Below are 123,156 nucleotides of genomic sequence, written 5' to 3'. Positions count from 1 at the left end.
CCCCCCTCTCTTCCACCCCCCCCTCTCTCCCCCCCTCTCTCCCCCCCCCCCCCTCTTCCCCCCCCCTCTCTTCCCCCCCTCTCCCCCCCCCCTCTCTTCCCCCCCCCTCTCTTCCCCCCCACCCCTCGTTTCCCTTTCCCCCCCCTCTCTTCCCCCCCCCCTCTCTCCCCCCCCCCTCCTCTCCCCCCCCCTCGCCTCTCCCCCCCTCTCTCCCCCCCCTCTCTTCTCCTCCCCCCCCCCCTCTTCCCCCCCCTCCTCCCCCCCCCTCCCTTCCCCCCCCCTCTTTCCCCCCCTCTCTTCCCCCCCCCTCTCTTCCCCCCTCTTCCCCCCCCCTCTCTTCCCCCCCCTCTCTTCTCCCCCCTCTCTTCTTCCCCCCCCCCCCTCTCTCCCCCCCCTCTCTTCCCCCCTCTCTTCCCCCCCCTCTCTTTCCCCCCCCCTCTCTTCCCCCCCCCTCTCTTCCCCCCCCCTCTCTTCCCCCCCCTCTCTTCCCCCCCCCCCTTCCCCCCCCTCTTCCCCCCCCCTCTCTTCCCCCCCCTCTTCCCCCCCCCTCTCTTCCCCCCCCCTCTCTTCCCCCCTCTCCCCCCCTCTCTTCCCCCCCCCCCTCTTCCCCCCCCCCCTCTCCCCCCCCTCTCTTCCCCCCCTCTCTTTCTCCCCCCCCCCCCCCTCCTCTTCCCCCCCCTCTCTTCCCCCCCCCTCTCGTCCCCCCCCCTCTCTTCCCCCCCCCTCTCTTCCCCCCCCTCTCTTCCCCCCCTCTCTTCCCCCCCCCTCTCCCCTCTCTCCCCCCCCTCTCTCCCCCCCCCTCTCTTCCCCCCCTCTCTTCCCCCCCCCTCTCCCCCCCCTCTCTTCCCCCCCCTCTCTTCCCCCCCCCTCTCCCCCCCCCTCTCTCCCCCCCCTCTTCCCCCCCCTCTCTTCCCCCCCCCTCTCTTCCCCCCCCCTCTTCCCCCCCCTCTCCCCCCCCCTCTCTTCCCCCCCCCTCTCTTCCCCCCCCGCTTCCCCCCCCTCTCTTCCCCCCCCTCTCTCCCCCCCTCTTCCCCCCCTCTTCCCCCCCCTCTTCCCCCCCCTCTTCTCTTCCTCCCCCCTCTCTCCCCCCCTCTCTTCCCCCCCCCTCTTCCCCCCCCCTATCTTCCCCCCCCCTCTTTCCCCCCCCTATTCCCCCCCTCTCCCCTCTCCCCCCCCCTCCCTTCCCCCCCCCTCTTCCCCCCCCTCTCTTCCCCCCCTCTCTTCCCCCCCTCTCGTCCCCTCCCCCCTCTCTCTTCCCCCTCTCCCTTCCCTTCGGGGTAATGCGATAGGCGTGACGTCACGCGCGTACGATGCGCTCTCATTAGCTGAGCCGCCGCCGTCACGTGTTGTCAGGGTCCCCCACAGAGAGGGGGATTACCCCCTCCTCTTCTACCCCTCCCCTCACACCTCCCAGAGCCCCGCCCCCCGGACCCCCTCCATAACCACCCCCACCCTCTCTCCCCTCACCCCCTCCAATTACCGCCCCCTGCCCCCCTCCACGTGGTAGCCCCCCCCCCCCCCATTCTTATCCCTCCACTGCCAGCCACTTTAAAATTTCGTCAATGAATCAGAACAATTATCTTACTCTAGGAATCCGATGAGCTATAAAGCTCTTTTGCACAAACGTCCAATTCCCCCCCCCCCCAACCCACCAACCAATACGGTGCCTCCTACACGCCTCCCCTCTTCAATTGCCCCCCCCCCCTCTCCCCCACTAATCCCCCACTGATGCGCCCAAATCCACCATCCCCACTGCCCCCCCCCACCCCATCGCCCCAGTCAGTGGAGAATCCAATAGGGGGGCTACGGGACGGGGGGGGGGGGGGCTGGGGGGTAATCCCCCAACTCCCAAAGACCTCGATACTTGGCAACACGATGCTGGGACAGTCGTGATTTAGAGAAAAGGGGGCGGTGGCGCAGCGGTTAGCGCACTTTGTGCCCCCCGATGATGACGAGTGGATGTCAAAACAAAAAACGGCAGCTGCTGCTGCTGCCACCCTGCATGTTTCACCAAGCATTTGTGTGTGTGCTGGAGGAATCCGATGAGCTATGAAGCACTTCATTTCACAGACGTCCGGTGAACGAAGTTATGGTCAGTGGTTGACAGCGCGGGGTGGATACTGTCAGCAGTCGGCCGCCGGTGTACAGGGTGGTCCAGATGTCTTGTGATCCCCCCCCCCCCCCCCAATTAATTGACCGACATTTTTGTTCGTCCTTTGCGTATTCATTTTATGTTTTAAATAAACCTTTCACTAAAAATATTGTACTGGTAGGAACCTCCTGGTTACACCAGTCCACAGGGGATTATTGTGTCCGTCCGTCCGTCGTGCAGGGAGGGGCTGGGTGGGGAGGGGAGGGTGGGGCTGGCTGGGGAGGGTGGGGCTGGGTGAGGAGGGGAGGGTGGGGAGGGTGGGGAGGGTGGGGAGGGTGGGGCTGGGTGGGGAGGGGCTGGTCACCCCGTGGTGCCCTTATAAAACTCAACGTTTAACCTACTCACGCCGGCTTGTGCCCGCCCTCACAGTCGGGCATATTTGCGGAATACACCACGCCGCCGTTGACCCTGGCCATTGACCGAGCAACCCAACAACGTTCCTACCAGCTCCCTCCGTAGGAGGAATGTGTTTTTAGTTTATTAAATGTGGGTCACAAGACATCTGGACCACCCTGTGGCTTGACCACCTGCATGTTGTAGTTGTTTCTCTGCATCCTCATCGGCCGTACTAAAGAAGACTAAGACTGGAGAAAGACCCACGCGTGCGAGGAGGCAACACTCTATCCCATACAATTGGAGCAGATGGAACGTAGTCTGTACTGTCCTGTACCGCGTTCTCGTGGCGAGCGCAGGGTGACGGGGCTTCCTTGACGCCCAGGGGAGTACGGTGCGAAAGAAGTTCAACATACATGAAGAAGAGAGTTTCACAACGCGCGTGCGTGTGTGTGATCCACTAACCCTCGCTCGCTGCCTCCACGGTGCTGGATGACAGCAGCCACCACCACCAGGTCACGTGCATAGCCACCACCACCACCAGGTCACATGCATAGCCAGCACCACCACCAGGTCACGTGCATAGCCACCACCACCAGGTCACGTGCATAGCCACCACCACCACCACCAGGTCATGCGCATAGCCACCACCACCCTCCGTGTAATGCCTCTCACTGAGTCTCGGGGCTTGTTTACAGCAGCATCCTGCCACACGGTTGGATGTGTTTGGCCAAATTCCATCGTGAGTGAAAGTTTGACTTCGTGTGCCAGGAAACCGGTGAACCCGGATAAATCCCACTCAGCACGAGGGGATATCGTTCCAAAAACAAATAATTGCCTATTTCCCGGATTATAAGACCCCACCCCCCCAGGTGCGTAAAAGCAAAGGAAAATTATGGGTGCGTCTTGTAATCCGGTAGCCGTGTGTGCGCCTGACCAGATTTGTAGAATTTGTTTGACATCGGGTCACAAAGTTTGGGGTGCGTCTTACTTTCCACCACCATCCGGCCCAGAAAAACTCCCTCATCAAAACACTATACCATAGGGCCCGCTGCATCTTCGACCAGTGCCACCTAGCCAGTGAACTGGAGCACGTACACCAAGCCCTCAAGATGAATGGATACTCAGACCACAAAATCCGCAAAGCTGTAGCCCAAACCATGAGGAGACAACCATCTGAGGACCCAATCAAAACCATCACCTTGCCATGCATAGCGGGTATTACCAAAAATATTTCCAAAATCTTAAACAACCACAAGATCCAGGTCCAATTCAATACAGTACACAAAATCCGTGATTTGATCCCATCTGTGAAGGATGTCATTCCTGACATGAAATAGCCTGGTGTCTACAAACTAAGTTGTGTCTGCGGCAGCAGTTACATTGGGGAAACGAAACGACATGTATCGGACCGTGTTCGCGAACACAAGGCAGATTTGAAACACGGCAGAACCAATACCTCTGCAGTGGCTGATCATTGTTATAACGCAGTGGGCTCACACGATATTGTTTTTTCCAAGATCAAGGTACTCTGCAAACCTTCGGGCTACCATCAAAGATTTGTCCATGAAGCCATCCAGATATATAAACACAGAGACAATTTCAACCGAGAAGATGGGTATAAGCTGAGCAATCATTGGAAGCATGTTATTAACCAAGCAAAGTCGTAACTTGCTGTGGTGCTTCCATTCTTCCCTGCCGTTTGGCTGTTATCTCCGACTCTCTGAGTTCCATTGCCCTGTTAGGTGCCTCTGCATTAACGGGCTGGGGTCTCACTAACATGGCCACCTCTGCTCCCTTAGTCTCAATGTATCGATGGTTCTGGCTGTGTGATGGGCTTTGTGTCTCACTGGTGCGACCACCGTTGTGGTGGTTCTCTTGCGTGGACCCGCTTGCCTCTCACAGCGCAGTTGGCAGCGCCGCAGCTTGTGTTACACACAGACATGACATTAACTTGCTAATCCCCCGAATCTCCCTGCCTAATCTCTCCCATCAACATAGTGCTAATCTCCCATCAACGCTGCTGTTGTGCTCATATGCGGGGATGATACTCTTATGCGGCGACGTACGCTCATTTCATGCTAATCTGTCTCCCTAATCTCTCTCTCCCTAATCTCCCCCATTAACACAACTGACGTGCTTGCGTCCGGGGATGGAATTCCTTTCCAGCTCAGACCCCGCTTGCTTGCCCATCGCCACATATATAACATCTTGTTGTAACAGCTCTCTCGCTGGTTCAGCAGTTCCACTGAGGACGACCGCTTGTGTTGCGATCAAAACGTCGTGATATATATTTTTTGTTTTATGTTATTATTTTTCCACCTACGTGACTTTACCGAAAGAACCAAAGAGTTACAGTTGTTATGATGTTCATGATGGTGATGACATTGATGATGATGTTGAAGCAGCTTATGATAGTGGTCATGCTTGATGGGTGTCTTGCGACCCCCAATTACTTGACCGTTAACTTTGCTTATTCTATTTTCACACCCATTGGTATACAACAAATAATTAGATAATTAAATGTGGGTCACAAGACATATGGACATGTTGATATTGGCGGCGATGATGATGCTTTTAGTGACTATGCTGTTGAGGGACGCTCCTGGTCAGTTGGAGGCAGTCGCCCACCACCAACGACAACGGAGGGCAGAGGAGCGACGCTCACAACAACGAGCGGAACATCGGGCGGCTAAAACACAGCATGTTGGCACAGTAGGGGGCCAGAGGTGGTGCCATCCTACTTTCAGTCAACCCATGGCAGCTGGTAGCATCTGCAAGTAATCTCAGTCAGTCAACGCCAGCAGCGAGCCTTCGACACTTCACGTGGCCTCAAAGTGCACCTAGCCTGGCACAGGCTCCGAGGTGACGTCACCGCCACGTTGTTGATGACGTATATCTTATTATGTTATTGTTTTAAAAGTAATGACGTTGATGGAATGTACGTCGATGGTAATGTGATAGTGGTAATTACCGTAATAGTGATGATGATGATGGTGGTTCTGCTGTTGATTTTGGTTGGTGGTGGGGCGAATGGGTGGAGAGTTCGCGACACGTGCTCGTATACATACAACACGTGGACATGACAAAGCTCCCCCGTATAGCCTAACAGACTGTTGGGGCAAGTGCTGCCGACACCGTGACACACGAGGGAGTGGGTGGGTGGCCAGCACCACGCCCGGCCGCCTTTGTCTCCCGAGTGGCGGTGTTTATACACCACACCAGATAACTCATTTGAGGCTGAGTCGACCTAGGGGAGGTCCAGGACCGGTTCAGATAATTGACACCGGTGTTGTTGGCCGTGAGCGGGAATCGAACTCGGATCACAGTGCGCTAACCACTGCACCACCGCTCCCCACTACATTGACAACATTCACACACAAATAGCACGCAGACACACACACACATCACCGAACGCCATTGTATTTTTCCAGTGCATTCACGAAACAATATTCTGCGTACACATCGTAGCAAATTACTGTAACACTTAAGACTAACGTCATGTGTTCGTACATTTGTCAAAATATATCATTATTTAGCCGGGCGCATTGAGTTTCACGTCTCTAGAGGTTGACACCCTTTACTTCGGCAGGTGACGACGGCCCATTGAGATTCACCGTCTCTTGCCATTGGAGTCCTTTATTTAACCACGTGCGTGCCATATTTGCCGCCTAACAATGACACTCTCTCGTACAGGTTACGTCAGAGTCTTTAACGTCTGGTTTAAAGCAGACGGAGTGGGGGGTGGGGGGATTTGTTTATGTTTTATCCAGTAAAATATATTGACTCTTCTTCTATTTATCCGGCCGAGTTTCGCCCAGTCTCAAGACTCGTCGTGTTCAACAGGCTCCCGCTACATTGCTGAAGCTTTGGGCCAATTCGTAGTTTCGTCGTTTGTTGTCGAGAAAGTGCGCCGTGGGTGGAGTGTGCCAGAAGGAGAAATAAACTCCTTTTCAAAAATATTTAAAAACAACAACAACGGTTTTGTTAACAACTTTGTTTAACACCATTGGAACCTCATTTGCCAGTAAAAAATATAATTGTTTTTTTTACCCTTCCATCTGGCAACAAAACTGACACATTTTCTTCGTTTGCATTATGACTGCAGGTATTGTGGTCTATGCAAACATGACTCCTTGTAAAAAAGGTATCAGTTTTGTTGCCAGATGGAAGGGTAAAAAAACCAATTATCAACTTTGTTTAATTCGCGGTCGACAAGTTCGTCAATGGCACCCGAGACACGTCGCGTCTGTATCTTGTGCGAGCCGACTCCACAGTTTAGGGATTTTTGACCTCCACAAAAGTATATCATTAATATGCCGTCCATACAATAATTGTAATTGTTTGAAAGGAGGCAATTAAGTGATGATTTGGTGCCGATTTTGATACAGGCACGCATTGTCACCGGATTTGAGTACGTTCCGCAAAATTTGGAATTGATTGTCCAACAGGAAGTAGAATAACTTTTGATGACAAGATTTGACCGCGACAAACACGAGTGAAGTCAAATAAAACCGTTGAAGAAAAGAAAAATAAACCTCCCCTCGCATGCGAGGAGATAACATTCATTACATCATTGCAGATTGTCAGTCATATTACCCAGGAAATCCTCGCCGAGTCCCAAGAACATGAATCCCCATCGACTTTCGTGTCGGGAAGAAAACCCGAGGGGCGGGGGATCAAAGATCCGCACATGGACGGGTTCACGAAACGCACGTTGCTGTACACGCCGCGTTTCGACGATTTCCTTAAAGCGTTTGCTTTCTTGTCGTTTCGTTTATCCCCTTCAATCACAAAAGAACAACACATGACGATAGCCGTAGTTTTTTTGTGTGCCACGTGTCCGATGAGTTCAGCAACACGGCACTCGCCCGTCAGCAGCTAAGTCGATATACTCTGCGTATATTATTATCTCTATTATTACAACATTTAGTGCAACACACTCTTATTCGCGATGGCGTAGCCAGTGGTGCGGGATATATGCACGTGTATGTTCAACTTCTTTCGCACCACCGTACGTAGACCTGGCGTGATAATCGGAGGTGCAGAAGGGGGGCGAAGGGGAAGCACAACAAACTAAAACACAACAACAAGCAGTTCGAAAGAAAATTAGTTTTCAAACAAGAATAAGCTTGACGTTCAAATTGATACGTCGGTTTTCGCGACCAATATTTATAATAGTTTTTTTTGGGTTCGATCACAATCGTTTTTTTGGGGGGGTCAGATCACGATCTGAACCCGCCAAAAAAACAGTATTATGGTCCAAATTTATGTTCAGCGTTTTTTGGACGCGAGTTCGCTTTGTGGCGAAGGGAATCGCGGATATTAAGATGCTTTGTTTTGGACGCAAGATCGCGGATATTCGAGAGGAAGTGGGAAAATCAAAAGCCAACACCGCGTTCTCTGGATTATAAGACGCACCTTACTACCGCTATTAAAGCAAACGTGTGCGTGGGGCTGCGTCTTATAATCCGGTGGCTCTGCGTCTGCGCGTGTGTGTGACCAAATGTGAATAATATTCTTTGGGTCTTTCGGTAAAGTCACGTAGATAAGTTCGTCCTGATGACGAACGCTTCTGTTGCGATCGAAACGTCGTAGTTTTTTGCTATTTTCTTTGAACTTATCTACGTGACTTTACCGAAAGACCCAACGAATATGAATTCCTGCGGCCACGAACGCTTTAAGTCAAGATTCAAATTTTAACGACTTTATAATGCGGAGAATTACGCTAAATACAATCGCGGATGAAAGGAGTCTGCAGATAGACGATGCAGATAAATATTTTTTGTGGATAAACGAATTTGCAGTGCGCGTGCGGTTAATAGGGGTTTGTTGATAACGTACAGGGGAGTCCGTTATATTCGACAAAGTGCACATTATTATATTTTTTGCGGATAAACAGATCGCGGATATAATGGGTGTTTGCCAATGCATCTATGCATGTTGAACTTCTTTCACACCGTACGTAGCCAACCGTGCTCTAATCGGAGAGTTCTTTACTCGTCCGTTAACATTTGAACGGAAAGAAAAAATCGCATCGACGTACCGGGGGGGGGCCTGACTTCACTCCGCCAGGTGAGCCAATCATCTTCGCGGAAACGCCACGTCATAACCAATACCCGCCGCTCGTCACGAAGTGACGGTGACGTCAACACGGCGCTTGTGCCAGGCCAGGTGCACTTTTGAGGCCGCCGACGGGAGGTCACGGGACAAAGCCAGCAGGCGCCGTGGGTTGGCTGACCGAGATGACCGGTAGATGCACCACACCAGCTGTTACCCCCCCCCCCCTCCAACTGTGCCAACTTGCTGCATTTTAGCCGCCCACGTGTAAAGCGTGTAACGATTAATCGATTCTTTCACCACCCCCCACCCCACCCCAGCACTCTCCCCGGTTCGATTATTTTAGAAACACATCCACGTTATTGCAAATTATTGATCGTGGAATATTCAACGCCCCCCACTCCTCCACAGCGATCGATTGATCGAGATCAACAAGAATCGATTGGAGAATCGAATAATCGTGTGACGGTTCTGCAGACGATTAATCTAATCATTGCAAGCCCTGAACACGTCACAAGGGGTTTTTGGAGCCAATATCACGATTCACAATCGATGTTTTCGCTGTTGCTGGTAAGCCTACGTTAATAATCTGGCCCAATTTTTTGTCGTGATACCCTCCCACCACCTGACACGGCCAAACAGATTAAGCCTTTTCACGGGTAAGCTGGAGCACAATTCTCACCAGCGAATGTAGTAATGAAGATGCTGTTGTCGAGTTGAGATTGTATTATCTCACGTAAGATACTATTATCTAATTAAGATATTATCGAATTTCTAAATGTTACAGTGAGCTAGCTGACTGAAACAACAGCAAGAATACAACACACACACACGTCCAACGCTTGCTATTGGTGACACATCAAATGTGTTTTTGGCTGTTGTTGGGCGGTGGAGGGTTTCACGACAAGAACATCAATAAAGACACCTGGGCCAGATCAGTGCGCGGCCTAGCAACCCGCAACATCGATCACGAGCCATTGCCACGCTGACTCGGTACGAACACGGCCGATGCGTGCGCAGTCTGCTCTCCGGTCACGCCGCGCGTTGTTTTCAGAACTCAAAATGAATGTAACGCGATAATGAATGTTTGGGGGAATGCTTTTTTTTTTAAATATATAGATAACGCGGACGCGAATTTGGATTATAGCGCAATTGAGTGAACGGATCTACGTCAGTTTAACACGTGTGAGGCTTTCGCGACCAATATTATTCATAATCAACGTTTTTGGGTTTAGATCGCGTTATTTATAAATGTGTCGTAACCCTCCACCACCCGACACGGCCAATCAGTAAGATCTACGTCGCGCGAGTCGGAACACGCGGTTGTGACGGCTGCCTCGGGATCGCCTCGTCGCGCTCGGCACCGGGATGCTGCTGGATGCTTCGAGATGCTACCCACGCGCCTCACTCTTTGTTCAACCCTGCGTATGTATCTCACTCGTTATCGCGGGCTGTGCTTTACCCCCCCCCCCCCACCGTATTATTGATTATAACGCGATGTTTCCAGCAACGCAACTCCAGCGTTACAGGCGAACGACAAGAAGAACAACGCTCCAGCGATGTCACTGCCCGGAATTCTCACTTGACGATGGACTTTAACGAACGACGACTGCCCAAGTCTGGGTCCGTCTCGTGACCGAAGGTTCACCGATGACGACCGGTGAGCCTTCCACGTGACAATGCCCCCCCCCCCCCCCCCCCGATTTGTATCCTACTGGGCGCCGAGCTTAAATGCCCCAGCAGCATCTTCAAGCGCCCGTGACACCCATCGCTTCTCGTCCAGGTCATTCTAACGCCCAGCTGTAGTTGACGTTTTTCGCATGGGGGGCACCCCTCCCACCGCGATGGCAGCTGTCTCTGCGCGGCACCAAGTCGACTGCAGAACCGAGCTGCAAGTGGCGCGCGAGTCGATGGCGGTGGCCTTCATCGCAAGACCCGCGGGGGGCCACTGCGAGGAGCCCTGGTGGCCTTTAGCGTGGCTCGTGGCGTGCGCGCCCCCCCCCCCACCCCGAACAATAAACACAAATTGTGAAAACACCCCCCCCCCCCATCGTCATCGTCGTCATCGTCGTGCTGATGTCGAACCCCCAACAATGTTTATTTAATGTGGCGGCCATCCTCACACCAATTGATGTCTTATCGGCGAAAGTGCCCCCCCATCCCCCCACCCCCCCCCTCTGGACTGGTCTATCGGTTACGGGGGCGACGTTGATATTGGTTAATGAAGCAATTTCCTCTCAGCGTTTAAACAATTTGCACACAGAGTTTACGAATCGATTTGCCTACGCGTGATCACATTACTCACGGTCCATTCCGAGATTTGCAAGCGAGAGAGTTACCCACGGTGATTCTTTTTAGGCGGACCCGGTGGGGGGGAGGGAGGGAGGCAAATGGCACGAACAGAGACGAGAGAGTCAGAGAATCGATTATCGAATCGAACCGCGACCACCCCCCTCCTCCCCCCCCCCCCCAAAAAAAAATAAACCTCGAATCGCCCTCCAGTGGCGTGAATCGTTTACGCGTCCCGACCACCCCGTCTCGCGTCGTGTCGAATGGCGCAAGGACGCAAAGAGAATACAATGCAGTCGAATATCATGTCTACTGTGCGTAGGCAAAGGCAGGCAGAGATGCACGACACGAAGCGGCTCAGGAAGACACTAGTCAGTACTGCTCGGCCTCACGGTGGGCATTCCACGTTACCATGGCCGGAGGCCGGTCTGTTCTAAAACACAGCTATTGCTGACTACCTGCAACGAATTTGTAAAAAAAGAAAGTTCAACATTCCTACGGCCATGATAGGTTCATACCTACTCAAACACGAACGCCACCACTGTGAACTGCCCTGCAGCAAGTGGTGACGATTCCACGTTACTATGATGGGGACCAGCACATTCATCAACGCGACCATAGCCTCGGTGGGCCCAGCCTCACCAGGCGATGCTCATTTGACTCACCCCGAGGTGTGATGATAAAGGTGATCAAGATGACGATGGTGATGATGATGACGATAATAATAATAACGATGGTGATGATGATGACGATGGTGGTGATGACGATGGTGATGATGATGACGATGGTGGTGATGACGATGGTGATCAAGATGACGATAGTGGTGATGATGACGATGGTGATCAAGATGACGATGGTGGTGATGATGACGATGGTGATGATGATGACGATGGTGGTGATGACGATGGTGATGATGATGATGGTGGTGATGATGACGATGATGATGATGACGATGGTGATGATGACGATGGTGGTGATGATGACGATGGTGGTGATGATGGTGATGATGTCGGTGGTTATGGTGGTCGTAACGGCGACGACGCTGTTGGTGACCCATGATGGTGATAATGACGATCAGGAAGGTGATGATGATGATGGAGATGACGGTGATGTTGAAGACAGTGATAATTGGTGACCGTGACGATGAACACGACGGTTATCGCTGACGACGGTGGCAGTGGTGAGGATGATGGGCCTGAATCCACCCCGTCCGAGAATTCAACTGCCAACATTCTACCTCCGAGAGCTGTCCAAGTGATAACCACCACTGCTCCCCCGTGCAAAAACCTCTACATTCTCCCATGTACAGCACACACACACCCCCGTCAATTATGAAACCTCTGCACCGATTACCGTATTCTCTGCAGTATAAACACACTCGCGTTTCCCCCGTGTTTTCAAAGCAATAAAGCGAGATGTTAACTCCCTCGCCTCGTATGCATGAGGTCGTGGGTTCGATGCCGACCCTGACGCCTGCTGCTGCTGTATATTTGGAGTGTGCGTGTCTCTCTCTCTCTCTCTCCCCGTGGTCTGGTGGATTTTTCTCCAGTTTTCCCCTCCACATCACGCGTTTCAGAGTATATGGCTGCTATACATTTCCACACGATGATAAGCCACTTCGTTGAGCTATCATTTGTGGCCAGGTCACTCTGAAAAAGAGCTACATTATATAGTTCAGTGGGCCTTACCTGGCAAAATAAAATGTTTAGTTTAATCCGGTAGCTGCGTGTGTCAACATTTGTAGCAACTTCATTGCCATCGGGCACATGATTTGGGGTGCGTCTTACTTTCCGAAGCAAGTTATAATCCAGAGAATACGGTAAATATAGTGACTATCATCGAATAGTCCCCCTACCAGTGCTCCAAGTCGTTTATAGTTACGGCCTGGTCCAAGATTAAAAAGGCTACAACCATGCTGACGAGGAAGAGCATGCGTGGAACTGGTGTACATCCAGTTGTCGTGTAGGCTGGGCAGTGCTACACTCGCGCTACTGATGATCTCTATAGCTACATGAAGCCACTACTGATGCATTCGTCAACATGTGCTAGTAATGACTACACTGCACTCGTGTGGACGAGACTAATATCAACACAGTCGTGTATAGAGCGGCGGTGCTATCCGACCGATGAGCTACAATGCGGCATTCGTGGAGTTTCTGGATAGCTGAGCATGGTCACACTGCACCGACGATTCCTAATGTGAACGAAACCAGTGTCAACACACACACATATATATGGCGTAGGAAAGCCTCACGGATGATCTCTGTGGGGGGAATCATTCCACTACCGACACAGGTGTACACACAGATGAGTACGGATACACTTGCACTGATGACTCCTAAAGCGTAAGAGGACCAGTGTCAAAGCAGCTATGTACAGAGTCACGCGACCTCGCCGGTGATCTACAATAACTCACCTGGACGGCCACACGTGCGAGTATGGACACGCTCTGCTGATGATTCCTAAAGAGCGTGGCAACCAGTGCCAACATCGCAATGTATCGATGATTTATCGAGGAGTTCGGATTCCTCACTGATGAGCCATATGAACACTGAAGCCAGTACTGACAAAGTTGTCACACAGATGAGTAGGACCATGCTGAACTGATGACTCCTAATGCGGATGAGACCAGTATCAACACAGTGGTTACAAATACGGTCGTAGGACTGACCTCACTGATGAGAAACCTATATTGATGCAGTGGTTACATTTGTTAGCAGAGGTGCACTAGACTGATGAACTCTAATAAGTGTGAAACCTGCAATTATTCTTAAGTTACATAGCTTAGTACAGCTACACTACACCGATGATCTCCAGTAAGTGTGAAACCTACAATGACCCTGTGGTCACATTGCTTAGTACAGCTACACTACACCGATGATCTCCAGTAAGCGTGAAACCTACAATGACCCTGTGGTCACATTGCTGAGTACAGCTGCACTACACCGATGATCTCTAGCAAGTGTGAAACCTACACTGATCCTGTGGTCACATTGCTTAGTCCAGCTACACTACACCGATGATCTCCAGTAAGTGTGAAACCTACAATGACCCTGTGATCACATTGCTTAGTACAGCTGCACTACACTGATAATCTCTAGCAAGTGTGAAACCTGCATTGACGTTGCAGTCACATTGCTGAGTACAGCTGCACTACACCGATGATCTCTAGCAAGTGTGAAACCTACACTGATCCTGTAGCCACATTGCTTAGTCCAGCTGCACTACACCGATGATCTCTAGCAAGTGTGAAACCTGCATTGACGTTGCAGTCACACACTGCTCAGCGCAGCGGGCACGACCCTGTTCCGAACGTGAGCGAGATCCAGTCAACCGCAGCCGTCATGCCGCTGACGAGCAGCTCATGAGCAGCCAGCTGTGCCACGCATTGCGCCGATGACGACACGGCACGGTGCAGCGAAGTGGAACTCGCGGGCACCAGGAGCCGAGCCGCTCCTGGAAGGCCATACCTCGTGCCGCCGGCTCGAAGCCCCCGTGGAATAAAATCAAGAGGCTACTCATTTGTGCACGCACACGAATAGAAACCTTCCCCCTAACCCCCCCTCCCCCCCACTATGAACCATACTTCACCCACTGTTTGTGCTGCAATTGGGACGTTAAATATATTAATAACCAAAATGTATCTCGATTTTCCCCCACAAACCCCAACCCCATCCCCCCCTTCAAAAATCCCTAACACCCACGCCACGTGACCCGTGAGCAGTGCAAAGCATTGCGACTAATGACGTCATTAATTAGGGTAATTGGTTACCCGGGGCGACCCAGCCCTCCCCGTGCACCTGGGTGCAACCCTTGTGCACGGTATTAGTGTGCTCTTGTGTACCTGTGTGTGTGCGTGCATCTGTGTGTGTGCATCTGTGTGTGTGTGCATCTGTGTGTGTGCATCTGTGTGTGTGTGTGTGCATCTGTGTGTGTGTGTGCCTGTGTGTGTGCATCTGTGTGTGTGTATCTGTGTGTGTGTGTGTGCCTGTGTGTACCTGTGTGTGCATCTGTGTGTGTGTGCATCTGTGTGTGTGCATCTGTGTGTGTGCATCTGTGTGTGTGTGCATCTGTGTGTGTGTGTACCTGTGTGTGTGCATCTGTGTGCATCTGTGTACCTGTGTTGGTGTACACCCCCTCGTGTGCCATGCCGGCCTTCATAGGTGCTCGCTAACACCACTTGCCCCAAGTCTGTATAGACTATACGGGGGATATCTTCGTGTTTGTCTTTGTGTGTGTATTCACCTATGTGTAAGTACCTATGTGTAATTGTGTATACTTGTGTGTGTACCTGTACGTACTTGTGTATATCTGCGTGCGAATACCTAAGTGTAAGTGCGTACAGGTGTGCATACTTGTGCCCGCATGTCCCAGTAAATGCCCATCAACGCGAACAACATCCCGACGAGTACACGTGGCCGTGTACTCTGTTATCAGTCGACACGGTGAGTATGCGCCACGTGTATATATACCCTACCGCGAGTTACACGCGGTGTGTACACGTGCGTCACGTGTGCGTTGCCAGCAGTACACGTGCGTCACGTGTGCGTTGCCAGCAGTATGCGTGTCACGTGTGCGTTGCCAGCAGTACGCGTGTCACATACTCTGCACGGCACGCAACCAGCCCTAACAAAACACGGGAACAACAGCGATAATTCAACAACTATCGTGATAATAATTATAATTATTATAATAATACTGAAACCCTAGTAAAACAATGCCATCTATTGTTGAACATTGCCAAAACAATATTCCGCGACTGTGACAATTGCGGAACAAATAAATGATCCATAACGACTACAGGCGTTGCGGAAGCTGTCGAATTGTGGATTATATCTGCACGATCCTCATTTGGCCTCCTCCTCCTCCTCGGCACGGCTCTCTCCGTCTGCCGGAATCATTATGCGCTGCGTCCGTCGTCCTTCGAGCGTCGTCCTTGGAGCGTCGTCCATCGAACTTTGTCCACCGAACGGTCGTCCTTCAAGCGTTGGCCGTCGACGCGTCCTGCGCTGTGCGACGCCGAATAACGCCACGGAACGCAGGGAACCCGCCAGATAAACCCGAATTCGCTTGGTTCGTTTTCGTCGCGTGGCCACGCTGTTATAGCCCCTGCAAGGAGGAGGAGGGGGAGCCGTCGCCCCACCCTCCCCGATTCTGGAAGTGCTACTCCTAGCAGTCAGTTGTTCGTGATTGTGGAAGTGCACCCAAGTGGACAGATTATGGATTAATTGTGCTGCGTGCAGTCTTTTGACCGTCTCTCGCTCGATCTTCTCGGGGGTTCCCTCATCTCTCCGCGCGCCTCGCCACCTCTTCCTCCAATCCGCACCTCGTCTCTTCCAAACTCCTGAACCCATTCATCGCTTCCCCCTCCTGATGAATCCCCACCCACCGTCTCGGTCTCTCCTCCACGGTTCTTCGTCTTAAGTCTCACGGCTCTTGAGTCTTTTTCTCCCAGACGCCCTTGCCTCGGAGTTCCTCCATGCTCACCCTCCGACTTCGCCACTCGGCACCGTGCGAGGAAACCGTCGGCCGAGCGTCTGCTCAACGGTCGCACGGCCTCTCTCTCGGTGGTTGGGGGTCTTTCGCTCCCCTCGTCCCCTCTCTGGGTTCTCTCTCTCTCTTGCCTCCCTCCTGTCCTGCTCTTTCTCTGAGGTTGATCCAGTTGCTACGCAATTCCCCGTTTGCCTCTTTCCCGCTGGTCTCTGCCACTGATTTCTATCTCCTCTCCAGGCCGTCGCCTCTCCACTCTCAGCTCCCATCGCTGCCTCTCTTCTAATCCTTCCTCTTCCTTAAACTCTCTCTCCACTCTATCTCTCCGAGCAGTCTCCCCCCCTCTCACACCGACCTCTCTTCCTCTTCCTCCTCCCCTCCACACCGCACCTCGTGTGTCACACGATGATGGTGGCGGCGGTGGCGTTGGCGGCGTTGGCGGCGCTGTTGGCGCCCGCCCGCACCTTGAAGAAGCCATCCTGGCTGCCGGCCTCCCTGAAGGTGACGGTGATGAGGTGCGCCGTCACGTCCGTCACCACCACGTGCGCGTGCAGCGTGTGACGCGGGGGGCTCCACAACAACCGCTCCCGGCGCACCGCCTCGTCCACCTCGTCCATCTCCATCTCCTCCTCCTCGTCCTCCTCGTCCTCCTCGTCGTCGTCTTCTTCGGTGTCGTCGCGGCCGCGGCCCCTCCTCGGCGACGACTCGGCCGGCCCGGCGCCGCCTCCTCCCCGCGCCGCCCTCGGCAGCAGCCGCCGCAGCAGCCGCTGGCGCTGCAGGTGCAGGTGGCGCCGGTGGTGGCGGCGGCGCGAGTCGGCCGTGGCGGCCGTGGCGGCGGGCGCGGGCGGGCGCCGGCACCGCGGGCGGAGGGGCCGCAGGGAGGAGCCCGGCGCCGGGCCCGAGCCCCCCCGCCCGCACGGCGCCACGGGCCGTCCGTCGGGCGGCGCCGGGCGGCGCAGCGTCGCCGGGCGCCGGCGGCGACGGCGGCGTCTCTGCCGCAGGGCGACCGCCACGACCCCGTCGCCCCCCGCCTGCGGGGCGGCGCCGGCGCCGGGTGCTGCCACCGCCGACGGGGCTCGGAGACGCCGAACGGAATACGGGCGGGCGGGCGACGGGGAGCGCGACGGGCCGCTCCTGGGCGGCGGGGGGGGCGGCGGCGGCGGCGGCGGCGGCGGCGGAGGCTCGGGTCTGCATGGCGCGAGCGCCGTCGTCGTCGTCGTCGTCGTCAAAATTGACGTCGTAGTCGGCGTCCCCCACGTCGTCGTCGTCGTCCTCCTCGTCGTCGTCGTCGCCGTCGTCGCCGTCGTCGCCGTCTATCACCGAGCCGCCTCTGGACTCCCCGCTCGGCGGCTCCGCGTGGAGCTGCGCCGTCGCGGTGGCGGCGACGCCGCGCGGCCGCAGGGAGGAGCGGGACGACCGCGACCCCAGGCTCGAGATCTGCGCGGGGCGTGCGCACGCGCGCGAATGCACGTACACGCGCGTACACACAACAACAACCGTCATTCGACACTAGTGGCGATAACGTCACCATGGCATCGCCACACCGGGCTAGGTACACTCCGAGGCCACGTGAAGTGGCGAAGGCTCGCCGCTGGCAGGAGGTCACGGGACAGACCCAGGCGCCGTGATTTGACTGACCGAGACGACTGGCAGACGCACCAGCCGTGGCCTCTACAATGCCAACTTGTTGGATTTTAGCCACCCGGCGCTCCGCTCGTTGTTGTGAGCGTCGCTCCTCTGCCCTCCGTTCTTGTTGGAGGGCGAGTGCCTCCAATTGCCCATTAGCATCCTTAACGAGCCTCCTCCACAGAAGCCGATGTTGACACCGCTGGTACCAGCCATTGGCCCTAAATTTGAAGCTTTCGTGACTGCAAGGATTCATACTCTTAGGTTTTTTCGGTAAATACATGTAAGTAATAAATAAGTAAATAAAAAATAACTAATATAAATAATAATATAAATAAACAGCCACTTGAAACTCCGATCAAAACTATCACGTTGCCATACATAGCAGGCGTGACCAAAAAGATCTCCAAAATTTTAAACAAACATAAGATCCAAGTCCGATTCAGTACAGTACATAATCCGTGATATAATTCCATCTGTGAAGGATGTCATCCCTGACTTGCAATACCCTGGAGTCTATAAACTGAGTTGCAGCTGTGGTGATTGTTACATTGGGGAAACGAAACGTCATATCTCTGATCGTAAATTTCGATTTAAAGCTTTCGTGACTGCAGGGATTCATCTTCTTGGTTCTTTCGGTAAAGTCACGTAGAAGGGAAGTAATAAAATAATAAAAATAAAACATAATAAAACAATTCTCACGACGTTTCGGTCACAACGCAAGCAGCCGTCCTCAGGTGAAAACCAGGTCCGTCGAGGCGACAGAGTCTGAATGAAACAGCACACGAGCTTGGAGCATATATATAAGCTGGGCGCATTGACAAAGGAATTTGCATATCAAAAGGAATTTAGCATATTTATGGGAAATGCAGGAATGTGATTAGTACTGCATATGCATGTGCATTATGCAGGATTAACAGCATCAAAGGGAGCTGCAGTTACTGCTGCTGCTGCAGTTGCTGCTGCTGCAGTTTCTGCTGCTGCTGCAGTTGCTGCTGCTGCTGCAGTTGCTGCTGCTGCTGTTACTGCTGCTGCTGCACTTGCTGCTGCTGCTGCAGTTGCTGCCTTATCCATTTTAATATAACACTATGTATTATTCTACCCACCCTAATGTGTATCACACTGCTATATGTTTACTATACAATTACGACACCATACATTACTCTGCACACTGCACCATGCCAGTGAGTGGAACGCGGTCAGTGAGTGGAACGCGGTCTGAAAGAAGATGAATCTCTGATCGTGTCCGCGAGCACAAGTCAGATCTGAAACACGGCAAAATTGAGTCTTCCGCCGTTGCCGATCATTGCTACAACGCCGTGGGCTCTCATGATATTGTCTTTTCTGAGACCAAGGTGCTCTGCAAACCTTCTGGCTACCATCAAAGGTTTGTACACGAAGCCATCCGGATATACAAACACAGACATAACGTCAACCGTGATGATGAGTACAAACTGAGTAATCATTGGAAAGATGTTATTAACCATGCAAAAAAGTTTTAACTACACTTATTTGGACCATCTTATTTGACAGATACTATTCTACTTTACCGAGTGTTGACATCCCCAGCGTTTAACAGCACTCTCCTTTTTGTGTTTGTCAACAACACCGGGTAGTACGACAACTTGTACACCTATTGTTCTCTTTCAACCCTGCCCACCCCCCAACACGTTCCATTCATTGGCTACCACATTCAGATAAGCCCCCCTCCCCCTTAACTTGTATTTAAGAACCTGTCTCTTGGATTTTTGCCTCACTTGATACAGTAAATTTTGCTGTGACGGTCCCACCTGATTACGGAGACTTGTGTTGCCTCCGAAACGTCGTGATTTATTATTTTATTTCTAGAATTATTTCAAATGTAACTAGTTATTTTATTATTTATTTATTTTCCCCCTACGTGACTTTACCGAAAAAACCTACGAGTACGTGGCTTGCCCGTTTAGCAACCTCTATCCGGCTGAACAAAAGCTGTTTGAGCTTGCGGTGGTGGGGCATGCGGGCTGCATGACCCAGCCAACGCAGCCTTGTCTGCCAGAGGAGCTTACCGATGGAACTTTGTCCAAATCTTTCAAGGATTATGAGCTCCGCACACAATCCATCCTGGTTAAACTCAGGATGGATCGTAGGCAGGCAAGCCTGAATGTTTCTAATGGGTGAACATGTTCCATTAGAGGGATCCACGTTTTGCAAGCATAGAGAAGGGAGGGCATGACTGTGGCTGAGAAGACCCAAAGCTTCGTTTGGAGCAAGATACCAGGTAGCTTCCACACAGTGTTACTCAGCCAATGAAAGATAATGCCATTCGACTGATTCGGAATAAGATGTCTGCTGTTAAACCGGTGATAAGGACACTGCCCAGGTATGGATGCCTCTCCACTCTTTCAACTGCCCCATCACCAATGGGGAGTTGAGAAGGTGGAGTTTTTGATGACACAAAATACCCAGACAGGTGCTTAGTTTTGGAGGAGCTGATGGTAAGGCCCCACCTCTTAGTAGTACGCTCCAGGTCAAGCAGCAGCGCCTCCAACTTCTTCTCTGAGTGAGCAGCAATCACCAGATCACCAGCATACATAACATGGTTGACCAATAGAGAGCCATCCCATGACCGCACCCAGGCAGCATTGATCAGCCTTCCATTGTATCTATACCATATGGAGATTCCTCCGGTATAGCCATGGAAGGCTTCTCGAACTATGTGGTCGAAAAATGTTAAATAATGTAGGCGCCAGAGGACATCCTTGTCGTACCCCAAGGTCAATAGGGAATGGCTCACGGCCACACAGCTTTACCCGGGCTTACTAATCATGAAATACCATGAAGGTATTTCATGATTGTGAGCAGAGAGTCAGAGACTCTGAATGTAGAAAGAACAACCCAGAGCCCAGGCCTATTGATGATTTCATAGGCCTTGATTACACACACACACACACGTGGGTGTACACGTGGGCAATGACGGAGCTAGGATTTTCAGGTAGGGGGGGCAACCCCTCCAGCAATGAAAAATGATAGAGGAGTTGTTAGTAAATAAGTAGTTGTTAGTAAGTAAGGACTTGTCCCTTGCTTTTAATTCGATGCGATTCCGGCGATCGAGGGTCGAATTCGAACCGCGTTGTGTGATCGGCATCGCGCTCGCTGAAGGTGAATGCCTTCAGGGAAGTCGTGTACTGTATACGAAACTGCGCACAATTCTGAGTCACTTATAACTGCTTTGCCGTTACGTATTGCCAATTATGGACTATTGTCCTATCATCTCATATCAGTCCCTGGCACATAATAATATGCTACACAGTGGCAGTATGGGTCACAAAATGCCGATTTATTACTAATAAACCCCAATGATCCCATCGATTTCGATCGGATCATTGGGGGGCACGTGCCACCCCCCCCCCCCACACACGTGGGTGTGCGTGTACACATGCAACAATGCAATACGGACTTGTACTGCGTCAACTCTAACCCTGACCCTAACCCTGACTCTAACATTAACCCTGACTCTAAACCCAACATTGACTCAAATCCTGACCCTGACTCTAATCCTAACCTTGACTCTTTAACCCTTGCCTTGACTCGTTCTCTGACCCTGAATCTAACCAGTTTTTTTTTTATTAAGTACAGCAATGAAGCAAACATAAATCAGAGCAAAAACAACCACCAGAGGGCAATTCTAATGTTAAACTAATATTGATTTGAAGCTTTCGTGACTGCAGGAATCCATACTCTTTGGTTCTTTCGGTAAAGTCAGACGGAAAAAAATATAATCCAGCAGTGGAACTGCTGAACTAATTACCTATGCAATGCTGCCAATGAAGATGCTGCTGCTGCGTTGGCAGTGGTGATGCACAAGCACAACCAACAACACTCGAGCACATTCGTCAACAGGATTGCCTCGAGGTGTTGGGCAATAACCCTTCTGCAGGGCGCATACATGTGAAAGGAAGCGAGCCAATGCCTGATACGTCACTATATATGTATGTGATGTTGTTGTCCTTCCCCTGCACCTCCGATTAGCACGGTTGCCTACGTACAGTGGTGTTAAACAAGTGCGACATGCATACAGTATATAAATGTTATTCTTATGAGGCCAAAGTGTTATCGACGGATGCGTTATTCTTCTTGGTTCTTTCGGTAAAGTCACGTAGAAGGGAAATAACAACACAATAAAAATAAAACATAAAATAATTCTCACGACGTTTCGGCCACAACGCAAGCAGCCGTCCTCAGGTGAAGAATGAAACACCCCCAAGTTTGGAGCGTATATTTAAGCTGGGTTGGAGGGGGAAGAAGAGCGCCTTGACAAAATAATTTGCATATCAAGGGGAATTTAGCATATTTATGGGAAATGCGTTGGTAGGTGGGCGGGGGGGTTTCAAAGTCATATTATGCCCGTGCATTATGCAGGATTAGCAGCATCAAAGGGAGGGGGTAGGGAGTAGCATTATCGACGTTCTCTGGTAAACTCTAATGGGTTGGAAAGGCGTCAGGGCGCCGTCTCTGGCAACGGCGGCTTGCCCCGGAGCTCTACCGGCGACACGTGATGTCCGACCTGCAGCACGAGTCTCCTGGAGCGAGGGCCTCTCCTCCGCAGGCCAATCGCTCGGTCCCTCTGCTCCCTGCACACAGAGACGACGACGACGACAATCCCCCCCGGAGAGCCTTGAACAGACCGTCGGGTCGAGTGCTGCTAGCGAGTTGCGCCTGTGAAGGCCGGCGCGGCACACAACGGGGTGGGTGGGTGGGTGGCCTGCTACCACGCCAGGCTGCCTTTGACTCCCCCGTGCTGATGTTTTGTACACACACAGACACACACAGACACCGCACGAGGTGCGCAAGTTGCGGCTGTGTTGAACTAAGCGAGGCCCAGGGAACCCGTTCAGATATTAATCACCGATGTTGGGCCATGAGCGGGAATTGACCTGCGACCGCCGGGTTCACAGCGCAGTGCGTCAACTACTGCGCCACCGCTCTCCACACACACACAGACACACAAAGACAACAAAGATGCCCTGTGTAGCTTTAACAGACTGTAGCACAGAGGTCGCAAACGGGTTTTGATTCCTTACCCGTACCCGGCCGCACCAGGGTCGCAAACGGGTACCCGTACCCGTACCCCGTACCCGGCCGGGTACGGGTAGGGTACAGGTATCGGGTACCTGATTGCGACCTCTGGGATAAAGCCATGTTGCAGGCGCGGGTGGGTTGATTCTAGGAACTTGAATTGTGAGAAGAGACAAGACGTTGGGAAATGAGTGACAAACGGTGACTCACCAGTGACTCACGGCCTACCCGTACCCGTACCCGGCCGCACCAGGGTCGCAAACGGGTATCCGGCTACCCGTACCCGGCCGGGTTTCGGGTGTCGGGTAGGGTACGGGTATCGGGTACCCGGTTGCGACCTTTACTGTAGCAGCAAGTGCTGTTCGCGAGCGCCTATGAAGGCTGGCATGGCACACGAGGGAGTGGGTGGCCAACACCGCGCCCAACCGCCTTTGTCTCCCCAAGTGACGATGTTCACACATTGCACAAGATACTCACTTGAAGATTTGGACTGAGGGGAGGCCCAGGACCGGTTATGATCATCGTCACTGGTGTCGACTGTGAGCGCGGTGCGCTAACAGCTACACCACCGCAGACACACACACAAAGTGTCATGCCAGTACACACACTCGCCTCCTCACCAAAAGCCAACTCTCTCACCTCTCTTCGTAGGCCATCACGAGGCGAGGGTCGAGGATATTTTCTTCTGGTTCCCACGTGCTATACCTGATGGCGTCATCATCAACATCATCATGAGCGAGAGCAGCAGCAGCATCATCAGCAGTGTAACTAAATCCAAGACGTGAATAATCCACCACCACCACCGTCGTCGTCGTTACCCACAGATCACCATCACTGTCATTACCTCCTTCTTCATCATCACCACCGACCCCAATATCATTACCATCACAACCATCATCATCGCCGTCATGGTCATCATTAGATGAGTCTCTGACGAGCACGTTCATCTAACATCATGACCATAACCAGCATCACCACGACAACAATAATTACCATGACCACAATTATCACCACTATCACAGTCACCACCATCACAATCTGTCATCACCACCATCAACATTCACAACACCCACAACATCACCACCACCATCACCAACATTTACACCATCCACATCATCCGTAAAAAATACACCAATCAACAGCATTATCGATCACCTCCATTCGCAACATTCTAGATTTGAAGCTTTCGTGACTGCAAGGATTCATATTCTTAGGTTTTTTCGGTAAAGTCACGTAGGTAAAAAATTAAAATTAATAAAAGTAAAATAAAATAAAAATCACGACGTTTCGGAGGCAACACAAGCTTCCGTCTTCAGGTGGAACCGTCACAGCACGATAGCTGTATCAAGTAAGAGAAATTCCAAGAAAACAGTATTTGTATATATACTGGTTGAGGGTGGGAGGAGCCAAGGTAGGCCCTGGATATTATTTTTATGAGGTTCGGTGCGGCTGAAGCACGCTGTTAGGAATGAGCCTTTGTTGTGTAAACTAATTAATTAAAAAATTTTACCCACGTGACTTTACCGAAAAAACCCTAAGAATAGCATTCGCAACATCACCAATCACCGTCATCACCATCATCATTGCTGCCACCAACGCCATCACCAAAGTCACGATGAGGTGCTACTCACTTCGGGGACCATCCCTTCCACTTGACCAGGTATTGAACCCTTCCCTGTGGAGGCGACAAGGTGGGCAATGAGGTGAATCACGTGACACGACGTCACCTCTGCACAGAGCACACGGCGCGTGTGAATGTGTGTTGAGGTGTGCGCGCGTGTAGAGGTGTTACGTGCCGGGGTGTAGCAAGCCATTACGTTGCGGTGTCTACATCACGGTCCGTGCGTGGGGTGGCTACATCGACGTCCGCATATAGCCCCGCCCCTCGGGAGGGGGCAGTTGGGTATATAGGGCGGTGCGCGTGAGCACTCGGGGAGTCGTTGGAGCAGAAGAGCCGGTGAAGAGTGAAGACGGAGCAAGCTAGACTGGGACCCTGGGACCGCTAGCCCCGCCGCCCTTGTCAGGGCCGGGACTCTGTGTGGCTCAGTGGCGAGACCCTGGGAACCCCCGGTTCCCGACGTCCTTATCAGGGCCGGGTCCGATGGGCCAGTGGTTGGGACCCGTACCCTAGCGAGGTCGGGTCAGATAGCCTCCCCTAGGAAGTGCACAGCTGGAGGACCTGAGAGCGTAGCCGGTGTCAGGCACGCGTAGCCGTAGGCTGTGTTCCTGGGCTGTAGAGCTGACTGTTACTGTAGGGTGTTATAAATAAATACGTGTTGCCTCCGTCAACTGTCTCCTGCATAGTTTACGCCATTACACGTGTAAAGAGTGTAATGTGTGTGTGTAGGGAGAGAAAAACGGCGGCCGGGCGCTGGCTTACAGCAATTTCCCCAACAGTCTGTTCAAGGCTATACGCGGGATCTTTGTTTTTGTGTGTAGATGTGTGTGTGTAGGTGTGTGTGCAGGTGTCTGTGTGTGTAGGTGTGTGTGCAGGTGTCTGTGTGTGTAGGTGTGTGGGTGTAGGTGTGCCGGTGGCCCCCGGGGCAATCCACCCCCACAACTCCCAAGCGGTGATGGGGCAGTTGTGGAGAGAGTGGAGAGTTTCCCATACCTGGGCAGTGTGCTCATGACAGGCTCCGGTTTCACAGCAGAGGTCTCACTCCGAATCAGTCGAGCGGCAATATCTTTTCGTTGGTTGCGTAACGCTGTGTGAAAGCTACCTGGTCTGTCGCTCCGCACGAAGCTTCGGGTCTTCTCGGCCACAGTCATTCCCTCCTTTCTCTACGCTTGTGAAACGTGGACCCCCCTAATGGAACATCTTTACCGGTTAGAAACATTTAGGCTGGCCTGCCTACGATCAATCCTGGGTTTAACCGGGCTGGATTGTGTAAGCTCACAATTCCTCGAATGATCTGGACAAAGTCCCATCGGTGAGCACCTCCAGCAGGCAAGGCTGCGTTGGCTGGGCCATGTAGCCCGCATGCCCAGCCACCGCATGCCCAAACAGCTTTTGTTCGGCCGGATCAAGGGGGCTAAACGGGCGCGGCACGGGCTAGAGAAGAGATGGAGTGACGTGGTACAGGAGGACGTGGAGCTGAGTGGACTTGCCGATTACTGGTACCAGCAGTGTCAAGATCGGCCTCTGTGGAAGAGGCTCGTGAAGGACACTACTGGGCAGTTGGAAGCAGTCGCCCTCCAACAACGGAGGGCGGAGGAGCGACACTCACAACAACGAGCGGAGCGCCGGGTGGCTAAAGCACAGCAAGTTGGCACAGTAGGGTGCACAAGTGGTGCATCGGCCAGTCATCTCAGTCAGTTGACCTGTGGCACCTGGGTCTGCCCCGTGACCTCCTGCCAGCGGGCGTTCGACACTTCACGTGGCCTCAAGGTGCACATGGCCCGGCACAAGCGTCGTGGTGACGTCATCGCCACTTAGTGGCGAATGGTGGTTGTATATGTGAGTGGGGAGCGGTAGTGTAGCGGTTAGCGTGCTCCGCTATGAACCTGGCGACGCGGGTTCGATTCCCGCTCACGGCCAACACCAGTGACGATTATCTGAACCGGTCCTGGGCCTCCCTTAGGTCGACTCAGCCTGATATGAGTACCTGGTGCGGTGTGTAAACATCGCCACTGGGGAGACAAAGGCGGTCGGGCGTGGTGCTGGCCACCCACCCCCTCGTGTACCGTTCCGGCCTTCATAGGTGCTCTCTAACAGCACTTGCCCCAACACTCTGTTAGGGCTATACGGGGGATCTTTGTCTCTGTAGGTGTATGTGTGTGTGTGTCTTGTGTGGTCACCTTGCGAATTCTCTTTTTCTTGATGCTCTCCACCGCGAACACGCGTTCCCCCACTGCAGACAGCTCCATAGCCGCTTGTCCATGCGACGGGCTCGCCCTCACCTCGTCGCCCTTACCTCGTCGCCCTCACCTCGTCGCCCTCACCTCGTCGCCCTCACCTCGTCGTCCTCCCCCCACAGCCCTTCCTCCTTGACAAATTCTCCCTTTTACCGAAACTCACCACCACCTCCTCCCCACATATTCCTCAACAGCTCGCCTCTTCAACCTCATCTTTTGGATTCCTCTTCATACAACTCTTCCTCACCATCACCTCTTCATACAACTCTTCCTCACCATCACCTCTTCATACAACTCTCCCTCACCATCACCTCTTCATACAACTCTTCCTCACCATCACCTCTTCATACAACTCTTCCTCACCATCACCTCTTCATACAACTCTTCCTCACCATCACCTCTTCATACAACTCTTCCTCACCATCACCTCTTCATACAACTCTTCCTCACCATCACCTCTTCATACAACTCTTCCTATCACCTCCTCGTCATCACGTGGTGCCCCAGCTCCTCTTGAATTCCTCCACTCCTCCTCTTCACTTATTTCCAACTCCTAATTCTTCTCCACCTCTTTAACCTCGTCTACTTCCTCCTTATATTCGTATTTTGCCCCCCCCCCCTAATTCTCCTCCTCCTCCTGCTGGGCTTGCTATCTTCTCGCTTCCTCCACCTCTTCACTCGTTCTTTGTTATGCGTCTCTCTTGTTCTCTCTCTCTTCCCTTACTTTAAATGAGGTGATGATGTTGTCAGCAGAGATGCACTAACGACGGTTCCGGGTGAGGAAGAGGAGCGAGGAGGAGGAGGAGGATGACGCAGTTTGAGGAGCGCTATCGGCAGACGAGGTGTGCCAATGACGAGGTGGTGAGACGCCTTGCGGGTCCCGTGTGACGGGCGAGGGACACGTGGAGATGACCCGTCTGAAGAGGTGAGACCTGGACCAGGAGAAATCGTGACGAGGTTAGGCGACGAAGTTGGCGAACGATGTTTTGATGAGGTGGGCTGACGAGGCGACAACGAGGATGGGAGGGAGGCGTTTTAAAGCGGTGGCGTCCTTTTGAAGCGACGAGGTGAAGATGACGCGGAGGCCCGAGTGATGAGGTGACATTGACGTCGGAGGTGGCCGTGGTGTGACGAGGTTCGCGACGACGTTGCGAGAACGACACAGGGGAGGTTACGATGTCGGGTTGATTCCGTGACGAGGTGATGATCGTGGTGATGGTGGAAACGAGGTGATGGAATCAGGAGATGCTCATGCCGTGACAATGTTACCGACGACGATGATGATGACGACGATGGCGGTGGTGGTGATTTCACGAGCTGACGATGGCACAAGATGTTGGTAATATTTGTTTTGCGTGTTAAGTGAAGATTGCGATGTTTAATCGCGCGATGAAGTTTTACGGCCGGAGTGACGAGGTGAGCGATGCTTCAGTAATGAGGTGAGTTATTTCATTATTCTTATTCCAGGTGCTAGCGATCGCGTTTATCACGCGATGAGGTGTTGAGTTGGTGATGAGGTTGTGATGAGGTTGTGATGAGGTAGTGATGAGTTGGTGATGAGTTGGTGATGAGGTTGTGATGAGTTGGTGATGAGTTGGTGATGAGGTTGTGATGAGGTGGTGATGAGTTGGTGATGAGGTTGTGATGAGGTGGTGATAAGGTGATGAGGTGGTGATGAGTTGGTGATGAGGTTGTGATGAGTTGGTGATGAGGTTGTGATGAGGTGGTGATGAGGTGATGAGTTGGTGATGAGTTGGTGATGAGGTGGTGATGAGTTGGTGATGAGTTGGTGATGAGGTGGTGATGAGGTTGTGATGAGGTTGTGATGAGTTGGTGATGAAGTGATGAGTTGGTGATGAGGTGGTGATGAGGTGGTGATGAGGTTGTGATGAGTTGGTGATGAGGTGGTGATGAGTTGATGATGAGTTGGTGATGAGTTGGTGATGAGGTGGTGATGAGGTTGTGATGAGTTGGTGATGAGTTGGTGATGAGGTTGTGATGAGTTGGTGATGAGTTGGTGATGAGTTGGTGATGAGGTTGTGATGAGTTGGTGATGAGTTGGTGATGAGGTGGTGATGAGGTTGTGATGAGTTGGTGATGAGTTGGTGATGAGTTGGTGATGAGGTGATGAGTTGGTGATGAGGTTGTGATGAGTTGGTGATGAGGTTGTGATGAGTTGGTGATGAGTTGGTGATGAGGTTGTGATGAGTTGGTGATTAGTTGGTGATGAGTTGGTGATGAGGTGATGAGTTGGTGATGAGGTTGTGATGAGTTGGTGATGAGGTTGTGATGAGTTGGTGATGAGTTGGTGATGAGGTTGTGATGAGTTGGTGATGAGTGGTGATGAGTTGGTGATGAGGTGGTGATGAGTTGGTGATGAGGTTGTGATGAGTTGGTGATGAGGTTGTGATGAGGTTGTGATGAGGTTGTGATGAGTTGGTGATGAGGTTGTGATGAGTTGGTGATGAGTTGGTGATGAGGTGGTGATGAGTTGGTGATGAGTTGGTGATGAGTTGGTGATGAGGTTGTGATGAGGTGATGATTTGGTGATGAGGTTGTGATGAGGTGGTGATGAGGTTGTGATGAGGTGGTGATGAGGTGGTGATGAGGTTGTGATGAGTTGGTGATGAGTTGGTGATGAGGTTGTGATGAGTTGGTGATGAGTTGGTGATGAGGTGGTGATGAGGTGGCGATGAGGTTGTGATGAGGTTGTGATGAGTTGGTGATGAGGTTGTGATGAGGTTGTGATGAGTTGGTGATGAGGTGGTGATGAGGTTGTGATGAGGTGGTGATGAGGTTGTGATGAGGTTGTGATGAGTTGGTGATGAGTTGGTGATGAGTTGGTGATGAGGTTGTGATGAGGTGGTGATGAGGTTGTGATGAGTTGGTGATGAGGTGGTGATGAGGTTGTGATGAGGTTGTGATGAGTTGGTGATGAGTTGGTGATGAGGTTGTGATGAGGTGGTGATGAGGTTGTGATGAGGTTGTGATGAGTTGGTGATGAGTTGGTGATGAGGTGGTGATGAGGTTGTGATGAGTTGGTGATGAGTTGGTGATGAGGTGGCGATGAGGTTGTGATGAGTTGGTGATGAGGTTGTGATGAGGTGGCGATGAGGTTGTGATGAGGTTGTGATGAGTTGGTGATGAGGTGATGAGGTTGTGATGAGTTGGTGATGAGGTGGTGATGAGTTGGTGATGAGGTGATGAGGTTGTGATGAGGTTGTGATGAGGTGGTGATGAGTTGGTGATGAGGTTGTGATGAGTTGGTGATGAGTTGGTGATGAGGTTGTGATGAGTTGGTGATGAGTTGGTGATGAGGTTGTGATGATGTTGTGATGAGGTGGTGATGAGGTGGTGATGAGGTTGTGATGAGTTGGTGATGAGTTGGTGATGAGGTTGTGATGATGTTGTGATGAGGTGGTGATGAGGTGGTGATGAGTTGGTGATGAGGTGGTGATGAGTTGGTGATGAGTTGGTGATGAGGTTGTGATGAGGTTGTGATGAGGTTGTGATGAGGTTGTGATGAGTTGGTGATGAGGTTGTGATGAGTTGGTGATGAGGTTGTGATGAGTTGGTGATGAGGTTGTGATGAGGTTGTGATGAGTTGGTGATGAGGTTGTGATGAGTTGGTGATGAGGTTGTGATGAGTTGGTGATGAGTTGGTGATGAGGTGGTGATGAGTTGGTGATGAGGTTGTGATGATGTTGTGATGAGGTGGTGATGAGTTGGTGATGAGGTTGTGATGAGGTTGTGATGAGGTTGTAATGAGTTGGTGATGAGGTTGTGATGAGGTTGTGATGAGTTGGTGATGAGGTTGTGATGAGTTGGTGATGAGGTTGTGATGAGGTGGTGATGAGTTGGTGATGAGGTGGTGATGAGTTGGTGATGAGGTTGTGATGAGTTGGAGATGAGGTGGTGATGAGGTTGTGATGAGTTGGTGATGAGGTTGTGATGAGGTGGTGATGAGGTTGTGATGAGGTTGTGATGAGGTGGTGATGAGGTGGTGATGAGGTTGTGATGAGGTGGTGATGAGGTGGTGATGAGTTGGTGATGAGGTGGTGATGAGGTGGTGATGAGGTTGTGATGAGGTGGTGATGAGGTGGTGATGAGGTGGTGATGAGGTGGTGATGAGTTGGTGATGAGGTTGTGATGAGTTGGTGATGAGTTGGTGATGAGTTGGTGATGAGTTGGTGATGAGGTTGTGATGAGTTGGTGATGAGGTTGTGATGAGGTGGTGATGAGGTTGTGATGAGGTTGTGATGAGTTGGTGATGAGTTGGTGATGAGGTGGTGATGAGGTTGTGATGACTTGGTGATGAGGTTGTGATGAGTTGGTGATGAGTTGGTGATGAGTTGGTGATGAGGTTGTGATGAGTTGGTGATGAGTTGGTGATGAGGTTGTGATGAGTTGGTGATGAGTTGGTGATGAGGTGGTGATGAGGTTGTGATGAGTTGGTGATGAGGTTGTGATGAGGTTGTGATGAGGTTGTGATGAGTTGGTGATGAGGTTGTGATGAGGTGGTGATGAGTTGGTGATGAGGTGGTGATGAGTTGGTGATGAGTTGGTGATGAGGTTGTGATGAGGTGGTGATGAGGTGGTGATGAGGTGGTGATGAGTTGGTGATGAGGTTGTGATGAGTTGGTGATGAGGTTGTGATGAGGTGGTGATGAGTTGGTGATGAGGTTGTGATGAGGTGGTGATGAGTTGGTGATGAGGTGGTGATGAGTTGGTGATGAGTTGGTGATGAGGTGGTGATGAGTTGGTGATGAGGTTGTGATGAGTTGGTGATGAGGTGGTGATGAGGTTGTGATGAGGTTGTGATGAGTTGGTGATGAGGTTGTGATGAGGTGGTGATGAGTTGGTGATGAGGTTGTGACGAGTTGGTGAGGTGGTGATGAGGTGGTGATGAGGTTGTGATGAGTTGGTGATGAGTTGGTGATAAGTTGGTGATGAGGTTGTGATGAGTTGGTGATGAGGTTGTGATGAGTTGGTGATGAGGTGGTGATGAGGATGTGATGAGTTGGTGATGAGTTGGTGATGAGGTGGTGATGAGGTTGTGATGAGGTGGTGATGAGTTGGTGATGAGTTGGTGATGAGGTTGTGATGAGTTGGTGATGAGGTGGTGATGAGGTGGTGATGAGGTGGAGATGAGGTTGTGATGAGGTGGTGATGAGATGGTGATGAGGTTGTGATGAGGTGGTGATGAAGTGATGAGGTTGTGATGAGGTTGTGATGAGGTTGTGATGAGTTGGTGATGAGTTGGTGATGAGGTTGTGATGAGGTTGTGATGAGTTGGTGATGAGGTTGTGATGAGGTGATGAGTTGGTGATGAGGTGGTGATGAGGTTGTGATGAGATGGTGATGAGTTGGTGATGAGTTGGTGATGAGGTTGTGATGAGTTGGTGATGAGTTGGTGATGAGGTGGTGATGAGGTTGTGATGAGGTGGTGATGAGATGGTGATGAGGTTGTGATGAGGTGGTGATGAGTTGGTGATGAAGTGATGAGGTTGTGATGAGGTTGTGATGAGGTTGTGATGAGTTGGTGATGAGTTGGTGATGAGGTTGTGATGAGGTTGTGATGAGTTGGTGATGAGGTTGTGATGAGGTGATGAGTTGGTGATGAGGTGGTGATGAGGTTGTGATGAGATGGTGATGAGGTGGTGATGAGTTGGTGATGAGGTTGTGATGAGGTGGTGATGAGGTGGAGATGAGGTTGTGATGAGGTGGTGATGAGATGGTGATGAGGTTGTGATGAGGTGGTGATGAGTTGGTGATGAAGTGATGAGGTTGTGATGAGGTTGTGATGAGGTTGTGATGAGTTGGTGATGAGTTGGTGATGAGGTTGTGATGAGGTTGTGATGAGTTGGTGATGAGGTTGTGATGAGGTGATGAGTTGGTGATGAGGTGGTGATGAGGTTGTGATGAGATGGTGATGAGTTGGTGATGAGGTGGTGATGAGGTTGTGATGAGGTGGTGATGAGATGGTGATGAGGTTGTGATGAGGTGGTGATGAGTTGGTGATGAAGTGATGAGGTTGTGATGAGGTTGTGATGAGGTTGTGATGAGATGGTGATGAGTTGGTGATGAGGTTGTGATGAGGTTGTGATGAGTTGGTGATGAGGTTGTGATGAGGTGATGAGTTGGTGATGAGGTGGTGATGAGGTTGTGATGAGATGGTGATGAGGTGGTGATGAGTTGGTGATGAGGTTGTGATGAGTTGGTGATGAGGTTGTGATGAGGTTGTGATGAGGTGGTGATGAGTTGGTGATGAGGTGGTGATGAGGTTGTGATGAGGTTGTGATAAGTTGGTGATAAGGTGGTGATGAGTTGGTGATGAGGTGGTGATGAGGTTGTGATGAGGTTGTGATGAGGTTGTGATGAGTTGGTGATGAGTTGGTGATGAGTTGGTGATGAGGTTGTGATGAGGTGGTGATGAGTTGGTGATGAGGTTGTGATGAGTTGGTGATGAGGTGGTGATGAGGTTGTGATGAGGTTGTGATGAGTTGGTGATGAGGTGGTGATGAGTTGGTGATGAGGTTGTGATGAGGTTGTGATGAGTTGGTGATGAGGTGGTAATGAGGTTGTGATGAGTTGGTGATGAGGTTGTGATGAGGTTGTGATGAGGTGGTGATGAGTTGGTGATGAGGTGGTGATGAGGTGGTGATGAGTTGGTGATGAGGTTGTGATGAGGTTGTGATGAGTTGGTGATGAGTTGGTGATGAGGTTGTGATGAGTTGGTGATGAGTTGGTGATGAGGTTGTGATGAGTTGGTGATGAGTTGGTGATGAGGTTGTGATGAGTTGGTGATGAGGTGGTGATGAGTTGGTGATGAGGTGGTGATGAGTTGGTGATGAGTTGGTGATGAGGTGGTGATGAGTTGGTGATGAGGTTGTGATGAGTTGGTGATGAGGTTGTGATGAGTTGGTGATGAGGTGGTGATGAGTTGGTGATGAGGTTGTGATGAGGTGGTGATGAGGTTGTGATGAAGTGATGAGGTTGTGATGAGGTGGTGATGAGTTGGTGATGAGGTGGTGATGAGGTGGTGATGAGATCAGGTGACGATGTCAGGGGATGGATAAGGTATTTTTTGTTTACGTTTGTGTTGACGTCAATGTGGTAATGATGATGGTAGTCAGGTGCGTGACGAGCTGACGATGAGGTGAAAGTGACGAGGTGATGATATAATTGCGGTTACTAATTGTGATGTCGAGGTTATGGTCGTGATGGGCAGGTGACAGGTGATGTTGAGTTGGCGGTTGGTGATGTGAAGTGACGAGGTGATGATGATGGTAGATGTTATAATGCTTGCGATGAAGAGGTGGTAACAATAATCAGATCATGACGACATTCGCAATAAATAACGGTGATGTCAACGTACTGCGATGTCAAATGTTAATTAGTTTACGTGACGAGGTAGTTGAGATTTTGGGTGGTGGGGGGCGGTGTGGAAATAAAAAAAACATTTAAAGTGACAGTGCAGAGGTGACGAATCGTGCGACGAGATGATGCAGGTGATGAAGATGATGTGAGATGATGTTATAGCGAGCTGCGTCACTAAACGAGGTGGATGCACATGGCACGCTGCCTGGCAGTCGCAGGAGGTTGCCGATGGTTCGTGACGAGGTCGCAATTCGTGGTCGTGACGATGTGACGATGAAGCTGTGACGAGGTGAACAGCGAATTAAGTGTGTGGGGGGGGGGGGGGTAGTGTAACGGTGTCTGTGTAATAGCAATGACGCTGCTGCTGCTGATGATGATGTCAGGATATATACAGTGGCAGTGGTGTCAGTCACGTGACAAGGTGATGATGATGATGCCGCTGCTGCTGCTGCTGCTGATGATGCTGCTGCTGCTGATGATGCTGATGATGTTGATGCTGATGATGTTGATGATGATGTTGATGATGATGATGCTGATGTTGATGATGTTGATGATGATGTTGATGATGATGATGTTGATGATGATGATGTTGATGATGATGTTGATGATGATGATGTGGCGTCAGTCTCCGCTCTGCGTCCAGCCGCACGACTCTCCTCCTCCTGTCTCTCTCCACGCATTTGTCGAGAAATGAACGCGACCTCTGCCGTTCGCACAAACGAACGCAAACGTGGGTACACACACGCACACACGTGTACACACACACGCACATACGTGTACACACACACACGTGGGTGTACACACACGTGTGGCCCACACACGCGCGCACTACGCGCCTATGTCGCACACACGCACCGTTCACACACAACACACGCACTTGACACACACACGTGACACATACACACGTGACACACACACACGCACCGTTCACACACAACACACGCACTTGACACACACACGCACTTGACACACACACGTGACACACACACGCACGCACGTGTCACACACACGCACTTGTCACATACACACACGTGTACACACACGCACACGTGGGTACACAGACACGTGTGGGTCACTACGCACCTATGTCGCACACACACACGTGTCATACACACACGTGTCTCACACACACACACACACGTGATACACACACACACTTGACACACACACACGTGTCACACACACACACGCACGCACTTGACACACACGTGTCACACACACACACGTGTCACACACACACACACGTGTCACACACACACACACGTGTCACACACACACGCACGCACTTGACACACACACACACGTGTCACACACACACACGTGTCACACACACACACGCACGTGTCACACACACACACGCACTTGACACACACACACACGTGTCACACACACACACACGCACGTGTCACACACACACACGCACTTGACACACACACACACGTGTCACACACACACACGCACTTGACACACACACACGCACTTGACACACACACACACACGCACTTGACACACACACACGCACTTGACACACACCCTGCTTGCTGCCTGTCCGTGTGCTGCCGCCGCCGGTTCTCGCGACGCAATCGCAGAGAACGCGGTGGGGGGGGGGATAGGGGGGCGGGGGCAGCAGCGGCGGGGGGCGGAGCCACGCGCGGTGTAAACACGGGACGACATCAAGGGGGCGGGGTCTACTGCATCGGTGGGCGGGGCCTACTGCATCGGTGGACGGGGCCTACTGCATCGGTGGGCGGGGCCTACTGCATCAGTGGGCGGGGCCTACTGCATCGGTGGGCGGGGCCTACTGCATCAGTGGGCGGGGCCTACTGCATCAGGGGGCGGGGCCTACTGCGTCGGTGGGCGGGGCCTACTGCATCAGTGGGCGGGGCTACCAAGGGGGCGGGGCTATTAAGGGGGCAGGGCTGATAAGGGGACGGGGCTTACTGATGCAATGGGCGGGGCTACTGAGGCAGTGGGCGGGGCTACTAAGGGGGCGGGGCTGATAAGAGGGCGGGGCCTACTGATGCAATGGGCGGGGCTACTAAGGGGGCGGGGCTACTAAGGGGGGCGGGGCTGATAAGAGGGCGGGGCCTACTGATGCAATGGGCGTGGCTACTGAGGCAGTGGGCGGGGCTACTAAGGGGGCGGGGCTACGGGGTGGGGTCCACTAAACGCCGTGGCGACGAAAGGAGAGGGGGCGTGTCTTCCGCGGTGAGGGGCGGGGCGCACTAAACGCCGTGTGGGCGGGGCTACGAGGAGGCGGGGCCTCTCATGGGCGGGGCTACGAGAGATGGGGGGCGGGGCTACTACGTAAAAGGGGTCTGTGCTACGTTTGTAAGGGCGTGATTATGGGTTTAACGTGAGTGGCTGTCGAGGGCGGGGCTATACTTGAGGGGCGGTGCCGTGGGTGATGGGCGTGGCCAGAGGGGAGGTGATGGGCGTGGCCAGAGGGGGGGTGATGGGCGTGGCCAGAGGGGGGGTGATGGGCGTGGCCAGAGGGGGGGATGGGTGGGGGTGGGCGTGGCCAGAGGGGGGGTGATGGGCGTGGCCAGAGGGGGGGTGATGGGCGTGGCCAGAGGGGGGGTGATGGGCGTGGCCAGAGGGGGGTAATGGGCGTGGCCAGAGGGGGTGATTGGCGTGGCCAGAGGGGGGGGTGATGGGCGTGGCCAGAGGGGGGGGGGAGGTGCGTGGCCAGAGGGGGGGGGCCCGGGAAGTGGGCAGGACTACGGCGTGAGGGGCGGGGCTAGGGATTTGAAGGAGGGGAGGGGGACATAGGTGAGGGGTGACGGCGTAAGGCACTACCACTAGAGTGCAAGGTAGAGAGGGCGCATATCCATAATACGATATTACACCATTGGAACCTCATTTGCCAGTAAAAAAAATATGATAATTGTTTTTTTACCCTTCTATCTGGCAAATGAGGTTCCAATGGTGTAAATGCTTACCCCGAGCTCTCATACTCTGATGGTGCATTGTCTTTGAGTTGTGCGCCTTTTGGCGTCATCTGGTCCAATACCACGTGAGACTAGGCTCTAAGGAAAGCTGTCTCGGGTGTGGACCAATCAACTTCAAGGACAGTGCATACATTATCAGAGTTGTGTTTTTTTGTTTACATTATGACTGCAGGTATTGTGGTCAATGTAAACATGACTCCTTATAAAAAAAGGTGTCAGTTTTGTTGCCAGATAGAAGGATAAAAAACCAATTATCATACGATATTAATTGACCCTACATGCATTTAGCCTGTGAACATGTCCATGGAAATGAGGACAAGGTAAGGCGAGATGGATGCGGCGTGTATGTTGAACTTCCTTCGCACCGTACCTAGCCAACCGTGCTAAATTGGAGGCGCGAAAATCATTGCCAATCGCGGCTCACAGGCGCACACCTACCGATTTGACTTTAAGAATACTGGAGACAATAAATGCGTCTCATAATCCTGAGAATACGTTGGTCGTGGTGAGTGGATCGGTGGTGAGTGGAGGTGTCCGTGGGAATTGTGGGACTTATAGGGTAGGGTGAGTGGGAATGTTGAGGGGGGGTGAGTGGGTGGGGTTCGGTGGGTGAGTTGAAGGCGATGGGGTGGCAGGGATTGTGGTTGGCAGATACTTTGGGGTGAGTGGAGACAATGAGTGGAGGTACTCGTGACGGTGACGGGAGATGTGTGTGTGGGTGGGGGTATTGGTTTTTGGCCGTGGTAACGAGAGGTGCTGGCATTAATGAGATTGGCAATGTCTCGGGGCGTGGGAGGGGTACAGGGCTCTAGGGCTCCTGGGACGTCAATGGTGACTGCTCAGAGCAAACACACTTAATGGGTCGCGTCTATAATTAACCAGGCCTCACTGTATTTCCCATAGCACACGGATGGGCATTGGACGCACGAAAGCTCTCAAGCCTTGCGCATTATGCTAAACCACCAGTTCGGAAGAACTGCAATGCGGTCAAAGTTCAGCGTACAGATAAACCGACAAGGCAACAGCAGCAGCAGCAGCAGTGAGACGAAGACACAAGTTCTCTGTGTGTATGGTGAACTTCTTTAGCACCGTACGTAGCCAACTGTGCTAATCGGAGGTGCGTGGAAAGGACAACAAACCAAACACAAAAAGTGTTTTTTTTTTCATCGAGATTATGATTTAAAAGTGCATAGCTCCTGTGGCTTCCTAATTTCGGAAGAGCATTCCAGACGGCCGCAGAAGCGCATCTGGAAGCGCATCGATGCGGTGACCGTCTTTGTTCGATGGAGCATCCAAATTTGTGCTCCTCGTTCAACGTGCACGTGCAGCGCGTAACGACCTCAAAAGTGAAACCCTGATTGAATGTCGACAAGTGGCGTGACCTGCGGCGTGTGTGTGGTGAGCGAGTGAGATGGTGGTTCACCAAAAGCCGCTGCCGTGATCAGCACCGGCACGCCTCCAATTGGCCACCTCCACCGATATGCTCAGAACTGGAGCAGTTCACGGGTCACGATTCCAGAACGGATCATGTTTTTAAATCCTTTATATTAAGTTCACTCGCTTGCTTGCTTGCTTAGGACCGTGCAAATCTTTCGGTCGTTTTTTAACCCACTTCCCGTGATCCAATTGAGCTGACATTTTGCACACAGACTCGTTGTGCGTGACAATGCATTTTCGTGAAAAAAATGTTCCAAAATTTTACACTGTTTAGGGAATTTTTAAAAAATATTTATTTACCAATTGGTTAATGCTGCCACACAATCATCTGACCCATAGGTGGCAGCCATCTCAAGCCAGAGGACGAGAGGACTCTAGCCGCCCCGATGCCACGCATATAAAAGTTTTTTATAGTGAAAAACTTTGTTTTTACGGGTTAAATTTCCCCCGTTCTACCTCGTCTCTGTTATAATCCACCGGCCAAAAGAAATATGCCAATCGCGTAACATTCGAACGCACGTGCAGTCCGATTCTGACTGCACACGATTCGATGGATGTGCTGCGGTGCGCGCGAGTTATACGGATCGATTTTCATCGGTGAACCTTCAGAGCACACTTGGTATCCGCGCGGTCGTTCTCACAGCCGAGGCTATTCAGTCGACAAGGATGTGTCCTCGCACCGGCAACACTTACCTGTCGGGCGAGCGACTGGGTCTTTGATGAAAACGTGACCCACGACCTCGGAGTCAGGATTTGCCGGCACAACTTAAACACTTGATACAGCTGTCGGGCTGTGACTGTTCCACCTGAAGACGGAAGCTTGTGTTGCCTCCGAAACGTCGTGATCTTTATTTTTATTTTATTTTACTTTTATTAATTAAATTTTTTTTACCTACGTGACTTTACCGAAAAAACCTAAGAATACAACTTAAACAATCAGCATCACGGTAAAAATGTTGTTCTTCCTTTTAAAACGTCCTTGTTTTCTCTCGCTTGCTCCAAAATCCCCTCGCCACTCCCTTCCCCATCACTAACTCCATCCGTCTTCCCGACTTTACCTACCCATTCATCATCACACTCACTCGTTATGAATAACCACTCAATGTCACTTTCATCATTGTTTATATCACGCGCCGTCATATTCACGTGCTACCACCATCCTCATCAAACTATTCTGCTGTACGATTGGCTCATTGGTCAAGGCGCTATATAAATTCATACCTGTGAACGCATACCGGTTTACCCCGTAGTCTTGTAAAGGGAAATTTAGTTTTCAGGTCCACACGGAGTACAGCCGTTTCAATACGGGCAACATTTGTGTTGTCTATTTGTTTGTGCTTCTCCCTTGCGATGGGACTTTGTAGGATGAACGTTGAGATTTATAAGGGCACGGCGTGACTAATAAGGTCTGAACTGGTCTGTAATAAGGCAGGGCACTGGTAAGGAGTTGACAGGTATATAAATTAAAATAAGAACACTACGATGACGATGCAGCTTTGTTTGTTGAGAAGCCTGAAACACTGACACCAGTTCTCCTGAACTTGTTCCACAACAATGCAAGACATTATTTTTCATGGTTCATGGCACAAAAAAAAAGTCCGGAACTTGGACTTCAACCCTCCAGAAGCACCCTGCGTCATCAAGTGGCAGGAATGTCTCCCTGGGATCTGCACAGACCACTGATTGGACGACGTAGACCTGAGGTTATTCGCCGAATCGGCCTGGCCTCGGTAATAATGAATTGTCTTAACCGCATTCGGACCCAGAAACCGTTAAGTCTGGGCACCCAATTGAGTCTACCAGTGCTGTGTTTTCTCAGTTTTGTTGTTGCATGATGCGGAGGCCTGGACATCGCTTCAAGCCGATTAGGATTGGCTGCAGTCCGTCCACACGCGATGCCGAAGGCGCCTTCTTCTTGGCGTCCGATGTTTTCGACTTTGTCAGAAATGTCACCGTTGGATCTGCGATCGAGAGGTGACTTCGAGGGCGACGGCTGTGTCGCTCCGTGGACACGTCGCGCCGTCTTCGTGCTGCGCAGAACTCCAGCAAATTGCGCACTTCAATTGGCGGTCGACGTTCCAAGTGGACTCTAAAAATGACACCGCACCCGTGGTCGCCCCTCCTGTGATACGTGGATCACTTGATGCAGTAATTTTAGCTGTGACGGTCTCACCTGATGACGGAGACTTGTGTTGCCTCCGAAACGTGTGATTTTTTATTTTATTTTGCTTTTATTAATTTAAATTGAATTTTTTTACCTACGTGACTTTACCGAAAAAACATAAGAATGTGGATCACACAAATCACTCGCTACACCGGTACTGCATGGCAATAGAAGCAGTTTATGCGAACGCTGTCGCAAGAGGTCACACGTCCCAGTGTGCAATGGTCCTTCGCTGAATGTATGCGCGATGAATGTGTAATAACAGCCATAGAGGGTTCACGTGGGGATTGGCTTGCCGGTCCTGCTCGTAGCCAATAAGGGTTGAGATTGGGACCATGGCCCATGCGTCATCACGACAGGTCATCGGAAGTGATTGGCCTAGCCATTCGGGGCCCCAGCGAATGGGGAGCCGGATGAGGGGCGTGGTCCCGGGATTGACAGGGAACCATCGAGAATGGTGAGAGCTGTCCATACATGATTGGCTGGGGGAACCACGTGACGAAGGTCTTAAGAGCGAGCGAGAGGGAACGATCGCGAGCAGACTGAAACTAACAGGAGCAGGGTCACGCGCGGACGCGGGCTGGGGGGTTGCCACGTGCGCGGAGAGGACTGAGTGTGTAGTCTGTCCTCTCTCCGTTGTCTGCCAGCAACGGAGAGTGAGTGAGCAAGTGTATTGGAAGTGGAAATAAAGGACTGATTCCGAAGCCGTCTCCGGGAGGGTTATTACAAATGTATGAAATCATCAACGGAGGAAGACAGGAGTTTGGTAGTGGGGCGCGATGTGGCTACGTGTAGATAATCGACAGCCGTGCAAATTTTGGCCATGCAACCCAAACTATGAACCCTGTAAGTGGAGGGGGAACAGCAAAACTACACGAACTCGCTGTCTCCTCTCTCTCCTGAAACCCTCTCGTTGTGGCCATCAGATCGACGTTGACATTTAGCCCCCCGTGCCACACTGCTGCTGCCATCGTGCGCAAGAACAGAATTCCAACTTGGTGAATTGCAGGTACTTTAAAAAATAATTGGACCATGCCACCGGCATACATGGTAAGTAAAGCTCGAGATCTGAGCTTATGACTCGTGCTATCGTTGGTTTGGGACACAGGGCATCAATTAACGCTGAAAAGATCGAGGCGAAGGACTATGGTTAGGGGGGGTTAAGGCTACAGTTAGGGCTACGCGGTGAAGACGACGATCAAGCCTAGGTTTAGGAGTTAGAATTCTTGTTCGGGTTAAGGCTGGCGTGAGGGTTTACCGAGGAAAGATCTCGGGTAAAGGCTAAAATGGCAGATAGAGTTCTGGGTAGTTACATAGGATATGGGCAGATGTCGAGTTTGGGTTAATAGTTAATATTACAGCTATAGTTAGGTTGAGCGTCTAAGGATTATGGCTATGGTTAGGGATTTGTATTTAATGGTTAGGATTAGGGATAGAGTTTGAATTAAGTGTTAGGAGTAGGACTTTAGTGAGGGCTCGAGTTTGTGGTTATGTATGTTGAAGTTCTTTCGCACCGTACACAGCCAACCTTGCTACTCAGAGGTGCAGGGGGGTGGGGGTCATGGTTATTAGGGCTATGATTGGGGCTATGATTGGGGCTATGATTGAGGCTATGTGGCTATGATTAGGGTTGGCCCTCTCTGCTCTGAAGGGCCATTAACGAAAACGTCAGTCTTACCAGTGCTGTATGTTTCAGTTTTAAGGAACAGTTATTTTATTTGTGGTGGTGCGTTTGCTCAGTACACCGCTACCACGAATCAACGCAGTCCTTTCGATTTTTACTTGAATGACAACATTAAATGCTTATTTTGTCCCAAACGAGACGTGACCACAAAATGAACAAAGCATAATTATGAGTCATTATTAGATTAATGAATACAGGAAATCGGAATTAAAACAGCAGTTTCTTTTCACCCGCATGACTTTGTTGAGACAGCAGTAATTGTTTAATCTCAATTCAGATGCACACTCAAAAGTAGCCGTGACAACAGACGATGACAATTGTAACTATGATCACGTTAATTATGTTAATGCCGCAGGCACGAACATAAACACACCTGTAACGTAGAAAGGCCAGCGCCTCATTCCATCTCATTCCAAGTGCCACTGCAGGCAGCTGCTTCCATCAACATCCTTATCATCAGCTTCATCATCATCAGCTTCATCATCATCGTCGTCATCATCAACCGTTATAATCGGAGGTGTGGGGAAGGACAACAAACTCAACACAAAAATAAGTTCTAAAGAAAGGCACTAACCAGAATACACTCAAGTTACTTGCCAAACCAGTGGTTACGGCTTTCTGATGAGCATTAATAAACGAGCCTCAAGTTGTTTACACTATTGGAACCTCATTTGCCAGTAAAAAATATGATAATTGTTTTTTTACCCTTCTATCTGGCAACAAAACTGACACCTTTTTTTACAAGGAGTCATGTTTGCATAGACCACAATACCTGCAGTCATAATGCAAACAAAAAACACTAGGCTCTAAGGAAAGCTGTCTCGGGTGTGGACCAATCAACTTCAAGGACAGTGCATACATTATCAGAGTTATGTTTTTTGTTTGCATTATGACTGCAGGTATTGTGGTCTATGCAAACATGACTCCTTGTAAAAAAAGGTGTCAGTTTTGTTGCCAGATAGAAGGGTAAAAAACAATTATCACTGACCCTCAAGTTGCTACACCAATGTGTATCGGCCAATAGCTCGCCTTCGCCGATCATCACCAATGAGTAAGCTCGCCGTTTTTACACGCTTTTATTTAACTCACTCTGCCTGTTGTTGTTGTTGTATCCTCAAATCTTGTCACTCAATTTTAACCCACTTCCCAATGTGGTATCGACTGCAAATTTGGTATACTTATGTCATACTGATGACAATAGCATATTCTATCATAAAAAATAACAATTTTAAACGATCTTTTTACACGCTTTCTATGAACTCACTCTGTTGTTGTTGCCGTATCCTCAAATCTTGTAACTCAATTTTAACCCACTTCCCAATGTGGCATCGACTGCAAACTTGGTATAGTTATGTCATACTGATGACAATACTATATTCCATCAAAAAAAATTAAAACAGTTTTTTAAAAACATTAATTTTTCTTTGTTATGTTTCGGCTTGGGTCTAATTGTCCACGCTCAACTGACGTTGGCTGTAAATCACCACGGCCCCTTTACGCTGTGGCAAGCTTTGCGAACATTTCCTGGAGTCGTGGAGTTCTGCCATTACTCGTACGGTACATTTCATTAAAGCGTGTCTTCAAAAAAGTTTTTTTTATATTACTTATTACAGCTCAACTTAGCCAGTGGCCCACTGATGAGAACCAACAACGAGTTTTACGCCTTCGCTCAACGTTCAAGATCGTTGTACGAGTCGCGCTTTGCTCCTGACGAAAATTTCCCAAAATTTGGTTCAGACCTCACCGATGAGCACAGCAAGGATGACCGGCGATTACGCCAACAACGATCTTCGCGCCGCTGTTCAGCCAGGCAGGGTGGCCACCCGGAATTCTACTCCCAATATCCATAATCGAGTATATTTTGGGTTAGAGCGTGTACATCTAAATGCGTCGTAAAACCCGCAAACTAATTGGCACGTTTTATTTTCGTGGCAAAACCTCACGAATTGGATGTGTCGGGTGGTGGCGGGTTTAACGACACATTTACGTGATCTAATGCAAAAAAATACTCTCTTATGGATATTGGTCTTGAAAGCCTACTACGCCATTGGAACCTCATTTGTCAGTAAAAAATGATGTTTTTTTACCCTTCTATCTGGCAACAAAACTGACACTTTTTTTTTACAAGGAGTCATGTTTGCAAAGACAACAATACCTGCAGTCATAATGCAAACAAAAAACATAACTCTGATGTATGCACTGTCCTTGAAGTTGATTGGTCCATACCCGAGACAGCTTTCCTTAGAGCCTAGTCTCACATGGTGTTGGACCAGATGACGCCAAAAGGCGCACTACTACGTGTTATACATTCCACCCCACCCTTCACATACACCACATGCACAGCAGCAGCAGCAACAGCATCCGAGTCATCTTGCACTTTCAATGAACACCGAGGCGACGCACAGCCGTTCCGGCCAGCGAGCCTCCGAGTCGCGCTCAAACTTTTGCGAAACTGTGCACATTCCGATTTAAAGCTTTCGTGACTGCAGGGATTTATCTTCTTGGTTCTTTCGGTAAAGTCACGTAGAAGGGAAGTAATAAAATAATAAAAATAAAACATAATAAAATAATATAATAAAATAATATAATAGCTTTAAAATGTTATTATTTCCCTTCTACGTGACTTTACCGAAAGAACCAAAAAGATGTGCACATTCCGTTGCGTCTTACTCTCATGACAATCACAACTGGCCAGTGACTGCCAAACATCACGACGCTGATGCGAGTTTGCCGAAGATCACTCAATAACTTGGGTGGTGTTCGGCGCCAATCGGTTGTTAACCGAACGTTTCCTCCCAGCTTTAAAATGTAACATCTTTCGTTTCATCATATGTATGTATACACACAGTATACGGGATTTAGTTCTATAAAACAGCCACTCTGTGCTAAATACACACACATGCATATTTGTGATGGACAGGACTGTTAAGAGTGCAAAAACAAATGCTCACACTTACGAATTACACAGTGCCTCTACCATGTACAGCCAGTGTCGTAATCATTTGACCAATTTTACAAGTAATCCTATTACTCTGTTGTTCCTGTGTTAATCTGGTTACCCTTCCTAACTACCAGATGCATGTCCTAGTAGTTGCTCGAAAAATAATTACTTAACATTTTAGATGAGACACGGCATAGGGTGGGTGGCCTTCATCCAGTGGCTTGCTGGCTGCATTCCTGGGCCACCTGGCTGCCTTGCGGGGGGGGGCCATGTGTGCGATGGTGATGCCACCTGCATCCCCCCACAGCGTTGAGCCGCGTTCGTGCATCGCGCCCCCCACCCCGCTCGGCCACCCTCCACCCCGGCCGTGTATCATCGACTACATCAGACAAAAGTTTGGCTGGCTGGCTGGCTGGCTGGTTGGTAGAAGAGAGGGACAGAGGGGATGGGTGGATGGACGGACGCGTCAAAAGGACGAGCAAGCGGCTAATTTAAAATGACGGCGCAACTCCGAAATAAATTACCGGAGGAATTGATGCCAGCAGGTTTGCTTGATGCTCGGCGTGGCAGCAGCTCATGCAGTCAGATCACAAAACACAGCCACGGCTACAGGCGAGCGATGTCGTTTGCGAGCCTCAATCGAACCTCATTATTATTTTTTTAAAGAGTAATCGCGAAAGCAATAAAGTGACGCGGCCCACTCAGCGGGGTGTCTTTTAACCATCGACCATAACACACTACGCGCAAGTCTGCTTCACGGTAGACGCTTAAATACCCGCTCACCTGATGCCGCTAAAAACGAGCAGGACGTACCGCGCACGTGCGTGACCACTTCAGCAGCAATTGGTTCAAGCGAGCCTGGCTCTGCTGGCGAGACAGGGAACGTCGAAACCGGTCCGGAGTTTGCTTGCATCGATACCAACGCCGCTGAAATGACGCACTCCAAGGAGGCCGTGCAGCCGATTAGGTGTGTTAAAAAGACTGGCATGGCAAGATATGGGAGGAGGCATGTCGTTTGCTTACACTGGTCAACACACTTTTTCTGGCATAAGGTATTCCAACGGTTTTAATGTGCTGATTCCAAATCTGGCATCAGTTTTTGTCTATCACATCAGGTTTTTGAGATATCAAATATTGCATTTTCAATAAAAACTGCGGAAGAAAAATATTAAATAAATGTGGATATCTACATAAAATGATATTATAAACACACTATCCTAAAAATACGGCACCATATTTTAACATTAAAGCAGTCACTGACTCGCAACAACTTGCAATCAAAAGTGAGTTAATTCCGGGTAAAATAAATGAAAATGGGGTATGCCGATAGCATAAAATGAGATGTGATAGAGCAAATCTGAGATCAGATTTGGAATCAGCACCCTGTGAAATTAGTTTAAAACAGCTGCAAAAGTCCAGGCCAGAAAAAAATGTTTTTATTTTGTTGACCAGTGTAATTAATCTTCTTACTCGACATTTTAATGCTTCCTTCTCTCTTGCAACACCTCCCTCTCCTACTTTTGCTCTCACGCCCTCTTTGCTCTGAGACTGAGAGTCAAAGTAGCCATGCAGTGATGGTGGAGTGATTCACAGTGTGCCGTTATCTAAAATGCCTTCCAAGACCTGTGTATGGATGGAGGGTGGTGGGGGCTGGGTATGAAGTGTTGAAGGTCGCGTACTGAGGTATGCATAACAAAGATCCCCTGTATCGCCTTAACAGACTGTTGGAGCAAGTGCTGTTAGCGAGCACCTATGAAGGCCGGCATGGCACATGAGGGGCTGGGTGTCCAGCGCCACGCCCGGCCGCCTTTGTCTCTCCAGTGGCGATGCTTAAATACCGCAACGGGTACTCATTTGAGGCCTAGTCGAGCTAGGCGAGGCCCATGACTGATTCAGATCATTGTTGGTGTTGGCCGTGAGCGGGAATCGAACACAGGTCGCTGGATTCGTAGCGGAGCGCGCTAACCGCTGCGCCACCGCTCTGTTTGAACACACACAGGTGCGTGTATATCGGGGTACGGTCCCTGCAACTGCTTTGCTCACGTCACTGCTGCCAGAAGGGCCCTCCGCCAGAGTGAACTCTACGTGCTGTGTGCCCCGCCCGACTCGTCCTTGGAAGAGGTGGGCATGCGTGCCGCTGAAACGCTGCCGTAGTTCGGCTATTCGTACCGTACGAACGTACGACAGAGTCGTGTGTGTTTGTATGAACCTTATGGCGGGACCCCGGGGTCCCATAAGCCCCCGGCTCTCGCATAAACATTATATTGTAATGTGAACAAAAACTTTGCTCTTTTAAAGGATGTTGGCAAGTGTTGTCTTGTTACGCTATGCCTTTAAAACTGAATACACTCTGTCAATCATCGCGTTTCTCAGTGTGGATTTGTGAACACGCTTTGTAAACAGTACATAAAATAGTACGCGTTTACAATGCGCTGTTCATATTGTAACAAGCGTTTATACCGATGTTACTCTACAGAGTAGTGAGTCTCCGCTCCTCTAATCCGCGTTGATACGAGCGGTATGTGGGGACTATGGCTTAACCGCAAAAAAAACCTATTTGCACAGATGCATACGGACAAGAGAAGTATTATCAAACAGGAGGAATTAACGGTGCAACGCATTTCATCTGTTAAATATCTGCAGGTAATAGGATTGTCATCGATTGATCCTGGCTGCAGAGATTGGTAGGTCACAAATAATAATGAAGAGAGCAGTTTCACTGTATTATGCATCCCGTGATGACAAATAAAGGACTTAAGTCGTGTAGGCAGTTTGAGCAGCTTTGGATAAGACTTATGATCCTGCCCATACCCGAGCATGGAGTGCAGCATTCGCTAGTTCAGCTCTTGTGCGCATTCGTCCTCGCTGCCGCTGCGCTTGGACGACGACACGACAACAGAAAGATCCGCGCCAGGTGGGTCGCGGCGTTTATGTGCGTGGTGGGACGGAGGCGCCCAAAATAAATACATTATTTACTGTTGTGACTTCCGTTCATTCGGGACCCCGGGGTCCTGCCATAAGGTTCATATATCCAAGCTTAACGTGCTCGTGGCACCTTGCCATACACGACGATAGAGAATTTCAGTTCCGTGCGAGTGAAGGTGCGTGTGTCTGTGCGCGTGTAGGTGCGTGTGTGTCCGTGCGCGTGTATGCGGGTATCAATGTGTGTGTAGGGGTGTGTGTAGGTGTGTGTGTAGGTGTGCGTGTAGGTGTTTGTTTGGGGTTGCGTGTAGGGGTGTGGAGAGGTGTGTGTGTAGGTGTGTGTGTAGGGGTGTGTGTAGTTGTGTGTGTAGGTGTGTGTGTAGGAGTGTGTGTAGGGGTGTGTGTAGTTGTGTGTGTAAGTGTGTGTGTAGGGGTGTGTGTAGGTGCGTGTGTAGGTGCGTGTGTAGGTGCGTGTGTAGGAGTGTGTGTAGGGGTGTGTGTGTGTAGGCGTGTGTGTAGGGGTGTGTGTGTAGGGGTGTGTGTACGGGTGTGTGTGTAGGCGTGTGTGTAGGGGTGTGTGTGTAGGTGTGTGTGTAGGGGTGTTTGTAGGTGCGTGTGTAGGGGTGTGTGTAGGGGTGTGTGTGTAGGGGTGTGTGTAGGTGCGTGTGTAGGGGTGTGTGTAGGGGTGTGTGTAGGTGCGTGTGTAGGAGTGTGTGTAGGGGTGTGTGTGTAGGCGTGTGTGCGCGTATTTGTGCGTTACGCGCATCTGCTTGCGCGCGTGTCTTCACTGCCACTCCAACGTGACGGCCTCGGACAGTGGCACGGTGAGGTTCGACACGGACAACACCTGGGGGACACGGGGACAACGTGAGCACCCTCGCCACAGCCCTTGTACCCTCCCCCCTGGCCTCGCATTAATATTCACCACAACTTTGTGTTAAAATGCGGCCCCCCCCTCCTTCCCCCCATCACCTTCCCCTCTCTGTGCCCCCCTCCCCCCCCCGTGCCCCCTGTGCCCCCCGTCACCTGCGTGGTGTTGGTGTAGGAGAAGGAGACGTCGCCTCCGTTGAGGCGTACGCGGTTGGGGCGCCGGGGGACGCCCATCACGGAGACGGAGCCGAGCGGGGGCAGTGGAGTGCCGGGTGCGGCATGCAGCACGGTGGAGTGCAGCGTGCCCTACAAAGAGAAAGATCCCCCGTATAGCCTGAGCTGACTGTTGGGGCAAGTGCCGAGTCGATCGACTCGGGTGTCCGGATTTGTACCGCGGCGCGCTGACCGCTACACACGCATGTAGAAAGACAAAGATCCCCAGTGTAGCCTTAACAGACTGTAGGGGCAAGTGCTGTTAGCGAGCACCCATGAAGGCCGGCACGGCACACGAGGGGGTGGGTGGCCAACACCACGCCCAGACGCCTTTGTCTCCCCAGTGGCAATGTTTACACACCGCACCAGGTACTCATTTCTGGCCGAGTCGACCTAGGGGAGGCCCAGGACCGGATCAGATAATCGTCACTGGTGTTGGCCGTGAGCGGGAATCGAACCCGGGTTGCCAGGTTCATAGCGCAGCGCGCTAACCGCTACCCCACCGCTCCCCACAGGTACACACACGCACGCGTACACACAGCTACGCAAGCCCCCAATCCACCAACGGCTGCTCCCCTGCCTGACCTGCGTGACCTTGAACTTGAGGGCCCAGTATCGGCCGCTCTGCAGGGGCCCTGGGGTGTCCCCGTCATCCCAGAAGAGGTCCCCTTGGGCCTCCTCTTCCTCTCCGCCATTGTCACCCTCGTCGGAGTCCGGTGGCCGTAGCGCAGCCACGATGCCCAGGGGATTCCCGCGACTCGCACTGCTCGTCGTGTCAGGGACCTGAGGGCAGACGGGAGGGGAAAAAGGGAGCGTGGCGTGGGGGGGGTGGCGGGGACCCAGGGGGGGCGGGGATGCGGGGAAATGATGGAACGCGTGAGAGCACAGGCAGATGAGCGAAGATGCGAGGAAACGCAGGGAGACAGCACGGAGCCATGAGGGGACATGAGAGGGAGACGAGTGGATCAGAGACGCGGTTCGGTTCATCGCGGCCACCTCTGCCCACGTGGCGAACCTCCCTGGGATCCTATGGGGGGGCGGGGGGGTGGGGGGGTGGGGGAAGTGCCACCGCGCTCACCTGTTGGGGCACGATGAAGCCGGCGCGCAGGTGCAGGTTGATTTTGTCGAGCGGAGCGTCGAGGGTGAAGTTCTCCCCTTTGCTCCGGATCGCCGATCCCTGGGGGAAGGAGGAGAGAGAGGGAGGGGGGTGCCCAGACTGAACTCGCTGACCTCGAGAATAAGCCACGCACTCGCGTCAATTATTCTGTGTCACTTGCCAGCATTGATGAGAACTCGATTGTTTGGGACTAGGCCACGTAATTATCTGATTAAATTGAATTATTCTAATGTATTCTATGAGATCTCTTTTACCAGTGGCAAAATATAGTAGTAGGTTTTTACCCTTTTAAACTGGTACAAAACTGACACCTTTATTCAAGGCATCATGTTTGCAATAACCACAACACAAGTAGTCAAAAAAGCAAACAAAAAGAAGCCATCTCGGGTGTGGACCAATCAACTTCAAGGACAGTGCATATTATTATCATTATCAGAGTTGCTTCTTTTTGTTTGCTTTTTTGACTACTTGTGTTGTGGTTATTGCAAACATGATGCCTTGAATAAAGGTGTCAGTTTTGTACCAGTTTAAAAGGGTAAAAACCTACTACTATTCTAATGTATATTTATAGAACGCCTTCACTCAAGTCGCTCTATGACGTAGCTTACAAAACGATGACACAGAATGGAATTATACTGGTAGGAACCTCCTGGTTACACCAGCCCACAGGGGATTATTGTGTCCGTCCGTCGTGCAGGGAGGGGCTGGGTGGGGAGGGTGGGGAGGGGCTGGGTGGGGAGGGTGGGGCTGGGTGGGGGGTGGGAGGGGTGGGGCTGGGTGGGGAGGGGCTGGTCACCCCGTGGTGCCCTTACAAAACTCAACGTTTAACCTACTCACACCGGCTTGTGCCCACCCTCACAGTCGGGCATATTTGCGGAATACACCACGCCGCCGTTGAACCTGGCCATTGACCGAGCAACCCAACGTTCCTACCAGCTCCCTCCGCAGGAGGAATGTGTTGTCGATGGCAGGGGCGGTGCTACAGAGATTGAGAAATGAGCGACAGCGATAGAGGGGTACTTCGGGATCACTCCTTCCCGTCCCGAGTGGAAGGAGTGGAGGAACGAAGGGAGGAAAGAGGAAGGGAATTGGGCAACAGAGAAGAGGTGAGGATTGAAGACGCTCTGCCACCAGACTGGGCCAAATTAAATTGTCACGTGGTGCACAAGGGATTTACTGTGCCAATTCATACTGTTTCAGTTGAAGAATAATTCTCACAACAAAATTTAGCTCATAGATACATTTAGTGTTTCACTTGTGATACACTTGTGATACACTTGATACAGCAAATCTGGCTGTGACGGTCCAACCTGATGACGGAGACTTGTGTTTTGCCTCCGAAACGTCGTGATTTATTTTATTTTATTTGTATTAATTTTTATTAAAATTTTTTACCTACATGACTTTACCGAAAAAACTAAGAGTATGAATCCTTGCAGTCACGAAAGCTTCAAATCTAGAATGGAGATGACAATAGGCAACAAAAGTTTTGTGGTGGTTCCAAAACCTGGGAGCAGCCACGTTAAATGCTCTTCAGCCAAATTACGTGTGAAATCTGGGACCTATTAACAGGATTAATAGGATCTGCGGCGCAGATTATTAGGACTGTCCAATGGCAAGAACAGACTTAACGTGGAGCACCTCCCAGGGGTGTGGGGGTGATGTGGCCGGAGCGTACCGCTGGGTGTCCGTGGTGCGGTGCGCGATGGTGCGGCGTACCGTGTAGAAGTCGTACCACGTGCCGGCCGGAAGGTAGGCCTGCACGGACCGTGCGCCTTCCTCCAGCGCCGGCGAGACGAGGAGCGCCGGCCCCCACAGCAGCTGCCGGTCGATGGCGTACGCCTGCTCGTCATGCGGAAACCTTGCGCCGTTGAGCACACACGCACACACAAAGACAAAGATCCCCCGTATAGCCTTAACAGACTGTAGGGGCAAGTGCGGTTAGCAAGCACCTATGAAGGCCAGAACGGTACACGAGGGGGTGGGTGGCCAGCACCACGCCCGACCGCCTTTGTCTCCCTAGTGGCGATACTCACACATCGCACCAGGTACTCATTTGAGGCTGAGTCGACCTAGGGGAGGCCCAGGACCGGTTCAGATAACCGTCACTGGTGTTGGCCGTGAGCAGAATCGAACCCGTGTTGCCGGGTTCATAGCGCAGCGCGCTAACCGCTACACTACCGCTCCCCACACACGCACACAAGCACACACGCGCACACACGCACACACGCTACGTGAGCAACGCTGATCGTGATGAGCCGTTGACTGACGTTGGCTTTGCATGAAGGAACCAGATCAGCAGCACGACGTCTCCTTCGCATACAAGTGTAGAGGAGTAAAATGGGGACGTGACGTCATGTGTGCCATCATGTGTGCCGTCCAGTGCGATGACGTCATGTCTCGTGGAGTACTTAAGGGAAACTCCGTGATGAGAGCAGGGGCACTGTGGGAACGGGTTGAGTGAGAAGGGTAGAGAGAGGGAACCAGGGGTAGAGGGGCGAAGTCGTGAGTCTGGAAGGACGCCGGTGGTAGCCGTAGAGGTGCTTCTCTCTCCGGTCGGTGGAGTCGGCAGAGTCACCGATCCGACACGAGAGAGAGAGACCGGAGCTAGCCGGGTAGGGACCAGGACTCAGCATAGGAGCTCTAGCCCCTGGCAGTTGTGTACCCTTGTGTGTTAGATTGTAACATCTCTAATCAACCTTTGGCGAAGTCCATAACTTTACCTCCGTCTCTGAGTGCGTCCTGGGAACTCCTCAATACAAGCGTCCCTCCACATTATTTCGCGCATCGACCCGTGTCGATCGGCGAGAGTTTTGTGTAAACGAGTCGGTGAATCAGTTTGGTTCTGCTGTTGGAGCGCGGTTTGTGGAGTCTGTAAATGATGACCCATCCGACACGGGAGACGCTTGTATCGTCCGATGCAGAGCGCCGGTCAACCCACCTCAACAGCACGGTCATCTCAGCCGACAGAGAGAGTCGTCGGACACGGCCAATTAGTAAGGTTTGTCGTGTAAACAAAACGTGCCAATTAATTACAACTTCAGGCCACCAGTGTTTTGGAGAGTAATTTCCCAACATTTACAATGTGAATACGACATTTCGCTGATAACTTACATCAAGCATCATTGGGCGATCTTTCCAGAATTGTGTCAAACTGAGGACAAGGGTGAGAGTGAGGGCAGCAGGGAGCGAAGTTATGAGAGGGGGGTGAGGGATGGAGAGTTGGAGGAAAGAAAAAGGGAGCTCACTCAAAATTGAGAGGAAGAAAGGATGCCGAGTGGGAGTGAGGTAGGGAGCGAGTGAGCGAGTAAGGAGAGAGTAAAATAATGAAGTAGAGTAAACAGTCAGGGTTAAGGGTGCAAGGCTGGTGGATGGTGAGACGGAGCGAGGGAGGAAAATGTGGAATAAGGGAGTAAGGAGGGAGTGAGTAAGTAGTGAGTTCAGATTATGAGAGAGTGATGGGAGTGAACTTCTATCGCAACGTACGTAGCCAACCATGCTAATCGGAGGAGTGAAGCTGTGAGGGAAGCAGTAGTAAGGAGAGAAGAAGGGGGTGATGGGAGTGAAGCGGTGAGGTGGGAGGGAGGGAGGGAGGGAGGGGGAGGGGAGGGAGGCCGGGGGACCCCGTCTCACTCGAAGAAGAGAGGCCGTGCCACGGTGCTTCCGCTCTGGTGAGCGCCCATGAAGAGCGAGTACAGGAGGGGCAGCAGCGAGTAGCGCGTGAGGAGCGCTCGCCGCATCGCAGCCTGAGCAGCGGCCGAGAACACCGTGGGGTCCTGGGGCTACACACGCAACGCACACACACACACACAATGTATACACACGTAACGCAACACACACACACACAATGTATACACACATAACGCAACACACACACACACAATGTATACACACGTAACGCGCACACGCACGCGCGCGCAAACAACAAAGACATAAATGCACACACACATGCATTAGTACACAGGTCCGCACACACAAATACAAAACATCCATACGTACAAAGGTGCGCACACACATGCAGCAGGTACATAGGTGCACACACACACACACAACGCCCGCACACACACGCATGCGTACACAGGTGTGCGTACACGCGCGCACTGAAGCACACAGGCGTACGAAGAAACAAAACGGCACTTTCCCCAAGAGTAAGTCGAAGGCTATACGGGGCATCTTTGTCTTTGGTGTGCGAGTCTCACGGCGGCGCCGATGGTGTTGTGGTTGCGGGAGAAGGGGTAGAAGGCTCCGAGCTGCATCCACCGCACGCACAGCTCCTCGTTGGTGTCGCCATTAAAGCCACAGATGTCGGCTCCCACCAGCGGCACGCCGAAGAGGTTGAAGTTCAGGACGCCTGGGAAGAGGGGACGGGTGCAGCGACAACAGCAGCAGCAGCAGCCATTCGCCACTAAGCGGCGGTGACGTCACCACGGGGCTCGTGCACCAGGCTAGGTGCACTTTGAGGCCACGTGATGAAGTGTCGGAGGGTCGCCCGCTGGGCAGGAGGTCACGGGACGGGGCCAAGTGGCACGGCGTTGACTGTAACGTTCTTACCCGCCCCGACTGGACATCTGTGAAAAAAAGGCTTTGTAGCTCATTGGATTTTTCCAGTATAAATAAATATTCTGATTCTGACTAGCAGATGTACGCACACGCACACAAAGGCAAACGTCCCCCGTATAACCTTAACAGACTGTTGGGGCAAGTGCTATCAGCGAGCACCTATGAAGGCCGGCACGGTACCCGATAGGGTGGGTTGGCCAGCACCACGCCCGACCGCCTTTGTCTCCCCTTAGTGGCGATGTTTACACACCGCACCAGTTACTCGTTTGAGGCGAGTCGACCTAGGGGAGGCCCAGGACCGTTTCAGATAATCGTCACTGGTGTTGGCCACGGGCAGGAATCGAACTCGCGTCGCCGGGTTTGTAGTGCATCGCGTGCCGTGCTGGCCTTCATAGGTGCTGCTCGCCAACAGTACTTGCGCCAACATTATGTTAAGGCTACACGGGGGATCTTCGTCTTTGTGTGCGTGTATGCGTGCGCGTGGGCCCTACCGGCTATGGAGCAGGCCAGGTCCTTCCACGTGCTTCGGTTGTCTCCAAGCCAGTGGCCCGCGTAGTGGCCGTGGCTCGGGAAGGTGGAGCGGGAGATGATCAGCGGCCTCCTGCCCCTGAGCTCCTCCATTGCACTCCCCGTCGCCACCGCCACCATCGCCGCCGCCACCGCCGCCACCGCCACCGCACACAAAATCAACGACCGCACGTTAACCGCAAGCCACACGCACCGGTAACCATGAGCGTCGCATTGTGGGGGGAGGGGGGGGGGTAAGTCAATGGTGGTTGGCCCCCGTGAATAGACGCGCTGCCCACCACAGCAATGTGGAATGTCCACCACTGGGCTCTGCAGTGCTGTGAGCAGGAGATGAGCTCGTCTGGCTTCAAGCCTTCGGCTGCAGGCAGTGTGGGCCGAGCGGAGGGTGGACGAGCGAGTCCGTACGTACGTTGAACTTCTCTCGCGCACCGCACGTAGCCAACCGTGCCAAGCGGAGGTACGGGGGAAGGACAACAAACTAAACACAGAAAGCAGTTCTAAAGAAATGAGTTTTCACATTTAGATTGAAAAGTGCATAGCCCCAGTGCATCTGAAAGTGCACGACGCCGTGATCGTCTTTGTTCGATGGTTAGCCAAAAGCCGCTGCGAGGATGACCAGAGTTCGCGCGACGGTTTACGCTCCTTGACAAGAAAGGGATTGTGGTTCATTTGTGGCGAGCACTTTTGTGTGTAATGAGCGGGAGCTTGTAATGTAGTCGGACACCGAGAGGCCAGGTGAGAGTACAGGTGAGCTACCTGTAGGAGACCATGGCCTCGGTGAGCCCGTACAGGTTGTGCAGGTTGTAGTGGGAGGAGATGGACTGCCGCGCAGACGCGCAGATCGTCTTTGCCTTCAGAGAGTCTCCCTGCACGGCTGAAACACGGAGAGATATACCGACACAATGTTTTGTATATATTGAGATGGAGGAAGATCCCATCTACATAGGCTACCGGGGCAATGAGCGAGCGCGTCTGGAATACAGCATGGCGTACAACAGCCGACGTCTATAAGCATGTGTGCGTGTGCACTATTGTGTGTGGGGAGTGGTAGTGTAGCGCGCTGCACTATGAACCCGGCGACCCGTGTTCGATTCCCGCTCACGAAAACCAACACCAGTGAACCGTTCCTGGGCCTGTGCCCTGAGGTCGACTCAGCCTCAAATGAGTACCTGGTGCGGTGTGTAAACATCGCCACTGGGGAGACAAAGGCGGTCGGGCGTGGTGCTGGCCACCCACCCCCTCGTGTGCCGTGCAGGCCTACATAGGTGCTACTCGCTAACAGCACTTGCCCCAAAATACTTTAAAGGCTATACAGGGGATGTTTGTGTGTGTACGTGTGTGGGTGTCTGTGTACGTGTGTAGGTGTGTGTGTGTGTACGTGTGCAGGTGTGTGGTTGTGTACGTGTGTAGGTGTGTGGGTGTGTACATGTGTAGGTGTGTGTACGTGTATGTGTGTAGGTGTGTGAGTGTGTACGTGTGTGTGTACGTGTGTAGGTGTGTGGGTGTGTACGTGTGTAGGTGAGTGTGTGTGTACATGTGTAGGTGAGTGTGTGTGTACGTGTGTAGGTGTGTGTGTGTATATGTACGTAGTATAGCGGTTAGCGCGCTGCGCTATGAACCTGGCGACCCGGGTTCGATTCTCGCTCACGGCTAACACCAGTGACGATTATCTGAACCGGTCCTGGGCCTCCGCTAGGTCGACTCAGCCTTAAATGAGTACCTGGTGCGGTGTGTAAACATCGCCACTAGGGAGACAAAGGCGGTCGGGCGTGGTACTGGCCACCCACCCCCTCGTGTACCGTTCTGGCCTTCATAGGTGCTCGCTAACAGCATTTGCCCCTACAGTCTGTTAAGGCTATACGGGGGATCTTTATGTACATGTGTAGGTGTGTATGTGTACATGTGTAGGTGTGTGTGTACGTGTGTAGGTGTGTGTGTGTGTGTGCGTACCAGGAGTGTAGGGTGGGTTCTCCAGCTCGTTATTGGGACATCCGTCCACCGAGCCATCCACGAAGTTAGATGGCTCATTCATGTCCTGCGCGAGGAGAGGGGCGATGGGGAGAGGGGCGATGGGGAGAGGGGCGATGGGGAGAGGGGCGATAAGGAGAGGGGCGATGGGGAGAGGGGTGATGGGGAGAGGGGTGATGGGGAGAGGGGCGATGGGGAGAGGGGCGATGGGGAGAGGGGCGATGAGGAGAGCGGTGATGGGGAGAGGGGTGATGGGGAGAGGGGCGATGGGGAGAGGGGTGATGGGGAGAGGGGCGATGAGGAGAGCGGCGATGGGGAGAGGGGTGATGGGGAGAGGGGCGATGGGGAGAGGGGCGATGGGGAGAGGGGCGATGGGGAGAGGGGTGATGGGGAGAGGGGTGATGGGGAGAGGGGCGATGAGGAGAGCGGTGATGGGGAGAGGGGTGATGGGGAGAGGGGCGATGGGGAGAGGGGCGATGGGGAGAGGGGCGATGAGGAGAGCGGCGATGGGGAGAGGGGCGATGGGGAGAGGGGCGATGGGGAGAGGGGCGATGGGGAGAGCGGCGATGGGGAGAGGGGCGATGGGGAGAGGGGCGATGGGGAGAGGGGCGATGGGGAGAGGGGCGATGGGGAGAGGGGCGATGGGGAGAGGGGCGATGGGGAGAGCGGCGATGGGGAGAGCGGCGATGGGGAGAGGGGCGATGGGGAGAGGGGCGGAGGGGAGAGGGGCGATGGGGAGAGGGGCGGAGGGGAGAGGGGCGATGGGGAGAGGGGCGATGGGGAGAGCGGCGATGGGGAGAGGGGCGATGGGGAGAGGGGCGATGGGGAGAGGGGCGGAGGGGAGAGGGGCGATGGGGAGAGGGGCGATGGGGAGAGGGGCGATGGGGAGAGGGGCGATGGGGAGAGGGGCGATGGGGAGAGGGGCGATGGGGAGAGGGGCGATGGGGAGAGGGGCGATGGGGAGAGGGGCGATGGGGAGAGGGGCGATGGGGAGAGGGGCGATGGGGAGAAGGGCGATAGGGAGAGCGGCGATGGGGAGATAATGATACAGTAACGAGGTGGCATACGCTCAGTTATTTGTTCCACCGTGTGTGTGTGCACGTCGTAGCGCATCGTACATCGCCAAACTTTATCGTTAAATTATCCATGGGGAAATCGCTTTCGCTTAAACGCACTTTTCGCTGAATGCGGCACTTTTCAGGAATGTATCTACCGCGTTAAAAGAGGCCTTGCTGTACTTCTAATGGGACATCGATTTGAATTTGTATCGACAGATAATTACTGTTTAATTGAATGGTTAATCAACGGCTAAAGAGTCGTGTATCCCTTCGTGGGAAGTCATCAGTCGATAAGATTGGCCCCCAGCATAGAAATTTGGAATTTCCACTACTGGCTTTCGAACGCCGTTGGAAACGCGTGCTTCCGCATTGCTCATACGAGTAGGCCAGGCACCGCGATTGAGTGTTACGGCCGAGTGGACCAGGGGGAGGGACAAGCGCGCACGTACAATCCATAGCCCGTCGAAGGGCACGAGGTCGTGCAGGGACTTGAGGTTCTCCAACCACCAGCGGCGCGTCGCACGGTTCGTGAAGTCGGGGAACGCAGTCTCGCCCGGCCACACCTGAAACACGACGGAACACGCACTCAGACACACACTCAGACACACACTCAGGCACACACTCAGGCACACACTCAGGCACCGACTCAAGCACACACTCAGATACACTCAGACACGCACTCAGACACACACTCAACCACGCACTCAGACACGCACTCAGACACGCACTCAGACACACACTCAGACACACACTCAGACACACACTCAGACACACACTCAGACACACACTCAGGCACACACTCAGATACACTCAGACACGCACTCAGACACGCACTCAGACACGCACTCAGACACGCACTCAGACACGCACTCAGACACACACGCACACAAACACGCACTCAGACACGCACTCAGACACACACTCAGACACACACTCAGGCACACACTCAGGCACACACTCAGACACACACTCAGACACACACTCAGACACACACACAGACACACACACAGACACACACTCAGACACACACTCAGGCACACTCAGACACGCACTCAGACACACACTCAGACACACACTCAGGCACACTCAGACACGCACTCAGACACACACTCAGACACACACCTCCCCCACACACAAGCACGCACACCTCCGCACATGCACGCGCACCTCCACGCACGCACTCTTCCCCACACGCACGCACGCACGCACACCTCCACGCACACCTCCACGCACGCACACCTCCCCACACACACGCACGTAAGCACCTTTCCGATGAGAGGAGCGGTGCCGTCGGTGTTGTTGATGAAGAGGCCGCTCGCGAGCGCGACGTCGAACGCTGGGTACGTGCCACGCGGCTGGGAGCTGCTCACCCCCGGGTCCTGCGTGCACGCGGGCGTACACTTTCAGGTGCGCTTCTGCGGCCGTCTGGAACGCTCTTCTTTCTGATGTTTGGGAGCCGCTGGAGCTACGCACTTTTAAATAATTTAGATTGAAAACTCATTTCTTTACAACTGATTTTTATGTTTAGTTTGTTGTCCTTCCCCCACACCTCCGATTAGCACGGTTGGCTACGTACAGTGGTGACAAAGAAGTTCAACATACGTACGTACGTACACACGCGACGTGCGTACGCATCGAGACGTCGCCGTGGCCAGAGCCCCTGATGGCACCGCCGCACCGCACATCCAACGCCGTCTATCCCTCCTGCAGACCCTGAAGCTGCTGCACTGGAGACGCTGCTCAGCGTCTCTGACCCGGGTATCAATCCCCTAGGCCTCCTCCCTGAGGTCGACTCAGCCTCAAATGAGTACCCGCTGCGGTGTGTAAACATCGCCATTGGGGAGACAAAGGCGGTCAGGCACGGTGTTGGCCACCCACCCGCTAGCACTTGCCCCAAACAGTCTGCTAAGGCTATGGGGGGGGGGATCTTTGTTTGTGTATATCCACCTCTAATCCAGCCCAGGGGTTTCCTGAACCCGGACCCCGTGTCTCCGGAATTCTCATGGTGCGAGCTCGAACACACACGTGTGCGCCACGTGTGCGTTCGTGCATGTCACACGCACAAGTGCGTGCACACACACGTACCAAGATGACGACGTATTTCTGGCCGTGCGCGTGCAGGTCTTGCACCATGGCCGGGAGGCTCGCGAAGGCCTTCGTGTCGTACGTGAACACGAGACGCTTGTGCATGTACTCAATATCGTTCCACTGCGCATCCTGCAACAACACCACGTGACCCGTACAATAACGATAACAACAACCAAAAACAATGTCGCCCTCTGGATCTATACAAGGCCTGCTGAGCCAATGACCAAATCACCTGGAATAATACAAAATAATGATGATGATCGTGCAGGGATCAGCAACTTGTGGCTCCACAGCCGCATGCGGCCCAGTTTATTTAGGACCCCTTTATAACCTATTCTACAGGCCCCACACTACCTTAATGCGGCACTGTGGCAGTGCTGTGACAATTCGCGCTCCCATCGAGAACCCCACACACGAACCCGCTCGCGACGATTCAGGCTCACGGTTCATTTTAACGATCGGTTGGTTCAGTTCAAGAATCACGTGGCAATGACACCTTGCTGGAGGAGGCGGGGGCAGGGAAGGTGCGTGGTGCGAGAGGGACGATAGAGGGAGGGAGAGGGAGGCAGAGGGAAGGGTGGCGGCCCGACCTGCGGGATCCCTGCCGCCCTCATGGCGCGCACGGTGCTCATGGTGCCGTCGCTGCTGTTGTAGCCCCAGCGGCACAGGTGGAAGCCCAGGGCCCAGTACGGGGGCAAGGCCGGTCGCCCTGTAGGCACGCACACGCACGCAAGCAAGCACAGACAAAGATCCCCTCCGTACGGTGAGCACTCGCTTAGTGTGCGGTGCTTATGCTATAACAGGTTTTCGCTACAAGGCGGTTCTTCCGTTCGGAATGTGCGTCCTGTTATAACGCCAAACGGGCCCCGTTATAACGTGGTTTCTCAGCGGTTGATGGCAAGCCACTTTCTTGAGCTGTGAGGACTAGTGGTACAGTGATGCACTACGCGGAAAGATACATTAAATACGGCGGCGTCGTCTCAGTTATTTGTCCAGCCATATTACAGTGTGTGTGCATACATCGTATCTCGCCAAACTGTATCATTACATTATTAGTGGGAATATTGTTTTCGCTTCAAGTATTTTTCCCTTCACGTGGCACCTTTTAGGAATGTATATACCGTGTTAAATGAGGACTTGCTGGAGAAACTTTAACAGGATTTTGGGTCAAGTGCTGTTAGCGAGTAGCACTTATGAAGGCCGGCACGGCACACGAGGAGGTGGCCGGCCAGCACCACCCCCGGCCGCCTTTGTCTCCCTCATGAGGATGCTTACACACAACACCAGATACTCACACACGCACGGACGCTCACGCACCCATGTACAAAATGTACGCACAGAGACACACGCACGCTCATGCGTGTTCGCACGCACACGTATGCACGAAACTGAAGACAAATATCCCCCTATAGCCGAAACAGGCCATCACCAGCGCACGAGGGGCTTGTTGTGGCCTGAACTATTTGACCGCCACAGCCTTGCGCGGGCTACACGGGGGTAGGGGAGGGGGGATCGTTGTCTCTGAATGTGACGTGCGAGCGAGTGCGCGAGCTGCTGACCTACGACCTCGGTGTACTGCTGCACGACGGCGTCGGGGGTGGGCCCGAGCAACACGTAGAGGTCGAGGATGCCTCCGATCGTCCGCCACGTCACGGCCGGCGCCGGCTGCAGCACCACATCTGCACGGCGGCGACATCAACAATAACAACAGCCGCCATTCGTCACTAAGTGGTGGTGACGTCACCTTGGCGCCTTTGCCAAGACAGGTGCACCTTGAGGCCACGTGTGAAGTGTCGAAGGGTCACTGGCAGGAGGTCACGAGACAGACCCAGGTGCCATGGGTTGACTGACTGAGATGATTGGCAGCTGTGCTCCCCACTGTGCTAACTTGCTGCATTTTAGCCACCCGGTGCTCCGGTCGTTGTTGTGAGCGTCGCTCCTCTGCCCTCCGTTGGTGCCGGAGGGCGACTGCCTACAACTGACCAGTAGCGTCCTTCAAGAGCCTTCTTCACAGAGGCCGATGTTGACACCACTGGTACCAGTTTTTGGCAAGTCCACTCAGATCCGTATCCTCTTGTACGACATTATTCCATCTCTCCTCTAGCCCGTGGCGTGCCCGTTTTTCAAACTCTATCCGGCCGAACAAAAGCTGAGCATGCGGTGGCTGAGCATGTGGGTTACATGACCCAGCCAACGCAGCCTTGTCTGGCCATGCGGTGGCTGGGCATGTGGGTTACATGACCCAGCCAACGCAGCCTTGTCTGGCCATGCGGTGGCTGGGCATGTGGGTTACATGACCCAGCCAACGCAGCCTTGTCTGGCCATGCGGTGGCTGGGCATGTGGGTTACATGACCCAGCCAACGCAGCCTTGTCTGGCCATGCGGTGGCTGGGCATGCGGGCTACGTGACCCAGCCAACGCAGCCTTGTCTGGCCATGCGGTGGCTGGGCATGTGGGTTACGTGACCCAGCCAACGCAGCCTTGTCTGGCCATGCGGTGGCTGGGCTTGTGGGTTACGTGACCCAGCCAACGCAGCCTTGTCTGGCCATGCGGTGGCTGGGCTTGCGGGCTACGTGACCCAGCCAACGCAGCCTTGTCTGGCCATGCGGTGGCTGGGCATGCGGGCTACATGACCCAGCCAACGCAGCCTTGTCTGGCCATGCGGTGGCTGGGCATGCGGGCTACATGACCCAGCCAACGCAGCCTTGTCTGGCCATGCGGTGGCTGGGCATGCGGGCTACATGACCCAGCCAACGCAGCCTTGTCTGGCCATGCGGTGGCTGGGCATGTGGGTTACATGACCCAGCCAACGCAGCCTTGTCTGGCCATGCGGTGGCTGGGCATGCGGGCTACATGACCCAGCCAACGCAGCCTTGTCTGGCCATGCGGTGGCTGGGCATGTGGGCTACATGACCCAGCCAACGCAGCCTTGTCTGGCCATGCGGTGGCTGGGCTTGCGGGCTACATGACCCGGCGGCGACATCACCCGTGTCATCAGAACCATCGAAACAGCCGCCACTGCCGCCACCACCACCATGGCCGCCATTAGTACCGAGACCATCAAGGGGTTGTGAGAAATCCATGGGATCGTCACGGGACTAATGGCTATCGTCAGCAGCACTATCACCAATCGCTGCCACCTCACCATCCTTACCAACAGCATCCTCACCGCTATTAGCACCACAAACTCAACCACCGCCACCACTATTACCATCACAAACACCACAACGATCATCATCATCATCACTATCACAGCCACAATAACCATCTTCAGCACCATCATCACCACCATTACTATAATTGTCAACACAACGACCACCACCATGACCCACCCAACCACTTTCACTACGAACAAAGACATATAGCCTTAATAGTGCTGTTGCATGTTGACATTTTTTGCACCATACGTAGCCAACCGTGCTAATCGGAGAAGCGGGGATAGGAAAACAAACTAAATACAAAAAACAGTTCTAATGAAATAAGCTTTCAATAAAAGTGATTTCAAAGTGCATAGCTCCAGTGGCTTTCTAACATCAGAAGAGCGTTCCAGATGGCCACAGAAGCACGTGACCACGCCCGCTGTGCGTGCAGTTTTAAAGAAGTTAGTTTTCAATCCTCACCATCAATAACGGCAACAACAAAACCGCCATTCGCCACTAAGTGGCTGTGATGTCGTCATGGCGCTTGTGCCAGGCAATGTGCACTTTAAGGCCACATGAAGTGTTTAACACCCACTGTCAGGAGGTCATGGGAAAGACCCACGTGCCATGAGTTGGCCGAGATGACTGGTCGATGCACCGCCTGTGCCCCCTACTGTGCCATCTTGCTGTGTTTTAGCCGTCCGGCGTTCCGCTTCAACACTACCACCATTTTCAAGATCACCGCCACCATCGCCACCACCGCCACCACCACTGCCACCACGCATTCTCCCCAGGATGGCCTCTCACCCATGGCGTTGCTGTTGAGCAGGAAGACTCCGTGTGCCGCTCCGCCGGCCTCCAGGGCCAGGTAGAATGGATGGGCACCGTACAGGTTCGTCGACTCCTACAAGCGGCGGCAGCAGCAGCAGCAGCAGCAGCAGCGCACAGACGGGCAACCGGCAACGGTGACAAAGCGTTCAGCCCTGCGCTGCAAGGTCAGAGTTCGAATCCCCGTTGGGGGTTCACGCGAGCCATCGTCATCATTCTTCACAGGCGTTTTGGGTTAGATCGCGTAGGACGATTTCTCCACGATTCTGGCTGTCGCTTGATGACATTGGTTGTAATAACCGACGAAACGTCATGGTGCTCAAAGTGTCAATGTTGTGGGCTTATTCTCCAACACACCGGTGTGCTGAACTAGTAACTAATTGGCATGTTTTGTTTACATGACAAACCTTACTAATTGGCTGTGTCGGGTGGTCGCACGTTTAAAGACGCATTTATATTTACGCCATCTCATCCTAAAAAACCTCTATTATGGAAAATATTGGTCGCGAAAGTCTACTACGTGTTAAACATCATCACCATCATCATTGTAATCCGCATAGTGGTGGCTCACGTAGAGCTGGAAAGTGTAACTGATTAAACATTTTGCGTGGTCGATTACTCAGGCCGAAGGATACATGATGGCCACCCCCAACATCTTTGAGTATTTGGCTGCTATAAACCCCCAACATTTAGAGTATTAGGATGCTATAAATTTCCACATGATGAGCCACTTTGCTGATCTATTCCCTGTGGCCAGGTGGTTTCTGAAAACGAGCTATATAGCTCAGTGGACCTAAAATTAAAATAGTTTAGTTTTAGTTTTTGTTTTAACATCCTGCCTCGTGAAGGCAGCACACCCCCGACAAAGCCGCACCAGGAATGACACGGCCAATGATGTCACCAAGCCCGGGCCATCACCTCCAGTCCAGCGGCACACGCGGCAATGGATGATGTTGGTGTAATCCCACGAGTCGGGTAATCGAACCGATATAATCAGTCGGTAGAGGAATGGATTTTTAAAAAATCGGATTGCAGCCCAGCTCATCACTCAAGGGACAGATCAAATTAGTGTCCTTATTGCGGGGCAGTTCAATGGTGGTTTGTCCTGCGGATAGACTGACCCCAGCTATCGGAATGTGGAATTTCTACCACTGGCCGAGAGACACCAATGGAGATGAGCATCATTACTTGCTTGCCTGGGCACTGACAAACTTTGACTTACAGCAAATGGGTTTACATCATCATTTAGTACGACCAATGTTTAAATATAGTCATTTATCAACCCTAGAGAGATGATGGGCGGGGATGACCTCTGAACACCTGGTTATAAACAGATATCATTACTTAATTTAATAATTGACTGATGGACTTCCTGATTAAATTATTTACCTATTCAATGATTCATTCATCAACTGATTGAACTGCTAACTAAATGACAGATGAAATGACTATCGAACTGACTAGCAGATCGAATGACTAATTGACTAACTGAATGAGTGAATGGCTGACTCCCGACTGAATTGAATTATAAACCAACCGACCAATTGAACGTCCAGCTGCCTGAATATGTATTCAACCAATTGAATGATAAAATAGACTGACGGAAAAGGTCCGCTGACCGACTAGGTCAGGGGTCGACAACCTGCCGCTCCGGAGCCACATACGGCTCTTTAAGGACTGTTTGGTGACATCATTTATTAAGGACCCACCCTCTTGAAATAGATTTTTTTCAAGATTTGAAATTTATTTTTTTCATCTACGTGACTTTGCCGAAAGAACCAAAGAGTATAGAGATTTTTCTTTCACAGAATATTTATTTATACTGGAGCAATCCGATGAGCTATGAATCTCTTTTTTAACAGATGCCCAGCAGGGGCACGGGGGTCACAACGGTTACGACGACAAACAATACAAAAACACGGCAGGTGTGCAAAGCATCGAATTCGGAACAAACAAAAAACCACCTCATCATTATTTCGGTTTGCTGACCCCCGGACTGGGCCTATCGATCTTTCCGTCCGACGGGCGGCTCCCCTGGCCTGACTGACCGTCGGAGGGTTGTCCCGTGCCCAGAACGACAGCCGGTTCCAGTTCACGTTTTGGCGGAGGCCGGCGCGGTGCTCCCCGAGCCCGTAGATCTGCGTCGAGGGCAGCCGCGTCGACAGGGACAGGAACTGGTCGGCAAACACGAGCGGCGCCACCGTGGTGTTGATCCTGGCGGAGAGGGAGATAGAACGGGTTTCGCTCGTGTGTGTGTGTGTCTGTGTGTGTACGCAAGGGGGCACAGGTGGTGCGTCGATCCAGGCATCTCAGTCAGTCAAGCAGTGGCACCTGGGTCTGCCCCGTGACCTTCCGCCAGCAGGTGTTAGACACTTCACGTGGCCTTAACGTGCACATGGCCTGGCACAAGCGCCGTGGTGACGTCACCGCCACTTAGTGGCGAATGGCGGTTGTTGTACGCAAATACGTATGTTGAACTTATTAGAAACCGTACGTAGCCGACCGTGCTAATCGGAGGTGCGGGGGGTGGTGCCTATTTCTGTTGGCAGCCCAGCCCTGAACTGCTTTCAAGAAATTGCACATTCCTATGACAGGGGTCAGGCTCTCCGCAAGACGGCTGGTCGGTCAGAGTGGTGGTCACTCATTAATTGACAAGTTACGGATGGTAGGCCAAGTCAACCCACCACTGGTATTTGAACTTGTGACCTGCAGTGTGTGTGTGAGAACATCCAGTGTGTGCACTAGCCTGTGTGCGCAAGTGTGTGTAAGTAAACATGTACGTGTGAAAAGTTGAGCGTCTGAATGCTTGGGTATGTATGTGTGTGCGTATGTAACGGGGAGCGGTAGTGTAGCGGTTAGCGCGCTGCACTATGAACTTGGCGACCTGGGTTCGATTCCCGCTCACGGCAAACATCAGTGACGATTATCTGAACCGGTCCTGGGCCTCCCCTAGGTCGACTCGGCCTCAAATGAGTACCTGGTGCGGTGTGTAAACATCGTCACTAGGGAGACAAAGGCGGTCGGGCGTGGTGCTGGCCACCCACCCCCTCGTGTACCGTTCCGGCCTTCATAGGTGCTCGCTAACAGCACTTGCCCCTACAGTCTGCTAAGGCTATACGGGGGATCTTTGATCTTTGATGTAACGGTTAGCGCGCTGCGCTACGAACCCGCCGACCCAAGTTTGATTCTCGCTTAGGCACATGTCCAACACCAGTGACAATTATCTGAACAGGTCCTGGGCCTACTCTAGGTCGACTCAGCCTCAAATGAGTACCTGGTGCAGTGTGACGGGGGAGACAAAGGTGGATGGGCGTGGTGCTGGACACCCGCCTCCTCGTGTGCCGTGCCGGCCTTCACAGGTGCTACTCACTAACAGCACTTGCCCTAACAGTCTGTTTCGGCTACAGGGGGGATATTTGTCTTTGTATGTACATATCCTCTTATGTGAGAGTGTGTAAGCATGTGTGTGTATCGGGGTGTATGTATGCATATATAAGGGTGTGTGCACATGCCAATGTGCTCTGATATATCGGACTTGTGGACGGTGATGAAAGAGATGGAACAAAAGCTGAAAGGTGCGCAAAGATGCGTGGAGATGAACGATCGCCATCACACCCAGAGACTGAAAGGGGCAACACGTTGACCGCCAAGACCCCTTGGGGAGGGACGAGGCCTCCCTTCACCGCCGCGGCCGAAGCGCCGACAGGCGTGCGCGGCTAGCGGACTCACAGCACGGCGCCGGTGGAGCGGCGTACGACGAGGATGCCGGGCGGCTCCTGCGTGAGCTCCACGCGGTACAGCTGGCTGGGCGCGCGGCGCGACACGTTCGGCACCGACACCGGCACCTCGAAGCGCGGCGCCGACGCGTCCGTCAGCTGCGCGAAAAAGATAATTTTCAAAAGCAAACAACCACAACCTAATTTTTAATAAATGTATCGCTATTTTTTTTTATGTATAACTTGTATCATTTTTACCCTCGTGTGCCAACGGCCCGTGTGGCTGTACTAGGCCCCCGTATTTTCATCCTCGGCCCTGTGCGATCGTGAGCTAGCCTCCAGCGAGAACCTGCATTAGCGCCCCGTGCGCGACCGTGTTAGTCTCCCTTTGCCCCTCCGTGATTCCGATCCTTGTGCGATGGTCTTAACCCCCCGGTACCGGGCTAAAGGAATTGACGACGGGCACTCTAGCGCCGCGTGCGATAGCAGCAGCAGCTCGTGAGCAGCGGTCAAGCGAGCTAGCCCGGGCGCTGCCGTGCACCCGCCCCTGTGCGACGAACGCGTGCGTGAGCGCGTGCGTGAGCGCGTGTGTGAGAGCGTGTGTGAGCGCGTGTGTGAGCGCTTGCAAGGACGCCACCCGTATGCGCAGGCGGCTGTCGGTTTCCATGGCGACGCTGAGCCGCACGGTGGCGACGTCGCGCGGGTAGGGGCTCCGCGCCACCAGCGTCAGGTTGCCCTCCATGCCCAGCGCCGTCTCCACCCAGCCGCCCGCCGGCGCCACGTACAGGCCATAGCCCGGCCCGTAGAAGCACCACGGCACGCCGATGCCGTCGCCGCGGCTACCGCCGTTGCTGTCACCCTCTCCGGTCACCACGGGAACGTAGCAGCAGTTGCGGGCGGCGCACATAGCCTCCGTCACCACGGCGCCTCGTTCTGGATAGCAGTCGAAGCGCCAGGACTCGGCGACGGACGAGCACGACGATGATGATGAAGATGATGTGGATGATGATGTCGATGAAGCGTTGCCTGCAAGGAATGCGAAAAATAAATTGGAGAACACAACACAAAAATTATTGTGAGAGAGACTCATGCCACAATTGCTTCTCACCTAATTATGAATTTTTTATTTTATCAATAATAAGACAACTTGCATAATTTCGCAAACGTGACTGCACAAATTCATATTCTTTGGGTCTTTCGGTAAAGCCACGTAGATAGGCGCAAAAATAGCATCACATTTTAATTTGTTTGGCCACTTAATTTGGCATGAGCCGCACTACTCCCGAATCTGGACGCGAGAAGATCACGAGTCAATCAGGTGTGCGGAGGAGGATGGGATACGCAGCGGATGGGAGGGGGCTCTCCTTCATTCCAACCTGGTCGTGGGCGTGCAGGTGCTGGTGGGCGGAACGGCCGTGACGACTTGTATTCGGACCACACCACGCACACGTTCACCGCCAGCAGCAGCACCAGCACCACCGCCAGCACCGCCAGCAAGCGCCTCCGCACTACCGAGGAGGTCACCGCCATCGCCGCCGCCGTCGCCGTCATCGTCGTCGTCTGTTCGCCGCCGACACGAGGAAGCGGCAGCAGCAGCAGCGGCGCGGCATCGTTCCCACCGTCGGCACCGTCGCCACCATCATCGCCGCCGTTGCCAGCGCCGCCATATTGGTTCTTGACGTTCTTGAAAAAAGGACCCGTCATGGTCGCGTGTGAAGCACGCGTTCAAAATGGGTTGGTAGGGGGGGCACTACACGGACTCGGAGGAGCGGAGTGCGGGGCAGCTGGGGGCGGGGGGGGTGCTTTAACGAGGAGTTGGGATCCCCAAGAGGAAGTTAAGAGAGCTGCGGATCTGTAAATTAGAGAGCGTGGGTGGATGGGGGTGGAGGGGGGTGTGGGGGAGCAGGGCTTCAAGGAAAATCAGGGCCCTGAATGTTGCTTGGCTGGTGGGCTGGTTCTTCTTGATGAAGTGGAGGGGTCCTCTCCTACAGAGACAAAAAGACACAAAGAGATCCACGCCTGCACCGAACAAACGTCATTCTCATGACAACGTACGCGTGGCCAAGTTCAAAATTGAACCTGCAGGGAGGTCACGGTGTGCATGCAGGACGAGGGAGGGGGCGTGCGAGGGCTGTGGAGCCGTGGTGAGTTCAGGGTTGTGTGTGTATGTGCGTATGGGGAGCGGTAGCGTCGCGGTTAGCGCGCTACGCTACGAACCTAGTGACCCGGGTTCAACTCCCGCTCACGGCCAACACCAGTGGCAATTATCTGAACCGGTCCTGGGCCTCCTCTAGGTCGACTCAACCTCAAATGAGTACCGGGTGCGATGTGAGTATCGCCACTAGGGAGACAAAGGCGGCCGGGCGTGGTGTTGGCCACCCACCTCCTCGTGTGCCATGCCGGCCTTCATAGGTGCTCGCTAGCAACACTTGCTCCAACAGTCTGTTAGGGCTACACGGAGGATGTTTGTCTTTGTATGGTATAGTACCGAAAACGAGTTGTAGGAGCGCATGAGGCCGTGGGTGTGCAGGACACGAGGGTGTTTGAAGCCTGGGGGTGTGCAGTGGCACCCAAGGTGTGTTTATCAATGCATGTACGTTGACCTTCGTGTCAGCTGGATGTAGCCAACTGTGCTCATCGGAGGATAACAACCTAAACGCAAAAAGCAGTTCGAAATCAAATTAGTTTTCACTACAGATTGAAAGGTGTACAACTCCAGTGACTTTCTAATGCTGTACCTACTATAATCACTCAGGAATGTCCTTAACGCTCGTGACGTCACTCCACGTTGAATCAGCCCCCCCTCATTAATATTCATTAGCAGGTGCCATCCTGAAAATGGACACCCCCCACCCACCCCTTCTCATTAATAATCATGAACGGCTGACGTCACCCCATACTGGGTACCCCCCCTTCATTAATAATCATGAATGGCGGACGTCACTCCTCATTAATAATCGTTAACGGATGACGTCACTCCACAAGCAGAAATGTGGAGCGGAAACTTACATTTGTTTAGGCACAATTGCTTGCACTACGTGTAACCCAAGGAGCCGCCCATAAATGACGTCACGTACCTAGGGGGGGGGTCAGACATTTGTAACGATGTGTGACGAGGGGGGGGGGGGGTTGAGAAATGTGACGTCACATCAAAATGCGCAACTTTAAATAAATATAGACAACACGTTCCACTTAATTAAATAGACTTTGTAAAATAAATGTTTTCTCCTACAACATTAGAGTGCAGCGCCACATTAAATACGCACTACAATGACAATAGTTTAAAGCGATTTGAAGCATGTTTTATTTTGGGGGGGGGCAGAGCTTTGTGACGTCATATTTGAGGGGGGGGGGTCTGACTTTTTGTGACGCCGTGTGACGATGGGGGGGGGGTCAAAAATCGTCCAAAATCGCGTGACGTCATTTATGGACGCAAACGGGTACCCGTTTGCGACCCTGGTGCGGCCGGGTACGGGTAGACCGCGAGTCACTGGTGAGTCACCGTTTGTCACTCATTTCCCAACGTCTTGTCTCTTCTCACAATTCAAGTTCCTAGAATCAACCCACCCGCGCCTGCAACCTGGCTTCATCCCAGAGGTCGCAATCGGGTACCCGATACCCGTACCCGGCCGGATACGGGTAGGGTACGGGTACGGCCGGGTACGGGTACCCGTTTGCGACCCTGGTGCGGCCGGGTACGGGTATGGGATCAAAACCCGTTTGCGACCCTGGTGCGGCCGGGTACGGGTATGGGATCAAAACCCGTTTGCGACCCTGGTGCGGCCGGGTACGGGTATGGGATCAAAACCCGTTTGCGACCCTGGTGCGGCCGGGTACGGATATGGGATCAAAACCCGTTTGCGACCCTGGTGCGGCCGGGTACGGGTATGGGATCAAAACCCGTTTGCGACCCTGGTGCGGCCGGGTACGGATATGGGATCAAAACCCGTTTGCGACCCTGGTGCGGCCGGGTACGGGTATGGGATCAAAACCCGTTTGCGACCCTGGTGCGGCCGGGTACGGGTATGGGATCAAAACCCGTTTGCGACCCTGGTGCGGCCGGGTACGGATATGGGATCAAAACCCGTTTGCGACCCTGGTGCGGCCGGGTACGGGTATGGGATCAAAACCCGTTTGCGACCCTGGTGCGGCCGGGTACGGGTATGGGATCAAATCCCGTTTGCGACCCTGGTGCGGCCGGGTACGGGTATGGGATCAAAACCGGTTTACGACCTCTGTGGTTTATGCTCCTTGACGAGATGATCGAGGTATCGTGGTTCACTCGTGGCAGTGGCACTTTGCGTGTGACGAGTTGCGGGACCTCAGGGGGCATTCCGGGTGCCATCAACAGCGCGTGCTGCGTTTTACCAAAGTAACACAAAATTTCTAGCTGTGATTTCCACACCTGATGATGATTGCTTGTGTTGCAATCGAAACGTCGTGATTTAATTTAGTTATTTCTATTTAAAAAACATTTTTTTACAAAAAATGTTCACCTACGTGACTTTACCGAGAGAACCAAAGAGTATAAAAACAAACAGATTAATATTAAAACACAATTTTTTTTTAACTTGCGTAATAATTTTTTTTTTCATTTGCTATACAGCCAGATAATACGCCAAATCGCTAACCTTAAACACCCAGTCGTTCATAAAAGTCGAAGGTGGTATAGTACTATAGTAATAGAGCAAGTGCAGAATCACTGAACCGGAATTGATAGCTTGAAAGCATTTAGCGCGGGGGGCCCTTCAAAGTGGGGGGGGGGGGGGGGGGCTTCAAAGTGGGGGGCCCGTAGCATGACGTAGCTACTTGTGCTCCCGGGATAATGCTGGCGTTGGGTGCGCGCCACGTGGGTGCGTGGGGAGCGGTGGTGGAGCGATCGGCGCGCCGCGCTTACAAAGCCGGCGATGCCGAGTTCGATTTCCGCTCACGGCCAACACCAGTGATGATTATCTGAACCGGTTACCTGACCCTCTCCGGAGGTTGAGTACAGAACCCCAGTGCGGTGATGTGAACATCGCCGCTAGGAAACCCCCCTCCCCTCGTGTACTGTATCGGCCTTGGAATGTGCTACTCACCAACAGCACTTGCCCTAACAGTCTGTGAAGGCGATAACGGGGGGGGGGGGGGGTCATTGTTTTGTGAGTGACGTTGGGAGTCTGTGTGACACACAGGGGTGTGAGTGACACACACACAGGGTGTGAGTCTGTGTGTAGGTGACACTCAGGGTTGTGACACACACCGGGTGTGAGTCTGTGTGTGACACTCAGGGGTGTGACACACAGGGTATGAGTCTGTGTGTGTGTGACACTAAGGGTTGTGAGTGACACACACAGGGTGTGAGTGACACACAGAGAGTGTCAGTCTGTGTGTGAGTGACACACACAGTGTGTCTGTCTGTGTGACACTCAGGGGTGTGAGTGATACACACAGGGTGTGAGTCTGTGTGTGTGACACTAAGGGTTGTGAGTGACACACACAGGGTGTGAGTGACACACAGAGAGTGTCAGTCTGTGTGTGAGTGACACACACAGTGTGTCTGTGTGACACTCAGGGGTGTGAGTGATACACACAGGGTGTGAGTCTGTGTGTGACGCACACACAGTGTGTCTGTGACACACACAGGGTGAGTATGTGACACACAGGGTTGTGACACAACACAGGGTGTGAGGGAGCCTGGGTGCGAACGACACACGGGGGTTGGTGCACGTACGTGAGTGTGTCTGGCTGGGAGTGCAATACGCTGGTGCGAGTGAGAGAGAAGAGAGGAGAGAAGAGAGGAGAGAGTAGCAGCAGCAGCTCGCTTGGACTCACCTTCCCGGAACAACTCAGCAGCATCACGATCAGCTGCTGCTGCTGCTACTGCCCCGACCTTTGACCTCGCCGCCTCGACCAATGGGCGGCTGCGTGGCTGCGCGGCCACGTGACGCGGGCTGTTTTTGAGAAATCAGCCGATGGCCCTCCCGTTGCTGGGCTATTATAACCCACAACAATGATAAATAAGTAAAGCAAATAAGATAATTTCATTGAACTTCACACTATTACGAGAGCCGGACGGGGGAGGGGGAGGGTCTGCGGGGAGAGAGATGGAGGCGGCGATTTGGTTTATTTATGGGATGAATTTCGTCATCATTGGCCATTGTTTTGTTACTCAGAAATAACTTCGATTTAAAGCTTTCGTGACTGCAGGGATTCATCTTCTTGGTTCTTTCGGTAAAGTCACGTAGAAGGGAAGTAATAAAATAATAAAAATAAAACATAATAAAATAAACTAATTCTCACGACGTTTCGGCTACAACGCAAGCAGCCGTCTTCACCTTAAGACGGCTGCTTGCGTTGTAGCCGAAACGTCGTGAGAATTATTTTATTTTATTATGTTTTATTTTTATTATTTTATTACTTCCCTTCTACGTGACTTTACCGAAAGAACCAAGAAGACCAGAAATAACTTCATGGACCCGGGGAAAGAATTGAGATTCAAAAAAAAATAGTTGGTTTATTTATGGGATGAATTTCGTCATCATTGGCCATTGTTTTGATACTCAGAAATAACTTTTTATGGACCCGGGGAAGGAATTGAGATTTAAAAAAAAAATAGTTACAACCATCACGTACATACATCGGGAATTAACCTCAGGGGGGGGGCACGCAAATACTAATGCGGGAACACATTCATACGACCACGCGCCATGTTACGGATTTTCCCTGAGAATTAAAATTGTACTTTTACCCCACAATTATAGGAATGAGTGCGAAATAATACAATGCTTGCACGTTCACACCTAAATACACGGGGAGAATATGGATCTCTCTCCCCTGAGAATTAAACTACAACTATTAGCATCATCTTGGGAACGAAAATTAAATACCTTAATCTGTAAGTGTCTCAAAAACCTCTAAGGTACTTCCCGACAATGTATAAAGCTGAAAGATGGTACCCAGATCGCTTTTAGGACACCAAACAACAGGGCGAAAAATCTGAAAATTAGAGATTTTTTTATTTTAAGGCCCCCTAAATCTCGATTTTAAAAACAAATATAAGATTGCGGGATTGTTTCGTTTGATTGAGCGTTAGACGGAAAATTAAATTAAAACGAGAACCATTGTTCTATCTTTTATTGTTTTTGAGATACTTCGGGTTCAGGCGAGTTTTGAATTTTAAAAAACGCATTTTATGATGTTCAAATCTGAATAATTCTGAAACGGGAAAATGTAAGAGAGCTTCCCCTCGTAGAGTATTAAGTTAATTACTTTTTGTTCTTTCTAATAAAAAAATAACGGAATCTTTAAATTCAATGCTATCCGATGGGTACGTCTTTAAATATAATAAATTTAATCAAGTGGTCAACAATGTAAGTTTTTTTTGCAGAAAAATACTTTTTTTGTAGTTGTTAGTGTCTGATCGTAGATAAAAATTGTAAAAAAAAAATATCAGGCTAATTATTAAATTTATTGAAAAGTTTTAGCTGGTGAAGACAGGCTTTATGAAGTAGTATGATACAAAAAGAGAATTTACCTCACATACACTAATGGGTGGATAATGTTCACTGCTGTACTATACACATTGCAACAGATTAATAAACGCTGGGAGAATATGAATTTTACCTGATAATTAAACCATAATTTACTTCCGATAAGCACGGTTGGCTACGTACGGTGTGAAAGAAGTTCAACATACAGTACATACGTACACAGTACAACCACATGGCATGTAATTTGTAGTCAAACACAGCCACGAATATCGTGCCAAACATTAAGTCACAGGTCTACAAAGCCTGCTGTTACATACACGGTCGTCTCACATCCATACAGACCTGTGGTTTGGTCATAGTCGCCATAATTCCACAGTATACCACCAACAAATAAACAAGACGGTTCAGGCTGGTCCAGAAGTCTTGTGACGCCACCCCCCACCCCCACAATTAATTATCTAAAACCTGCTACTCGTTGGCTACCAATGGGTGTGGAAAAACAGAAACGAATATGCAAAGGTAAAACAAATGTTAGGAGTCACTTAAATTGGGGAGGTCATCCATAAATTACGTCACGAACATCAAACGAAGATGAAGACCAACTCAATGATGCAAAACACACACATTATAGTATTGTAGATAATTCGGGGACTAGCTTGCCAGTGATGTATCAACACACACAATACTCACCTTCATCGTTCATTAAACACTGCATTATAACTAATATAAAGTACGCGACAGTAGGGTAATACTACGAACAATGGCCTTCCTTCAATTATGTACTTCCGATTACCAAGGAAGTTCAACATAGACAACAATGAAACCGTTTAACTAAATTAAATCCACCGTCTGTTTGAAGAATGACCAATGGAAGTGAACATTCGAGGATTCTTCGAGATCCCTTCAAACGTGACCTCTAGTCCACACAGTCGAAGGCAGCGCATTTCCCACCTGCTCCGATAAACCCTTGGACCGAGGATTGTTTTAATCATTAAGATCCAAGGAAATGACACATTAAGTGCCAAAACAGATGTAAATGTGATGTTAATTTTGTGCAGTTATTCTGGTGACTAGGCTGTGATCATCAACTCACTGAACCTAAGGATTTGGTTTAACTGCGAGTGGTTTGCCGGATTTTAACCCAGGCCCTCACGTCTGCCAGCTAAGTGCTTGGACCTCCGAACCACTTGGCCCATCCACTCAATTCTCGAAATGTCAAAACAGACCCAGATGATTTTCTTCTCCACCCCCCCTCCCCCCCCATAAAACAAAAATGTGTAAATGTATAAGAATAGACCCTGCCAGTGTCTGAGGACATGACGAGTCAGTCATTTTACACTCAATTTTATTTTACTCTCAAGACAAAGGAGTGAGCGTTTGCCACCACTAAAGCATTCGGTTCGTTTTCTGTACATTCTGTGGTGAATACAAAAAAAATATAGGTACATATTTTTTGGGTTCCACTTTTGATTTCACCAACGACAAAACATTAACAGAGGAATACGGAACAGGGAGGTCACAATCCGTGAATTGGTGGAAATTACTTTCCCCGTCGAATATTTGTGGGAAAGGGCCAAATTGGCAGCACATTGTGATTTGCCCATTTGCGTCCATCGCATATTGGTGGACAATTGGCTTTCCACCAGCACACACATTGGGGTCCCAAGTATTTAAGTTCTCAGGAACAAAGGCAACATTGAGATTGTAAGCACTGCACAGTTCGGTACACGTATATCCCCCCATGCCATATACAAGTTATTATTTTGTCCAAAAAAAACACACAAACGAGAAACGAAGACGTAAAAAAATGAAACTACAATACAATAATGAAACGAATTAACAACACTGAAAATTGCACCAAATCGAAAAATGCACGCGTCTGCAAAGGAAGTCTGGCAAGTTATGAGAGATCCCCCCCCCCCCCTTTATGTAACAGGAAACCTTTACCCACAAAATGCTCACCGAGTCTAAAGACACTTTTCCAGGAACGTCCCGCTTTACGGTAAAACCTTTTGTTACGAGGAAACCGGAGCACACGGGTTTTGATGTCTCATCCTTTACATAATCCACCAACCCCAGCTTTTAGTCTGTGGCTCAATAACCTACGTTCCTCAATATTTCACTTTGTTTTTGCCCGCGAAAAACATTTGCTTTTGTGAACGCCAGAACCGTGAACTCTTCACGCGCCCCACTTTTAAACATTGTACAGTGTTGAGGCAGTCAAGTAAGTTCGCGATCACACGAAGTTGTCTTTGTCTCGAACCCGGCGCTGACAAACACGCTGGCACAACACCAAATGTGGTAAGATTGAAGTCAACCGAGAGGGAGATCAGATGCCAATTTGGCAAACCGGTGTTCTGTGTGCATCAGGTCCAATAAAACCGGGACGCTGGCACGTAGCGCTCACGATAACTGCCACGACGCTTCCGGCACACACGCGCACAAACACACAAAGAAAAAACACAACCAAAATCTGCTACAAAAGACGCGTTCATCTGTTCGCGGTTGTTTTTTTTCCGTTTTAGATATTTTTTTTTGCTTATTTTCATATACAGTATTTATATATATCAAAACCGATGTAGTTATTACAGTTTGATGATGGCGATATAGCGGGTTGCACCCACCCCCACACACACCCCCTCTTTGCTGTGTGTGAATAACGACAAAGTCCCCGTTTATTTAATCGGAGTTACATTCTCTGTCCCCTGAAGCTGACGTCCGTGCGTATCACGGGGTCGCTGCTCTGATTAAAAACACCACGCCTTGCCCTTCCTCTTCCGAGTGCGGCTGCTTGTGTGCTTTGTTTACGTTTCCCACTCGCTTGCGGTTTCTTAATATTAATATTATTTTACAAAAGTCCTCAAAAGATCTGGACGAGAGGAAACAACCCCCACCGGCTCCTCCCCCCCCCCCATCATCAATAAATGAGGATCAGGGTAACACAACCTGCTTAACCATCATAGGGAGGGCCTTGGTAGCTGTGTGCGGTTTTGAGTGGTGAAGCGGTTTGTGTTGGCGGTGCGTACAGTCGGTGGTGTATGACAGGTACACGCTGAGTGGCGTGGCTGGCGTGTGCATTATGCATGGCGGATGCGCACCCCGGCGTACATAATGCATGGCGATGCGCGGCGTACGTGGCAGTGTGTAATCTGCATGGGGGTATAGTGTGAGCAGGTGTCTGCTGAGAATGCTGTGGATTGGGGTGTTCGGTGCACATGCCAAACAGTGGGGGTGTGAGTGCACGGTGAGAATGTTGTGGTGTGCAGTGTGGTATGTGTAGTGCATAGTGCATGTGGTGTACATGGTGTGTGACGTATTGTATTCTGTGCGTGTTTTCTGCGCAAGGTGTACATGGTGCATGTGGTGTCGCGAGCTCGTGGTGTGCATGCGATTTGTGGTCGATGGCGTGTGGTTCGCATCGTGGAAAGTACGCGTGGTGCGCACGTGGGTGTGGTATATGACGCCACGTGGCGTGACAGAGCGCCGTCACGCTGGCGCGGCGTCCCTCCCGTGACCGCGCGCCTCCGTGTGGGCACAGCAAGTCGCTCCACGTCAGCTCCACGTCGGATCCACGTCAGCTCCACGTCGGATCCACGTCGGATCCACGTCAGATCCACGTCAGCTCCACGTCGGCTCCACGTCGGATCCACGTCAGATCCACGTCAGCTCCACGTCGGCTCCACGTCACATCCACGTCGGCTCCACGTTGGCTCCACGTCGGCTCCACGTCGGATCCACGTCAGCTCCACGTCAGATCCACGTCAGCGCAACGTCAGCTCCACGTCGGATCCACGTCAGCTCCACGTCGGATCCACGTCAGCTCAACGTCAGCCCCGCCGCAATCTCACCCACACCGGCCTTTCCGCTCGTGGTCCAACTCCGTCGTAGATGTTCGCGAATGGATATTTGCGCTGTCAGTTTGTTTATCCGTTTGGTTGCTACTATGCTTTTGTCGCCGTCGTCGGCCGCCGATGCTGCTGCTGCTGTCCCAATCGACGTTCCCATGGGAGCGTTAGTGGGGGGGGGGGGGGGGGGGGGGATGAGGACGAGTAATGGTGTTGTCCGGTCACTCGTCCCGGCGCCAGCTCTGCTCGGCCTCCACCTCGATGCTGACGACGAGTAGCAGCTCGCAGTGCTTCCCGCTGAACTGCTCCTTCAGGAAGCGCCTGGACGGCACGCACAGAGTCGACGGTGACCACTCCGGTCTGACACCATCAAATCTCCACACTTAGAAAGTCGCTTCAATCACACTGGCAGCAGCTGCCTGGATTCTAACTCAGCTTCTCAGCGGCACCAGCTCAACACTCTTGGGCCTCCGAGCCACCCAGACACCTCTACATTTTTACTTACAGTTTCAAAACATGTGTCACACAGTCCCATACAATCCAATCCTCTAACATCTTATGGCGGATGTTTTAGGGACCACGGTGGTGAGATGTTAACTACCTTGCCTGGTATACAGGGGGACGTGGGTTCGATCCCGACCCCGACGCCTGTCCATTTGGAGTTTGCATGTTCCCCCCCGTGGTTGCGTGGATTTTTCTCACGCGTTTAGAGTGTTTGGCTGCATTGGATTTCCACATGATAAGCCACTTGGTTGAGCTATCTTTTGTGATAGCCAGGTCACTTCTGATAAAGAGGATATAAGACTCAGTGGGCCTTATATCCTCGTTTAGATAGTTAAGGATAGCAGCGGCGGCAGCTTCCTAAAAATGTTTTGATTCCTTCAAGGTGCAACCCTAGTGACCCGGGGACGAGCGTTAGCACATTTGTCACATGCTGCAGAGGTTCGCGGTTTGGGGCCAAGCGGCCATCCTGCTAAACATTGCTGATGTTAAAGATCTCGAGATGTTAGTTAAATAAAAGAGTGGGCCACGTGTGCTTGCGCTCATGGTCCAAATGTGCGTAATTAGAAAATTACAAAAAAATTCGAATTGGATGAAGCTACAAAGCAGCTTCGCTCTCTTCTGATGAAGCTGCTAAAGTACCAAAACGCTCTCGTGGTTAAAAAAATATTTTGTTGAATAGGTAAAGCCCACCGAGTTATATTGCCCTTTTTTAAGTGACCTGGCCACAAACGATACCTCAATGAAGTGGCTTATCATGTGGAAATTGATAGCAGCCAAATGCTCTGAATGGACATTTATCTAAAATGAGGGAAAAACCGGAGGACGCGGAGAGAAAAATCCACGCAACCACGGGGAGAGCGAAAACGCAATCATCAAATACACAGCAGGGGTCAAGAGTCGAGATCGAACCCACGACCTCCTGCAAACCAGGCGAGGTAGTCAACATCTCGCCAGGTCAGTGGTGGGCAACCTGCCTCCCGCGGACCTCACCCACCCCGTAGAGCCCCTCGCGGTATCCCGGTCTAAGTTGTCTCTATGTTGTGCATGTATGTTGAACTCCTTTCGCACTGTATGTAGCAGAGGTCGCAACCGGGTACCCGATACCCGTACCCTACCCGATACCCGGAGTACGGGTACCCGTTTGCGACCCTGGTGCGGCCGGGTACGGGTAGACCGTGAGTCACTGGTGAGTAACTGTTTGTCACTCATTTCCCAACGTCTTGTCTCTTCTCACAATTAAAGTTCCTAGAATCGAACCCACCCACGCCTGCAACATGGCTTCATCCCAGAGGTCGCAATCAGGTACCCGATACCCGTACCCACCTGGGTACGGGTAGGGTACGGGTACGGGTACCCGTTTGCGACCCTGGTGCGGCCGGGTACAGGTACGGGTAAGGAATCAAAACCGGTTTGCGACCTCTGGTATGTAGCCAACCGAGCTAATTGGAGGTGTGGGATTGTCAAGCTTGCGGCCCAACCGAGACGAAGGAGGGGCTCGCTCGGGTGACCCACCGACTCGTCTGCGGTTGCCCATCGCTGCCCTACGTCGACCTGAACCGTGACGATCGCCTGCGCCATCGCTCACCGCAGCTCGTCCTCGCAGCCGATGCGTTGCGGCGCCTTGAGCTTGGAGTCGAGGTTGTAGTAGACGCCAGCGACCTGGCGCACGCCAATCCAGTGCTTGCGCTTGAGCGGCAGCTGCAGGGGTCCCCAGCGCATGCTCGACGGGATGTTGAGAATGAGGCCCACGACGTTCCCAAACGCGATGCTGTCCACGTCCCTGCTCGGAGGGGAGGGGAGGGAGGCGGGGACGGAGGGAGGGACCGTGGGGACGGGAGAGAAGCCGGGTGGGGGGGTGGAGAGAGAGAGAGAGAATATGAGTTAAAGAGTGAGAAATTTTCCATTGCTTACAACGAAATGATTATCAACGCTCCCCCAATCGCTTGGTTTGTCATTCAGGCCTGGTCAGCCATTCAGGTCTGGATTGGACTGGGCCCGGTTAGCAATGACCATCAGAACTGTCCAGGTGTTGCGGGCATGGGGCGGACGAGGTATAGGTCAGGAGATAGTAGACGTGGCTGTGTCAACCCCTCCGCCTATGCGTGGGGGGGGGGGGGGTGGCGGGTGTTTACGCCATGTTCTCTGGTTTCCTCCCAGACGAAGTCAAACACTCATGAAAGGAATTGGTAAAATAAGGCAGGGCCATTCTAAAAAAAAAAAGTCTTGAAGCTCAGTGAGGCTTTCCCATTTTAATAATTAGCTTCATCATTTGAAATGTTTATGGAACAGACCACCGCTGCACAATTAACCGTCCGTGCGTGCGAAATGTACGCATGTGTGCACGGGGAAAGAGATATTTTTAGAGCGACTTCAAGAGACGCTGGCTGGAGGTGATGCGCATGGCAACGCACAACCAACGAACATCATTAAACGTTATATGGCAATGATAAAAATGTCATTAACACAGAAAAGCCTCGTCGACCCTTAAGACTTATTTTTTCAGGAGGATCCTGCTACGTTGGGTTGTTTGGCCAAATCCTTGTCAATAATTAGGTGTTTTCTGCACGTGATAGGAAACCAGTGCCAGAGGTCGCAACCGGGTACCCGGCTACCCATACCCGTACCCGGCTGGGTACAGGGTAGCCGTTTGCGACCCTGGTGCGGCCGGGTACGGGTACGGGTAAGGAATCAAAACCCGTTTGCGACCTCTGCAGAGTGCTCAGAGATGATCCACCACCACCACCACATGAGGGGATAACGCTCCACGACCCACACACACACGGGTACATGAACCACCTTGTTGTACTGCAATATCCTGGTTGACCTCACAGTCCAAAGAGATTGGGAAGTTTCACAAAACCTTTTTCGATCCACCAACCCTCGTCTCCAACGCGCCGAATGCAGGTGTCACCATGCCCGCCTAAAAACCATGCGACTCGCATCCCCTTCCACCCTGGGTCAAAGGTCGCCCAGATATACAGGCCACGAGCGCTGCTGTAACGTAGGGATAGTGAATGCGGCACCGATCAACAAAAACGCCATTTTTGTTAATCCACCGAGAGATGAGGGCCTACCCATGCACCCCATGGGGGTGAGTTTATCATACTTCACCACGCCTGTCAACCTTTGTCTCCCCTGCACCAAGGTACTCGTTTGAGTCCAAGTTGACTTAGAGGAGGCCCAGGACCGGTTCAGATAATCATCACTGGTGTTGGCCGCGAGCAGGAATTGAACTTGGGTCGCCGGGTTCGTAGCGCGGTGCGCTAACCGCGACACGACCGCTCCCCACTTATGGACACAAATAGACCAATACTGATACCCGCCATTTGCCACTAAGTGACGGTGACATCACCACGGCGCCTGTGCCAGGCCAGGTGCACTTAGAGACCATGGGGACACGGGACAGACTCAGCAGGTGCCATGGCTCAGCTGACTGAGAGACTGGCAAATGCAGCAGCCGTGCAACCTACTGTGCCAACTTGCTGTGTTTTGGCCGCCCGGCGCTCCGCTCGTTGTTGTGAGCTTCGATCCTCTGTCCTCAGTTGTTATTGGAGGGCGACTGCCTCAAACTTCCCAGTAGCGTCCTTCACGTGCCACCTCCATAGAGGCCATTCTGGCAACGTTGGTACCAATCTTCGGCAAGTCCACTCAGCTCCACATCCTCCCATACCGCATTAGCTCCATCTCTTCTCCAGGCCGTGTCTTGCCCGTTATAGCCCCCTCAAAGCGGCCACACAGAAGCTGCTTGGGGCGTGCGGTGGCTAGACTTTCGGGCTACATAACTCAGCCAATGCAGCCTTGTCTGCCGGAGGAGCTCACGGATGGGAATGTGTCCAGATCTTTCAAGGATTTGTGAGCTCCTCATACAATCCAGCCTGGTTAAACCCAGTATGGATGGTAGGCAGGCCAGCCTGAATGTTTCCTAACAGAACTGATGTTTCATTAAAGGGGTCCACGTTTCACAAGCATAGAGAAGGGAGGGCATGACTGTGGCTGAGAAGACCCAAAGCGTCATGTGGAGCGACAGACCAGGTAGCTTCCACACAGCGTTACGCAGCCGATTAAAATATAATGCCACCTGACTGATTCAGAGTGAGACCTCTACTCTCAAATCGGAGCTGGTCATAATCACACTGCCCAGGTATGGAAAACTCTCTACAACTGCTCTATCACCAATGGAGAGTTGATGGGTGGAGTGTTTGATGGCACAAAATATCCAGGCAGTTGCTTAGTTTTGGTGGGGTTAATGGTAGGACCCCACCCTCTTAGTGGTTCACTCCAGGTTCAGCAGCAGCGCCTCAAACTCATCCTCTGAGTGAGCAGCAATCACCAGATCATCAGCATACATAACACTGTCGACCGCACTCGAGCATCGATCAGCCTCCCATTGTATCTGTGCCAGATGGAAATTTCTCTGGTACAGCCATGGAAAGCTTCTCAAACTACGTGGTCAAAGATGATGTTAAATAACGTGGGAGCCAGAGGACATGCCTGTTGCACCCCAAGGTGAACAGGGAATGGCTCTGACTCTTGGCCACGTAGCCTGCGCCTGCCCATCATCATGGAAACCCTTAATGACTAGACACCACACCACATATGACAAGCACCAATATGCTAACCACACCATACATAAATCCCTCCACATAAAGCAACACTATTAAGATGCTCACTCCATACATACAACACCCACACATATACTACACCAACTGCATCCACACAACACGTACCCATTAACAATACACACATCAATCCACACCACTTCATCAAAATATGCCACAGCCACCCATACTACAAATACAAACGCCCGCAACTCAATTCATACACCACACCATCCCACTCCATCGCACACCACAAGCACACACCACATCATCCTTAAAATACACTCACCCACACCATACGTGCAAAATTATCTCCGAAAACGTTTAACTAACCAGACAGCACCATGGTCAGAATTACACTCACAATTGGAACGTTTTGAGTTCAAATCTGGTTGGGTGTAGACTTGACGTAAAATCATCATCTCTCGACATATATAAAACACATAGCTCAACTCTGATAGACACCAACAGTGATCCCTCCAAGGAGGGACTGACTCTTGCCATCAGACTGTGGAATTTCCACCGCTGGCCCAGGATTGCCAATGGCGCCAAGTGCTGTCCCCATGCTCCGACTTTGTTGTTTTTACGCTGTATGAGAAATGTGACTCGTATTTGTCACCCAGCCATCATTCTCAGCTGATTAAATAAAGGACACTGGATTGAAAATAATGGTTCATTCATAAGTCTTCAACAAGACTTAAACACTCTATATGGAGCGTCCTGCCTTGAGGTATTTGGCAATCCATCTGGAGAAAATCCACCAACGCACTCGAGGTGACGTGAGGACAAACAGGTTCTTGGAAGCAAATGGGTTTAGGCGTTTTGCAAATCTCTGCACGAGCTACCAGCCCTCGCCTCAGCGTAGGATGGCAGGGCAATGCATAATAGCCGTAGGTGTTGAGCGGTTAAATATAGCAGCGGTGGGAGTAAGGCGTGCCTGGTATTTGCACGGGGCAGTTGAAATGGGAAATCTCGCGTTGGTGACGTTGCCGCTGTGGAGGGAGTGGTAGACGAGGGTGGGGAGTGTGGGGTAGTGGGAGAGGGTTGGGCGGTGAAGGGGCCGAACCTTGGGCCGTGGACAACCCAGGTGATGACGCCAATCCGCCGGTCACCGCTCGTTAAAGCGTGGCTAGCGAACCCGCCAGGAGACACGGTAATGAGGCGGTGGGCACAGGGGGCTCATAATGGCCGTGTCGGAGTGGCAGAACCCACGCTGCTGCTGCTGCTGCTGCTGCGTGAGATCCATGCCTTCGATGGCACAAGAGAAAGTGCTGCCCAGAGACCGAGTTAGAAACGTAGAGTCTGGTCTATGTATGTCTCTGTAAGTAGACTCGTAATAACCACGTCAGAGTAGGCGACCTAGCACCAAAGCTTCTGGTTTCAAATCCTGGGGTGGTGTCTCTCTCACTCTCTCTCTCTCTCAAGGTCACCCCTAACGGTCACATCAGCGCCTGAGAACTTGTACCGTTGAAACAAATCAGGTTTCCGATACTGACACCGGGAATTTTTCTCCTGAGGGTTCATAACAGCATTGTCAGAGAGCACCTCAACTGACGCGATTGCGATTTGTGGGTTTGAGTCCAGGGTATGGGTGTCTCTCTCTCTCTCTCTCGTGGGGTTTTACATAATGATTGTCAGAGCACACGAGCCGGCACCACTAAGCTTATAGGTCTCAGTCCAGGTTCCCACCCGCTGAATGTAAAACCATAATCCAGTGTCCATCAAGTTTCATTGTTCGCTTTGAATCTCTTACAGACCAGCGGAAATGTTTTTTTAATGGAATTTGTTTTTTTTACACTCAAATACTAAAAAATATCAGAATTGCTGGCTCACAGACTGATACAAGCCCTCACCCGTTTTTTTAATCCTGATGAGTCTGTTTACAAAGCTGATTTCAAAATGCGCAATACATCTCCGCTAAATCTGTTTGAGAGCTTCTAAATCTGTTTGACGTAAAGCCCCACAAGCCATTACAGTTATTACAATTATTATCATTAAATTCCAATGTTTTTTTTTTCTCGTACTAAAAGGCCACTCATTGAGCAGTGCTATAAAGAGCCTGGGCAAAAAGGCTGCTATATTTTTAATTCTTGACACAAACTCGTTGGTCTCCGCCGACACTGCTAACATTTAAATGTCTTCAGCCGCTTGCGTCGCCAACTCACAATTGTAAGGTCACGAGCTAAATTTGCTCATCGTTGTTAGAATCGCAAAGTGAACGAAACCCGCTGCGTCCGATCAGACTGGTGTCCTCTGGCGACGACGGCGAGTCGAGTTCAAATCCTGCCAGAAGGTCGCCTGCGTCAATCACCACTATCATGACCCCCCCAATTGAGGTTCATGAACCCTTCTGATTCCGTTCCGATTACGTACGTTTACGTCATCGGAATCGAATCAATTCCCAACGGAATCGGAAGTCAAAGGCCATGCGTAAGGGTGTGTGGCAGTTTGGCGCCAGCTATCATAGAGTGTGGTCGTGTCACTACGGTTCTATGATGATTACAGTACAATGTCTTTAAAAACAATGGTGCTATGCCTCTCTAAATAAAATGAATGCTGAACGGCTTGCGCGTTTCGAGATTCAGCGGTGAACGGGACCCACCCTGCAACTTGCAGGCGTCTTGGAATGGGAAAGGGTTAAAATGAGCACTGCTTTGTGGGAAGTCAACACAAGTTGCCTGCCCTATTCAGAAGACTGCCTCCTGTACAGTTGCTCTTTCTCTCCTGCTGCTCCCACAGTCTGGAATGTCGTTCCCCGAGCAATCAGTGCTGTCGACTCCCTGCCACTGTTCAAGTCCAGCCTCAAGGCCTTCTTGTTTAGTCTGCCTACTGACTGACTTGCATTGTATTGAAATTTGTATTGTCATCCGAATGTGGAATTTGCACCATTGTCTCAGGACAGCTGAGATGAGCCATCACCCGATGCTCATTTGAGAATGGAGACACTAACTTGATTATGTGACCTTGAACAATTCATACGTCAAACTGGTTCGTAGGCTCACTATACGTGCATTGACATGGAAGTAAATAAAACTTTTTCCCCCGTGTATGCAAATTAAATACTACTGTACCTTGATGCTATAAAAGAACAAAACACAATATGAGACAGACCATGAAAACGATACACGACAAATGAGATGACAGAAAATTGAAATAGTTCCAGGAAAATAACCAAGTCGCCGGTTTTGATTTATCATCTAATCGGCAGGGCGGTGAAATCACGCCACGCCTTGTGACCGCTTTGTTGAGTATCCGTTGTGGCCGGTCTGAAAATCCAAGCATCCGTCGAATGTGGGAGCTAATTATTTACATTACACTGCATGACTTGTGTGTATGCATGCATGTATGTTGAACATCTTTGGCACCGTAAAAGTAGCCGACTGTGCTAATCAGAGGTGGGGGAACTTGGTGAACGGACTGGGACCGTCAACTCTTCTGGGTGGTTTGTAACCATGTGCGGCCGAAACCTGGATTTGAACCCAGGATCTCGAGATAGTGGTGCCGGTTCTGCGTCCTCCGACCCGGGATCTACCCCCACTGATCCACACCCCTCACGGCCTTGGGAGTCTGTTGACCTTTACCACGGTCAGTCCTCGACTTACGAACGACGGGCGACGTTCCCGGGATCCGTTCGCATCTCGGAAACTCAGTATTTAATAGTACGTACGGTCAGTGTCATAAAACGTGTTATGGTTCAACAAAAACGGGAAGTGTTGTGAAACTCATGAGAAGAATGTGTACACGTGCATGTAATGTGACTGTAAAGAAAGCGTAACTTTAAGTGACATGAAAAGAACCAAAAATAGTTTTACTTTCACGTACCCTGAATCCTGAAAGGGTGTTTCTAGGATGCTGGGACTCATTACATCTTGCGGGGGATCCCTCCGCTGAACAAAATAGTTATGCGGTTGGGTTCGCAAATACGACCCTAGGTTCTCACAAGTCGGAGGGTTTTAATGAAATAATCTTATGGTGATTCGTTTGTTAGTGCGAATGTTCGCATCTTGGGGACTGCCTGCACTTTTGTCAGTAAAATTTAGTTGGAGGATCCGTCTCTGCTAGAAACCCACAAACTATGAAAACTAAAAACATTGTTTTATTTTACCAGGTAAGGGCCCACTGAGCTACATAGCTCTTCTTTTAGAAGCGACCTGGAAACAAATAATAGCTCAACAAAAATGCTCATCATGTGGAAATGTATAGCAGCCAAATACTCTGAAAAGCATGTTTCTAAATGTGGCGGGGAAAAACCGGGGGACCCGGAGAAGAATCCACAGGGAGAGAGACGCGCAAAGTCCACATATACAGCAGGCGTCAGGGTCGGGATCGAACCCACGACCTCCTCCATACCAGGGGAGGTAATTAACGTCTCACCACCGTGTCCCACAAGCAGCTTTGCTTGGATAGCCCAGCCAAGCAAATAAGCACTGGGAATAAAATTCAGGTCCCTGCACACGATTTGTTTAACCAGAAACCGTTGTCTATCAATGTTTAACTGTCGTTTCTCTGTGCTTTGCGCGGCAGACAATGGAATAAAGAAAAAAACGTGATAGCAAATACATTTGAGATTAAAACATCACAAATTCTGCCTCGATTATGTGAATCCCACAGTGGAGTTCTGTGAAGTGTAGTGTTTCGACGCGGTCATTGTGAACACACAAGGCTCCTCCTCGACTTTCCTGATGACATGTATGTTCAACTTCTTTCGCAGGTGTAGGGGAAGAGCAACAAACTACACATAAATCAGTTCGAAAGAAATACGTTTTTAACTTAGAATTAAAAGTGCAAAGCTCAAATGGCTTCCTAATATCGGAAGGAACAGCGCTCAAGATGGCCATAGAAGCCCATCTGAAAGCGCGCGATGTAGTGACCATCTTTGTTCGATGGCGACCCAAAAGCTGCTGCTGCTGCTGCTACGAGGATGACCGGAGTTTCAGTGATGGTTCATGCTCCTTGACGAGATCAGCAAGGTATCTGGCATTTCGGCATGGTAGAGATGTTATTGCAATAATCAGCGATTGTCTCGCGGACTCCCGCCATGGTGTCCTGACCGAGAGGTCTCGGAGTGCTAGTGTGACTGGTGCAATACCTGCGCTTATCCCACCACACGGCTTCGCACGCCTTGGTCTGCAGGGCGGCCATGATGACGTTCACGTCGTAGTTTCCCGTTCCCAGCATGCTCTTGTGTGGGTTCAGCATCGAGTCTGGAGACAGCCTGTGAGAAGACAATGGATACACCCCCCAGCCGTTATTATGACAGACCACAGTAAATGTTGTTAGTGAGCACCTATTAAGGCTGGTATGGCACGTGATGAAGGGGTGGTGGTGGTGTGACGAGGGCACCACGCCCGGCCACCTCTTGTATCACCAGCGCCGACGCTTACGCAACATTACATACCAAACCACTGAAATAGCTCTCAATAACACTGTGGCATTTCTTTATTGGAAATGTTAGCGGACACACCCAGTGTTAAGTGGGGGTGGTCATTGCTGGTGATGTAAAAAATAAAAGATGTTTCACAATTAGACAGGTGACCAGAGGTCGGGGGGGAGGGGGGCGGGTTCATCGTGACCGCGTCAGAGACACCGAACTAGCGCCGCTGGGATCCTGGGCAAGAACTCGAGTCACCGAGTGAGTCGATGGTCGCAGAAAGAAAAATATGATTAAAGTCAGTTGGTCACAATTTCGCACAATTAAGTAGAGAATAAAAAGTTTCATCGCGATGCTACGAATACTCTTTGCGAGGAATTTAAGAGGAATGGCGGGCGTGGAGTCGTGCGGATAAGACGCCCCGATAATATTCATGACTCCAGACGTAGTTGGGTGACATCTTCCTAGGAGATGGACACGATGTGTGATGATACACAGCTCTCTGGCCCTCAGTGACCCAACGGGAAATTCCTCCGTTCCATGACAACCGCGACGCCAGAAGCCCGGTTGAGGTGGTGGGGGGAAATAGCGGAAAATACAGAAAGTAAACAAAAAATATTTTTCCAAAAACTACGAACGCTGGCAGAATCAAATGGGGGAGAGGGGGGGCGAACCCCCGTCGCATGCTCCGGTAATTATAACCCGCACGGGCATGTCACCGATGCGTAAGGCACATCATCGGCTCGTCGCGTTACGTTAATATTTAATTGGGTGTTTTTGATCTCTCCCCGGCTGGCTCTAATCGCGCGCGGGCCCTCTCGCGCGTGCAAGCGGGCCACGTTAAACAAGTGACGTTTTTTATTTTTTTACTTTACCCACCGTCACAATTACTGCCGAAGCTCATTATGGTCTAATTGTGACCACGCGTAAAGTCCCATCACCAAAATCTCCACCGAAACAACAAAATACTACGCGTGTATCAACCCGGGCTTCGTGTGCTGATAAGTCTGTACCCTATTCAAGCAATTGTTCCTGTATTTTGTGTCTCTTCCAAACGGTTTTTGTCAACTCTTAAGGGTTCTTTGGGTCCTTTCACTAAAGTCACGTAAATAGGTTCAAATAAATAACCAAAAACTACGATGTTTCGATCGCAACACAAGCGGTCGTCATCGAAACGTCGTAGTTTTTGGTTATTTTGTTTTGAACCTATCTACGTGACTTTACCGAAAGACCCAAAGAATATGAATTCCTGCAGTGACGAAAGCGTTAAGTCAAGATTTTACTCTTAAGGGCTCTTAACCGATGAAATTAATAGGTCGGGACTGCGTCGACAGTGGTATGTACTGTAATAACAATGAGAAAACAACTCAATACATGAGTATGCTATATAGAAAGTGGTATTAAACGGTGAAAGTTATGGGTTTGTTTAGTTTGCGACGGCGACAGAATAGTGTGTTTGAATGACTTTCACCTGAACTAACCTCCCACCATGGTCAACAATATTTATGGTATTCATGCCACTCGCACACACGAACACACACCAGCCTGCACAAACTCACACAAAAGTGCACAACACGAGGCAATAAAACAAATACAAGGCTCAGATACACCACAAGCTGACGCACATCACACTGCATGCTCATGTCAAATATATAGCTTACACACTTGTACAGCGTAGACACACAGGCGCATACACACCACAAGTTGAAACAAGCAAACTGCTGGTTAACACTCACACACCAACAAACTCAAAGCACAATAAAGTAGAGATACAAGCTTCAATAACACAGAATTGCTATAAACTAAAAGATAACGTATATTACTATTTGCATGCCGCACACACACACACCCACAGTACACACACAATTCTGATTCAGCACATGCCACCCATACATACTTGCATACAAACACCCATCGCAGCATACACACACCTCCATCACCCACCGCATCTCCACCTCGAACACTTTTAGTAACACACATACAAGACACCTGCAGCGCACATTAGTGCGCGCACACACAGACACAACTACAACACACAAATACACCAATATCCCCGGAACACGACGTACAGAACAATACTCATCCACACCACAATCATATCCCCAAAAAATATTTAGCGAGCACCTAAGAAGGTCAGCACTGTACATCAGGGTGGTGTGGGCAGCAACAAAATCAAAGATTCCCCCGTGTAGCCTTTGACAGTCTGTCGGGGCAAGTGCTGTTAGCGAGTAGCACCTACGAAGGCCAGCACAGCACACGAGGGGGTGGGTGGCCAACACCACGCCGGGTCGCCTTTGTCTCCCCAGTGGCGATATTTACACACCACACCAGGTAATCATTTGAGACTGAGTCGATCTAGGGGAGGCCCAGGACCGGTTTAGATAATCGTCACTGGTCTTCGCGGCCGTGAGCGGGAATCGAACTTGGGTCGTCGGGTTCGTAGCACAGCGCGCTAACCGCTGCTACACCACCGCTCCAAACTGAACCACAAAGACTCTAACACACACACACTTTTAGTGCACACACCTCCAACACAAACATCTCTAGCAATACACACGCTCCATCACACTTCCAGTATACACAAAAGGAAAACGTACCCTCCCAAATAAACAAAAGAAACGATATCAAACGCCACATCTCAAACACTCCTCCTTATACATATCTACTGAAACGATACACACCCACACCTCTGGCACACAAACACACCTCCTAGCGCGCACACACCTCCTGTAACACACATTTAGCACTGTTGGCTACATACGGTGCAAAAGAAGTTCAACATACATACATATCCCAGCATCCTGCACACATCTTGTACAAAGAGGCAAAGACCACCTGTATAGTCTTTACCAGGCTGTTGCGGTAAGTGCTGTTAGCGAGCACCTATGAAGGTCGGCACGCCACACGAGGGGGTGGGTGGCCAACACCACGGCCGGCCAACACCACGGCCGGCCAACACCACAGCCGGCCGCCTTTCGTCTCCCCAGTGGCGATGTTTACACACCACACCAAGTACTCATGCGAGGCTGAGTCGACCTAGGGGAGGCCCAGGACCGGTTCAGATACTCGTCACAGGTGTTGGCCGTGAGCAGGAATCGAACTCAGGTAGCAAAGTTCGTAGTGCAACGCGCTGACCGCTCCCCACGCACACCACCTGCTATGCCACAAATCACCACACACACCAACACCTCTCACACACACACACACCTCAAAACACTCCCAACCATCCCACACAAACACCCACCCGCTCACACACACGGCACCTCTCTGAGATCATGCAGCTCCCATCATCACGCACACGAACCACTCGCACACAACTCGATATCTAAACTACGTACATGTACAACACACCGCCTCGCCACAATGCTCTCTCGCACCAACAACACGCATGCCACCCCCGTCAAGGACCTCCGATTAGCACGGTTGGCTACGTACGGTGCGAATGAAGTTCAACATACTGTACATACATCACACCACACACATCACGTCACACAAACACACCACCCCCATAAAATCACACTACACATATCATACAAACACATCAAACCCCTCACACCACAACCATACACATCACCCCCATCACACAAACACATCCCCCCACATCACACTACCCCCATCATATCATACTACACCCCCCCCCCCATCACACAAACACACCACCCCTATAAAATCACACCACACAAATCACCCCCATCACACCACACACTCCCCATCACCCCCTTCGTACCACACATACATCCCCATCACATCACAAATACCCCCATCACACCACACACAAACACATCACCCCCATTACACCACACAAACACACTACCCCCATCACATCACAAACACCCCCCCCCCATCACACCACACAAACACGTCACCCCCATCACACCACACACACACAAACACATCACCCCCATCACACCACAAACACATCATCCCCATCACACCACAAACACATCACCCCCATCACACCACAAACACATCACCCCCATCACACCACAAACACATCACCCCATCACACCACAAACACCCCCATCACACCACAAACACCCCCGCCCCATCACCCCTATCACACCAACACATCACCTCCATCACACCAACACATCACTCCCATCACACCCACCCCCACCACCATCACACCACACACACATCACCTCCATCACACACACACATCACCCCATCACACCACACACACAAACACATCACCCCCATCACACACACACACCAACACATCACACCACACACTCCCTATCACCCCCCCCACCCCCTAGCATCAAAAACACACAGCACACCACACCCCCCCTTAGCACCACACACACCACAGCACACCACACACACCTCTGGCAGATCTCGTCGAGTTGCTCCTTGGTGAAGGCGCCCCCGTCCTGGAAGACGTTGTTGAGGGCGTGCAACGCGCACAGCTCACGCCGCTGACGCTCGTGGTAGAGACCGATGGGGGCCGCCGCCTGCTGCTGCTGCTGCTGCTGCAGCTGCTGCTGCTGCAACGCGTCGGCTTCCACCTTCATCTTCTTCGCTGCGCTCGTCCACGGCACGCAGTTCATGGCCGTGGATGATGATGATGAGGATGTCGTCGTCGTCGTTGCTGCTGCTGCTGCCGTGGTCTTAGCCGAAGCCGCCAGGGCGAAGCGTGTGGCCACGACGATGGTAAAGATGATGATGGTGATGGTGGCGAAGCAGATTTCTAGGTGGGTGGGGATGCAAGCGATGTCGACCATCCGCTGGGGAGACCTATAAGGGAGAGGGGGGGGGGTGATGAGCACAAGAGAAAGCTGTTGTTGCATTGGGTTCCTACTGCCAACACGACGGCGGAGAGATCATCCAACAGCTTCGGGTGGTGATTGGTGATGAGGTTGATTGATAAGCGCCAAGAGAACGCTACATTTCCGATCTTGTATTCTCACCACACAAAAACAAACCGATGTTAGATTATCCGACACCTTAGGATGATCATTAACAGCATGATTGTGATGATGCTGATGAAGGTGCTGCTGCCGATGATGAACATGATGGGATGAGTACGCTATTGATGAAGACGCTACCGATGAAGACGATGCCAATGAAGACGATACCGCCGATGATAATGAGGCTAAGCCATAGAAACATGATGATGATGATGATGATGTTTTCCAACCCCCCCCCCCACCCTATGCGAGATGCGATAACGTTGACGACCATTCACCGAGACACCCCCGGGCAATACGCACGTGTTGTGTGTGCGCGACTATTACACAGATTAATCGAGATAGACAGACGGGTAATTAATGACACTTTGAACGTAATGAAGACGACTATCATCAACTGGCCAGAAACCCATCCACCCGAGACGCCGGAAAGACGATGATGTTGGCGATAGTTTTAAAAGATAGTAAAGAAGACGTTGGATGATGATGATCATCATTGTGTACAGTATAAGCTAACCGAGACTACCGGAGGCGGTAGAGAGCTGTACAGTACTGGGCAATCACAAGTTAATTACAAATGTTAAAAGGAGATACTTCCCTTTTGTTGTTAATACGATGAGGAAGATCTTGGGTATCGACAATGGATAAGAAGAGAGGGCGGTGCGATGCAAATGTTGCGCTGCGGGATTATTCATGATGATGATGAAGATGGTGATGATGATGATGGAGGGTGATGATGATGGTGATGATGATAAGGGTGAAGATGATGGTGATGATGATAAGGATGATGATGAGGGTGAAGATGATGAGGGTGATGATGATGAGGGTGAGGGTGATGATGAGAGGGTGATGATGATGGAGGGTGATGATGATGAGGGTGATGATGGTGATGAGGGTGATAATGATGATGATGAGGGTGATGATGATGAGGGTGATGAAGATGAGGGTGATGATGATAGTGATGAGGGTGATGATGATAGTGATGAGGGTGATGATGATGAGGGTGATGAAGATGATGAGGGTGATGATGGTGAGGGTGATGATGATGAGGGTGATGAGGATGATGATGAAGATGATGAAGATGATGAGGGTGATGAAGATGATGGTGATGATGAGGGTGATGATGATGAGGGTGATGATGATGATGAGGGTGATGATGAGAGGGTGATGATGATGGAGGGTGATGATGATGAGGGTGATGATGGTGATGAGGGTGATAATGATGATGATGAGGGTGATGATGATGAGGGTGATGAAGATGAGGGTGATGATGGTGATGAGGGTGATGATGATGAGGGTGATGAAGATGATGATGATGAGGGTGATGATGGTGAGGGTGATGATGATGAGGGTGATGAGGATGATGATGAAGATGATGAAGATGATGAGGGTGATGAAGATGATGGTGATGATGAGGGTGATGATGAGGGTGATGATGAGGGTGAATCTCAATTACCCCGAGCCGCGATGCCGATTGAGGAAGACGACGACGATGAAGATGAGGAAGACGACGACGTGAGAGACGATGTTGTTGTTGAGGAGGAAGAGGAGGAGGAAGAGGAGGAGGAAGAGGAGGCGGAAGAGGAGGAGGAAGAGGAGGCCAAAGAAACCCCAACAACCACCACCAACCACCACCACCGGGAGCTCTCGGCCCAACGGAGGGGTCCTCGCTGTTCCCGTGTTCACCTCTTCACCTCCTCATCAACAACAACGACGTCCTCCACCACCAATCACCCTTCGCCCTCCTCCTACCTCTCCTCCTCCTCCTCACCACCACTTCTCTTCCGAAGCTCACCCCGACGACGCCTCACGACCCCTGCCACACCACGTATTTGAACACCAATCGCCACCACCTCCTCCTCCTCACCTTACTACTACCCCCCACCACCACCACGTCACCCTATTTCCCACACAACCACCTCCACACCTCTTCAATCCTCACCTCGTCTCCTCCTCCTCACCACCACCACCACCACCCTCTATTCCCCGCCACAGACAAGCGCCTCACACTATTCCTCACCCGATAACCAACCGTCTCTTCGACACGAACCACTACTACCTCCTCGACATCCACCTCATCTACCTCCACCTTCACCACCACCACCACTCTATTCCTCACCACTCAGCCAACCACCTCAACCCACTGCCTCTTCGACACGAACCACCACTACTACCTCCTCCACGTAGATTTAGCATCCACTTCGTCAACCACCACCTTCACCACCACCACTCAATGCCTCTCCCGATTGCCCACCACCTCCTCGACACGAACCACCACGCTACCTCCTCGGCATCCACCTCGTCAACCTCCTCCGCCTCCACCACCTCCACCACCTCCACCACCACGACCACCACCTTCACCGCGTGACCGTCCTCGGCGGCCTCCTCCCTCGCTCTGCTGCCCCCCCCCTCCTCACCCGGGCAGCACTTCCACCCCCACCACTGGGACGCCTCCCATTGGTCAACCACGCGGTCACGTGGACTCACCTCGGCCAATCTGAGCATCCCGCCGCGGAGCCGTAAACAATTAAGTTCATAATCCACACTTGCGTGGTTATTTTTTTTAGTTTGTTTAAAAATGTTTTTTTTTTCGTGCGCTTTTGATGAATCTTGGTGATGGTTAAGAAAACCAAATCCGCGAGTTAATTACGAAAATAATTAAATTTAGCCGAGGGGGGGGGGGGGTGTCCCGTCATGCATCGGGGTGGGGGCTGGTAGTTGGGGTCCTTTCTGGTGGTGGGTGGGGGCTAGGGCTGCCCGCAGAGCTCTCTGTGGGTGCCTGAGCCAATTAAATTAAAATTAACTTTAAGCACTTAGGGGTCGTCCATATATGACGTCACGCACCTAGGGGGGGAGGTCGGGAGGGGGTGAGAAATGTGACGTCACATCAAAATGCGCAACTTTAAATATAGACAACACGTTCTACTTAATTAAATAGACTTTTAATAAATGTTTTCTCCTACAACATCAGAGTGCAGCGCCACATTAAATACACACTACAACAGTGGCGGCTCCTGCAAAATCTCTCAGGGGGGGCAAATGTCTGGATGATTGATAAGGATAAGGTCCACCCATGCAATGGATAAATTAACAGCTTAAGCATGTAAAGGCAACTTCACTTCTTTAATATTAATGAAAAATAAAGTGACTCTTACAATACATCTTGTTTGTTTCTATACTCACTATTAATACAATCCACTCAAGTTTCTTTTATTAAAGATTCCACTAGGTGGCGACAAATTATATTGTTGGATGAAACGTGCTTACGTATGATGACGTAGCACGTTAGGGCGAGCCCTCCCGGAAGCCATAGAGAATGCATTGCAGCGCCCCCTCTTTCGAAAAAAAACATCTTTGAATGTAAGTCTATGGGAACACTCTGGGGGATTCTCAGCCGGAGTGAAATCGCCCAAAAAGACGCGGTACTCTACAGAACGTGACATGACGCTGATTGGACTATATCCAGAGGCACAGTGACGGCTAGCGTGACTCTGTGGTTGAATGACATTGGTGGTGCGTCGCCCAATCGCCCTAATGAAGAAACCGCCCCTGCACTACAATGACAATAGTTTAAAGCGATTTTAAGCATGTTTTATTGAGGGGGGAGTCTGATTTTTTGTGACGCCGTATGACGAAGGGGGGGGGGGGGTCAAAAATCGTCCAAAATCGAGTGACGTCATTTATGGACGGCCCCTTAGGTGGTTTTTAGTCGCAACCAATAGTTATGATTCACAATTGAGTTGGTCGCGAGTTAGGCCACGCGAAATGATCTGGCCAAATGTGTCACGTGCCACGCTTCGTACGCGTGACGACTGCATTTGTGTCCGGTTGGTGGAGGGTCTTACGACACACATTTGGCCGGATAATTGATTTACGTGCATAAACCCAAATATTATACGATTCGTTAAACATTTATTCCGTCACGTCATTTCACACTGTAGATATGGTTTGTCTCTAAAAATTATTGGCAATAAATGTTACCAAAGCAAGCAAACATCTGCAGCGGTTTAGACGAATCTGGGCCTCATCAGCAGTCAGGCTTGTTAAAGACATTGTGATCTGAAAAGACATGCAAAAGGCGAATAGACTATACGGTATATGTTTTATTAATGTGGAGACGGAACGGAATTCTGTTTATATTTGGTTTCCCTCCAGAATGCTCCACAGTATTAACTCGCAGTGTGGCGAGTTTGTGCGCATTAGTCAGTCGCAATTTAATCCGGATCAGCCAGTCAAAATATGGCACACAGACAACACATGAATATGGCACACAGGCAACACGCATGAGAAGACGCACATAACACATTTTTTTTTATGAGAGGTTATTTTAAAATTTTAAAATGACCAAGTAACCAATTCAAAGCAGCTATGGCCAATCTAAGCAGGTGTAAGCCTGGATAGTCCACGGATTGGTGACTCCCATACATTAACGGGTTGTTGTAGGGAGCTGCCAGGTTTTGTTGTGCACCGCAGAGGGCAGTACAGAAAAATGTTGTACCGTACTTCTATGCTTCCAAGTTCACGTTTCCCGCCTTCACCAACCCGCTACTGATGATGAAGTGTGGTCAAATAACCCCCCACATCTTACACAGATGTAGATGACATCTGTGTTCGTATAGGATTCACTCTTGTTATGCTCATCGCTGACATAACCATGCCAATTTGTACACGGCAAACGTGCCATTATGGGTTTAACTCTGTGACTCATGAGTGACGTGACCGTGTTAACCCAAATAGCAACTGTGCTACTCTTTCACTCTTTGTGTTCATCATCGACATCGCCTTGTTGGCATAATGGCAATCGTCATGACAGTCACGGTTTCACCTTTATTGAACTTCATCAGTGATATACAGACACTATTTGCTGCTACTTTGCATATAACAGTGATAACGTGGGGTTTATTCTTACTTATTATATCTCCGTAATGTTGTGCATGACAAAGAAGCAATCGTTATAACTCAGTGGACTTTACCTGGTAAACGTTTTTTGTTTATTGATATAAAAAGTGTATTATTATATTCTTTGGGTCTTTTTGTAAAGCCACGTAAATAGAAAAATAAGAATTTTTTTTTTAGTGATTTGCTTACCTTACCGATATGTTGCACTACTATGGTGTGTTTTACATTGTTCGTTCAGAATTAGAATATTTATTTACACACAAGGAATCCGATGAGCTCTCAAGGGGCCGTCCATAAATGACGTCACGCGATTTTGGACGATTTTTGACCCCCCCTCGTCACAAAGTCAGACCCCCCCCCTCAAATATGACGTCACAAAGCTCTGCCCCCCCCCCCCAAACCATATTTACATTTTGAAAATAAAACATGCTTCAAATCGCTTTAAACTATTGTCATTGTAGTGCCTATTTAATGTGGCGCTGCACTCTGATGTTATAGGAGAAAACATTTATTAAAAAGTCTATTTCATTAAGTAGAACGTGTTGTTTATATTTATTTAAAGTTGCACATTTTACGTGACGCCACATTTCTCACCCCCCCCCCTCGTCACACATCGTCACAAATGTCTGAACCCCCCCCCCCCCTAGGCGCGTGACGTCATTTATGGACGGCCCCCAAGCTATTTTTCACAGATGCCCAGTAGGGGCGGGTAAGGACATTACAATAACAAACGGTATAAAACAATAGGAGTGCAAAGTACACGGGAGGACATGTGTGAAAAAAGAGCTTTATAGCTAATCGGATTCTTCCAGTCAAAATAAAGATTCTGATTGTGTGTAAACAACACACCTGTCAACCCCTTATCAGCGTTTTACATTATTACAGCCCAATTCAGACCTTATTGGTCACCCCGTGCCCTTATACATCTCAACGTTCATCCTACAAAGTCCCATCACAAGTGAGAATCAGAAACAAATAGACAACACAAATGTTGATAATTGGGGTTTTACCCTTTTATCTGGCAACAAAACTGACACCTTTTTTACAAGGAGTCATGTTTGTATAGACCACAATACCTGCAGTCAGAATGCAAACAAAAAACACAACTCTGATCATGTATGCACTGTCCTTGTAATTGATTGGTCCACACCCGAGACAGCTTTTCTTAGAGCCCAGTCTCACATGGTGTTGGACCAGATGACGCCAAAAGGCGCACAAATGTTTCCCTATTGAAACGGCTGTACGCCGTATGGACCTGAAAACTCAATTTCCCTGTACAAGAATACGGGTTAACCCCTATGGGTTGACAGCTATGAAACATCAATTATACAGGTTTTCTTGGGTTAGATCGCGTAAATATAAATGTGTCGTTAAACCCACGCTGTTTATCGTGATAAACCTTACTAAATTGGCTGTGTCGGGTGGTGGCGGGTTTACGACACGTTGATATATTTACGCTAACTAAAAAAAACTATATTGTGGATGATATTGGTCGCGAAAGCCTACTGCGTGTGAAACTGGCATGAAACAACTGGCTTCGTCTCCATTGGTGATCATCAGCGCGGCCGCATCCCCCGCCCTCTTCCCCCATCCATCCAATCAACACCACGCACGCCCTAGGCCACACCCCCCTATTGGGCCGCGAACCAATCGCAAGAGCGTTCACCCGCGGTGACCAATCAGCGCGACCCGCGAGGCGGCGGCTGTTTGCCCGTGTCGCCGTCGCGCGCTCCTATTGGAGGAGGGGCAACGCGGCGGCCGCCCGCACCACCGCCATCTTACCACGGGGTTGACTGCCTGCTCCGATGACGTCACAAGCGACGGGAGGGGTGGATGGGTGGGGGGGGTGGATGGGTGGGGGGGGTGGATGGGTGGGGGGGGTGGATGGGTGGGGGGGGTGGATGGGTGGGGGGGGTGGATGGGTGGGGGGGGTGGATGGGTGGGGGGGGTGGATGGGTGGGGGGGGTGGATGGGTGGGGGGGGTGGATGGGTGGGGGGCTGGGGGAACCAATGGCGAGGCGGAGTCTGAACCCCCACCCCGCTCCTCCCACGCCGCGTCCTCGAAGCCGACCAATCGGTGCGCGCCGGAGTACCAAGATGGCCGCCAAAGACACCATCAGCACCACGGCGAGCGGCAGCGGCGGCCTCCCCACCGTGTGACGACGCTTCAGGACGTCGCCTCCCCACCCACCACCACCCCACCACCACCACCACTGACTCCCCTCCACCCCCCCCACCACCACCACCCCGGGGTGCGTTGCGGGCTGATGTCGTCAGCACAACCGAGCGCGGACAGTGCGCGCTGCCGAGGAAACGTTCCCATGATGATGTCGTCGTCTTCGTTCGTCGTCGTCGTGACTTAGCGCGGCCGTGCAACTGCTGAGGAACGGCAAGAGCGGCGGTGCAGAGGGATTCGCGGCGTCGTCAAAGCGCAAGGAGTTGAGGCGGGTGGGGGGGGGACGAGAAGAGGCTTTTGACGGCGGCTCCTGGAGTCGGAATGGCGAGCGGAGGCCTCGTTTCGTCGCGCGGCCCCGGCTCGGCACGGCCACTGCTGCCGTCCATCTCGCTGCCGTTGATATCCGCGGGGACAGTTCGACTCCTACTAACACGAGCACAACATCGATTACAACAGCGCTGACTTGTTTAGGGGGGGCGGCGGCGTGGGGGGGGGGGGGTCACACTTGTTGTTGACGCGTGGGAAAGTGACAGCCGCTCTTGACGTTCGCTTGTCGCGATCACCTCAGACGTGACCATTGTCGTTCGGGGCCCAGGTGCACTTATTTATTGCCACCGATTCCCCCGTTGTGGTGTCGTAGAAGCGACGCGAGTTGGGGGGGGGGGGGAGAGACGTTGATTGTATCGTGGGAGCGGGCGGTGGGGGGTAGAGGTCGCAGGTCTGCGTTGGAAGGCGACACTCGGGGTCAAGTTTATTTTCAGTGAATCGCCGTCGGTGAGGTGAAGGAGGAAGAGCGAGCGAGCACCTGGTGGTAGCACCACCACCATCACCACCATCATCACCGCCGCCACCGCCGCCACCACCAGCGAGATGGAGTTCCCCGGGTCAGCGGCCGAGGGCAGCAACCTGTACGCGCCGGACAGCGGCGTGCTGGAGACGGTCAATGGGGAGGCGGACTCGACACTCGCATCGAAGGTAATGGGGGTGGTGGTGGTGGTGGGGGTGGTGGTGGTGATGGGGGTGGTGATGGGGGTGGTGATGGTGGTGGTGATGGGGGTGGTGGTGATGGGGGTGGTGATGGTGGTGGTGGGGGTGGTGGTGGTGGGGGTGGTGGTGGTGGGGGTGGTGGTGGTGATGGTGGTGATGGGGTGGTGGTGATGGTGGTGGGGATGGTGGTGGTGGGGGTGGTGGTGGTGGTGGTGATGGGGGTGGTGGTGATGGTGGTGATGGGGGTGGTGGTGGTGATGGGGGTGGTGGTGGTGATAGGGGTGGTGGTGATGGGGTGGTGGTGGTGATGGGGGTGGTGGTGGTGATGGGGGTGGTGGTGATGGGGGTGGTGGTGGTGGTGATGGGGGTGGTGGTGGTGGTGATGGGGGTGGTGGGGGTGGTGGTGGTGATGGGGGTGGTGGTGATGGGGGTGGTGGTGATGGGGGTGGTGGTGGTGGTGGTGGGGGTGGTGGTGGTGATGGGGGTGGTGGTGGTGATGGGGGTGGTGATGGGGATGGTGGTGATGGAGGTGGTGGTGGTGATGGTGATGGGGGTGGTGGTGGTGGTGATGGGGGTGGTGATGAGGGTGGTGGTGGTGATGGGGGTGGTGGTGATGGGGGTGGTGATGATGGGGGTGGTGGTGATGGAGGTGGTGGTGATGGGGTGGTGGTGGAGAGGCTCCTGCCTCGGGAACGAGTCGGTCCCACGCCTGGCCTCGTCTTTCCTGCACGGCTAGGCCACTGCGCGGAGCATTGACGGTGGAAGCGTTGAATTGCCAGCAACGTAGCCTCGCAGCGACGTGATGATGACCGTGTTTGTGTGTGGGTGGTCGTTCATACCAAACACTGTTTCAGGTGATGTTGTCATAGACCTGAAACATCTCACCAAGCCGGAATAAGATGACACCTCGGCGAGATGTTAACCACCTCGCCTGGTATACAGGAGGTCGTGGGTTCAATCCCGACCCTTACTCCTGTGATGTAGTATATGTAGTGTGCGTGCTCCCCCCCCCCTCTCCACATGTAGAGACACGCGTTTAGAGTGCTGTGTGTGGCTGCTCGACATGTCCACACGATGAGCCGCTTCGTTGAGCTCTAATTTGTGGCCAGGTCGCTTATAATGGCTCTATGTGTACCAAGCAGCTGGCCAAACATTCCGTGATTCGTGAGCGCTATATGGGCATCTTTGTATACAGTTATGTAAGTCGAGGTGCCGGCGACGTGTCGAATTTGGGCCAACACGTGGGGATATTCAGTTTCACGTGGCCTTGATGTGCACCTCGCCGACAACAGCACAAGAGGTGTAGTGACGTTGCAACAACTTGGTGGTGACGTTGCAACAACTTGGTGGTGACGTCGCAACAACTTGGTGGTGACGTCGCAACAACTTCGTGGTGACGTTGCAACAACTTGGTGGTGACGTCGCAACAACTTGGTGGTGACGTTGCAACAACTTGGTGGTGACGTTGCAACAACTTGGTGGTGACGTTGCAACAACTTGGTGGTGACGTCGCGACAACTTGGTGGTGACGTCGCAACAACTTGGTGGTGACGTCGCAACAACTTTGTGGTGACGTCGCAACATATTTGTGGTGACGTCGCAACAACTTTGTGGGGACGTCGCAACAACTTGGTGGTGACGTCGCAACAACTTTGTGGTGACGTCGCAACAACTTGGTGGTGACGTCGCAACAACTTTGTGGTGACGTCGCAACAACTTGGTGGTGACGTCGCAACAACTTTGTGGTGACGTTGCAACAACTTGGTGGTGACGTCGCAACAACTTGGTGGTGACGTCGCAACAACTTGGTGGTGACGTCGCAACAACTTGGTGGTGACGTTGCGACAACTTGGTGTTGACGTTGCGACAACTTTGTGGTGACGTTGCGACAACTTGGTGGTGACGTTGCAACAACTTGGTGGTGACGTCGCAACAACTTTGTGGTGACGTCGCAACAACTTGGTGGTGACGTTGCAACAACTTGGTGGTGACGTCGCAACAACTTGGTGGTGACGTTGCAACAACTTGGTGGCTAAAAAAAAAGGGGCCGGCTGCTGTTGTTGTTTTGGGTTGTAATAAAGTTACAAAGTAAACGAAACAACGTGGCACCGCGTTGAATGAACATTCTTTCACGGCGTGTTGCTCACGTTCACAGCTATGCCATAGCTGCATACCCTGTTCAAACGAACAGCTGATTTATGTTTAGTTTTTGTTGTCTTCCACACACCCCCCGCATCTACGATTAGCACGGTTGGCTACGTACGTTGCGAATGAAGTTCAACATACGTACATTTAAGTCAGTGATACCTCATACATGGCAGGCAGGGGCCTAGCTAACATCCGGTACATTTTCCGTGTGTGTGTGGCCGAGTGTCAAAGTTGACTTCCCTATGAACTTTCAACGCTGTGCCCTTAACGTCCCTATTCGATTGTTATCTTGTTCGTCTTTCGTATGGCGTTTCAAAAATAATAATCGACACGCTACACATTCCAGGGCACGATGGTCGATAATGGTTTGGGTGATATTCGTATGAATGGGCAATCGAACCCGGGTTCTTTGCTCGTCAACACAGCCACTAACCCCGCCAGCCACTCAATCCCTCTGGCTATCAGTGATCGCGGGCTATTATAAACACGTTTCTCGTTCAACAACATTGTTCCGAAATGAAAACGAATGCGTAAAAGTGGGCGCAAGCATGGAAGATCAGCCGTAGTTATTTAGAAAATGTACATATATTATTTGTGACCTTTTAGGGCCACGGTGTTATTGACGATCGTGTGTGTTGTGGTTTGTTGTTGTTTGTGCACCACTGACAACGCAGCAGCGGCAATCGCCACATAATTTGGTGTCATTAAATGCCTACCATCGTATCCCATCAGCAACAGCAATATCGTCATTACGTCGAGTTATTCTCTCGAGCACTTGTTCTGTTTCCCTTGTTTCTATGTTTTTTTAATAAACAACTTTTATTTTAATCATCGGTGGTTGTCCCCCCCCCCCCCCCCCGTTTAGTATGGGGTTTAGAAGTCCCAAAATCTAATTTTAACACAAAAGCTCAACACACTGTCAACGTGTTAACACTGCGGCCTTCAAAGGAAACATATATAATCGGTGACGTTTTGACCAATGGCCCTAATTCATAGCACGTAAAATGTCTTTGTGTACCCACGTCTACCTCTCACACGTGTCTGTGTGTGTGTCCATGTGCACGTGCATCAGCTGGCGCTGGTGAGCCCCGACGCAGAGCAGTACGAGCGCCTACTGCAGCAGCTGCGAGAGCGTCTCTCCGAGGGCCAGGGCGAGACCATCTACGTCATCGGGCAGGGCAGTGGTGAGTCCGGTACTCGCAAGTCGGGCCCTATAACACGGCCCGGCGGTAGCACGTTCACCGATTGTTGCCAGAGGGTTCGTTTTGTGCTAAGTTAGCCGTATAATTGCAAAGATAATAATCGTCGATTATTAAGACCTGCGCACACACGCGGATTATTTTTTTCCCCCAACAGACTCCGAGAGGGATTGTTGTTGGATCAAGCAGCCCTCGCTAGAATTGCGCACCAGGGCATGACAATTTTGGGGCGGGCGTTAAAGGTTGGCGTCAGTTGGCGGGCAGTAAATTAATGGCTGAGGTAGGGAAATGAGAGGTGGCCTGGTGGCTCAGCGGGTGGATAGCGTGTTGGAGATGTTGGGCTGGCACAACGGAGGTCGTAAGTTCGAATCCAGATTTTATCCGCTTGGGTTTAAACTGTTTCTGAAGTGTAGTGAGTTGCTCGTCACTGGCTGGTCACACCTTCAATCGAACCCCTCTACGTTGACCGGACACAGGCGGTGATCAACCACGTCCTTGCCTAAGGTCTATAGGCCGAGGCCTGATAATTGCTTCATGCCAGTGTTCTTCACTAATTTTTCAGAGGGGGGCCACCTTTGCCGATAAGATATCGGTGTGAGGGCCGCCACACATTTGAAACCGTTGGATTTCACAGCACGATGTGGGTGTTTTCACAATTTGTGTTTGGTAGGGTGGGGGGGCCGCACGTCAGGGGCCGCACTAAAGGCCACCAGCGGCTGCCAGTGGCCCGCAGACCTTGCAATGAAGGAACACCGCTTTATGCATTCACCGCGTACGTGTCAACGCAACACACTCACGCGTGCGCTGCTGCATCACCCCTCCCCCCGCCCTCACCGGCAGATGGCGGAGAGTACGGGCTGGGCGAGGACGACATGGTGGCGTCAGCGGCGACGCTGGAGGGCATGGCGGGGCAGTGCGATGCCGAGATCGTGCTGCTGCGCGAACGCTCCGAGCCGGGCGGGCGAGCGCGCGAGTACCTCGTGCGGCGCAACGTGGCTGACAACGACTTCCTGGAGGTCAGGTGGGTCAAGCGAACGACAGGTCGCGCCATCACGCCGACCCCCTCCTCCCACTGCTGACCACGGAACTTCACAGCCTCTGCACAACTAAACTATTAAAATAATGTTTTATTTTACCAGGTAAGGCCCACTCAGCCATGTAGTTTTTTTTCAGAAGCGACCTGGGTAGCTCAATGAAGTGGCTTATCACGTGGAAATGTATGGCAGCCAAATTACTCCATAAACTAAATGTGGAGGGAAAAACCAGAGAAACCGGAGAAAAATCCACGCGACCACGGGGAGAGAGAATATGCAAACTCTAAATAAACAGACATTAGGTTTGGGATCGTGCCCACGACCTCCTGTATACCAGGCGAGGTAGTTAAAATGTTGCCACCCAGGTGAAACTGCAGGAATGACCCCCATCAGTGCAGAACTGCAATGGATGAGACTTGCCTCTCCACAACTGCACTGCTCCTCGAACTACAAAACGGTGGTGCCACCCTCTTCTAACCACACAACCACAGGAATGCCCCCTTTTGTGTCTAGCGATCGCAGTGCCGCCCCCCCCCCCCCCACCTCTAGCCACAAGTGCAGGGATGTCTCCACGCTGCCCAACAGCATGCTCCAGCCCACGCTGAAATCCTCGACCGTGTGCTCGATTGTTTCGAAACGCCGTGCTGTGCGAGGCTGTTTTCTGATTTCACGGAGATGTGTGTTAGCGGAGAGATTAGATGAGACGCCGCGATATCACTTGGTTGAAAGAGAAAGCACCAACCTCCCTCCCTCTTCCACCCAAATCTCCCCCCCCCCTACCACAACCGCTAGTCCCCAGACCCCCACGTGACCACTGTCTTTGCCTCCTCGTGCTCCTCTGTGGCCCTAACCACTCCACTGACCCCCCCACGTGTCAATTCTCTCCCCTCCCCATGACCATCCTCTGTAATTACCACCCCTTTCCTTCCATGACGAACCCCCCCCCCCCATTCACCCTCCCCACCTCCCCATCATACCACTCCCTCACCGTGACATCCCCTCTTCCCTTCTGTGACCATTCCTTTAATCGCCGCTGCCCACCTCCGTGACCACTCCTCTCTCTTCCCTTCCCCCGTGACCTCACTTTGACCCCCCCCCCCCACCTTCCCGCCCCCCAATGGTCAGGGTGGCGGTGGTGGGCAACGTGGACGCGGGCAAGTCGACGCTGCTGGGCGTGCTGACCCACGGTGAGCTGGACAACGGCCGTGGCTTCGCGCGCCAGAAGCTCTTCCGGCACAAGCACGAGATGGAGTCGGGGAGGACGAGCAGCGTGGGCAACGACATCCTGGGCTTCGACAGCGCCGGCAACGTGGTGAACAAGCCCGACGCGCATGCCAGCGGCCTCGACTGGACACGCATCTGCGAGAAGTCGTCCAAGGTCATCACCTTCATCGACCTGGCAGGGCACGAAAAGTACCTGAAGACCACGGTGTTTGGCATGACGGGTCACCTGCCCGACTTTTGCATGCTCATGGTGAGATGCACACAATTACACGTGCGCGTGTGTGCACGCGGCGCGCGTGTGTTTTGGGGGGGGGAATGGTGGCGCAGTTGTTGGTGCGTCATGCGACGAAGCCTATGACACGGGTTCGATTCCCGTTCACGGTCGACACCAGTGACGGTTATCTGAACCGTTCTCGGGCCTCGCCGAGGTCCACTCGCCCACAAATGAGTAGCTGGTGTGGCGTGTAAACATCGCCACTGGCGAGACAAAGTTGCTCAGGCGTGGTACTGGCCACTCACCCCCTCGTGTGCCGTTCTGGCCTTCATAGGTGTTCGCTAACAGCACTTGCCCCAACAGTCTGTCAAAGGCGATATGGGGGACCTTTTTCTTTGGGCACAAGGATGGAGGGTGGTATCCGTTGTGTTTGGAGTGATGCGATGGAGGGGGCGAGCAGTGACTTGCTCTGTGGTCCGTTGGTTGAGATGCGGACTCGTGTGCAGATTCATCGAATTGCATAGACATCCACAGACTCGGACGGAGATTCGTATAGACTTATACGATGGAAGCCGGCAGACGTGTTGCTGTGCGGTCCAAGGGTTGGAGGTTGTTCACACCGTGTGCTCGTATAGATCTCTGACATTGACCGCTCGCGTTGCGCCCCTCCTGTCCTCCCTCCTGCCCTGCCCGCGCGTGAACCAGGTGGGCAGCAACGCGGGCATCGTGGGCATGACCAAGGAGCACCTGGGCCTCGCGCTCGCCCTCAATGTCCCCGTGTTCGTGGTCGTCACCAAGATCGACATGTGCCCGCCCAACGTGCTGCAAGGTGCCACTCGTGACCTCGTGACCGGGTTGGGGCAGAGTGTTAAAAAAAAAAACTCCAGCCGTCATTCCCTTTCTTGTTTGCCCAAGCTTCTCCATTCGAATGCAGAGATAATATTACGCCACCGTGGGCGCCACGGTGGTGAGATGTTAACTACCTCGCCTGGTATACAGGAGGTCTTGAGTTCAATCCGGACCCTGACGACCTGCTGTATATTTGGAGTTTGCATGTTCTCCCTGTGGTCGTGTGGATTTTTCTCCGGGTCCTCTGGTTTTTCCCTTCACATTTAGATTCAACATGTGTTTAGTATTTGGCTGCTATAAATTTCCACGTGATAGGCTACTTCATTGAGCTATTATTTGTGGCCTGGTCGCTTCTGAAAAAGAGTTATGTAGCTCAATGGGCCTGACCTGGTAAGAAAGATAAAATTAGTTTTTAGTTTTTTATCTGTGCGTTACATGCCGAATGCGCTTCATGATTGTTAAACGTGTCGCGCGTGTTCAGTGGTACGGTCAGACAACCCCTGTACCCCTGTAACCGATACAGTGTGGGGATGCCTTCAACCAGCCGTGGATTGACAAGGGGTCCGTAATTTGTGCATAAGTATCCTCCGCTATAACTTTGTCGCATTATGCATTGTATCGTGTATATACATACGTTGCTGAGGAATTGGGGAACATTTCCTCGTAAGTTTAACGTTTCGCGTTCTTGAAAAAAAACGCAAAATTGTATGCACAATTTCGAAAGTGGGAATGCACATCGTGATAACAGACTATTGAAGGTATTTACAGCCTCATTTGTAAGAGTGGGTTACCAAAATGAAGTTGAAGTACAAGAGTGAGGCAAGTTGAAATATTGGGATGGTTCCTTCCTCCCAAGAAGAAGGTTTCCTAATCCTCCTGCAGCTGCCGCTTAACGTCCAATCACAACCTGACCTGTCTCCTCTTCCTCCCCCCCTCTTCCAATTCCCATCACCACTGTCACCATCATCGTCGTCGTCACCAGACACGCTGAAGCTGCTGCAGAGGCTGCTGAAGTCGCCCGGTTGCCGCAAGATCCCGGTGCTGGTGCAGACGCGGGACGACGTGGTGGTGACTGCGACCAACTTCACGTCGGAGCGCATCTGCCCCATCTTCCAGATCTCCAACGTGAGCGGCGAGAACCTGGACCTGCTCAAGATGTTCCTCAACCTCCTGTCAGCGCGCATGGGCTTCAGCGAGGCCGAGCCCGCCGAGTTCCAGATCGACGACACCTACTCCGTGCCGGTAACGCGAGCATGAAACTAAACTATCAACTGGTTTATTTTTTTAGCACGGATTTTAAACGTCCGTTGCCCTATTCCCGTTGTGACATCATTTTTTTGGGGGGGGGCAGGAAAAGTACGGAAGCGATGTCATGCTTTCGGATCACTATCGTTTACTTTTAACACTGAACAATTTATTATTTGACCAAGTAAGGCCCACTGAGCGATATGGCAATTTTTTCAGAAGCGATCTGGCTACATGCGATGATAGCGCACGGAGTGTACCTTTCGGTGGCACAAGTTGCGTGGTGCAGTCACGTATGATGCAGATAATGGCAGTTGCATACTACTATGCTGTTTATCTAATTTTCAAGCTTGTCAAATGAACTCTAAAAAAAGCTATTTTTTATTTACCAGGTAAGGCCTGAGTTGTGTAGCTCTTTCTCAGAAGCGAACTTTGCCACTCGCGATGTGATAGGTCAAAAATCGGAGGACCTGGAGAATATCCAAGCAACCATAGGGAGAGAGAGACATGCAAACTCCAAATATATATGCATGCTCGGCATAGTTAACATCTATTTAGTACGTAACACGTAGTCGGTTTTCTCAGCCAATGTCATGAATTAAATTAGAATGAATAAAATTTCAATGGTTACTTTGGGGGCGGTGATGTGGTCCAGGGGGAGCCCGTTTTGCTGATTGTCGCAGAGTTTGCGATTCGACGCCAGGTGTCTGCCCTGGCTAACACTGCAATCGTATTAACCGTAAAATACTCGGCCTTGCTGCTTTTTGTGTTTCGTTTGTTGTCCTTGCCCCCGCACCTCCGATTAGCATGGTTAGCTACGTATGGTGGTCTGAAAGAAGTTAAATATGCATACGTTAAAACGCTTTGATGTGTTTAAACGCTTGTACACGTGGCAATTTAATTTGTTTTTATTGTCAGGTGGTAGAGGGTTACACGACAAACATTATCTGGCCTAGCCCAACCAACCACGATGATAATTAGGTATTTGTGCCATATTCAGAGCTCCGTGTTTTACAGGCGAATGTCGTCTGCGAGAAGGGCTAACGATTCCTCACATCGGTGGCGAGTGGATATCTTGAACCGATCCAGGGCCTCCGTGCTGACAACAGCAGTGACAGTGACTCCGGCAACCATCGTCAAGCGACGGCTGGGTGTGGATTCTGGCCGCGCCACTCCCTCGTGCGCCGTGCCGGCCTTAATTGGCGTTCACAAACAACAATTGCTCCAGCAGCCTTTGTGGGCTACGCGGGGGATCTCTGTCTTCGTGTGCGTGGAGTGGAAGCTGGGCGGCTCTCCTAATGGGTCACAAACGTGGCCACCCGAGTTAGATTCCCGGCCACGGAGGAAATGCATCTGTCGCGAGCGTTATCTGAAAGCTGTCCTAATATGTGCGCGCCTTTCTTTCGGACTGCACGCTTGAAGCACGCGCAGAAAGGATCACTCTTTTCTATATCCTGATTTCACTGCCGCTGCGTTTCCAGGGCGTGGGCACGGTGGTGTCAGGCACGGTGCTCCGAGGCCTCATCCGCCTCAACGACACGCTGCTGCTGGGCCCCGACCCGCTGGGCGCCTTCACGGCAATCGCCGTCAAGAGCATCCACCGCAAGCGCATGCCGGTGCGCGAGGTGCGCGGCGGGCAGACCGCCTCCTTCGCCCTCAAGAAGGTAACGTAGCGGCCGCCAAGGCTCGTGTCGGATGGGTTCGGGGTGGAGGGGGCTGGTGGAGGGGGGGGGGGGTGGAGGGGGGGGTGGAGGGGGGGGTTGAGGGGGGGGGTTGAGGGGGGGGGTGGAGGGGGGGGTGGAGGGGGGGGTGGAGGGGGGGGGTGGAGGGGAGGTGGAGGGGAGAGGGGACGTGGAGGGGGGGTACGTAGATTCACAATGTCCTTGTCAAAGGTGCCGAGATGGCTTTTTTTCTTGCGACCCGGCAAGGGGACGAGCGGATTTATTTTGGGCAATTGCCGGGACCAAACCGCGAGATTTAACCGACGAGAGTGCAACAGTTCGGCAGACGAAGGGCAAGGTCACCAGGGTGGATGGGTGGCTCTGGGTTCTGGTTCACGATGGCCGTGTCGTAGCCACTGAGCCCGGGGAGAGACTGTTTGAGCCCTCTGCGAGCAAACCGCTGTGGGTCCTGGTTTTTGAACTCAGAATGAAAAGCGCTGGTGAGTGAACTGCTGCGCCACCGCTCCCGCCATCGTTAACGCGCCGCTCCCTGACGTCGCTTGCGGTCTGCGTTTCGTTGCCTACGCAGATCAAGCGCGCGTGGATCCGCAAGGGCATGGTGATGGTGTCACCACGCGTCAACCCTCAGGCTTACTGGGAGTTCGAGGCTGAGATCCTGGTCCTCCACCATCCGACGACCATCAGCCCACGCTACCAGGCCATGGGTGGGTCCGTCGTTTGTGATGACGGTCGCAGGGACTCTGACTCGGCAACCATCGCCCTAGAGCAGGCGTGGGGAATCTACGGCCTATAGGCTGGAGACGGCCTACGGGCTGGATACGGCCCCGCAAGCGACGTTTATTATTCCGTCACGGTCTTGTCTGCAATTCACGATTCCGCTCTCGTCATCGTGTACGTTCCCTCATTGCCGCCGCTACGCCCTGACGCCCCCCCCCTTCACCCCCCACACCCCCTTTTAAGGTTTAACACATAGGCTTTCACGACCAATATCATCCAGAATAGAGGTTTTTGGGTTAGATCACGTAAATATATAAATGTGTCGTTAAAACCTGCCACCAGCCGACACAGCCAACTCGTAAGGGTTGTCACGTAAACAGAACGTGGCCAATTCGTCACTAGTACAGCACTAGTGTGTAGTGTATAGTAGTGTATAGTGTAGTGTGTAGTGTACTAGTGTAGTGTATAGTGTAGTGTGTAGTGTAGTGTATAGTGTAGTGTACTAGTACAGCACATCAGTGTGTTGGAGAGCCAAGCCACAACATTTACAAACTGAGTACGGCGTTTCGCCAGTAATTACAACCAGCTTCATCAGGCGACAGCCAGATTGTGTGGAGACGTCCACCTGTTTCGTTCCTCATATAGAGGCGTAGAAGTGTTGACCATCCTTCTGCGCTCTTGCGCAATGTGGGTGGGGGGGGGGATTACTGAGTCAACGTACATTATGCATGTGCATTATGCGAGTCCTTTTAACTTGTCCTTCCTGTCTATTGTGTTTATTAAAATAGCCGTACCTGACGGTAATCCCTATTGAAGTACGCTGCCCTTTGTAGGCATGCACTTAAATAATGTATTATTTGATGATTCGCTTTCACGCAGCACTAAGATGGTAGCTATCCGAACGGTTAAAGTTATTTAGATTTCTTTCAATTTCGATAGATTCTCTAATTAGTCTTGGCCAGTAGTAGCTAGTTTTGCACAAAACTTCAACATTATCAAAATCAATTGAGTGTCCTTGTTGGCACGTGTGTTCTGCTACTGCTGACAGTTGCATTTGGGAGAATTTAATATTTCTCTGATGTTCTTTTAGTCGCGTGCTGATCATTTGTCCTGTTTGCCCAACATAACATTTACCACACGTGCAGTTAATCCTGTACACAGCTTCTGTTGATAGCTTCGGTAATACATCTTTTGTACCAGATATTAAATTCTGTATTTTATGTACCGTGCCATATCTGACTCTGATGTTTTGTTTTTCCTCTCCGCCATTGTCCTCTGCCCTCTTTCCCTGTGCCCCCCCCCCCACCTGCCGCATGCAGTGCACTGTGGGAGCATCCGGCAGACGGCCACGATCCTGGGCATGAGCCGCGACTGCTTGCGCACGGGCGACAAGGCCAACGTGCATTTCCGCTTCATTAAGAGCCCCGAGTTCTTGCACCCGGACACCCGCCTCGTGTTCCGGGAGGGCCGCACGAAAGCCGTGGGCACCATCACCAAAGTACGCGCGCACTTGTGTGTGTGTGTGTAGTGTGTGTGTAGTGTGTGTGTAGTGTGTGTGTAGTGTGTGTGCAGTGTAGTGGTGAGCGCTATTGCGCTACGAACCCGGCGGCCCGAGTTCGATTCCCGCTCACGGCCAACACCAGTGACAATTATCTGAACCAGTGCTGGGCCTCCCCTAGGTCGACTCGGCCTCAAATGAGTACCTGGTGCGGTGTGTAAACATGGCCACGAGGGAGACAAAGGGGGTCAGGCGTGGCACTGGCCACTCACCCACTCATGTGCCGTGCTGGCCTTGGTAGGTACTCGCTAATAGCACTTGCCCCAACAATATTTTAAGGGTGGTATTTACGTACGCATCGTCCGGGGAGATTGAAATATATTGTAAACAGATATTGCCTGAAGTCTCGCTTAATACGTGCTGTTCACACAACGCTGTTTCGCTGTAACGCGGTTCTTCCATTCGGGAACACTTTTCGCACAACGCAGAGTGCGCCCCGTTATAACGCGCAACGCTTACCACGTTGTAGCGCAGTTCCTGAGCGGTAGACTGCAAACTACTTTCTTGAGCCGCGTGGCTGAATGGTAGAGTCATACAGTACGCGGAATGATACAGTAACGCGGCGGCGTACCCTCAGCTATTCGTCCCGCCATCTCGCTGTGTGTGCACAGCATATCGTATCTACAAAAACTTTATCGTTATATTATTTACGGGGAAACAGTTTGGCGCTTGGCACGCTTTTCGCTTGACGCGCACTTTGAGTGTTGGGACATGTGTAGTGTGGTTCAAGGAGACTTGGACGACGTAGTTGGAGGCACACTTATTTATTAAGTACAAAGTACAGAACAGGCTGGGATGTACAACATTTGAAGGGGTATCGGCCCCTTCACCCGTCTAACTGGGAGATCAACACTCTATGTCACAGCTAGCCTACTCCTAGGTCCTCCACTAGCGGGCTAGGGGAGGCTAGCTAACCCAGCCCTGGTTAAGCTGGGATTACGGCACCCTGAATCCCCAGGCCGGCTCTGACAAGAGCATCGGCTCTGGGCTCTCGCGGCCACGCCACTGGCTCGCCCTGGTCGGCCCTGAGAAGGACAGCGATCCAGGGGAGTCCCAGGGCCTATCTAGCAGATCTTATTTCTTCACTGGTTAAAGCTGAACACACTGCCCCGAGCCCTCCAGCTCACGGCCTTATATATCAACTCCCCCACTGAGGGGTGGGGCCGCGGGGGATCCCAGCTCCGTGTCAGCCCCCCAGGCTGAACGGTGCGGACGTCGCTGTAAGCACCTCCTCGCGTATAGACATAGCCACGCCCAGTGTGTTTGTTTCCCATCCGTAACAACTCTACAACACCCCCTCCGTAACACCTCTACACATGCTGTAAATGTCAGCTTAACACTTGTGAGGCTTTCGAGACCAATATTATTCATAATCAACTTTTTGGGTTTAGATCGCGTTGTTTATAAATGTGTCGTAACCCTCCACCACCCGACACGGCCAATCAGTAAAAAAGTGTCACGTTGACAAAAGACAAATAGTTCACTGCTTTAGCCCACCGGTGTGTTGAAGCGTGAAACCACAGCATTTACAATTTGAGTACGACGTTTCGCTGGTAATTGCATCCAGCATCATCGGGCAATTCGCCAGAATGGTGAGGCTCTGCTGTGTCTCCCGTTCTTATATAGAGCAGCAGCAGGGTGACGCCATGTGCTCGATGGTAGCGAAAGCATTCCGATGACGACAATGACGATGGTTGCCGCAGGCTCTTTAAGGACTGCAGGCTTCCGAAATTCGAAAAAAAAATGTGGAAGCCCAGTTTACCAGTGGGAGTACAGTTCACCATGGAAGTCCAGTTCACCATGAAATTCCAGTTTACCATAGAAGTCCAGTTTATCATGGAAGTCCAGTTCACCATGGGAGTACAGTTCACCATGGAAGTCCAGTTTACCATGGAAGTCCAATTTACCATGGGCAGGGGTCAGCAACCTGCGGCTCTGGTGCCGCACGCTTCTCAAGAAGGACTGTTTTGTGACCACCGCCTCGTATTCGCGTGCATTGGCGGCTCTTGAAATATTGATGGTGTTTTTTTTAACCGAATTAGAAGAACAAAAAAAATGCCGCTCCTGTTGTGTTTGGGTTGCCGAACCCCGTGCACCAGCTCATCTCCAGCGTCAACACGGCGCCCACCAACATGAAGACGCAGCAGGTGAAGATGCAGCCCAGCAAGAAGGGAGGCTTCGGCACCAATGCGGGGCACCACGGAGCCGCGCCGGGCACGCCCGGGGCGGCCGCTGGGGATGCCGGCGCCGAGGCTGGAGCCTCGTCGTCGTTGGAGGACGCGACGGCGCAGGTGGCGGCACAGGGAACACAGGTGCGCCACGGGGAAACCGGCGCAGGCGCGCGCGGGGTTCGACTCCGGGCCCTGGTGCAAGTGTGGCGCTCGGTCTGTCTGTCTCCCTCGTCTGTTGTCGTTCTCAAAAGGATTCGGTCGGTATGCGTTGGCGCTGTGCCAGTGTTATGTCATGAGTGAATAAGTAGACTGATTCATAATTTATTTTTTGGGGGGGGGAGGGGGCGGTTAGGCCGTGTGATGATCGATCTGGCCACATTTTTTGTCGTGGAACCCTGCGGCATCTCGCGTAGCCGAGCAATTGAAACTGTTGTAACGTGAGCGTTTAACGCGCCGATTGTTATTTTCATTATTATCTGTTCAATCAATTCCATCACCTGATAAGTTGAAGGACGATTCTTACAGGCAAAGTTTAGCGATTAGAAAATAAATGGTTTATTTGGAACTCGGCAGCTAGGAGCGCACAACCCCGTGTCGGAGAATGCGTCTCTAAGAGAGCGTCCATTGTAACCACTTGTGAAGTCGCTCTTCAGTCGACCTCTAAATCCCACTCTGTAGGGGCTCACCTCTCGTACGCCCCGCAAAGAGGCCTCGTCGCATGGGACAGACTTTTCTGTTAAATCGCAGAGCTGGAATGAAGCTGGATGGGGGGGGGGGGGTGGTTTTGTCGTGCAGTCATTGGTGAGCGGGCTGAGACCATCTGCTCCCGGATTAAACTCTGGGCGCCACGGTGGCTAGGAGATGTCAACTACCTTTCCTGGTATACAGGAGGTCGCGGGTTCCATCCCGACGCTGACGCTTGTATATTTTGAGTTTGCGTGTCTCTCTCCCCATGGGTCGCGTGGATTTTTCTCCCGAGTCCTCTGATTTTTCCCTCCACATCCAGAAACATGCGTTAAGAGTATTTGGCTGCTATACATTTCCACATGATGAGCCACTATATTGAGCTATCATTTGTGGCCAGTAGTTTGTGAGTGGAGGTGTAGCTGCAAGTGGTGCAGCTCATCTGCCAGTCATCTCAGTCAGTCAACCCAAGGCACCGGGTTCTTCCAAGTGACCTCCTGCCAGCGGCGTTCGACACTCCACGTGGCTTTAGAGTGGACAGCCAGGCACAAGCGCCGGGGTGACGTCACCGCTGTTTGGTGGCGAATGGCAGCTGTTGTTGTGTATGTGTTTAGAAGCGTGCTTGTGTGTGTGTACTGATGTACATCCTGCTGTGCGTTATCGTGTGTGCATGTGTGCATGGCGAATGGTGGTTGTTGTTGGTGCAGCTCTCCTGCTCTCTCCACTCTCTCTCACTCTCTGGGGGGTCTTGCACTCTGATCCTGCCACTATGCTTTGCCTTCCTCTCCCCCCCCCACCCACTCCCCCTTGCACACCCCCTTATGCAGTCACAAGGAGAGGAGGCAGACAAGGAGAAGGTGATGGTTGTGAATGTGACGTCTTGATTCATCACGTGCGCTCACTCACAAAAGTGCTCGTTCTTTGTCCGAGAGCGTGACGCGCGGAGTTTTGTGCGTTTACACTGCGCAGATAATGCAGGTGTGGGGGGGGGGTTAGTGTATTTACACAGATGCAGGTGGTGTCGTGTGTGTTAACACACACAGACACGTGTTGTGTGTGAACGTTCGCACACTTTTTTTATTTCACCAGGTAAGGCCCACTGCGCTATCTCTGTAGCTCTTTTTCATCAGCGACTTGGCCACAAATGATCACTTAAAGAAGCGGCTTATCATTTGGCAATTTATAGCAGCCAAATACTCTTAAACGCGTGATGTTGATTTTAAATGTGGAGGGAAAAACTGGAGGACCCCGGAGAAAAATCGCCACGACCACGGGGAGAACATCCAAATATACAGGCGTCAGGGTGGGAATCAAACCGTGTATACCAGGTGAGGTATCGACATCATTAGACCTCCTTTGCCAGTACCAAAATATAATAATAGGGTTTTCCCCCTTTTTTCTGGCAACAAAACTGAAACCTTTTTACAAGGATTCATGTCTGCATTAACCACAATACTTGCAATCAAAATGCAAAAAAAAACATACCATGATAATAAATGCATTGTCCTTGAAACTGATTGGTCCACACCAAGGGACGGCTTTCTTTTGAGCCTCGACCCAATTGGTGCTCGACCAGAGGAGATGCCAAATATTATCATAGTGTGTTTTTTTGTTTGCATTTTGACTGCAAGTATTGTGGTTAATGCAGACATTAATCCTTGTAAAAAGGTTTCAGTTTTGTTGCCAGAAAGAAGGGGAAAAACCCTATTATCAGGTGAGGTAGTTAAAACATCTCCCCACCTTGGCTCCCCTCTCGCGCCCCACAGATACACATGGGGTAGTGGGTATAAACATAGACACGTGCAGTGTGCTCATACACACGGACACGCGTTGCACAGTGTGTGTTTACACACGGACACATGCAGGGAAGTGTATTTACACAGAAACACGTGGGTGCATTGTGAATTTGCCAATACAGCCGACGTTATGTAGTGTACGGCGTGTTTACACTTCGACGTTCGTGTGTCGCGTTTCGACATGCACTGACCTGAAACCCCGGCGGCTGGGGTTTAACTCCTGGTGCTTGGCTATTGGCATTTGACACTTAATGGGGCTTCCCCCAGGTCGGCATAGTGGAAAACAATTATTGAACATCAGCACTGGCGAGATGATGATGGTCAGACGTACTGGGTGCGGATCCCACCGATCACTGTACAGCGTGATCCTGCCTAGTGCTCGCGAACAGCACTTTCCCTAAATTTTACGCGTACACTTTAGAGGCCAATATTATGATGCATCATTTATTTTTGGGTCAGATTGCGTAAGTAAAATGTGCGTCATGCACCATCCAAACGTTGCCAGTTGCTGCTTCAGCTGCAGCGGTGTTGCAACCAGCGTCAGGCAGTTCGAACACAAGTGTGCCCCTGAATCAGGAATAAGTTGGCACGTTTGTTCACACGACGACTTTTATCAGTGGGCCGTGTAAGGTGTGGAGGAGGGTGTACGACACGCATTATTTGATGTTCCCCAAAAATGTATTATGAAGCACTTGCCCTGGCATCGTATATATGTCTATAAACAGTGGTGGAACTTTTAGGTTTTCGGAGCAAATACTATTATCAATTTCGATTTAAAGCTTTCGTGACTGCAGGGATTCATCTTCTTGGTTCTTTCGGTAAAGTCACGTAGAATGGAAATAATAAAATAAAAATATATAAAATAATTCTCGCGACGTATTTGTCATTGGGCTAGGCATAGCAGTAGCCTAACCCAAAAACAAATATGGATCACGGCACCTCTGTTGTCACTTGTTTAATTTCATAAACATATTTGGTTGCTTACGCAGTCGCTCGCGTTCACGCATGAAACTACGGCGTGTGTTCACGTGCACCGGAGTGTTTTGTGCGCGCGTCGACGTGCGCGCTCGCTGGTGTATGTTCACGCCTGTCTGTCCGTCTGTCCATCCGTCCGTCTGTCCGTCCGTCTGTCCACCACAGGGAAGGGGCAGCGGCAAACGGCGGGGAGGTCAACGGCAGCGAGGCAAGCAGGCATCCCAGACGGCCGTGCAGGTCACCTCGTAGAGGGGTCCTTCCTGGTACCTGCCCACGCCCCCCCGCGCCTCCTCTCGTTGTCAAGGCAACAGAGGAGCCCCCCCCCCCCCCTTTTTCCATGCCTCCGTGGCCACCATGCCTGCCTGGTCGCGTACAAGCCCCCGCTTTCTTTCTCGTATCGCACGCACGACGGGCGGAAGAGAAGGTGTAAAAACGCCCGTGTTGTTTTTAATTAAACGTTAGGTGTGCGACATTTCAACAATTATCCGATATTGCTGGGGGGGGGGGGGGGGGGGAAGTATCGAAAGAAAATTTCTCGCGTAGACACAAGAGAGAGAGAAAACACACGGCCGCAGCTCGCAGTCGCAAACGACGGGCGGAATCGATCGGCGAACAGGTAAAGGTTTTAGCAACGTTGAACTTTATAATTGTTTTAATTGAAAATGTATAAAGAGAAAATAAAATAAAGTTCCACTTGGGAGGTGTGTAACAAAAACAACAAAAACATTACCGTCACCGGTGACGTCTCGTTGGGAGATGCCCAACGAGGTGTCTTCCTCCGCAGCCCGGAGGAAATCTGTGCGGCAGCTCGCTCGCCCGTCACATCATCACATGGTCAGGGTTCATCTCGTCACCGAATGCATGCGGTCCCCCCCCTCCCGCCAACAGGAACCCAAACGACCCCTCACCCTCCAATCGCTCGTTGCTGTAGGCCTCAGGATGAATAATTAAAATGTTTTCGCTTGCTGCGTGTGGTTTTGTTTTAGTAGTTTTACTTAATAAAGACATTTCCCCTAAAGTCTGCTTCAACGTCATTTTGGATTATAAAGAAAAAAAAGGTACATATTTCAATCGTATAATTTGTTGCGTTCCACCGCTGGCCGCTGTGGATGTGTCGCAAGTCGAAGGTGTCGGCTCGTGTGAGCGAATCGACCATTGGGTCAGGCAAGAGGCCCTGGGGAAGACGATGGCACAGAAACCACAGCAAGGGGCCTCTGTTCCATGCCACACGCGTCGCTCATTCATCTGCCAAATGACAGGTCAACGAAGTGGCTTATCACGTGGACATGAATAGCAGCGGCCAAATAATCTAAACCCGTGATGTTGATTCTAAATGTGGAAGGGAAAACTGGAGGGCCTGGAGAAGTATCCACGCGGCCACAGGGAGAGAGACATGCACACTCCAAATATACAGGCGGTCAGGGTCGGGATCGAATGCACGACCTCCTGCATACCAGGCGAGGGAGATGACATCTCGCCACTGCGGCGCCGTCGGTGGGCCTTGCTGGACATGTTTCCGGACACGGGGCGAGGTCTCTGTGTGACCAACCTCCACCGGTGGCGGTCTGCACGACAGCTGTGGCACTATACAAACAACGTCGAGCGGTGTTGATGAGCTAGAAGGCCTCGATGAGAATTCCACATGGCCACCAAGGACGCCATCGCGTGGCTCAGCGATTTACGCGCGCGCGTTAGACTGAACGCTCATCCGATATAATTTGACTTGAGATTTTTAGCCAATGGAGATCTGACGATCGGGTGTATCCATGTCTGGATACAGCAGTTCTGGGAAGCCGTACACAACTCAGACAGCAGGATATGGCCGTTTCCCCTTTATTGCATTGTGGTTTTGAACATTTTGAAAATTTGAATCGAGGAAATTAGTTGCACTACCAGATACTCTCTTTGACGTCGGCCAGTCCAGTGCAGTGGCTCTGCCTTGCGCACGGTTTGCAAAATTTCTTGTTTATTCCTCTTTTCACGAAACCGTCCTGTTCATTGCCGCAGCTCCCACAATTTTGGGCTAGCGTAGCTGTTTATGGGTGTCTGCATCTGCAAACCACCCCGTAACAAAAGATGGCGTTGGTTTTTTACGATGCTGTTTCGTTGCTGATTAGATCCAGCGAAGTCAAACCCATCCAGGTATCGCCTTGTTCAGTCAACATGCTGCTGGAAAAACTAATTAAATGTTTACCCGTCAGCCTATAGATTAACATTATTTCCCAACGGCGAGTGTTCGACACCAGGCTTGTTCTGGGTCTGAATTGATCATTGTCTTTGGGGGGTTGACTTTTATATGCTTTGTGTTTAGTTTGTCGTCCTTCCTGCACACACCTTCGATTATCACGGTTGGCTACGTACAGTGCAAAAGAAGTTCAACATATCGTAAACGTCCATTGCCTTAAGTATTTACAGAACCAGATTAATTTTACGCGTGGGGTCAGTGTGGACAAGAAACCTTTATACTGGT

The 123,156-nt window shown here is 51.6% G+C and overlaps 4 protein-coding genes and 1 long non-coding RNA gene across 9 annotated transcripts; 2 read left to right on the top strand and 3 right to left on the bottom strand.

Moving 5' to 3' along the window:
* Nucleotides 1-14,531: 14,531 nt before the first annotated feature.
* LOC133347958 (chromobox protein homolog 8-like) lies at nt 14,532-35,818 on the bottom strand. Its single transcript, XM_061560722.1, has 8 exons — nt 35,777-35,818; nt 26,807-27,795; nt 24,640-24,683; nt 23,648-23,713; nt 22,497-22,563; nt 20,440-20,488; nt 17,558-17,761; nt 14,532-17,381 (listed from the first exon to the last, which is right to left on the bottom strand). The coding sequence occupies exons 2-8, from the start codon at nt 26,873-26,875 to the stop codon at nt 16,723-16,725; spliced, it is 1,158 nt and encodes a 385-aa protein (XP_061416706.1). The 5' UTR covers nt 26,876-27,795; nt 35,777-35,818; the 3' UTR covers nt 14,532-16,722.
* A 5,529-nt stretch (nt 35,819-41,347) lies between these two features.
* LOC133348090 (uncharacterized) lies at nt 41,348-49,521 on the top strand. Its single transcript, XR_009755768.1, has 3 exons — nt 41,348-41,804; nt 47,420-47,541; nt 49,388-49,521. It is a non-coding gene; the product is annotated as an uncharacterized LOC133348090 (long non-coding RNA).
* Nucleotides 42,486-74,319, bottom strand: LOC133347986 (lysosomal alpha-glucosidase-like). Of its 2 annotated transcripts, none has more exons than XM_061560759.1 (21): nt 74,243-74,319; nt 69,805-70,413; nt 69,066-69,454; nt 68,442-68,587; nt 66,761-66,926; nt 64,692-64,788; nt 62,304-62,423; nt 61,335-61,453; nt 60,742-60,873; nt 59,922-60,035; nt 59,106-59,219; nt 57,581-57,665; nt 56,387-56,504; nt 55,594-55,727; nt 54,742-54,893; nt 54,176-54,324; nt 52,262-52,403; nt 50,504-50,602; nt 50,011-50,208; nt 49,369-49,518; nt 42,486-49,189 (listed from the first exon to the last, which is right to left on the bottom strand). In XM_061560759.1, exons 2-21 carry the CDS (start codon nt 70,130-70,132, stop codon nt 49,127-49,129), a joined length of 3,015 nt encoding a protein of 1,004 aa, XP_061416743.1. In that variant the 5' UTR covers nt 70,133-70,413; nt 74,243-74,319; the 3' UTR covers nt 42,486-49,126. The 2 variants fall into 2 exon arrangements, with proteins under 2 accessions (XP_061416743.1, XP_061416742.1); XM_061560758.1 differs by lacking the exon at nt 74,243-74,319 and adding an exon at nt 71,438-71,507.
* Nucleotides 74,320-77,228: 2,909 nt separating this feature from the next.
* On the bottom strand, nt 77,229-97,518 carry JOSD1 (Josephin domain containing 1). Of its 3 annotated transcripts, none has more exons than XM_061560881.1 (5): nt 96,585-97,518; nt 94,545-94,955; nt 89,937-90,062; nt 81,835-82,029; nt 77,229-80,066 (listed from the first exon to the last, which is right to left on the bottom strand). In XM_061560881.1, the coding sequence occupies exons 2-5, from the start codon at nt 94,940-94,942 to the stop codon at nt 79,967-79,969; spliced, it is 819 nt and encodes a 272-aa protein (XP_061416865.1). In that variant the 5' UTR covers nt 94,943-94,955; nt 96,585-97,518; the 3' UTR covers nt 77,229-79,966. The 3 variants fall into 3 exon arrangements, with proteins under 3 accessions (XP_061416865.1, XP_061416864.1, XP_061416866.1); XM_061560880.1 differs by having other exon boundaries at nt 97,412-97,510; XM_061560882.1 differs by having other exon boundaries at nt 97,427-97,496.
* Nucleotides 97,519-102,234: 4,716 nt separating this feature from the next.
* Nucleotides 102,235-121,704, top strand: GTPBP1 (GTP binding protein 1). 2 transcript variants are annotated; one of them, XM_061560791.1, is made up of 12 exons: nt 102,235-103,178; nt 106,411-106,522; nt 107,378-107,558; nt 108,697-109,045; nt 109,715-109,838; nt 110,841-111,100; nt 112,585-112,767; nt 113,354-113,489; nt 114,822-115,000; nt 117,160-117,372; nt 118,743-118,772; nt 120,852-121,704. In XM_061560791.1, the coding sequence occupies exons 1-12, from the start codon at nt 103,074-103,076 to the stop codon at nt 120,933-120,935; spliced, it is 1,956 nt and encodes a 651-aa protein (XP_061416775.1). In that variant the 5' UTR covers nt 102,235-103,073; the 3' UTR covers nt 120,936-121,704. The 2 variants fall into 2 exon arrangements, with proteins under 2 accessions (XP_061416775.1, XP_061416776.1); XM_061560792.1 differs by lacking the exon at nt 118,743-118,772 and having other exon boundaries at nt 102,237-103,178.
* The last annotated feature ends 1,452 nt before the right edge of the window (nt 121,705-123,156 follow it).

The sequence above is a fragment of the Lethenteron reissneri genome, chromosome 26, assembly GCF_015708825.2.
Source record: "Lethenteron reissneri isolate LAM-NWPU_2019-01 chromosome 26, ASM1570882v1, whole genome shotgun sequence".
NCBI lineage: Eukaryota > Metazoa > Chordata > Hyperoartia > Petromyzontiformes > Petromyzontidae > Lethenteron > Lethenteron reissneri.
This window is presented reverse-complemented; position numbering and strand designations above follow the sequence as displayed.

Excerpts from the sequence above, each read along its gene's own strand:
- LOC133347958 (XM_061560722.1), bottom strand. The coding sequence starts at position 26,875 with ATGGAGCTGTCTGCAGTGGGGGAACGCGTGTTCGCGGTGGAGAGCATC. Across the intron at positions 17,762-20,439 it reads CTGGAGCGTACTACTAAGAG|ATCTCGAGCCTGGGGTCGCG; the intron begins GTGGGGCCTTAC and ends CGCCCCGCGCAG. Across the intron at positions 17,382-17,557 it reads GGGACGCCGACTACGACGTC|CACCCGGCGCCGGCGCCGCC; the intron begins AATTTTGACGAC and ends CGGCGGTGGCAG.
- LOC133347986 (XM_061560759.1), bottom strand. The coding sequence starts at position 70,132 with ATGACGGGTCCTTTTTTCAAGAACGTCAAGAACCAATATGGCGGCGCT. Across the intron at positions 66,927-68,441 it reads CGCTCCACCGGCGCCGTGCT|GATCAACACCACGGTGGCGC; the intron begins GTGAGTCCGCTA and ends CCTCTCCGCCAG. Across the intron at positions 49,190-49,368 it reads CCTACACCAACACCACGCAG|GTGTTGTCCGTGTCGAACCT; the intron begins GTGACGGGGGGC and ends CGTGTCCCCCAG.
- JOSD1 (XM_061560880.1), bottom strand. Across the intron at positions 90,063-94,544 it reads CTCGACGAGATCTGCCAGAG|GCTGTCTCCAGACTCGATGC; the intron begins GTGTGTGTGGTG and ends GTCTTCTCACAG. Across the intron at positions 80,067-81,834 it reads GGCTGCGAGGACGAGCTGCG|GCGCTTCCTGAAGGAGCAGT; the intron begins GTGAGCGATGGC and ends CGTGCCGTCCAG.
- GTPBP1 (XM_061560791.1), top strand. The coding sequence starts at position 103,074 with ATGGAGTTCCCCGGGTCAGCGGCCGAGGGCAGCAACCTGTACGCGCCG. Across the intron at positions 106,523-107,377 it reads CGTCATCGGGCAGGGCAGTG|ATGGCGGAGAGTACGGGCTG; the intron begins GTGAGTCCGGTA and ends CCTCACCGGCAG. Across the intron at positions 112,768-113,353 it reads CCTCCTTCGCCCTCAAGAAG|ATCAAGCGCGCGTGGATCCG; the intron begins GTAACGTAGCGG and ends TTGCCTACGCAG.